Below are 144179 nucleotides of genomic sequence, written 5' to 3'. Positions count from 1 at the left end.
GTCTATTTTGGAAAATAGATTCCGAAAAAATATGAATTTTGAAAAACGTTTTCCAAAAACTATTTGAGGCAAAATTGGAATTTCAAGGGGTTTGGAAGAAACATGGGGGTGGAAAGAGAAAAATTCATAAACGAGTTATAATATGTAAGTCCGAGTCTGGTCCGCGTATGTCCGCTGGTTAAACAGTTAACCCGCGGACTATTACAAAAAAAAAATTAAAAAAATCATTTTCAAAAAATAAACTAAATTAGTAAAATATTGATATAATAAAAGCTAAAAAAGTTATATTATTAATTATTTATGTTATAACATTAATTGTAACTAACAAATAAAAATAAATAAAGTTTGTGATATCATTGAGTTTATCTATCTTCTTTATGTAAGTAATGCAACTAAAATCAAATTCAACTTGTTCTTTTCGTCATTTTTTTTCCACACACACTTCAAATCCGTTAAATAAACACAAATCATATTGAATAAGAACTTTAATAGTCTTATTGAAAATATTAAAAAGAACTTTAATAGTCCAAAACAAAATTAAAAGTACAACCAAAAATCTAATACCAACCGATTCAAAAACAAAATAGTAATGTTATATAATTTAACCGAAAACAACAGAGGGCATATCTCATCAATCATCATAAAATGTAGAGTTCCACCTAGTAGCAACATCTAAACGCAATCCAACTTTAGTATCAACGCCACCGCTTTTATCCACACAAGCTCTAAAAGTAATCTTTCTTGCAACTTTCTCTTCTCATCATCATACATTTTAATCATATCCAATGCGGCAACACGCCTAGAAAACATCTTACATTCAGGATTTAAATATTTTATCAACTCTCTAACTCTCCTATATTCAACAAAAAATAATGGAAGGTCATGCTCAATGATAATCATGGAAATCAAGTCATGTACAACTTTCATGTCAATTTTTCTTGATCTCAATTTTCCAGCGTGGTCAAGCATAAGTTTGCTAGCATTATCATCTTTGTTTTTCTTCAATTTCCGACACCTGATCATATGATGTTTCAAAGTTGACGTTCCAGCTTCTCTACCACCACCTACATAATATCCTTCTTGCAACCCTTGCACTTAGCTCTCTCTTTTCCATCCTTTCCCACACCAATTTTAGTAAAAATTTTCCAAACATCTGATGTATACTACTCCGGTTTCTCTTGTTTATTGGATTAGACTCCCGGTTTCTCTTGTTTATTACATAAATCATTCACCATTTTAGACCAAATTTAATGGCTTAAACTATCAAGTAACTGTAAAGTATATATATTAGACCAAAATTTAAAATGAAAAAATAACTTTGGACAATATCAAAAGTATACATATATGACTGTTGTCTCAGCTACTTCCTCTCTATTAATCCGTGTTTACAATGAGAACATGGCAATTGGCTAAGTTCTTCTTTGACATTTCAATGAGTTTTGTGGGGGTGGAAGGAAGCTGGAGGCCCCTAATCTTAAATGGTCTTTTTGGCCTCTCCCAAAGCTTTTCCGAATGACTATGAAATTGGGGTTTCAATATATATTGCTCCTTAAACCTTTTAGTATAGGCCATATATATTACTATATTAGAGTATTTTTTTTTTTCACGCTTTCTGAGTTTCTCAAGCGCTTTCTGAATTTTAAATTTTATCTCCCTAGCAAGTTAGGTAGCAAGTGTGTAAAATGCATAAATTAAAAAAGAAAAAAAAACAATTTGCTACCAATAAGTAGCGAACTCAATTCACTACCTAAATAACGAACCTAAGAACACATATCATGTCCTATAAAGAATTCTGTACAAAATCCAAAATTACCGAAGTATACAATCCACGGTGTTGACACACCATTCATAAAATAAAAATGGTGTAATAAACTTTTTTACCAATAACCATTTCCACAAGACAAGTTGGATTTCACCGCTAGTGATTTTGCATTGAAAATTCTATATAAGACCCAAACATCTGCATGTCAAACCAATAAAATTGTTGGGTACTAGTGTAGACTCAAAGTTTCCAACATCATAATTTCAAACAAGATATTATTATTATTATTAATATCACATGATAAAATATTCTCACCTATACAACAAAAAATAAAATATTCTCAAGAAGGGTTAATAGTACCTTCCCTTGTGAATATATATAGTAAAGTTTGATTGTAAGTATAGCTGGTCTTTATAAAATTGGTAGTTTTTGAATTTTATTTCTTTTTAAATTTTATCTTGTTTTAGTTCTTACAAAATTACAAAGGCGTTGTATTTTATCCATCGTTGGAGTAAAATCACATCTATACCAATAGATAAAATTTTATTAAATGAATTCTTCACTAGGAAGGTATAGTTCTATGCCTTAATATTTTTTGTGAAAGCTTATTAGTTCTTACTATTTTCCTTTTAGAGATAATTGTGGTAATTGACATAGAGTATTATGACTAAACTTGAAATTCCACTGTGAATGAAACTAATCTATTTTGTGCTAATTGTAAATTTATTTATTTTTATTATGAAAAGTGCGGATTATAAAACTTACTAAAAGGGATCAACAGAAAAAATCACAAAATATGGATAATGTATCCAATTAATGAATTAACTTTTAAATAAATCAACCATAAATAAATAGAAAAATTAAGAAACATGAATATCTAAATCCATCCATTTAATCCAATACAAAGTACCATATAAGCCAAGTAAAAATATTACACTATATATCTTACATAGGATATATTATAAATGTCTTTTTTTTCCATTTTGAATAGCAAATATATTAAATGAAAAAAAACGTCAAAAGATCAAAGTACAACGAGTACTAGAGATATTCAGAACAAATAAAAAAGAAACAATATTAGGAAGATAAAGCAAAGCAACAAATAAAAAAGAATGAGCAGGGCTAGAAATGAGATCTCTTAGCACCCCCTCTACAAGCAAGCGGTTCCAAAGGACAAACCTTCACCAAAATCAAACAAAAGAGAGACAACAAAACATGCCAACAACACAAAATTCTACTAGCACCAACAAAGGACGTGTATATAAATGTTTGGCCAGAGTTGTGTAGCACTAATTTGTGACTCAAGCGGGGATATTTGGTTGGATGAATTGAATGGATGGTAGATTGATGGATCAGATTATCACTCTTAATAAGGGTGATCGTATCCGAACCAATCCAAAAGTAAAACCGTAAACCGAACTAATCCATATCAAAACCACATTTAGTTTTAACCGCACAAATCATTTTTCTTTTAAACCACACGGTTTGGTTTGCGGTTTTCATTTCAGAAAACCGAGCAAAACCAAACCAAACCGCAATACTTAACTTAACTCTATCAACTATTAGCAATCAACCCAAATTGAGTCAATAAAATAGTAGGTCGTCAAAACATATCATTTCACGCGATTCAAAACTATACTGTTGGTATTAAAAATAAGTTATTATGTATATGCAATTTCTTTATATGGATATTGTATCATATAAACAATAAAATAAATTAAAATTTGCTATGTTTATTTTGTAACAAGTTGAAAATATTGTCATATTTTTTATATCGTGATAAATTGCACAAACCGATCAAACCAAACCTAACCACAATGGTTTGGTTTAGATGACTTTTTAAAAACCAACCGAACCAAACCGAACCACATGCATTATTATTTCGCAATTAGGATAATTTTTATGCTCAAAACTGAACCACACCGCATCGCTAACACCCCTCACTTGAACTAAGATGTTAATTTGTACCTAAAGTAAAAGTCGATCCGATGGAGCCCAATACCACAATGCTACAACACATAATGTCGATGCAGCTATCAATTAAGATGTCCTTATGGAATTTTAAAACCCCTCATTTAAAAACATTTTTAGTAAAATTTACAAGTATCACACTAGATATATACTTGTCTTCAACTAAACAAATTAACAGTATAGTCAATAAATAATCAATTGTCTGACAAACATGAATTGATTCAAGCAGTATATATGAGTTTTTAACCTTTTAATAGGTGGTTAAGGGTTTGATTTATGACTCCTACTTATGGAAAGAATTTAGTTAAGAGGAGAGAATTCTCATTGCATGCCCTAATATTCACATAGATATATAGTCAATATTGATAACGATAAAAATTTGGTACCTATATCAACAAAATAACACGTGTTAAAGAACTAAATATAAAAATAGGGTTTTTCTAACCGTTGCATAGGATAAGTAACAATTAATGCAACACTTTATGAAAAAAACAAATTCTCTTAACTTTTACTAAAAGAAATCATTTTGTTCTTATGGTTTGGTCTTACTTCAGTTTGGTCCTCTGAATCTGATACCTTCTTGGTGTTATTGGATGATGAAATATTTGAGGGATCTTTGTAATCCCTGCTTCAACGAGGTCTATTTGCGACGTAGCTGTGATATGGTACTTAAGCTGTGATTTTTTTTTTGTTACTGTACTTAAACTCCGACGGTTGTGATATGGTCCTTTAACACCATTAACAAGAACTGTGGTAGTTAATAGAGGAGAGAAGAAGAAGAAAACCAATTTTCAAGAAAAAACGCATTAATAAGTTGTGGAGAAATTCATAAAATACTGCATTAATTGTTCCTTATCCCGTGCAATGTTGCACAAGTTAGAAAAACCAATAAAAATAATGTTGAAGGACTTATATTAATGATCCAAAAATAAAAATTCTTAAATTCATCTTTAAAGTTATATTGAAATTCTTAAATTCAAGTTAGCAAGATGGTTTTTTTAAGGTAGTTTTTTTTTTGACACATAAGGTATTGTAGTTTTGATTAGTTAGAAGATGGTTGTATTTCTAAATATTTTTTTTTTGTCGTTCAGGGTTCGAACTCCGATCACTGCATATAAAATACGATAACCCTATCAATTGAGTTAAGGTCATAAGGATGGTCGTATTTCTAAATTTTATCAACTATATTCAACCGTAAAAATGAAAATCTATTAACTCAAAAGTCAATCTTTCTATATTTTTTTTTGGTTGGGTATAATATATTATTTCTCAAGATTCCTATATTTTTAAATTCTTATAACCTAACGGATATAAACTAACGGAAGAACTAAACTAATTCAATATTTTTTTTCTTAATGACGAAAATGAGCATTTGATAATGATGTGATACGTATAAAGCAAGACTTTTTTTTTTTTTTTAACATATAATTTGATCAGCCGTCCCAATAATAGTAAATTATTAGAAATAAAAAAAGAGTTAGAAATTAATTAATCTAACAATGGATATGTAACGACAAATCTAACATTATAAATAAATATAAATGTACTTACTAGATTCGGGTGACTCACTCCCACTATATGAGACAACATGAGTGCCTTTCAAAATAATTAAAAGAAAAGCCACTAATTGTACAGTTACAACCACGTGATTAAAAATGTATGTAGCTATCCAAAATATATATAGTAATTCTTCCGGACATAAATATAAGAAAAAAAATATTTTAAATTTTGGACACAAATATAAATAAAAATTAATTATTTTTAAATTAATTAATACTATTATTTTTAATATACCCTTATTTAATCATTTCACTTTTCAAAATTTTATGTGATTTCCAAGGCATAAATCATTTTTCAAAGAATAATATAGTAATAAATTTAACTCATGTTTTGCATTAAATCAAAAAAATTAATTATATTTAACTAAATTTCTTAAACACCGCATAAATAGTTATTTTTTATTATATTTGTATTTGTATGCGAAAGGAATAGTTTATTGTGTTAACCTTAATTTATAGCAGACAAAATTGACTTTGGAGCATGATCTTGTTAGAAAATTCAAATAGTTACATTTTTGTTTTTGAAGAAAATAGTTACATTTTCCGATGACATAAACATAAGTCACATTTGTCGGTTTTACATTTAAGAATAACCCACGTTGTTGAATAGTGCGTTCAACATTGGTCAAAAGAGTTAGTTAATTAGAAGAGTTTGGAATAGTCCCCTAACCTTAATCTTAGGAATGAGGTATGGAATGGATAGTTATTAAATACTGTTTCTGTTCGTCTTGTGCAGAAACCAAGATAATAATATATTTGTTGTCAAAAAAAAATTATTAAATATTAACTTGTCATGGTCGGTTTTAATGTTAGGAATAAGATATGGATGCATATTAAATACTAGTAATTTGCTATAGTCAACAAAGGTTATTAGTGATTTTCTCTAGATATGAGATATGGAATATGGATGGTATGTTTTTTCTGGTTGTTAGAATTCGGACCGTTGAGTGGTGAACTCTGTCCAGAGGAGTGATACTAAGCTTAGATCATAGTAATATTGTTTCAGATCATTGAATTTGGACTATTGGACGATGAACTCGTTGAAAGAGGTGACATCTGCATATACTCCGTCCGACGATCAAGTCAATAGGTACAGAATATGAGAGGTATTAGAATTTTAATGTAATATATTTGGCCTAAACCATGAGTTATAGACTTTCATATATAGGGAATTAGAGTTTCAGAGACCTAAAACTTTCTCTCAGACACCTGTACGTATAGGCGGATTACTCATAGGGTGAAATTAGGTTGTCCCGAGTCCAAATGGACATTATTCAGTGTGCTTTTATGGTCCAAAATATTGTCTAATAAACTTCTTGGTTCGGGTAACCCGGTCCAATGCGAGTGGACCCGGTCCGAAACAATTAGAATTTTAGAAATGTCCTCTACAAATTAACTCTTACAAATTGTTCTTTTTATAACTTACGATCACTTTTGTGAGAAATTCTAATATCGGCCAACTCTACAAGTGATCTACTGAGGACAAATATTTAAAAAATTAATATCTAAAATTTCAACGACGACATATATTGTTATTTTGAAAAAAACTGTTATTTTATGCTTCAAGAAAATTACAATGCAGCTGTGCTTTGGCATAACTTAACAACAATCGAAACATATGCACATCATCTTGGAGATTTTAAAGATTCGACTTGAGATTTTCCACATGGTCCCCTCATTCGAATGAAGAGTCTGTACTCGTCGAAGGTCATAGGAGGGTAAAGTGCAGGCCTTTCCGGTTTTATCAATTCTTTTGCTGGCTCAATTGGTATGTCACTTTTAGGGTTGTAGAAGAAAGCTAAAGAAACCCTCTCTTTATGCGAGTTTACTAGTACTCTATGCTCTACACTCCTGTACATTGCATTGCTTAGAACCTTAATATCAAACACAAAACAAACAAATTACTATTTCCATATAATAATAATAACATGTTAATGAAATAATACTAAACAAGTCATGGTAGAAATATATGCTAAGTCTTATTCATATGATTGGTCACTACAAAAAGAGAGGACAACCTTAGAGTCGTAAATTAACATATATATGAAAGTAAAAGCATGAATGATAGAGCTAAAGTATGGAATCATATAGTATTTAGAATGTGGACATGTCATAAATAAATTAACGACCCTATCCTTAAACCTATGGCCATGATCATGTCCAAATGTTTATATCCACTTTGTTTACTTCTTTATGAAAAAACGTCTCCTTCAAGCAAATTCTATATGCATATTTCTATGTCACCAAACTCAATGTCTCTCGATTCTTCGTTAAAACTTGTCACAAGAATTTAGATACAAAGTTAAGATATTTTTTCAGCACCGTTAACAAGAATTAATCTGTTGAAGAATCTGTAAAATAAATAAGATGGATTCTCTCATCTCAACCAAACTTTTTTCATATGCAGGTTTAAAAATTAAACTTTTAACCACGCCTTTAAGGAGCACAAATCTCTTACCACTTAAATAACTTTATTGTTGATATATATATATATATATATATATATATATATATATATAAGTATTACCACTTAAGTATAATATATTTTTCATCTATTTCTTTCTACTTACCATCTATATATCTCATCCCTTTCTCTTCACATGACTAAAAAAAACTGAATGAGAAATCATACTTAACAAAACTCTTTTTAAAAGAAATAAATAAATTAGTAGTAATACAAACAAAGAGAATGAGATGTTTCTTTCAAAAATGTCACAACAGTCCAAAAACTCTGACAAAGAACAAGTCAAATAATAAATAGAAAAACGCACCAACTTCACGTGTCACCTCCATGTGATAGATTCATGCATCATGATTCATGAATGATAAAGTTCTAGCCAAACATCATCTATAAGGATAAACTAATTAAGGATTAAGAAATTAAAAATTACTACTCCCCCAGTCTCATTATAATTTTTACAAATTTTTAATGTCTTAAATTATTTGTCGCTTTAAAATATTAATTAATAATTTATAACACAACTAATCGTTATTTTAAGAATACAAAATTCAAATAAAACATCTAATACGAGTAAGGCCGACCCAACATAATTAGAGGTGTAAGCAAATTATATTGTGAGGCTTTGTGAAATGAAAAAAATTACATAAAATTGTGTGAAAAATAAATAGAAAACCTAAATGTTATTAAGGCTCAGGAGTAAACTTTAGTCGAAAAGAATTTGAGACCTTCAACTTTATCAATTCAACTAAAAAATACTAAAAGATTTAATTGTCATCATATCATATAAGAGTAGCGTTAGCTAAACATAATTAGAGATCTAAGCAAATTATGTTGCGAGGCCTTGTAAAATGAAAACAATTACGTAAAATTGTATGAAAAATAAATAGAAAACTTAAATATTGCCTGAATACGAGAAGAATTAAGGGAGCATAGTTTACCTGAATTTGATCACCAATATTGACAATAAATGCATTCTTAACAGGTTTGACTGTAATCCAATTATCTCCTTTACGAACTTGAAGACCATGTACTTCATCATCTGGTAGCAAAAGTGTCATGCCACCTGGATCTGAGTGTGATGATAAACCAAGAGTTAAATCTGGTTGAGGACATTTTGGGTAATAATTCACTCTTATGCAAGCACCAATTTCTTCACCTCCAAATGCATTTTGAAGATAATCTTCTTTTAATCCAAGGTTTATAGATAGAACCTTCATTAATCTCCCACATAATTTCACTAACTCTTTTCCATATTCATCAAATACTTCCCTACACCAATTATTATGTTACACATAAGCACAATAAGTTAAACTTTGACATATATATATATATATAGGATGAAACCAAGAAATAATAAAGTAGAAGATTAATGTCAAAATGAACAAATTCAAACTTGATTAAAAAATATATTTTTTATTCTCGAAAAATGAGGTGCAATAGGATTAATCGAGAAATATTTGTTCTTCCACTGTTTATAAGATCATGACTAAATTCACATATGTTTGGTAAAAAGTTTTTTCCAAGAAAAAAAGAAGTTCAATTGAACATAAAAACGTGACTGAATTAGTTCTCGTTATTTGTGAAGGAATTGAAACTATTAAATAAGAAAAAAGATTCAAAAACATCAAAAATTTGAACCACGAGTTGTATGTAATGAAAATCACAAAAGCGGAATCCATTTTTAATTTGATTGTCTTTCAAACACTTAGCAACAAAATTAAAAACATATTTCATATTTCCACAATTTTGTTCATACTTAATTCAAATTACACAACATATATCAATCTTTCTGGCTCTGCAACTCGTTTTAGAAATTAATCATTGTATTAATACAATGACCGACCTCTGATGTAACGAGTTGTAGGGTAGAGGTCAAATGATCATACATGATGATCAGTTCATGCATGATGAATTGTTGATGATGATGACGACGACGATGAATATACATGCTAAATTACCTGCAAGAAGGAGGCTGAGCAGGCCATTTGTTGTAATCCTTCAAAGACAAAGGAAGATAATGAAGATAATAGTAATCACTCCAATCAAGAATAGCACCTTTCTTAACACCAAGTCTACTACCATACCCTTCATAAGTTTTTGGTGAATTTGAATATTGTTGTTTCACTTCCATAGGCAAATGAAAAAATTCACGCCAAGTTTCCTTAGCTAAATCCATCAAATCATGACTAACACCATGATTAACAATTTGAAAGAATCCCCATTCATTACATGCCTCAGAAATTTGCTTAAAAGTTGAAGCTTTTTCATTTGGGTCAATACTATATAAACCTTTAAGGTCAATTATTGGGATGTTGAAATTGGTTGTTTCAAAAGAAGTGTTTTTTGATGGACGGTCACTAAGGGGTTTGATATACCTTTGAGGGATTGAATCTATGCAAGTTTGGGATAAAGATTGAACTCTGATTATTGGCTCAGGCCAATCTTGTGGGCTGCTATTGTTGATCATTTTTTGCATCAAGTTGATTAATTACTTTCTAAGATATACTCCACTCTTCATCTTATATAATTCATCTTATATAAATAATATGTCACTATTTTATAGCAAAAAAATAAAGAAATATATATATTTCATATATGAAACAAGTGACATCAGATGTTGGTCCAGTTAATAAAATGTTGACTTATATCGTACTAATTCGTAGGTTTAACTTTTGCTGACGTGAGAATCTTATTCTTAGGCAATCTTTAAGTAGATTTTTTTAAAAAAAAAAATGTACTACAAATATTTATAAAATTTTGATGATAAATATAATAGACAAAATATATTATTATTTATTTGAAGATCAGACAAAATAATTAATGCCAAATAAAAAATATAAAAGACAAAATATATTATTATTTATGTTAAAAGAATGCATATATGAATGAACCAAAATCACATCGAAATAAAAGAAAGGCTTTTATAAGAATTTTGAGACTTGTTTTGACCCTAACGAACTCTTAAGACTAAGGTCGGCTATGTGGTCAGGAGTGTCATGACCTAAGGCCCACAATTTTAGGGTTTCAATATTTTTTGTATTCATATAATATTAAAAAAAAAATCAACTAAAATTTAATTTCTGATGGAAACAATTTGTTGTAAGACTTTATTTACTTCGTGGTCGAACTCTGGATTACTGAGACATCATTTCCCTGAGAACTAGAGGGTTAACACACAAAAAAAAATTTTAAAAAATACTATCTTACTTCAGGTTTTTCAGGTTCTCATAAACTAGTCATTAGGGATGGCAACGGGCGCCCATGGGTGCGGGTTTGACACTTACCAAACTCATACCCGAAATCATCACCCAAACCCAAACCCAAAGGTTGTTCGGGTGGCAAAACTACACCCACGCCCACACCCATTGGGTTCGGGTTTTTTCCACCCAAACCCAAACCCGCAGCACATTTGAAAATAATTTGCAAATTTAAGAAATTAAATTTCAACATAGACTTTGAATTAAATTACAACTAAAATTAAGGTCTTCCAAGGAAATTCAAACATAGACTTTCAAGAAATTACAACATAGACTTTCAAGAAATTAAATTACAACTAAAATTTAAGGTCTTTCAAGGAAATTGAGAGAGACTATGGGGGTAATTAGGTAATTATAAAATATTTCGGGTGGGTGTATGGGTTTCGGGTGTGGGTTTGACTGATACCAAACCCACACCCATATTATCGGGTGTCACCCAAACTCAAACCCAAACCCAGTCAAATCGGGTTTCGCCCGTTGACTTGGGTTTAGGTTCGGGTGGGTCTCTCGGGTTTGGGTTTTTTTATCATCCCTAGTCATTTGTTTCATCAAAGGGAAAAAAAGGTAACACTTCCATTTGCTATCCAATTAATTGTAATTAATCAAAGAAAAAAATTCAATCCTCAAGTAATTGATATTACTACTTCAATATATCTAAGTTCCAATTACTACTCCAATTCAATATTCATTGTTTCGATAGAAAATTTAAATTTCTAATTTCGCAACTGAATACTACTCCCAGGAATTTAATTCTACTCACTAAATCTGAATTCTAATCCATAGAAAATTTTAATCAATTGAAAATTCTCATCAATAAAAAATTATGTCCCGCAACGCCTCCATCATTTTCACTAAGGCGTATCGTCCTCATAGGGCTTCACCCATAGCTAGGGATGGGAATAGACCAGGCCAGCCTATAGGAACTTACGGTCTAGCCTTCTTAGGCTTAGCCAGACTATTTTTTAAAATATAGCAGGTTAATTAAGGCATTTTATAAGCCTATTTAGCTAAAAAAGTCAGGTTGCAGGCCATACAAAAAAATCTGTTAGGCCTAATAGATCGGCTTATTTAAATAAATATGAATAATATTTGTATTAAAATTATTATTACATATTAAAATTTGTATCTTGATTAAATTATAAATCTATTAACTTTTTTCAATAGTTTAACTTAATTAATCTACATTAATATTTCACATATATAAATGTATGTTATAAAATATGATGTAATATATAATCAATAGGGAGATTAATCATATCCCATAGATCTACTAGTTTATTATTAATCTCCCTGTTGATATTTAACCTAAATATCAATACAGAGATTAATCTCATATAGGTCTACTAGTTCATTAGGATATTTAAACATAAATGTAATTATTTATTTAAATATATTCATATGAAATAGACTTTTAAACAGATTAATAGAATATATCAGAATTTTAAAATATCAGACTCAAGCCTAAAAAATAAGTATATGATAAGGTTATAGATTAAGCTCATGCCTTCAAATTTTTGACATGCTAGACTTAGGTTTGACAAAGTCTAGCTCGACCTAGTCTATTTTCATCCTTACCTACATCGTATAAATGACCCCTTTCAGAGGCTCACCATACTCTTATGATACACTATTCATACCTGATAAATTACCATGTCATTAGACATGCATTCCTCATTTCACTCACACAATTGGACCATAAGACTCTTATGCACGCCATCTACTATATATACATGCACTCATATACACATATTTTACTCATTTCATACACTCTCATCTTAAGTAGTTACTGACTTGAGCGTTTGAGTATTATCATTCTTGCATGTACCCTTCTTCATCACTACACTTGAGATCATAATCATCACCAGAAAAATCATCTAATCATGTCCGTTCAGAGCCAATTCTAATCCAATTTCAATCCCCGTTTTTAATACTATTCCATTTTAAAATGTTGACTAAAAAAACATTTATCTAATTGTCAAAAACGAAAACGAAAAATTATGTTAAATAAAATACGTTTTTTCTCATGTTTACTCGTAGAACCCATAAAATGTAAGGAACAGAGTTGTTTAACACCCCAAATCATATTAATTTTTATTCATAGAGAAAATATATGAAACAAGATTGATTTTTAATGTTAAGAGTTTGTTGTGGGTATTAAGGAGTTGGGTTTGTAGGTGTGGGAGATGGGATGAGAGTGTGGGACTTAAATGGATATTCATGGTGGGGACCGAATAAATTAAAACGTGGAATTCATGCATCGTTTGAATTACGTTAATTAGAAAATGAATATATGTCTTGAACAATAAAAAAAAAGAAGAATATATGAGACAATTTAGTACATTTTGTTTTTTTCACAAAGGTTGTGTGGAGTTTAGGGATGTCTTCTTTGATGTTGACTTAATAGAAATTTTTTTAAAAAAATAAATGCTGGGCATAGGCCCTCTATTTCATAAATATATATATATATATATATATATATATATATATTGAAGAGATCGGTTGACTCTAGGAGTAAATCTACATTGACTTACTCCGCTTAATAATTCGATATCGGCATTATATTTCTTCAATCCAACCGATGAATTTAAAGATCTCATTGAGTAGATCAACTCCAGAAATTTTTATAAAAATTCAAAATCGTTTGATACTTTTTCTGATAACTTCAATTGAACGCACGACAAACTTTTAAAAAAATCGTTGAATTTCAATAGCCAAAATACATAACTACATTTTTTGAATTTTTATAAAAATTTGTGGAGTTGATCTACTCAATAAGATCTTTGAATTCAACGGTTGGATCGAAGAAATATAGTATCGATATCGAGTTATTAAGCGGAGTATAAGTCAATGAAGACTTATTCCTGGAGTCAACAAATCTCTCCTCATATATATATATATATAGGGTCAGGATCAAATGACACAAACTTGTTTGACACCAAATGTTACACCTCTCAATAACGTTTTAACCGATATAAAATTTATAAAATCCACCGTTGGATTGAAAGTTTATATCATATAGATCATTTATGTAAAACTTTAGACAAATTCAAAATCTTTTGATATGTTATTGACATACATCAAAATTAACGGTTTACGTCTTTTTTTATATGTCGTTAATCTTTATGTGTCGCAATAGCATATCAAATGATTTTGAATTTGTCTAAAGTTTTACATAAATGATCTATATGATATAAACTTTCAATCCAACGGTGGATTTTATAAATTTTATATCGGTTAAAACGTTATTGAGAGGTGTAACATTTGGTGTCAAACAAGTTTGTGTCATTTGATCCTGACCTATATATATATATATATATATCAAATTACACTGGTGTAACATTTGAGTAATGTTACACCGCTCAATAACATTTCAACGAATACAAATTTTACAAAATCCACCGTTGGATCGAAAGTTTACATCATATAGATCATTCATGTTCAATTTTATAAAAATCTAAAATCGTTTGATATGTTAAATTTTAGATTATTTTGATTCCTTTATTTTGATGAGACTTATGAAAAAAGCATACCAACAAAAAAGCTTATATTTTTCTATTTGACTCCATTGTATAATATTTATTTTGATTTAATTTTATTATATATGAGCAAAGAGAGGTAAATGATTCGTGCTATTAGATATTCTTCTAATGTCTACTAGTCAGTCAATATGATGTCTTATAATACTTTTAGGGTGCGTTTGATTCGTAAAACAGTAAAGACTGGACAATACAAGACAAAACAAGATAATACAGGACAGGACAAAACTGTATCGGAGAGAAATAGGACGATAATATTTTTATATTCGAAAATAAAATGTGTATTTTGGTATTTTTTATAGTTGTATTGTGGACAAAAAGTTGTACGGTGGTTCAGTGAGGGACAAAAATTCTTGTTTTTGTCCTGTCCCTTATTACCTAATTTGTCCAGTCTCATAACCAGTTTCAAATCAAACAGCCCTTATTATCTAATTTGTCCAGTCTCATAACCAGTTTCAAATCAAACAGGGTACAACAAAAATTGTCCAGTCCAGTCATCTGTTTTTTAGCAAAATCAAACACACCCTTAATTTATCTATAAAAAATAATTAGTATCCTCACACAAAAAATAAATAGTAATTAGTTCACTTTGTTTCAATTTTATATTATATGTTATATATAATTTGTTTCGAATTCTAATTTCGATATTCATGAGGTATGTTTCAAAGTTAAATTTGAAAGCAGAAAAAATTGTGTTGTAAAAGGAAAACTTGTACAAAAAGAAAACTCACTAATAAAAAATCAAGATCTTAAATTTTTATGGAAAACTTCTACTTTTAAACTCATTAACATATACAATTAATGTATCATAGGTTAGCAAGACAATTTTAAATAAAATGTGTACATATTGTAAATTGTACGATATGATGAAATCAACTATAAGGGGGAAAAACCCATTTTTTTTATCCCAAATTATAAGAGAAAAAATCATTTTCAAGAATGTTTTTTCCTTATTTTCATAAAATTAAATGCAAATTGCATTTAATTTCTTCTCTCTCTCATTTTCTCAATAAACAACAACCAATAAAAATTGTTTTTACATCTTCCTATGCAACTTATTCCAAGAAAAACCCACAAAAACATACTTCAAATTCTCATATTTTACTTTTTCTTAATAAGTATGATTTTTTTTATTTTCCCTTATAATTTGGGACTGAGGGAGTACATCACTAATGTGATTAAAAATTAACCACTATTAGGTGGTGTGTGTTTTATTATTTTTATTGATGTTCCGTTTATATAGGCATCTCTATTTTATAGTTTTTACCATTAAAACAATATATATCACTAATGTGAATGGAAGAATATCTCAACCATATGAAATCCAAAACTAATGCCGACAGAGTTAATTGGATTGTTACAACTTTTATTTTAATTTACTTCATTTTTCATTCTTATCTACAATAATCACAACCATCCAAATTTTGTAGCATTGTTTTATTCATTGCATGAAAATGTTCCGGGCTGCTGCATGCGATTTGAATTGTCCCACAAAACCTTGCTTTCATTTTCATATGTGTTTTTTTTTTTTGTTCTAGATGTTTCAAAAAGAAGATGCCACTACTACTAGAGTGGTCCAACACTAGAGATGAGTATGGGGTCAAGACACGTGGGAAGCTGTTTAATTCTAATTAAGTGTGTTAGAATAATACTAGAACGTAAACATGTTTAACTTGTACTATTACATATGGATCGGAGAGTATACTATTTATAGAATCAAAATGATTGATTCATCTAATAAACTTGACAATTTAAATAAATTAGTTTAGATGATTTAGATTATTACTTGTCACTTCTTTTTTGTCAACTAGTTAGTGGTTACTGGTTATACAAATTGGGTATGTAAATTTATTATAAAATAAAAATGGGTATCTTAACGTCTAGAACTTTTTTTTTTAATGCTAAACAAATCTCCTTAAAATTATTAGCCTTGTCAATTTGAGTTGACATGATTTATTTAACGTGTGTTTGGTTGTTGATTTTCAGAGAATTTTGAATAGAAGGATTTTAAAAGGCTAAGTCTTTTTCATGATATTATATTTCATTTATCATATTGTTCTTTCAAATTTTTATAAGTATATTATTAAAAAAATAGTATTAAGTACAGCATTCCAAAGTCTTCATCTCAAAAAATTAGCAAAACTTAGGCTAGGTCATATCAGAAAAACAAATATATACTCAGATCAAGCTAAAAAAAACTCATGCTGGACTTACAAATATAATGTGGATACAAATCTGCAAAGCTAGCCCAGCTATGTATACTAAGACGTTTTCTCTCTCAACCCCCCTCAATTCTTTTCTACTCCCTGAATTTCCGTTTTTGCCCCTGGGGTACTGCGGTTTATACGAACCGAAATAAGCTGACATTCTGATAAATTTCGGTAATCACTTACCGAAATCTGGGACATTTCGGTTCGCATGTACCGAAACAATTATTTCGGTAAATTTCTACCGAAAATGGCCTAATTCCAGCGACCAACGTACCGAAATCTAGGACATTTCGGTTCGCAGATACCGAACAAGCTGACATTCGTTTTTTGTGTACCGAAAACGCTAATGTTCGGTTTGCAGTTACCGAAATGGTCTAATATTTGACTTCGGTGAATGCGAACCGAAGTTTTTTGACAAAAATGTTTCAAACCGCAAGGGGCAAACTTGGATTTTTGGGGGGTAGAAAAGAATTGAGGGGGGTTGGGAGAGAAACCATCGTATACTAAGAGCTCAATGGACATGGACATGTTTGTTTCAAATTTTTCACCAAAAAAAATTGTTTTTTTTAATACTTGTGTTTGTTTCAAATTTTTTCAAAAATCATTTTAATAAAAAAAATCATTTTTTCATCAAAATGAGAATCTATTTTCAATAGCTTTTATCAAAATCCATTTTTTTATCATTCATCATCCCACACCATCTTAAAAAACTATATTTTAATGATTGTAAACAAACGGCAAATAGCTTTACATTTTTTTCAAAATTTCTACAAAAAAATGATTTTTTTGAAAATGATTTTTTTTAAAAAAAATCATTTTTTTAAAAAAAAATCATTTTTTTAAATCTCAAACAAACAGTCCCATAAGCTCATACTTAATTTCTTTTAAGTTTTGTTTTCTCACACCCCCTGAGTCTCACACGCACCCCCCGACCTTTCAATCCTACCCCATCACAATGTATGATGCAAGTGTGTTAATAGCAAAATTTGGGGGAAAAACAGTTTGCATCACCCCCCGACCTTTCAATCCTACCCCATCACAATGTATGATGCAAGTGTGTTAATAGCAAAATTTGGGGGAAAAACAGTTTGCATCACCCCCCGACCTTTCAATCCTACCCCATCACAATGTATGATGCAAGTGTGTTAATAGCAAAATTTGGGGGAAAAACAGTTTGCATCCTAGAATGTGAACTCAGTTCGAATTCTAGAATGCAAACCTTATAAAATCTAATATTTTTGTATCTTTCTCCCCTTCCTTTGGCCCCTGTTTTATAAGGTTCGCATTCTAGGATGCAAATTGTTTTTTCTCACGCGCCCCTTGAGTTCACAACTTAAGTAGCAATGGGATATTTTTGAAATTTATGGGGGTGAATGAGAACTTCCAAGAGGCGCGAGAAGTAAATCTCTTTCTGTTTTTAACAACATATACGGGCCCTTTTGTTTAATTTTTTTAAAAAATTATATTATATGTTTTCATTATGAATTATGATTACGTGTAATTTTTTTTTTACAAATAACTCTTATGTTGAACATAAAATAGTTATTTGACTAGATTTTGAACAAAATCATTTTTAATTGAAAAAAAGAAGGAAAAAAAATTGTAGTTTATGGTGCGATGAGATCTGCCTCTGCGCCATCTTCTTACCCCTTTCGGGTTGCAAAGTTCTCTCCACTGGTGATCTCCTTCGACACTCCAAAAATTTGCTCTTGTTGTCCGTTTACAGTTGCTTGTCGGTCGTCTGAGTTTTGTTGGGTTGTGTTGATTTTGGTGGACATGGAGTCGTTTTAAACAGTTGTTGCAATCTCTTCGGTCCTTGGTGGTTCCATCGTGTTGTTTTGTCTGTTAGTTGCAGGCATAGCTTTAAAAATCGAAACCAGTGTGGTGGGAGGGTCGGTTAGCATGCATGATCGGTTTTGCTTGAAAACCCCAAAAATCGATGTGAATCAGATGAGCCGGTGGTTGGATCAGAGAACCTGCTCTGAATCGGACCGATCCGAAGTTTGAATTAATTTGTAAAAAAAATTGCTAAATTGTATCAGCAGATAATCAAACAAGGGACTTTTCTATACAATCAATACAATAAGTGAGGTCGAGTCATGATATTTGAAATTAATGCATCTAAATTATATATATCTCGAAAATACCTTTTTGGCCTTGTAAAAAAAGTTCGGAACGTATTTTCTAATTTTTTTGCCGTTAAAAATAATATTTAAACTAGTAAAAGTTAGAAAAATACATTACGAACTTTTTTGCAAGGGCAAAAAAGTAATTTTAAGGGAATAAAAGAGTGTTGAGAGGGAAAGAGAATTTTTCGAAATTTAAGGACTGTGGTTTTGATATTTGTGCTAAATTCCCGAACAGCCCGGTGGGTCTAAGTTGGGCTTTGATAGGTTGATCAAAAGAAAGTCATTGATAATTTCTCTTTAGGCCTCAAGTGATTTTTTTTACCTCCCGAAAATCCAATCTTACCCTTAGTTCAAATTCAGGAAAAATTCGGTAAACATATTTTTCAAGGCAAAAAAAATTCGATAAACAAAAACCGAAATGTTTATTGAAGAGATAAAAAGGAAATCCAAGAAATAAAATGAAACACAGGGTCTGAAGAAAAATTATCAAAGTCTTTTTATTATTATTGATTGACTTAATCAAAATATTATTCCATTAAGAATATAGTATGCATATTAATAAAATAAAAAAAAAAAGAATTATAGTATGCATAGATTTTATATGAAACCAAAAGTATAGTCTATATATGTATGACGACGTCAAAAGTGGTTCACTTCACCTCACTTTGTTTATTTTTTTCAACTCAAGTGGTAGCCTCGTGTGATATACTTGAAAAGTAGTACTATTGATTTCAAGTGTTGAAAATCAAAGGTACAAATAAATAATGGAAGGCTGAGTCAGAAACATATCCTGTGTTGTGTTGTGCTGTCTGTCACCCAACTACGACCCACTCATAGTTAAGCACTTACTCATTTTATTATTATAGGAAATAGAAAAGTAGCAAAAGCCAAACACAGCACTAAAAACGCGTTCAAACTCATTATGATCGGAACTTCCATACCCTCTTCTCATGTGGTCCCTCATCCATTGGCTCCATTGCTTCTGTACTCTTTCACGGTTGGGAAGAGCAGCAGCATTGGCCCGATAGTAATTAGAGCATCCATAAGGGAGAAATCTAATTTTGAGTACTTAAGTGGGTCTAGCGTGTACACATCACTCATTTATAAATTTTTAATAATAGTATTTAATAAGCATTCAATCACTCCAACCCAGCACCTCTTAAAAAATTATAAACCGGTCTCACAAATAACTACACATCTCATCAATAACTCTACATCTTTATAAATGGGTCCCACAAATTCTATTAGGTACTATGAGAGAGAGGGTGCTTATTTGAGAAGTGATACCTATTTGATACTAAAATGTTTTGTACTCCAATGGTAGTACCTAATAAGTACCATGAGTACCTAATAGGTACTACACCATTGGAGATGGTCTTACACTCATCCTAATTCAAGCAATAAAAATGTTGAAATAATCATTTGTTAGGAGAAGTGAATCTCTTAAATGAGTCTCAGTTATTTTGAGGGATTAATATTTGCAGTTGCTACAAATGATACTTTTGATTTACCAAAAAAAATGTTAAAATAATTAAGTCTGGCGTTTTTGAATTTTAGTTCCTCCAATTTATATATGTGAATTTTTAATGACTCGTCTTTTGTACCGAATTTGTAAATAATAAAATTTAAATAATAGAATTCGGTACAAATGAGATTATGCAAACATAAATTAGAGAGTTTTGAGAGAAGAAGATAATTGTTCATTCATTCATGGATTGCTTTTCAAAGTGAGGCACAATGCCTTTAAATACAATCTTAAAGGATAAAAATGTAAAATGACATAAAATAAACTATTATTTAAAATAAACTATTAAACTATACTTAATTCGTGTCACACTTATCCAGTCTTCTTTATCTGAAACAAATTCTGATCGATCGGCTATAGTAATTTATCATGTAGTTCGACGTTGTATTTAATCACATCGTTGATTTGAGATTCGACGGTCTAAATTTGACATATGATTTAACTAATTTATACAATCTCAACCGTTTTATTGAGATCAGAAGACTAATTAAGATCAGTAACTAAGTTAATGCAGTTACTGCCCCAAATTTGATTCCCCCTAAAACAACGTTTCATATTCTCTCCCTTCTTCTCTTCGCCGCATCCACCACCGCCCAGCCACTTCGTTTGTCGCAAAGACTAGTTTCTTCCTCCTTCTTCTCCACCACAACATTCTTCCTCCCTTTACACTGTGCCTTGTCGTCTCACTGTCATCCTCTAAATCGTGTAAACAGTGTTGCTTCTTTGGTTGTTTACCATAATTATTAGGGAAATGTTAAATAGTGCCCCGAGAAAATAGTTAAGGAAACAAAAATAGTAATATAATCTTGACAGTAATGCATTCGATGCCTTGAAATTTTAAAAAATAATTTTTTTTTCTACTTAAAACTATTGTTTTTATTTCCATTTGTGTTTCCTTAATCATTAACTTGGGGACATTCTTTGACATGACTATGAAGTTCCCTCTTTTCAATTTTAAGATTCAACATATACGTTTGTAAAAAAAAAAGTTCAACATATACACACTAGTTAGTTAGAGTTGAATCCCAAACTAAATAATTAAGGGACCTAAATCTCTATAACTTTTCTTTTGAATCAAAATCTCTTTAACTTTTTTTTTTACTAAAAAATCTCTATAATTTTTTTTAATCAAACAAAATTAATGCATTTTATTAACTAGTAAATTTCAATACATAAGGAAATAATATCAAATCTACAGAAACTAGCACAAGAAATGGCCGCCCGAGCAAGAGTATGAGCAATCATATTCGCTTGTTCCATTGCTGTAGATATTTATGAGAAATATTTATACCAAGAGTATGATCATATATCGGCAACATAGGCCAAGTCTAACAGAACAAGTGCTTCATGTGGTGCATCATGCACAAGTCTCGAATAACATTATAACTGTACTGGACCATGGACCAGGGTGTGATTTGTTAAGGCCCAATACAAAAAAGCCCAATCAATTATAGTCCATGAGGTTCACACCAAAATATCTTATGTTTCTCACCATGATGATGACACGTAAAGATTACCACCACCTCCATGATCTACCATAGCTTGGAGAAGAAGGAGAAGAAACCACCCACTACCCATGAATTCCTCCACAAGCAAGGCGGTTATCAAGCAACAAGAGGGAGATGTTTTGCCTATAAATAGGATCTTCTTCAAGAGAATAAGGGAGTCTCTGGTTCTGAGAAACCACCATACTTTCATTCTTGTAAAGAGACAATTCTTTCATTCTTGTAAAGTTAACCAATTTTTTCTCTGATCATACTTGTATCCATTATCAATCATGAATAATACAAACCCCCTTTGTTTTTTACCAGAACATTTTGGCGCCCACCGTGGGGCTGCGGTAAAAACATTTGATCCCAGCCTACCACAGCAAACTAGACAAAAATCAAACATCTCCACATGGCTGGAGAACATGGAAATACACGACAGAGAAGAAAAAACCAAAGAAAACGGTGTTAGCGACGCAGAGAGAAACAGTCTTGACCATTGCGACCCTATGGAGCGGTTATGAAGTAGTCAACTGACGCAGAGAGAAACAGTCAGTTGACAAGAGGTGATGCGAACCAATTCCGCCCAGGTGCTTTCAATCCTTTATTTTTGTTTGCAATGTCTTAAAACTATACTGATGACATTCCGTCATTTGAGTATTTTTAATTATTATTCTATAGTATTTTAGTTAGTTTTTAAGAATAGTATGGTCAAAGAGAAGAATTTATGAAGAAATTAACACATGAAAGAATTTGAAGACAAAAGACCAAAGGCGAAAAATACTTAGAAAAAATCTTAAAATTTTGAGGCTAAAAGAAGCTTGAACCTCTGTTTTTCTCGCGTCCCCAGCTTGCTACAGTAGCGGTGCGATTTTCTGCATAAGGCGTGATCTGCTACTTGCTTGCCCACGAGATTTATGCTGCACATGCATATCATGTGCTGACACGTCATAAAAAAAAAGAAACAAATGGCTTTGAAAGAAAAGCTAGGCACGCAGACTTGGGAGAAATACAACACATGATTTGTCCTCTTTCAACTACTCCTATATAAATAGCATAGCAGCTTTTCCAATTGGGAGAAGGATTTGACGCACGCCGAGAAGAACAAAAGCAGACGCAGCACTGTACACTTTGGTGATTCAAGTGGCTCTCTACACATTCAATCATAATTTTATGTGTAATTCTTTATTCTCTATTATCTCTAATTAATATCATGAGTAGCTAATTTTTCAATTGTTAGGGATGAGTAAACCTAGATGACAATTTTTATTATATGATTTGATTTTTGACTATTGAAGAATTCTATTGATTATTTTTCTTATATCTGTGTTTAATGCTTTTATCGATTGATCACCGTTAAATTGATTTACGATTCATATTGTGATACGGGAGTTGAATTTATGAATGCTTTGATATAAGAAATTCTTGCCTTTGTAATTTAGGAATAGATACAAACCCTTGAAACCAATTTAGAATTCTTGTTCATTCATGCTTAATTCTAATCTTAAATTCACTAAGGAATTAGGAATTATTTTAGAATTAACGACTCTGTCACTAAGGAATTAGGGCACGAATACTTTAGGGAATTCGGTAATAATTTGATAAATAGCTTCAATAGTCATAATCAAGTCACTACATTAAAATAGTAGTCTAGTGAAACTCATCCCTGACATTTTTATTATTATCAAATACAAAGTAATTTTCGTTGTTATTATTATTATTGCTATTGCAACCAATCAAACTGAAACCTTTTGTTCAATCGAGTAAAAATCACAATTCAACAGTATAACGCGATCCTTGAGTTCGACACTCGGTCTTACCGTTTTAAATATATTACTTGCACGATTTCGTACACTTGCGAAAATCGCCATCAAGTTTTTGGCGCCGCTGCCGGGGATTGCCAAATCACTGTTGAATTTTTGTTTTTGCTTAATTGAAATTTTTTGCTCTGCAACAAAATTCTAGTTTTTCTTTTATTTTTATATTTTTTTTTTTTTATTTGTTGAGTTTACTAATGTTGTGTGCTAGTGGTGTTTTTCTTTTGTTTGAGATACTTATCCACCATATAGCATGAAAGACTTTGATGATTCTGTCCTACGACAAATATTGGAAGAGCTTGATACTTGTCTTCTAACTGCTCAATGTCGTATACTTGAGGGACAAATCACGAGAGATGAACTTGAACAAGAGCTTCTTCAGGTGCGATTTGTTAAGGATGATTTTTATGATGAAGAATATAGGGATGATATTGTTGATTATAATGTCCCACCACAAGAAGAGGAGGAGTGTTACATGAAAAAGATCAATTGGGAACAAATGTTACCTCCTCAAGTGTTACTGAAAGATTCATATGACAAGAACTCTCACATCAAAGATGTTTTGATTGAATTCATGAATATTAATCAAGGGTCAATTGACAAATTTGAAAGCCAATGTGAAAGGTTATCTGAACAAATTGTGGAATTTGAAAAGATGAATGAGAAGTTGGAGATTGGAGATGACCTCATTGATGTGAAAAAGAAAGATGAGGAGGAAGAATTAATAAAAATTGAGGATGATCTAGTTTGGAAGGAAACTCAAAAGTCTCAATTTTTGAGAAGTGAATATGTCGAACAAGAAATTTCTCAACATAAAAACATTCCTCAAATTTTTTTTAGCAACAAGGTTGAGAAAAAAGATGAGATTGATGAAGTTCTGGATGTCATTTATGCCTTGTTCATCAATTTTCACTTGAAAAAGTTATGGAGGAAACATCATTTATATCTCAAGTTCATGGAGTTCTTACCCAACAAAATGAAGAAGAAGGATGATGTGTTCTTTGTGTCATATATGCCACCTTAATAGTGGTTGAGGCGTCAAGCTAATGACGTTAAAGAAGCGCTTGATGGGAGGCAACCCATCCATTATGCTTTACCGTTCATTTTTCATTCAAAAAAAAAAAGAAAGAAAAGAGAAAATAGAAAAAAAAAAAGAAAAAAAAAAAAAAGACTATCAATGATGTCACCTGCTGACAATCCCTCGTGTTTCATCTTTCTGTTGTTTTGTTTATTATCAAGTTTAATGTTTTTATGTCTTTTCAGAATTGTCAGTGTGTTAATACCTGAATTTGCATGATGAAAATCTCTTAGACTTGCACATAAAAGAATACGGACGTGTGACTGCTCATGAAAGTGCAATGGTTAAAGAGACAAAGAGATGAATAGGAAAGATGGAGTTTTGCACGGTGTACTAGTTCAACCTTCAGATACCTCAGCTGGTGAGCACTTTGAGCCAAATAAATTCCACGGTATACTATTTCTTTCACATCTTATGAGTGTATCCATGTTTTGTATATTTTCTAGAACTTGAGACTATTCTCTACTGTTGATTGGTTTTACATTTACACACATAGAGGCACATTTGTTTGGTACCCTGAGCCTTTTCAAGCTACCCTGTTATTATATATCTGTTGCTAAACCACTTTGAGCCAAAAAAAAAAATCCCCTTTCTTTCGGTGACTAACTCAATTATAAGCCTTTTAGACCTGAAAATTTTTATATGTTTACCCTCCTTGGAGTTAGGTAGAAGCTTTAAATTTCCTTGTCATGGTATCATTTTAAGTTTGGGGTTGCTTATGGAATTAGCAACATCTTAAGTTTGGGGTAGAGGTACTAGAGAACTAAAAAAAAAAAAAATAGTAATAATAGAGACTCACAAAAAAAATAATTGAGTTTCTTAAAAAAAAAAAGAAAAAAAAAAGAATAAAGAGCCATTAAGCATGAAAAATAGTGGCATCTTAAACAAAAAAAAAATGAAAAATAAGTTCTCTAAGTACCTAATCAACAATGAATTGAGCCCCGGTTACGGTAATTTTTCAATAAGGAATAGTAGTTGATACCTAACTCCAATTTAGCCTACTTTTCCCAAATTTATCCCACCATTTACCCAAGCCAAGTTACAACCTTTAAGACCTCAAAAATGTGTGTCATGTATTTACTTTGATTGACGGTTTAGAATTTTTTCAAGCTTATGGTAAAATAGCATTTGCATGTTGATGGAGTGAATACCCTGTCAAAATTGAGTGAATTAGTGAGTGAGAGATAAGGTTGAACTTTGAACATCGTGTGGAATGGTCATTGAACCGAAGCTGATTGAAGTCTTGAAAACCAAAGCATTGATTGAGCAGGATCACTGAAGTTAAGACCGGTGGTTCTATTGCCGGATGAAGAGAAAAAGTTTTTGAGATTTTTATCATTCAAATTAATTTGTTAATTCACCGACAATTTTGTTTTGACAGACATGTTACTTGAGGACAAGCAACAGTTCAAGTTTGGGGTTGTGATGACATTCCGTCATTTGAGTATTTTTAATTATTATTCTATAGTATTTTAGTTAGTTTTTAAGAATAGTATGGTCAAAGAGAAGAATTTATGAAGAAATTAACACATGAAAGAATTTGAAGACAAAAGACCAAAGGCGAAAAATACTTAGAAAAAATCTTAAAATTTTGAGGCTAAAAGAAGCTTGAACCTCTGTTTTTCTCGCGTCCCCAGCTTGCTACAGTAGCGGTGCGATTTTCTGCATAAGGCGTGATCTGCTACTTGCTTGCCCACGAGATTTATGCTGCACATGCATATCATGTGCTGACACGTCATAAAAAAAAAGAAACAAATGGCTTTGAAAGAAAAGCTAGGCACGCAGACTTGGGAGAAATACAACACATGATTTGTCCTCTTTCAACTACTCCTATATAAATAGCATAGCAGCTTTTCCAATTGGGAGAAGGATTTGACGCACGCCGAGAAGAACAAAAGCAGACGCAGCACTGTACACTTTGGTGATTCAAGTGGCTCTCTACACATTCAATCATAATTTTATGTGTAATTCTTTATTCTCTATTATCTCTAATTAATATCATGAGTAGCTAATTTTTCAATTGTTAGGGATGAGTAAACCTAGATGACAATTTTTATTATATGATTTGATTTTTGACTATTGAAGAATTCTATTGATTATTTTTCTTATATCTGTGTTTAATGCTTTTATCGATTGATCACCGTTAAATTGATTTACGATTCATATTGTGATACGGGAGTTGAATTTATGAATGCTTTGATATAAGAAATTCTTGCCTTTGTAATTTAGGAATAGATACAAACCCTTGAAACCAATTTAGAATTCTTGTTCATTCATGCTTAATTCTAATCTTAAATTCACTAAGGAATTAGGAATTATTTTAGAATTAACGACTCTGTCACTAAGGAATTAGGGCACGAATACTTTAGGGAATTCGGTAATAATTTGATAAATAGCTTCAATAGTCATAATCAAGTCACTACATTAAAATAGTAGTCTAGTGAAACTCATCCCTGACATTTTTATTATTATCAAATACAAAGTAATTTTCGTTGTTATTATTATTATTGCTATTGCAACCAATCAAACTGAAACCTTTTGTTCAATCGAGTAAAAATCACAATTCAACAGTATAACGCGATCCTTGAGTTCGACACTCGGTCTTACCGTTTTAAATATATTACTTGCACGATTTCGTACACTTGCGAAAATCGCCATCATATACTATTCTGACAAATGTTTGGATTTATTTGGCTTCAATTTACTATCACCGATTAAAAGTTCTGTCTTCATCCTTGAGTAATTTGAAGTAATAAAAAGAGTTGATTCCACGTGAAATTAATAAGCAGAAAGAAATTAATATCACCGATTTATTTGGTTTGAATGCTCCATAAGATCCTTTAATTCATATTTGATTTACTAGCCCAATTGTTTCTTTGCGGAATAATTTGGCTTAATGTTCTACCTTGCATCACGGCGAGGCGTTTAGTGCCAATTTGTTAATAGCTTTACTTTGCTTATGGTATTAAATTAATCGTTGTAGTGTATGATTGCGGTTATATGTATTCAATTTCCCATCAATATTATCAATCTTGTTGCATGAGTAACATAGTATTACTGAATTCTGATGCTTATTGCCATGATGTTCTTATTTTTGCCAAGTTGTTCTCATTGTGGTTACTAAATATTAATCATTCTCATGAAAGTAACAATATGATTAAAAAGTTTAGTTATTAATGTCATAATTGTTAAAAAATTGCTTTATATATTATATAGAATCTTATATTAGTTCTATGGAGGCCAATGAAAAGACAGTGTTAGAGATACCTGCTGTGCTGATGTTATAGCTTTCATCTTAATAAAGGCTAGTTCTATGCCTGTTATAGTGATACTGATTTGGATGTTTTAAAACAAAAATAAATAGAGGAGAGTTAATATATTTGGCTTGCTGTAATGTTTGTTTCTAGTTCAACTTAGTTCATTCATACATTGCCTCTGTTTCAATTTGATTCTCCATGACTAATTTTGCTTAATCAATGGCACGGACCTACATTCGCTGTCATGCCCAATTGTCGTCGGTGTTCCACCTTCGCCCATCATTATTTCAAACATGGATGCCATCACTGTCAAAATCATGAGTCCAAGCATATTCATCACCTGCTGTCCAACGTCGCCGGGGATCGTGGCTGCTGCAGCCTTGTCCGGCACCGCCGTCAAACTTTGTTGCGGTAGTGGTCGAGTCAGACATTGAAGCACTGACAGAGAAGGTCACAATGCAAGAAGATGTGAAAGCCAATCCCGCCGTCAATTTGAGTGTACTCAGTAACGATAGAGCTTTGATTAAAGCCCCGGCACATACAGTTTGGAAGGTCTTGTGTCTATTAGTCAGCAAGCAATATTCCGAATTGGTTTACGAGGGAAGTGAAGCGGAGGAAGAGGTTAAGGAAGCTAAAATTACGAAATGCTTGCTTGACAACTTAGAATAGTGAAGCAGAAGTAGGATGCTCATCAAAATGCTTATTAGGTCCTCTTGCTAAGAGAGGTGATCATAAAACTCAAGCAACTAAACATTGGTACCACTCGGCGAGATAAAAACTGCCGATTAACATTCCAATTGAAGCATGTTCCGCGATGACCACCGCAATGGAACTCAGTCTCGCCGCGCCAAAACATAATTGTTTTTCTTGCTAGGCGACTCCCGATCCAGGTGTTAACGTTCTTTTCCTCTAACTTACCATTTAATCATATAGTTCTCGCTCTCTCTATTGTGATAATATATTATTTGTGCATATATACGTTATCGGTTTTATTAACATGGTTAATTTATAGTTCATGAATCACATTCTATCGCCATCTATAATAATAATAATAATAATAATAATAATAATAATAATAATAATAATCTCATCAATGAGTAAAAGAAAAGAACATCGGTACTTATGTATTTCAAGGTTAATAATCACTAGAATGAGACTTGTTTTTCTTTTGGTGTGCCACTTTACAAGATCTAAATTCAAGAATCGTTGTTCTGTTTGGTTCAAATCTGTTTGTGCTTATTTGATATGTGATATCTTTAATCCTGCTATAAATTATTCTAGCACACGATAAAATATTTTGTGTGATTGTATGAACTAACTTTCTTAAGACCTCATGTAAACATTTCAAACATGAAAGAACTTTTGCATGAAAGAACTTCAACTCTGATAAGTAAGTCAACACTTTAAATTAAAATGACCAAGACAAATATAACCAACAGAGAAAGTATAAACATTTTCATATGCTTCTACATTTTTTCGGTTAAGAACTAAATCAGTATTCTTCTTACAAAGTATTTTGCTTTTTACTTATAACTAACATGAATATGCTTTCTCTACGTATCACATTTTTATCTGTTTCGTTTATCGATTAATTAAAATTAATCATACATGCAAAACTAATGGAGTATATGAGACTTATTATTAACCGACCTGTTTTTAGTGCAGATACTTGAAGCACTTGCTATAATGTCACCTTCTTTGAAATTTATTCTTTTGAAATCTTGATTAGGAAATTTAGTTTATTCATCTATGATTTCTATTTTGATTCATTGATGTTAATCATAGTGCAGGACAACGAACAGATGTGGAAAATTAACATGAAAATTCAATAATTATCACTCGGCGAGATAGAAGCCGCCAACTAATATTTCAGGTTGAAGCATATTCCGCGATGACTACCGCAATGGAACTCAGTCTCGCCACGCCAAAACATCATTGTTTTTCTTGCTAGGCGAGGAGCGCCGCGACAAACCGCCCATGGCGGTATCATTTTCGTTTGTTTTATTTTTCATATATTATTATCGTTGAACCTCTAATGTATCAAAGCTTATTTGCAGTAATCATGATTAAGCTGCGGGCTCTGAACAAAAAATTATTCAAGATCAACTCATATGAAAGCTCTGAAGAAAATATAAGGTTGAAAGGCCTTGGCGTTACCTGTAAACCTTACGAGTAGGGGGCGTCAGAAAAAGAAAAAACAAGGTTGAAAGGCCTTGGCGTTACCTGTAAACCTTACGAGTAGGGTGCGTCAGAAACAGAAAATAAAACAAGGTTGAGAGGCCTTGGCGTTACCTGTAAACCTTACGAGTAGGGGGCGTCAGAAACAGAAAACAAAACAAGGTTGAAAGGCCTTGGCGTTACCTGTAAACCTTACGAGTAGGGGGCGTCAGAAACAGAAAACAAAACAAGGTTGAGAGGCCTTGGCGTTACCTGTAAACCTTACGAGTAGGGTGCGTCAGAAACAGAAAATAAAACAAGGTTGAGAGGCCTTGGCGTTACCTGTAAACCTTACGAGTAGGGGACGTCAGAAACAGAAAATAAAACAAGGTTGAGAGGTCTTGGCGTTACCTGTAAACCTTACGAGTAGGGTGCGTCAGAAACAGAAAATAAAACAAGGTTGAAAGGCCTTGGCGTTACCTGTAAACCTTACGAGTAGGGGGCGTCAGAAACAGAAAACAAAACAAGGTTGAAAGGCTTTGGCGTTACCTGTAAACCTTACGAGTAGGGGGCGTCAGAAACAGAAAACAAAACAAGGTTGAAAGGCCTTGGCGTTACCTGTAAACCTTACGAGTAGGGGGCGTCAGAAACAGAAAACAAAACAAGGTTGAAAGGCCTTGGCGTTACCTGTAAACCTTACGAGTAGGGGGCGTCAGAAACAGAAAACAAAACAAGGTTGAGAGGCCTTGGCGTTACCTGTAAACCTTACGAGTAGGGGGCGCCAGAAAAAGAAAATATACAGCGAAGAAAGGCAGGATTATCAACACCACCAACAGGAAAAGCTTACACACAGTCAAAACAAGGCGATTCATTATAACGTCAAATCATAAAATGCTAAAGGCAAGGAGGACACAACCAAATCGTTCGTCACGCTAGCAGAAACAGTCGTCATGCAGCGAAACAAGGCGACATATCGCTATATTAGTTACAATCGCCAAAAGGCAACAGGTATAAAGTTATTCATAAAGGATATATAATTATATTTAAAGAGCTAAAGACATTGCAGGTGCAAACTTAAAAATTTTCAAAGGCGAGATTATTTACAACACCAGACACAAAGTATAGTGGAAGGGCGACTCCAAGCAGCGCCAATTCTTTTTAAATCGCCAAGAAGTTACAAAATAAGGTGTGCAAGCCTGGCAATACGAAAATCAACTACAACAAAGAAGTGGCGAGACAGATTACGCCAGAATACTTACAATCCTCAAATATAGAGTGTCAAAGAAAATAAGAAACTCATGTTGAGTAGAAGAAGCAGAAGTACAGACCAACAAAGTCACTAGCCTCAAAGTTTCAATTTAATTTCAAGAAGACAAGGAGGGACGAATCGCGAAAGATGAAGAGGCGAGATTGGTGACAACGATAGCTTGAAAATACAAATACAATGAAAAAAGAGGAAGGGCGACTTGCCAACTTGCTCAAAGTCGCCAAGAAACAATGACAACAATATTCAAAGCCACAAATGGCGTACATCAAGATATTCAAAAGTCATAGAAGGGCGAACAAATTATCTAAGAAATATCAACAACAAAAGGAAGGACAAGGCGACAAGCAAACAAAGAATATGAGTCAGCAACAAATAGGCTACATAGAACAACATCGAGGCATAATAATTGCCAAGTGATTTCAATCAAAAGCACTTCGCCTTCCTGAAGCCTCGTGCTTGGGGGGCTGTGTACTGGACCATGGACCAGGGTGTGATTTGTTAAGGCCCAATACAAAAAAGTCCAATCAATTATAGTCCATGAGGTTCACACCAAAATATCTTATGTTTCTCACCATGATGATGACACGTAAAGATTACCACCACCTCCATGATCTACCATAGCTTGGAGAAGAAGGAAAAAAAGCTTGGAGAAGAAGGAGAAGAAACCACCCACTACCCATGAATTCCTCCACAAGCAAGGCGGTTATCAAGCAACAAGAGGGAGATGTTTTGCCTATAAATAGGATCTTCTTCAAGAGAATAAGGGAGTCTCTGGTTCTGAGAAACCACCATACTTTCATTCTTGTAAAGAGACAATTCTTTCATTCTTGTAAAGTTAACCTTTTTTTTCTCTGATCATACTTGTATCCATTATCAATCATGAATAATACAAACCCCCTTTGTTTTTTACCAGAACAATAACGAATACGAATTTTACAAAATCGACCGTTGAATTAAAAGATTATATCATATAGATCATCCATATAAATTTTTAGAAAAATTGAAAATCATTTGATATGTTATTGAGTTTTTTATTAAATAGCGTTAATTTTGATGGGTCCAAATAACATATCAAATGATTTTCAATTTTTCTAAAAGTTTCTATGGATGATCAATGTGATATAATCTTTCAATCCAACGGTCGATTTTGTAAAATTCGTATTCATTATAATGCTATTCGAAACTTGTGCATGGTGCACCATATGAAGTCCTTGTTCATGTTAGAAAAAGTCCGGCAACATAAATTCAGGATCTTTCTTTGTCTTGCTATAATTCTATTCTGTTCTATTCTATTGCATGGTACACCCGGCTAGGCTTTACATATTATGCATGTATAAATGTTGAAGTGAATCATCATTTTAATCTTTAAATTTTATTGGTTGGGTAATTTAGTTCTCTAAATTTACGGAAAAAACATTTATTAATAATTTTGTTCTACTATCAATTCCGAATATAGATCACAAAATAGAGATCAATAAAAATTATAATTTGACTTATATATCCATCCGAAACAATATATATAAGGAAGATACATGAATTTAATCTGTATTAGTCTATAGGTAGTATCAAAGTGTGTAGTTTGGGATAGAGTATTGGATCTTGACCTAGATGTGAAAATGGCATAAAAGATATTTTGTCGCATTAGGTTAACTATTATTGTCAAAGACTTTTATTAAAAAAAATAAAAAATAATATCTAGTTAAATGATCGATTAATCTAGGGATCAATTTCAATCCTCGTTAATGAACAACTAAATTGAAATAGTAGTTCTATTTAAAATGACCTAACACAAATTATTTTTTAGCGTTGAAGAAGCTCCAAACTCAAAATTTATAAAAGAAAATACGCTAAAATCTTAAGCCTATTACACCACTATACCATTACCAACATCATAAGGTTGATTGAGATGGATTCTTTTGTGATTGTCAAACACGATTTCCATGTGGCTAATCCATAACACTAATAGATCTCCATCCCTTAATAAAGGAAACTTAGTATATTTTACATTTGTCGGATTAGGACACAAATGGTGTTCATGTCTGTTTTGAGAAGGCAGTAGAATTATTCAGTCTTTATTTTGTCTCGTCTTATTGCCAACTCATTTTTGAAACTTGGGGCATATGCAAATTGGTTATTCTATATTTTTGAAATTTGCATTAAGGCAATAGACCATACTGCAAGAACGTTCCTAATCCTCTTCTCCCTCCTTGGTTATTCTATTGAGGAATGTTGCACTAATTACAAGGAGATGTTAGTTTTCTCATTTAGTTATAAACTACTCTGTCGGCCTAAAATAAATGACCTAGTTGACTGTATTCATGTTTGATAATGTACAACTTTAAACATTAATATTTTAAATTAGTTATTATTAAAAATTGTATATTTTGAAAATAATCATCGAGACAAATCAAACAATATCTCATATGCTTATATTTACATGTATATATTAGTAGAAAAATATAATCAAAATAGGTCATATGGATAGTATACAAAGTCAATATCATGTCATTTATTTTGGGACAAAGGAAATATTTAGTTTTCTCATTTAGTTATAAACTAGTAAAATACTCGTACATTCGCACAGATCTGTCGATTTTTGTTTAATAGTTAATGTCGTATTATATCAAGATAGAATTAGAATAAATTTATGTACCAAAAAAAAAAGAAATAGAATAAATTTTTTAGAAACTTAGCATAATAGTTAGTGTTCGATATTATATTAAGTTAATCTGCATTTTCATGTAAAACTTAGCAAATTAATCAACTTTTTTTTAATAAAGTTTGTTATCCCATATATGTTTTTAGAATATATATAAAAAACTAATAAAGTTAAGGACCAGCCTCAAATATTTGTCCCATACATTATTATTTTTATAATAAACTATAGGAGTAAGGCTTAATTAGTAAAATGGTCCCTTAAAGACATTTTTGGTTTTAGATTGGTCCCTTAAAGAAAAAAAGGTCCAAATAGGTCCCTTAAAGGAAAAAAAAAGTCCGAATAGGTCCCTTAAAGACATCTCCGTTAATCAGTTTGGTCCCTAAAAAGATGTCTAAATAGGACCAAACTGATTAACGGAGATGTCTTTAAGGGACCTATTCGGACTTTTTTTTTTCTTTAAGGGACTTATTTGGACCTTTTTTTTAAGGGACCAATCTAAAACCAAAAATATCTTTAAGGGACCATTTTACTAATTAAGCTTAAGAGTAATTGTTAGTGACAAATACATATATCCGATGTTTTTATGTATTATTGGCTGTTTGTCCCATGTTATTTTATGTTATTTTATGTACCAGCGATAAATATTTATTTTGTGTTTCTTTATGTATTTGTCCCTCCCATGTTAGTTTTACATTTATTATTAATAACAAATATGTATCTCATTTTTTATGTATCAGTATTAAAAAAATTTGTATCGCATTTTTTTATATTTATCAAAAACAAATATTTGACTCATATATGATTGTTTTTATATTTATCAATAATAGATATATGTACAATAAAAATATTTTCAAGCCTAACCATGGACTCGCCCACTATACTCTACCTTATACTCTATATATAAGGGGATAACAACACTAGGAAGGCGATTCAGGAAAAGATAAACCTAACCTCAGAACATTTTTTTACTAGGGTATCCACCAAAGTAACTTAGGCATGAACATTATTTAAGCTGTATTTTTTTATTTTTATGTATTAGTGATAAATATTTATCCAATATTTTTCATATAAGAGTAAAAGTGAGTGAAAAAAAAAATGAAGAAAATAGTAAAAATAGAGGTGTAGAAAGAGAGAACATGAGAGATGGAGTGGAAAAAAAATTAAGTAAAACAATATAAATAAGGGATGTGAAAGATAAAAAAATGAGAGTGAAAGAGCATAAGTGAAGGAGAAAGAAAGAGGTGCCATGTGTTTAGGAATGGCAAAACAAAAACAAAAAAACTCATACCCAAGATATTTGCAAATAAAATATCTTATGATATAGGACGGGTAGCATTAAAGATATATGCGAATAAAATAAATGAATATTTCAACGATCAGTTACATTATATAATAGCTAGTGATGCGAACTTAATGGTGCATGTATCCATACCCATTAATAAAATAAAAAATTATTTAATTATTTCTAAGTTAAATATAAAAGTTAGTCTTTGTTTTGGATAGAAATGAAATCGGTCAATATTACATATTATGTATATTATGTATGAATATTATGTTTTGGTAAAAAGAATGAAATACTAATTATGAGGTGAACTTTTGTTGATAAAGACCATTTGTTTCCCAAAGGAAAAAGGTAAAGACCATTTTTTAAAAATTAACATTTATTATTGCTTAAAAAAATTAACTTTTATTATGATAAATAAACAAACATAAAATTGATTCTACTTTCATTTTTTATAAATCTTTAAATTATTAAATGTCAAACTTTTTTAACAATCAGACTTTAAATAAACAAAATTAGGAAAAAGAAAATCAAAAATCTTAATTCATTTTTTAATAAATAAAGTACTTTTTTGACGGGAATAAATAAAGTACTTTTTTTTTTACATAAAATAAAGAACTTTAAATAAACACAATTAAGAAGAAATCAGAAATCTTAATTATTTCTTTCCATCCATGAGATTTATTCATTTGAAAAAAATAAAGTATCTTAATTATCAAAGAGCAAAATTAAGAATATTTTTTCGCAAAGGAATTATTTTATATTTTTTTGACTAAGGAAAGAATATTTATTCTATTAAATATAGTATTTCTTACATATACACAATATAATATAAATTTTGTCATAAAGGATACCTTTCTACAGTCAAAAAAGGAGAGTGAGACTTTATTTATTTTTTTGGAATAAGGAGAATGATAATTTGCTTAAGAATCAAAAGTTCAAAACAATTAGAAAAAATTTGTCAAAAAAAAAGAAAAATTAGAAAAAAGAAAAGGGAAAGAAAAAAAAAAAGACAAGACAAAGAAGAGCAAACAATTACACTATGGCACATGACTGAAAACCATCCGTTGAGCCTTGAGGCTCCTTCTCCTTAAGGGGTAGTATTGCAAAATCATGGTGGGGGTTCATACAATTTTTTTTTTAAAGACAAACTATAGTTTTAGTTAAGGTTATCAAAACCGGACCGGACCGGTCGGACCGTGAACCGGTCATAAAAACGGTTCGGTTTTGAGCAAAAAATGGATAGGAAACCGACTGGCAAAAAACCGCTTGAACCGGGGTCGAACCGGTGAACCGGCCGGGCGGTTCAAGCGGTTTTGCAGATTTTTTATTTTTTTTAAAAAAAATAGGGCAAAACGACGTCGTTTTAACTTTTTTTTTTTAAAAAAAAATGAAACAAATCAACGACGTCGTAGGAATAGGAAAGATTTTTGTTTTTCATCTATTTTTCATTTGGTTTGAATTATAAATTTTATTTTATTTTGACTTGTGATATTTTATCTTTTTAATGTGTGAAATTATGAAATATTCAGCAATTATTCATATATTTTTATTTATATATTAATTAAAATATATATTTAATTAAAAACGGTTCGACCTCGATTGAACCCGGTCTGACCAATTGAACCTTGAACCGGTGAGCTCGCCGGTTCGATGACCGGTCCGGTTCTAACAACCTTGATTTTAGTCTCTAATTCGGTGTTGTATTAATCTCTGAATGTATCAAATTAACTAAATATATTTTTTAAGACAAACTATACTATGCTCTATAGTTTTAGTCTCTAATTCGGTGTTGTATTAATCTCTGAATGTATCAAATTAACTAAATTTATTTTTTAAGACAAACTATACTATGCTCTTAGAAATTTTATGAACCAAATTAACTAACGAAAGATACATTTAAGGATAAAATTGTCTATATAAAAATATATTAAATGATTAAAATAACTATTAAAAGAGATATTTATAGACGTAATTACAATTTCGATAAATTAGAGACAAATGTGACATTGAAATACACTTCTAAGGACCATTTTTTTTTGCTTTCACCACCAGTTTAATCTATTACGAGGTCAGTTCTAACATCAAGTGATTTCAGCCCTCTTTCGATCGCAATCGCGGAGGATCGAACTATGATTCTCCCTACCAAGTTCAGCACCAATCATCACTGAACCAACTAACTAACGATTGGTTCCAAAGACCAATTTTTTTATGCATTTGAATTTCAATCTGAATTTGAGTTTCATTTGATATACATTTAGGAAGAAAGTGACATTAAGCAAACGCTAATACAAGTGGGTTCCACTCTTACCATTGGCATTGAATAATTGACTTTGACCAAAGAGAAAGGGGAAGGAAGAAAAGTCACACTTTCCTATCTTCTTCCTTTGCTTTTGCTCCCTTCACCTTACAAATAAAAACTCCTTCTCATCTCTTCCCTTTACTCATTCATCATCATTTCAATCGAGGTCTTCTCGATTTTCTTCAACACTCTTACTTCCAACAACAACAACAAAAAAACCAATAAAAGCTTGTTCAAGTGCTGCGTTACTACTTCATCTAAACTATTCTAAAGGTATGTTTTTTTTGTTATTATGGTTTCGGTGACTTATAAAGTTTTTTTTTTATTTTTTTTTATTTTATCTGTGTGTATATGTTTTTGTTTGATCTTAGGTTGTTTTTGGTGGGTTTGAGGAAAAAAAATTTGTGGGTCTGTTTTTAGGTAGATCAAAGATTCAAACTTTTTATTTTTGGTTTAGGTTGTTACACCTTTTTCATTTTAGTGTAGTTATGTTTTTTTTAGGATACGAGGTTGTTGTCTTGGTTAATTGAAAATTCTTTTATGGATCTATTATTTAGTGATTTGATTGAAACAAGAGTTGTTTTAGATATTTGATAGAGATGGGAAATTTTGATTAAAAGTTGAAATTTTGATTATTTTTGCTTGTTGTAAGTGAATAGTGATGTTTTTGAATTGAGAGTTTATATTGATTGTGTGCTGGCTTATTGTGCAGGATTTGGATTATGTGCAGTGGTTCAAAAAGTAAACTTTCTTCATCAGATTACAACATGGAGGATAAGCTTCAGAAGGGTATCCACAACTCCTCAATCTTGCTTGAATTGTCTGCATCTGATGATTTTGATGCTTTCAAAAGAGAAGTAGATGAGAAGGGTTTGGATGTGAATGAAGAAGGCTTTTGGTATGGTAGAAGAATCGGATCGAAGAAGATGGAATCCGAAAAGAGGACTCCACTCACTATTGCTTCCTTGTTTGGAAGCACTAAGGTGCTCAAGTATATTGTTTTGACAGGAAAGGTTGATGTCAACCGAGTTTGTGGCTCCGATATGGTCACTGCTCTTCATTGTGCTGTTGCTGGTGGTTCTGAATTTTCGCTTGAAGTTGTCAAGCTCTTGCTTGATGCTGGAGCAGATGTTGATTGTCTTGATGCTAATGGAAACAAACCGGTCGATCTGATTGCGCCTGCTTTTAATACTTCGTCCAAATCGCGTAGGAAGGTGTTGGAGATGTTTTTGAGAGGCGAGGTTAGTGCTGAACTCGTCCAAGGGGAGATGGATGCTTCTTTCTCATTGAAGAAAGATGGCGGTGATAAGAAAGAATATCCTATTGATATATCGTTGCCAGACATAAACAACGGTGTATATGGATCAGATGACTTTAGGATGTACAGTTTCAAGGTGAAGCCGTGCTCAAGGGCTTATTCTCATGATTGGACCGAGTGTCCGTTCGTTCATCCAGGTGAGAACGCAAGGAGAAGAGACCCAAAGAAATATCCTTACAGCTGTGTTCCTTGCCCAGAGTTTCGCAAAGGATCCTGCCAGAAAGGGGATTCTTGCGAGTATGCGCACGGTGTTTTTGAGTCATGGCTACATCCTGCACAATACCGAACAAGGCTTTGCAAAGACGAGACTGGCTGCAATAGGAAAGTTTGCTTCTTTGCTCACAAACCCGAAGAGTTGCGCCCTGTGTATGCTTCCACCGGATCAGCTATGCCTTCACCAAAGTCATATTCAGCTAATGCAATTGACATGACATCGATGAGTCCGTTGTCTCTTAGCTCCACATCTTTGCCTATGTCAACCGTTTCAACACCGCCCATGTCTCCCTTGGCAGGTTCATCATCTCCCAAGAGTGGAAACTTGTGGCAGAACAAAATAAACCTCACTCCACCATCATTGCAGCTACAAGGTAGCCGGTTGAAGAGTGCTTTGAGTGCCAGGGATATGGATCTTGAGATGGAACTGCTCGGTCTTGACAGTCCTCGTCGTCAACAACAACAGCTTCAACAACAACAATTGATTGAAGAGATTGCTAGAATCTCTTCCCCTTCTTTCCGGAACAACGAATTCAACAGAATTGCTGATTTGAATCCAACTAACCTTGATGACCTATTAGCATCTGCTGATCCTAATTTACTCTCTCAACTACATGGACTTTCCATGCAGCCTTCAACACCCACACAACAGATGCAATCTCCAAGTGCGATGCAGATGCGCCAAAACATGAACATGAACATGAGCCAAAACATGAACATGAACCACCATCGCGCAAGTTATCCATCCAATAATATGCCTTCCTCCCCAGTGAGGAAACCCTCAGCATATGGATTTGATTCATCGGCTGCCGTGGCAGCTGCAGTGATGAATTCCAGGTCTTCTGCCTTCGCAAAGCAGCGCAGCCAAAGTTTCATTGACCGCGGTGCTGCTAACCACCATCTCGGACTGTCTTCGCCTTCCAACACTTCCAGCAGGATGTCCTCTGGCCTTTCAGATTGGGGTTCCCCCACCGGAAAACTCGATTGGGGTGTAAATGGAGATGATCTGAACAAGCTAAGAAAATCTGCTTCTTTTGGGTTCAGAAATAACCCGGCAGCACCAACTCCATCCCAACATGCTGAGCCTGATGTCTCTTGGGTTAATTCATTGGTTAAGGATGTTCCCTCCGAGAATTCCGACATATATGGCGGTGAGAATATGCGGCAGCTACAGCAATATGATCTGAGTAGAGAGATGCTTCCACCATGGGTGGAACAGATGTACATAGAGCAGGAGCAGATGGTAGCATGAGTGTGAAATGCAGCCATAGCCAAGCTTCTTGGTTTTTCTGACAAAGTTTTTGTTTATTTTTTATTTATTAATTAATTTGAACTGTTATTATTACTATCCAACAACATTTACAATATAGTTAGAGTCAAAGAACAAAGTTCAGGTTAATCATCTTCCATTGATTTGAAGAGTTCCAACTTCTAGATCAGGAAAGACTTGGAGAAGCATTCATGCTGAATTTTTTATTGTATTATATAATTTATTGCCCTATTTTCTTTAGTGGGTCAATGTATTTTATTTAGCAAGAGAACAAAGTATTTGTCATCGATTAATCAGCACATTTTATGTTCCTGATCATTGCTTATCCATCATTGAAAAAATAATAATAATGCTTATCCATTATTGTGAAACTATTCTTTGAGCATCTAAATAATATTATTGTTTAATTGCAATCCTTGTTGTTATGAATGGTTATTTGTGTTGTTTATAGAAACACAACCATAATTGGAAGAAAAGAAAACAGTGTGAATGGATTTGCGCCGGCAATGACGATCATCATATATAAATCTAACTTATTCTATTTGATGAAAAAAAGAATCTATCTTGTTCTTAAGTTTAATCTTATATAGGAACATTTTAGATTCTTTTTTAAGAACATTTTAGATTTATATTGTTGTATTTATACATAGAAGTTAAACATATACAATGTCACATAGGAGTCTGAATTTTGATATGAAGAATTGCGCTCCCCCTCTATTGTAAATACACTTTAGATGTTGGATGTGAATCCTCTCTTCCACTCACTATCTATTTCTTTTCTGTAACTCGTCTATATGTGTCTAAAGTTCTGAAAGAAGATCATGAGAGCGAGAAAATCAGTTCCTAGATGTATGTTTATGTTAAGAATTCTCCTATCGATTGCGAGATGACCTGAATATATATTTATAAAATATTGATAATCATCATCTTATAAGTCAATTTTATAGAATTGAGTTAGACACAACTCTTAATTCTAAAACCATTTTACATTGTTTGGTTGAGATTCGATGTCTATTTTTTCTTAACATATAATATGCATCGTATCTGAACCAAACAATGTCTTATTCAAGAGCAGTGACTTTTCTTTGATTCTCTCTGTCCCACACCCCACTCCTGCTCACCCAACCTCACCTTACCTCATTGTCAAGCACTCCAACTTTCATCTTTTTTTCTCCTTTCCCCCCTTCTCCTTTCTACCATCAGCCATCTCTACAACCCTACTGTTTTATAACACGTGGAGAATATCGGCTGAAATGACGGAGACAAGTCATGGATGCAAATTGAAGTGGAGCACACTATTGAAGAGGAGGTTCAAAAGTGGTCCAGAACTTGGAAGTCATGTAGTAATAACTTTTTGTGTCATCTTTTTAGCCTAGTTGAAAATAATTTAAAGAATGTGTATTGTTTGTATAAATTAGTTTAAGAGATTTACTTTTATCATCCTATTCATTTTTTCATGGGTCTACGAATTTATCAAAATATTCTCGTCTGTTATTTTGGTAGCAGACACCATCCCAAAAATACTTTACTTTTGTAACGTCCGCTACTTTAGTAGCGAGCGACATTTTACACCAATAAAAAATAAGATTAGTTTAGTAAAATTGTCATGCATATCTCTCCGAATATAAGTTTAGTAAAATTTATGTTTAGTAAAATTAACATAAATTTACCCCCCAAAAAGAAGAAAGATTTATGTGAAAATTCGTGTAGAGCTACCTGTGGTAAATTTAGCATATCTCTTTGAATATAAGTCGTATGCTAATGATTTTAAATCTATTGTAAAGAAGACAAAATTTACTACAAAATTGGCATCGGAATTGTTAAATTTCATTAAGTATAGATAGAGAAAATCTACCTACATGTTCGAGAAAAGTTTATGCAAAATGTTGTAGAGACACCCGTGGTAAATTTATCATAGCTCCCTGAATATAAGTCGTATGCTAATGATTTTTAATCTAGTATAAAGAAGACAAAATTTACTATAGGATTGACACCGGAATTGTTAAATTTCATTAAATATAGTATGAGAAAATCTACCTACGAGTTTGAGAAAAATTTCTGCTCTGTTTCTGTACCAGTACCCATTATTTGGTCAAACTAAACCAATTGGATAATTAACCCTCAAAACAAAAATTATATTTGTATTCTTGACACCATAAGCTTTCCAAGGAGTGGTCGTTTACTCAAATTGGACATCGTTTAGTATTTCAAATAAATTGTGGAAGTTGAGGGTCTTATGCAGAATTTATGCAGGAAATCTGGAAAAAAATTTGGAACACAATATTTCGGTTTATATTAACCGAAATTTTTTAGCATGACAAAAAAATTCAGTTCGTATAAACCACAGTACCCCAAGGGCAAAAACAGAAATTCAGGGGTAGAAAAAAAATGCGAGGTAGAAAAGAAATGCGGGGGGTCGGGATAGAAAACTTCATTTAAACAGTGTCCACTGTCCAACCTGTTGGGTGTGCAAGTTTTATTATGCTTGCCCATCAAATTCGGATTTTGTTAACATTGCATTGGATAATCAAGATTTATCATTGATATGAATGCGTATGCAGATGCATTAGCAAATCTAAGTTGTGTTAGGGGATCTAATTTGATTATTCATGAGCATGCTCCAGTTCAATTGAGTCTATTTTATTTAGCTAATTGTTCAGAGATTTCTTTTTCTTGAATTGTCGCTTTGTAATTTTTTCTTTTGGAAAGCCCTCACTATTTCATAAAAAAATGCATTCTTAGCATTACTAGTCGAGCTAAGCCTTATAGACCATAGACATGTAATTTAATAATAAACATTAATTTAGATTTTAAACGTAATATTACATGCCAAAATAAAAAGAAATGACAAAGTATAAAATTGTACGAAATCTACTAAATGAGATTCATTTCAACAATTGAATCAATTATATTATTTAATATTTTGCAAAAATTTATTGACTGTATTATAATAATTATAATACTAAGCTTGACATCAAGTATCAATGAAATTCAAAACCCATCATCAGCACTTGCCCAATTCCAGTAGAAAGAGTATATGCATAGCAATTACATTTCATGTAAACTTGTATAAAATAAACATGAATCTCATCAACCTATATAATGCTAGAGACAAACTTATTTATGGACTGAAAAGTGTTGTTTGTGCTGTTTCTACAGCAGGACTCTTTAAACTATTAAAAAAAAAAAACTTAACTACACATTTGGTTGGTTCCTTACGTTTTCATTAGGTTTCAATTTAGTCATTTTCATTAATTTTGTCACCAACAACGTTTGAACTATACACACGTCAGTGTGTCCACCTGTCTGTCCACATATGCAAACAGGTTGCCACATGTGACAAAATTGACGGAAAGAACTAACTAATGCAAACGGTAAAAACGTAAGAGACCAAATTGATACGTTTTAAATTGAAGGGACCAAATGTGTAGTTAAGAAGAAAAAAAATCGGTGGACTCTTTAATACCCAAAATCATAACATATTTTGTAATGTGATAAATTCATTCATATCTCAATAATGTAATCTCATGTAAAACTACCAAAAAAGAATATGGCTACAATCTGATGAATAAATGATTGTTATAGTCTAATCCTTATAAATATTATCTTTACATTGTAAATTATTAGTGATTTAAACAGATCCCAACTTAACTTTACACTGCCTAAAAAAACAACTAACCTTTGCATGCTCAACTTATTAGGCTGATATATATACAAAATAATGTGCTGTACAAAATATGACAATAATAATAAAACTACACTTTAACAAGATAAATAATTACATCAACATGCGTAAAGAAGCAAAGGAATCATAGCTACCTTTAAAAACAAGTAAGGCCAAAGTGTTGACAGAATTTCAACTTCTGAAGGAGTGCAGCAGAACATGCAGAGGAATACAAAAACTCATGCAACTTTATAGTTGCCACCATTTACGATTTTCCATTTGTTTAGCAAGTTCAGCTGCCATGGAAGCAAAGTCTTGTGCCCCATTCTGCAACTCTTCAGTATGGTCGTTGAGCAACTAGTAAACATGACGAGAAAAATGGTTAGATTGATAGAAACCTAATAAAACAAAATTTGTAGAATTCCAGCCAAGTTTCAATTATTATATATATTTTTTTATAAATTAAAAACAATAAACTACTTTGATTTCACAAAGTGGTTAGCTTTTCAAATTTCTGATTGAGACCTGATTATTAAGAATAATTTATTTTTTCCGTTACTAAAAAATATAATTAAGAACATAAGAGAACATTTATCGTTTTTTTTCTTCTTTTGACAATAATAAGAGAACATTTATCGTTAAAGGGAGCTAAAGTGGTATTTTTTATTAGGGACGTGTCATGACTCATGCAGCTTTATTAGTCAATAATTTATGGACTTCAGTTGGACCTCAGTTATACTCAAGATGAATGCAAATCTGCATATCCACTTACCTCATACATGAAAAATCTATTTCTAGAAACTTCAAGATGGATATTTTGTCTTTCAGTGGTTCAGGTTTTCATATATTCATTGAAAAGTAGAAGATGAGAATAGATATTGTGTAAGGATAAGATTCGGGTAACGAAGAATGGAATAGATTAATAGTCTAACCTGGAGTTTTTCTTGCCTCTCCATAAGCTTATCCTTTGCAAGTGCAGCTGCCGTAGCAGCATCCTGGACCTGAAGCAAGTGACTAGGTCAACACATGTGAGCAATAATGCGTAAATTACATAATTTTCAATTCTAAGATTTACCCCAGTCTTTCTGTATTTAGCCTTAATTTCTTCGGTTGTTCTAGCTCTTGGTTTTGAGTCGGTGGCTGACTCCTCAAATAACTTTTGTCTGTCTGCTGTTTCTTTTTCTTTTGCTTTTTCTGCAAGGCAAACATTCATTGTTCAAAAGATAAATTAATTTTAGGAGAAAAATATAATAAAATAAAGACATACCTTTCTTGTCAATATGGATTTTCTGAGAAGATAAAAAGACCTCAGGTTCTTCAATGTGAATTTCATCTGCGAGAGAAAGTAAACACTTTCGAAATATAAAGAATAGCTCATTACCAAAAAAAACTTATATCAAAATAGCTGGCAGTAGATGTTAAGGACAAACCTATGTCAAGTTCAAAATCATCCAGCTTATCTTCAGTATCTGAAGAAGGCTTCAAGAATGGAGGACTGGAGAAACATCGTTCTAAATTTTCCAAATAATTATTATGAACTTCTTGATTTGTATTGTGACCGGATTTCCTCGCTTTGAAGTTCCTAGCTATATTATGGAAGATAGCCGATGCTCCCTATGGCAACATAAATTGTATCACTGATCCTAAAAAAATTAATGGGAGAAATTGAAGCACAAACAAGCCTGAACAAACTGGACCTGTTTTTCACTTTGGTTTGGAGATAGGCTCTTAGTAAGATCTACTGCAGCTGCAAGAACTTCATCATGAAGACAAGGAAAACACTCTGGAATCCTACAATATTTTGGAAGTTCCTGTTAGAAATCAAAACTCTAATTGTTAACGAGATTACATATAATTTTATCACAGATTTTGGTGGAGAAGCTATCATATTCAGCAACCACCTGTGGGTTGTGTGGGCCTCTCTTTTACGGGAGCTCTTAAATTTGATTTGAATGCTTTTTTCTCATAAGAAGTTCTGTTATGTCGAAATAATTTATCCAATACTTATGAATATCAAAGATAGTGATCTAAATTATGGGGGTTAAGATTTTATGGAAGGAACCAGAAAGTTACCAGAGCACATTTTCACACGGCAACAGTGACAAGAAAGCAGCTTCATTCCCATTGACCTATAAAACAAGGTAGCCACAAGTATGAAAATAAAATAAAAAGCTATCGGAACTTCCCTTATCTGTAAGAACAAGAAGAGTTATTCATGGCTTATGCAATGTATTTTCTAGCAGTTTTAAGTTGAAATGCTAAGGGGAGTCTTGGCGCAACAGTTGGAATTGCACATGCAATATAAGGCTGTCTTTAACAGCCTAATAATGGACCTGACCTTTTCTTAGATCCTGCCACGGCATGAGCTTTATAGAACCAAGTTGTCCCCTTTATCTATTGCAATGCTTTTTGAAGATCCAAAGCTTCATAGTGATTTTAATTTTCAGTCGTTTATTTTCTTTTTCTTTTGGAGAAGTATTGTTGTTAATTGTGGATTATCATGAAATAACTCTCTTAAAAGCATAAGCCGTTAATTGAAGACTCGTGAATGGTTTGGTAAATATAACATAGCCCCTTACATAAGAGTTAAGAACCCTTATAAATTCAGCAATTTTTATGTTGTTTCAAATAACTAATGTAGCAAGGATCAAACTTCTATCAAATTGGTCATAGAGGCTTTGATACTGTCCGACTATCCCAAAAGCTTAAGATATAATAGGTGAAGACTCGTTGACAGTTTTAGACCTACTGATGATAACTTGGTGCAATTAGAAATAGCACATTCAGTTTCAAACTTTGTCCTGGTAACTGCTACAAAAGCTAGTTATTTTAGATCATTTTTACAATTGAAATTGTTAAGAAGTCCCACATCGGTTGCGAGATGGCCTGACTAAGTGTTTATAAACTAGAGGATGAGTTAGGCACAAAAGTGACAAAACTCAATTCTAAGAGAAATAATATCAGATAAAGAAGGAAAGAGATTAAAATGGAACATTTTTCCATCACTGTTTCAATAGGAAATCTCAGTTTACTGAAAGTTCCTAAATAATTGACTGTCCAAAAAGGTTTACGTGAATAGATATTCGTCAAGTGATATGTACTGAACTCCCAAAACATGAGATTTATAAAGTGACATATCAAACAAGACAACAACAGACTAATCAAATAAATTTTGGCAGAGCATATACTAACAAAGTAACTTCATTATAACAAGAAAATATTCAAACCAGAATTATTTGTCCATTTGATGAAGAACATATTGTCTTCTCCATGTCGGTCTTCCAGTTCCATCTTAGGATTGACATTAAAGACTTTTCTCCCAACACTTCCAGAGTTGCTAAGGACCTGCTCAAAGGGACATTAAAGCCATCAAAAGCTTATCAAGAAGAGTGAGAAGGAGAAATATAGTGAATTAGACCATAATGTCAAAGCTAGTATGATACAGAAACAACAGCAACATAGCATACAGATTCAGAGTAAAAAGGGAATGATTTATCTAATTCTATATAAACAATCAGGAATAAAAATCATTAAATATTTGCTGACGCAGCAAGACCGGGACTTTAATATGTAAGGGTTTCAGCTTAGCACCCAAATTGAGGATAACTTTAGAATTTCCCGTTGACACTTCAATGAAACAATACAAGGAAATATGGAAAATTACAAGGAAGCTAGTATGGAAATACAATCCATTTCTTAGATCCTAATGCAGAAATAGTAAGATAAAATCCAAGTACAAGTACTGGATTTAGAAAAGCAGTTGATGACTTGACATTTTGTCTATTGGTATCATAACATAATATTGGGGTTTGGGGGCGGAAGAGAGTCCAAGTTGAGTCAAAAATATAATATGAACTAATAAACCCCCATATATAGTGCTAATTATTTGGATAGTAGAGTTTGATTATTATTTATTTTTTTTATAAGCAAATGTTAACTGTTAGTAGTCAGAGTTTGAGCACTAGATCTTATTCTCAAACTCTTTTGGGTGTCCCAACTCAACTACTTGAATTACTCCTTGGGGACCACTTTGCTTTACTTTTGATATGAGGGGTTCTTGAGTAAGGAGTTTAAGCTCAATTCACTCTCGTACTAAAGTAAAACGAGCAAGTTCAATACTATCTGCCCAAAATATGAATTTTCTATGGTAGTAGAACTTTGACTAGTATATTTTCAGATTGAATGTTAGCTTGCATTCCAGAATCATTTTTCTAAAGCGAGTGCAATTGCAGTTTTTCAGCAGATAGTACAAAAGTACCATCTGAAAAAACATGTGCCATAAGTAATTAAATTATGGTAATTGCTTTCTACCCCCCCTCCCCATGAATTACTCAGAATCCCCCCCATCCACCGGAATAGAGTGTAATTTTTACCATATGGATCTGACCTTTTCTTGAGCTATGCATGATTTGAATATAGTTATAAGGAATAAAAGCACTCAGTCTTATATGCATTTCACCTTAATTCAATGTCTCCAGTTTGGTACAGAACAACCAGAACACGTTCTCTGTCATCTTTTTTAAATATATTAGTCCAGCAGCATCGTTTTACAAGGTTTACCTTCCTTGTGTACTTATTGCTACCCTGTAGTAAGACAATTTCATTAATCGGTAGGAAGGAATAAAGTAATATTTGAAGGATAATGGACATGAAGAATGCTACCTCAATCATAGAACTCAAAGATTGTAAGCTCAATTCACTCTCAGAGCAAAGTAAAATGAGTGAGTTCAATACTATCTGCGCAAAATCTGAATTGTCTATGGTATTAGTAGTCTCAACTTTGTCTTGTGTATTTTCAGATTGAATGTTAGCTTGCATTCCAGAATCATTCTTCTGAGGCGAGTGGGATTGCAGTTTTTCAGCAGATAGTTCAAAAGTGGCATCTGGAAAAACACAGTACCATAAGTAATTAAATTATTGACTGATTGTAATATCTAGTTTCCTTAACCCAAATACTTGCCTATAATGTGCATTGAAATTGCATTTGACTTTACATCTGGGCTCATTGTCCTATTACAAACCATATTTCCTGTTTCAGAATCTATTGCAACCAAGTGTGCATCCCTTGTCATAATGAAGACTAGCCCCTTTCCAGAGTTGTCAGAAATATCAGATACAGGTTCCTGTGGAATGTTTAAGCAAGAAGTGTCTGAAAATTTTGCATTCAGAGAAACCACTGCAGAAGACGTGTCAGATTCAGAACTTGTAAGAAACAGAACTGATGATGTAATGGTATCAAGCATGGCCACCTGCAAAGTAGATCAGAAAATATAAGTTGGAAAGTTTAATTCAAATTTCCATTCAACAACTCAAAAATAACAAATAAACATTTTTTTTTTTTCAAAAAGGAAAGGTGTTAATGTAAGATATCACCTGCCCATGCTCATATCCAACTGCAAGCTTCACTCCATGATTTGCAAACTGTAGCCCACATACAGAAGAATTTTGAAGAGAAAACACTGCTTTGCAATGAGGTCCATCGCCTTGATTCACATTATGAACTGTCTCATAACATAAGAACAGATTAAAATCAGATACTAGAAATATCAAATCATTTTCAGTATAAAGAGATTCATGAAAAGTAACTTAAGCCGCCACCATCAATAAAACTATTTTACTTCCCCCATGATGATTGCGGAGTGGATCACTTTTTTTATTGATGAAGTATGCAAGATCCGCATCATGATTAGATGATTACTTCCCAGCTATCTAGATTCCCATAACTCAAGGGAAGCATTTGCCACAGAAAATATTTCCCAGTTATCTAGATCCGCATCATGATTAGATGATTATTTCCCAGTTAGGGAGTTGGTAGTAATACTTCTTAAATGCTTTTATATGCTTTTCCTTACCAATAAAATTATAATTAATTGGGTAAATAAATCTATGACATGATAGGAAAGGACGACAAGATAGGTAAGGATTCTGACACATTTCAATATTACATGCCAACCAAATGCACCATAAATCTACCAAATCTGACATTTTTATGTTATCTACAAGTTCATATATTTGTATGTGAAAAAATTATGGCGCCCAATGGTTTGGAAGGCGCTCTTTATTTATCACAACTCACAGATTAATATGCAAACTAATCAAGTTTCAAAAGTTTAGGTTGTGGTCAAACATTCGGATAAATGTCAGACAAAAAGATAACACCCCCACCCCACAATCATTAATTGGAAAAAATCCAAATTTTGAGACGCCCCTTTAACAATTTTTCTGAATTTTCGAGTCAAATTTTCTTGAGCAGATAAATATAAAACGTACTTGACACTTGAAACAAATAAAGAGGGAAAATGAAGAAAACTCAACCTTCAGTTCCATTTTCTGTCACAAAATGCAAAGTTGTGTCATCTGAACTCCTTATTAGCCCATAAAGACGAACCTACATACTCTCATTGGTTAAAAAATTAAGACCTTTTTGAATGACAAGATGGTGAAATGTACTACATCACAATACTAATAATAACTTACAATGCCACTTTCATCGCCAACTGCCAGATGTAGAGTATCTGGGCAAAAATCCAATGCTGACACTGGTGAGTTTGCACTGCCCATTTTAGCACCATTCACCTGCCAATTGTAGAATTGATTCTCTGTCATGAATACCAGCTTAAGTCTTCAGTATATGAGTTTTGATTAATATCTTAGAGCAACATTCTGAGGAGAGGGGGAGACCACTAGTTAAAATTTGCATGGTATGCTAACGGCTACCTCAGGTTTTATGTTGTAAACAAGTGACAAAGCAGGATATGAAGCATCCCATATCCGAACAGATCCATCTTGGTAACCTGCTATGAATATTTGAATAATAAGACGGTCTTCTTTGAAAAGTTGACCAGGAACACCACCAATCAAAGGCCACTTTATCTTCCCACTTCTCTGATTTTGTACTGATAGCTGCTTTGCAGCTACAAGAATCTGCATAGGCATCATTTCCCATCAGTGGCAATTGACAACAATTGAATTTTTTAGTAATCTTTTTAAAAAGGATAAAAACTTAGGTACAGTGCTATAGGCACTGTTCCTACTGTTATCAACTAAAATGATTGTATAACTGTCACCAAAAAAATTCAAAGGCTGCAAAAAAAAACAGCCTCTTGAAAAGGGAAAAAATAATACTCTGGGAGGAAAAGTAAGATAAAGACTTCAAACTTAAGAGAAAGATAAAGACTTCAAACTTAAAATTAGAAGTAATAAATATTAATTATGTGTGAATAAGGAGTTGACTTGTCCTGTTCATTATATTTATTAGTTTGTTCCTTGAATAAGGAAAACAGATCAGAAATTGATTTGTTCTCATTAAAAGTAATTATTTAGTGTAATTAGTTGTATAACACTGTAACCTCTATATATACAAGAAATAACAATGAGAAAGGCATCAAGCCAATAATTTGACATTATGTGCTACCTCAGACAAGGCGGTAAATGACTTTGCATCATGGTCTACAACATCAAGCATTGTTGTTGTCAACTGCGGTTCAAGAGTGGGAATGACAATGGAATATTGCATTGTGGGAGAAGAAGTCTTTCTTTGTTTCTTAGACATCAAAGAAGATAAACAATTCTTTTCATAAAGATCCAGTTGTCCAGGACTTGTCAATACAAATAGCATATTACAATCTCCCTCTGCATGGCAATCACTAGACAACAAAACCATATCAGCAAAAGAACCACGAAGTGAAATATCAATGCGGCCAGTGCACTTGAGATTCTCTATCCCACGCGACCATTCAACGCTCAAAACCTGTAAACATGAAAAAAGCCACATTATAGTGATCCATTATTTATCTACCTGAGTTGAAGTTGTGAAAACTTACCAGGCCATTAACACAGCAATTTTTATATCATAAATAGCAAAAGTAAAAAACTAATTGTAGCAATAATCAGTTCCAACAAAAAAATTATTCTTCGATGAAAATAATAATCAAGTAATAATAATGCACAGAGGATGTACACGTTTGCTCAACTAGCTCATACGATCAGTTGTCTTCTTTTCTCACAAGTCAAAATACAACTTCATTTGGACGACATAATGCACATCGAGTTTATATAGCAAAATCAAAGCACCAAAAGAATGAAGATGAAGTATAGACCAAATAATAATTTTATATTACTCATCTAGGACTATGTTTCTTCTATCGTCTTCAACCTCCAGGAAAAAACTTTTCTGATACAAAGAGGCCACCTTACACAAAATTTTCACATTGGCATTCATATGCCACTGAAAAGAAAACTTTTTCCACCGGTTGATTTCCTCTTTCATCTAAACTTCCTCTTAAACATTCAGAAGAGTGCCTGTTGTGGCAATATTTTATGACAGTTTGAATCTGTGGCTCTCATTATTATGACTGAAACTAAGGAAAATTGTTCTCATTTTTGTGTAATCTCCTGTAATGTTAATATTATCATAGATGTCACGATGTATCTAATTATTATCATAACTATTAAAACAACATTATCAAATAGCTATTTTGTGTATGAGCTTACTGTCAGAACTTCTTCGGACCCAATTTTCTCACCACCATAGACAAAAAGTTCACCGCCACTGCTGATCCAAGATTTATTGGCGCACCAGTGTAGAAGAATAATAGGGAGCCTTCTATCTGATGGTGATAATTGAAGCTTGACTAGATTATTTGACATTTTTTTATCTTGATCTATTGGAGAGTCAGCAGTTGGCAAATTCCAAAACATTATATCACCATCTACATAACCAACAACGACAACTGATCCATCACTAGATGCCCAAGAAACACAGCTTATTTCCTTATCTTCTTCTTCATGCTCTAATTTATCATCGGAATGTTCATTCTTAGGATCATCCAAATAACTAGTGACTTTCTTTCTCTTCAATTCGATGTCCTTGTGGTCTCTGATGAGAACTATTCGATCTTCGTAAGCATCCCAGAGTAACAGCACACCATTCTCATATGCGACCAACAGTCTGAAAAAAGTAGAAGAAATGTGACAAAAAGGACAGAATTGTAGGATTAGCAACTAAAATATAGAGGAATTAAATTTGCTCAAACACTTATGGATATCAAAGTCAGACATTAACTATAGTCTTCGGTACAACAACTAAAAATGCAATTTGTCTAAAGTTTCTTTTCAAGTCTGAAGAAAGAGATGTAGAACTGTATAATAGTGTGGGTTTTATGAGAAGTATGTCAAATTTCAGTATTAGGGTTTTCACTTGCTTTTTACGAGCAGGCTGAGATAGTTAAATTTAGTAGGAAACACACTTTTTACCAAAATTTAGGGGGGACTATGTGTTGTGTTGGAATCTTAAGTTTATGCATGAAAACTGAAAAGTAATAATGGGATATACACATGTTAACTTAAAGGATCCATGACCCTTGGGCAAACCCATCTATAACCTATTCAAATTGTGAACATTGCTAGAATATTGCATATACTCCATTAAAATTCCACTCTATAAAAAACTTGCGTCTCATGTTTATAAACTTATAATGCAGTATCCCGCTCATAATTTCACAAAAGACCCATATACATGACCATCCAACTAGCTTAGCTATGGAGATCCAAAATTAACCAAAATCCATGTCTAAGTTTCTTCATATATTATTAATAAGAAATCAATAAGAAAATCTTGAAGTTTGTTCTTATCTTGCCTCTTTCCATTAGAACAAGGTTGATGAAGAACTTTTACAACAGAAACATTATCAAGTGACTTTCCAACTGCTTCTGCAAAGGTGTGCAACATTTTTAATCAAGTTAGATGTTAAAATTGGAGAAACTATATGATTTCTCAAACGAAAAGAACTAGAAATTGACAATATGCATATGGCAGATTTATGTTGTAGGAACTTACTTTACATTTATGACATGCCACTTTTCTAACAATAATCTTCTCTAATATGGAAATTTCATTGAAGATGATCACAAGTTTTCATAAATTAACTAGTAAAAATCTATTGCAATTTACAGAGCATTAATATGGTGCAATCTATCCAAAAAAAAAATTGGTGCAATAAATGAAAATAAGTACGCAATAAACATCACCCGTGTAGGAAAACACTAATAACCCAGAACTCCGAATTACTTATTGTTAGAATAATTCTAAATTAGTAATAGATGTGTGTTAATGCTTATAATCTATATTTTGTACATATATAATTAGTGCTCTAATTTGGGAGTTAACTTTTTTATATAAATATATGCATATGCCTGATTTAACTGGCCAGTCATACATGCCCAAAGCCCAAATATTTCTTCTGAGAAAGGAGACTCCTCCAGAGAGGACCTCTGGTTTAAATCGGAAGCAATTTGTAAAGGAAAAGGCAAATGCCCTGGGTGTTGCTAAGCCTAGGGTTTGTGACTTTGGATTCTCTGTCTAAATTCTGAAAGAACCTATAGTTAGATTGTAAGTCAGTTCAAACTGATTTCTTTGTACTTTCTTTTGTTTGCTAGATTTGGCTTATCCAAATCCGGCTTGTGGACCGGTTAGCTTTGGGCCTGGTCCAGTTATTTATCGAAGAAATTATACATTCGACTAGTAAACAAAAATTATTCTCGTAGGATAAAGACATCACTGTATAACATCCTTCACAACTCACCTAAACGGTTTCAATCCAGTGAACCAAGAGGCTACATTAGGTAAAAGTGAAAAATTATCATGCATACAGGAAATACTCTTAATATGCCCCTTAGTGAACTAATCTAACACCATAGAATGTTGTGGAAAGTAAATTCTATACCAGCCTTATTCTAACTTAGACTTTTTGGTGAAGAAATTTTAAACCTGTTATCAAAGCTGTTTTGACCAAATCATAAAAAATTTGATTTCAATGAGAAAGTGGTGGTTTTGTACTTCAGTTACAGCTCAAGATTAAATGAATTTCACATTTAGTAATGTACTAAAGATAAAAATAAATAGTTATATTGTTACCTAACAGCTTAAACGCCCAAACAAGTGGTTATTGAACTTACATACAACATAACATATATGGATATTAGAAAAATGTCAACAAAGAGTTTTGGATCCCCTAATATGCATTTTTACATAAATTCAGAAGTGATTATAATCCTGAACTTATGACCTCTATGGATGACACAATCACTCTTGTCAAGAAAGTTGAGAGATTAAACCAAACAAGCTAGCTACACTTCTCTAATCCACAAACATGAGGTTATCTCAAAATTTGTGATTAGAACGTTACTATCTATCTGCATCCAAAGAAATCTGCCTTACATTTACATCTTAATGAGATATTTGGATGAGAAAGTATCTCTCCCCACACCAAACTCAAACAAAGGAAAAAGTCAATGCTTATTAAACCAGTCATTTTAGCCGGTGCAAAAAAAAAAAATCCTGGTTCCAACTCAAATATGGCATAAATGAGCTATAAGAATAAACTCCGACTTACCTGATATAACATCTGTGGGAATATAATAAGGTAATATATTAACTTTTCTGTCTTCGGAATCAAACTTTAACACATACACCAACCCATGCTCAGTTCCAACTAACCTGGATCACATCAACAGAGCAAAATGTTTCAGAGTCATTTATAAAGATTTCACTTGAAAGAGTGATCTGCAATGCAGATTCTAAATCATTTGAACAAGTATTTTACATGTAACTGGTGCCGTATATAATAGAGAAAGAAGTTATGATGGATTCCCATTGCAAAGCAGAAGCAATTTGCCTGTTTCTCAAATCCCAAACCTGCCATTATCATAAATATATTTAATTGCTTAGTAAATGAAGCGGAGGAAAGGGAAAGAGAAAATAAAGTTAAAATGTAAAAAGTTAAAAAATATTAAAACAGAATCCAAGGTAAGATTCTAAGAAAACTGATGAATACCAAATGGAAAAAAATAATCATCATAAATGCATATGGAGAGTGCCTGGTCATAAAAAGTTAAAAGAACTTTAATAACTTCATAAAGTACCTGTATTTTATTATCACTTGAAACGCTAGCAAGGAAACCTTGATTTTCCAAGAACTGTGAGAAAGATGTAAAAAGGTAAGATAAGATGCATACATGAAGTTCTTCAAAAACATTTCATTTGACATCTAGAGTACAATAAATGTGTGCTGTTAGATCAATAAACATGTATGAAGATTATTCATGATATATAATACCATTGAATCATAATGCCTCATCAAATATTATTCATGTGTTTTGACTTTTGATGTATTTAGTTTTATAAGAGTTATTTAACAGTTGATACACAACACTGATGTATGTCTAATGTGATATTATGATTACTATTAAACTACGCTGTTACTCAATAACCAAACATGAGAAATTGTAAATCATAATTAATAGTATCCCTAGTTCGCTACAATAACATGGACTCCAAAGATGCACACACTCAAAGAATAAACAAAAAACATTATCATGGAATGGCTTATAAAAATATTATTATGATAATCCCTTCAATATTGAAAGACCAATAGACATTACACTTTAGCAAGTTTCAACATGAATTCAGAATCGCAAACCTCTAAATTCTTGAAGGATGTTTGCTTAGGAGAGATCATAATCCCTTCAATATTGTCACCACCAAATACTTTTATCCTACCATCACTACAAGAGTGAAGAAAATGCAAAAATCAATTCCTAAAGCCACTAACAATCTCGGTAAGAATTTACTATACTCTCATACCTAAGCTACTCATCAATCATCACAATAAATGAACAATAAAAATTTTAAAAAAAATGCATTAAAGGTGTCCTCGTGAGCTTAGCTCAGTTGGTAAGGAGTAAGGACATTGCATTGTATATGCAGAGGCCGGGGTTCGAACCCCATACACCCCACTTATCCACCTTAAAGGTGGAATTTCTAGCCACTAGGCTAATTCACCACAAAAAAAAACGCATCAAATGAAGCTAATAAAATTCAATTTATACTTCACAAAAAAATGTATCAATATATTTATTGAACTTAAAAATAGAAAGTTTTATGAATCATTAATATTTCACTTAGACAGTCAAGTGAAATCTAATTCACGAAATCGTTTGATTTTTGGACAGCATTGATAAAGGCCGTAATGCTAGAGGAATCATGACCACGGTATCAATGGAAAATTCCAATAAAGAACCAAATTAAAACCAATAACAAGCAATTCATAACTCACAGTGTTGCTACTGCCAATAAACGTTGAACGCGATCAAACGCAAGAATAGACGCAGAGGATGGAACTCCATAGTGAAGAAGAACTTTTGGATCGAATTTCTCACTTTGCATCACATTCTGTTGCAGAACACCATACAAAATGTTCATAAACAATATCAGTTTCAGAATTCACATTTTCATACGAAAAACTCACACCATTACACTTTCAAATCAAATAAAAAAAAATTTCGTAACATTTCTTCAATTAACGGCATTCATAACCATAAAAAATTCGAAGAAATTAGAATCTGTAACTGTATCAAGCATAGCGTTTAGCTGTGGAAGAAATTGAGCATGTACCTGTGGAGATTGTTGCGGTGATGATTTCTGGAAGAATCTAGAAAACATTGTTGATGAAAATGATGATGATGATTCAATTTGTGAGAGCTTTTAGCTTTTTTTGCAGTTTGCTTCTTCTGTTGGAGAAATTTGTTTTCCGATTTTCTGTTTCGTTGAACTTCAGGTACCGTGTGAATCATCAGTATGACGTGTCATGTACGGATGCTACTTCCGATTTGATTATTGGAACGAACGGTGATGCAAGGCCTAAAGATTGGGCTTCTTTACTTCACAAGGGACTTTTAGTATCGTGGGTTACTATTTGCACCCGCTCTTTTTTCCTCATACATCAATTTTTCTTTCATTTAAGTTTTGGTCCATTAGAGTTTTGTTGGGTAGGTATCCAGCATTCAATCATTAAATTAAATGATACTACTATATTATTTTTATATATTTAAGTTTTGAAAATTTAATTTAATTTGTTTTAGAGTGAGTGAGTTAAGAGACTCAAATAAGCGATAATCAATTTGATTTTATGCCTTGAAGGTCGACCATGGAAGAAATATATCTATTGTGACATGTGATGGAGTGATATCAATTGGATAAAAAGACTTGCACTTAATGTTTATTTGATTTGGACAAGGCGCGAATTGGATTTCATGTTGTCAAAAATCCCACAATAATAAGAGTTGAGATTGTTTTGTACTGATTTTGTTAAGATTCAATATGAGCCGGCTGATTTGAAATAGATGTCTTAGATCTACTACTGCGTGTAACATTGTGACTTTGTTACAGCAGTAAATCCTTATGATAGAGTGTCTAGGGATATTTTGTAGAAATCCCTCTAGAAGAAAGGGGTTAAGATTGTCAATATTTGAACTATCAAGGATATGCACGAGGGGTCTCAACTAGTATCAAATTATTTTCGATTTCTTTAAAAATAAATTATGAATAATCTATACAATATAAACTTTCAAACTAACAATAAATTTTATTAAATTTATATTCGTTATAATAATATTAACAACTTGTACATCATGAAAAACTCGGTAAAATCTGTTACACGTGACTTTGTTATATTATCATTAACAACTCATAAGAATCCAAACAGACCAAACAAAAAATGTTTTTCTTCTCTCTAAGTGGCATGTGAGATATGGTTGGTGTGAAAGCACTTGCGGAACTAGGGTGGGGCTGGGGTGGGCCGCGGCCACCCCCGGAAAAATAGGAAATTACTAATATATCCTTGATTTTATTATAAAATAAACAATTATACTAGATATATATTTAGTTACGCGTACAAATGCAAAGTGTAAGTGCTAGCCCAGTGGCTTGTAGCATGCTATAACATACTCAGGTCATGAGTTCGAATCCTACAAAGCATGTTCTTTAACATTTTGTTCTTTTTTCTTCTCTTTTCTTCAGTTTGTTCGATTTTCTTTTCCTTTTTCTTTTAAAAAAACAATTTTAATATCCATATGCATATATCAATATAAAAGAAGAATATTTTATATTTAGATATATCAATATAAAAGAAGCACAATTTCTATCTTTTTTCAAAAAATGTATTATTTAGAGTTACACAATTAAATTTTTTAATGACCAAATTTGTGCTTATTATGACTTAATTTTTTGTATGAAATATAAATTTGTTCTTAGAGTTTAATGAGGACTAATGGGATGATTTGGCAGAATAAACGGGTACTATTAATGTAAAATTATTTTACATTATCGGTGCAAATTTTATTTTTTCTTTAATTTATAATTAAAATTTTTTTCTCGGCCCACCCCAACTTTTTTTCCTAGTTCCGCCACTGTGTGAAAGCTAGTAGCTACTCCCTCGCTGCAGGTTGAAAAGCAATCATGTACGATGTGTTTCCATTCTTTCACAAATTTGATGACACTACTTGATGTTCTGATCCAACACTGTGAAGGTATGTTTATTGTTGCCTCTTATTGAAGACGTAAAGAGTTGGATGGAGCAATAGTTTAGGGAGATTCGGCCATGAAGTACGAGGAAGGTGGACCGTAGTATTTAGAGCTGTAAAAATGGGTCGGGTTATCGGACCGGCCCATTAGCCCTATATTTTTACACGGGTCAGCCTTTATAAAAAGGGGGTCGGGCCTTATCGTACCGGACCTTATCGGGTCAGGTTTTTTCATGGACCGTCATGAGCCGGCCCCTTAAAGAATTAAAAAAATATTTTAAAAAATTCTATAATCTTTTTTTTTGTTATATGTTAGTCCTATTTTTATGCATAAATTCATATATAATCTTTTTTATTATTTTTGTCGTTTTTTTGTTTAAACAAATTGTCGTTTTATTGTTATTATTTATGTTTTGATCCAATCTATAATATGTTTTGTTCATATTTTTTTTAAACAAAATATGTTTTATTCATATTTTTAAGTATATCATCTTTTTATTGTATTTTTTTTTTGTAAAATTACAATTAAGGATATAATACTTGGAATATGGTTATTTTAAGCGTATCATCTTTTTATTGTATTTATTTTATATTCTTTCTATATTTTTTTTACTTAAATTACAATGAAGGATATAAAACTTGGAATTTGGTTAAACCTACTAAAGATAAATTAGTAACTTTGGCAGTAATTAATTTTATTATATTAGAAGTAGATATAAAATACTGAGATACGAGGTGGAAATCTATACCTATATTTTATACCTATATATAAAGATGATACAAAAAAAATTGGTGCGAACTTTTCATAATACCAACAATACCCATAATTGTTTTTAGCAGCAAAAAACTTTTATTAACAAACTCACCATAACATAAGACGTCTTTTTTTAGCTGTAAAAATCTTTTATTAACAAAATCACCAAAGCATAAGGCAAAATAGAAAACGCGGATCACACAAACCGATACTGGCCGCTAGAATAATAATAATAATACAAAAAACTTTTTGGATTAGGATGAGATTATTTGTTAGAGATTTGTTGTTTGTTTGATGAGGATAAAGATGAAGATATTGTTGTTTGGGAGATTAGGTGAGAAAATATAGGGATACGAATTACCTTCTTAAAAATTTAGTTGAGAAATATAACATAAATTTAGTAGAATCTGTTTTTTTTTTTTTTTTCAAAACAAAAATACTATGAAAATTAGTGGCCGGCCCATCGGGCCATATATGTTTTTGCTTATCGGGCCGGTCTAGGCGGGCTGAGCCATGAAGTTAATGGGCCGGGTCGGATCCTTTATATGGTCGGGTCGGCTGGACCGGACAGACCCCTTTGACAGCTCTAGTGGGAATAAACTTTACAACTCCGAAACAAACACACCCTAAGCCCTATTGTTAGAGTGAGATAACCCTCCGTCATTTCTATTTTTGTCATTAAAAAACACTCCACGAAATAATACTACAATACCTCGGTTCGATTTTTCGCAACTACAATCAAAAGAAGACTGAAATCACTTTATGCAATAACTGACCCCCGAACTAAATTAGGCGATTCAGTGAGCCGGATATTTGTGGTGAAAAACAAAAAATTAAATAAAAAAAAACATAAAAATTTAAATACAAATAAATAATGCACCAAACCCAATTGAGTGAGAAGAAAACCCTCCATCATTTCTATTTTTGGCATTAAAGTTTTTCCCACTAGTATCAATGGCATCATTATACAGCGTTTGTGACACATCACCCAAACAATTTGATATTGTTTGTCTTGTCATTGGTTGTTGTTATCAAAGGTTGGAAACTTGGAGAATCACGTGATAATATACTGGGTACCTCACTGCACTGCCTCTTTCTCTAAGAAAATATATACACAATTTCATGCTAAATGATTTGCAGCATAATAATAGGTAGAGTATTAGCCTATCGTACTGCTATGCAAAATATAAGTAGTTGGTTTCATTTTGGTTTCTTTGACTTTGATTTCATTTTGGTTAATCTTTTTTTTATTTTTTTATTTTTTTTATCATTCTAAGAGTTTCTAAAATTTTCTTTAGCTATCAATATGCACGTGAGTTAGTATGTGTTAATCCTACATTTTATGCTCCTATATATTGTACCGTGCAAAAAAAGTTGAATTTGACGAAGTTATTATACTTGGTGGGATCTCCCTCCCCTTCCATTAGATTAGTTCTTGTACTTAATAGATATGATGAACTAATACATCAAAGTCATATAATAAAAATATCGAATAAATGGAAGAAAAACAATGAAATGGGTCGGAGTCCATTAGCCCACATGACCTATACAGGCAGACTTGTTAATTTGAAACCCAATAATAATTGGGCTGAGCCAGACTGACCCATTTGGCAGCTCTAGGTGTCTTTAGTCAAGTTGTTTCTCATGTTGCTATTATTTTTTCATTTTATGCTTATGCAAAAATTAGTAGGAACTTGAGTTGATTTCATCGACAATTCGACAAAAAATTGTTAAAATAAATGAACTTGAATGATATTATGAATCAAATAGATAGTAAGTTTTTTAGATATATGTTGATCATTGTGTATATACATGCCCTGAGTTTGGCCTAGTGTGTGTAGCTTGTGTACTAGGCGTGCGTGTGAGTTACTTAAGGCCCAAGTTATCATGTTAGTGTGTTAGTTTGGTTGTTGTAACTGATTTGTAAGCTTGTGCTTGACTATATAAGGTTTTGCCAATCACTAATGAGAATCATAGGTTTCATTTGCCTTAACAATTGGTATCAGTTATCGGTTGAAACCGATCCAGCTCTTTGTTTTTAACCAAAGTTAGTTACACAAAGATTCATCGTTTCCTTCTTGCTTGAAACTTCCATGGCGAAATCAAGCAATTACATGCAACCATCAATTCCCAAATTTGATGGACACTACGATCATTGGTCATGCTTATGGAAAACCCAAATTTGATGGACAATACGATCATTGGTCCATGCTTATGGAAAACTTGTTGAGATCCAAGGAGTATTGGAGTCTCATAAAAGATGGAGTAATTGTGGCTCCTGCAGGAAAATCTTTCAATTGCAGAGTAGCTTGCTTGTTCAAGAACAAAGAATGAACAATCAGAAAGATGAACAAGAATAGATTCTCAAAGTCTCCAATGGTGGAAGAGGGTATGGTGGTAGAGGAGAGAATTCATATGGAAGAGGTCGTGGTAGAGGCATGGGACGTGGTGGAAGAGGTGCAAAATTCAATAAAGGTTATTTTGAATGCTATAAATGTCACAAGCTAGGTCACTTTCAAGCTGATTGTCCTAGCTGGGAAGAAGACGATGCAAATTATGCTCAGTTTGATGAAGAAGAAGAAATTTTGCTTATGGCTCAAGAAACAAAAGCCAAAGATCCTCAAGAGTCTGATACAAAAAATGAATTATGGTTTTTGGATTCAGGTTGCAGCAATTAGAGCTGTCAAAATAGGCTAGCACAAATGGGCCGGCCTGCGAAGCCCGATTTTTTTTCCCAGGCTTGGGCCTTGAAAATCCTAGTCCGAATTGTTTTCGGGCTTTTTAGCCCTGCCCGATAAAGCCCGTTTAAAATATGGGCTAGCCGAAATGGGCCCCGGGCGTCCCGCAAGCCGAATAAATTATAATATTTTTTAAAATAATAAATACTACTCCGTATAAATAAATTGTTTTGGATGATTTGAACTTAGTTTGTATTATAAGAGTTTCTTTTGCCGCTCTACGAATGTCTCAAATGTCATCCGCTAGAGCTGTCAAATGGGCCGGCCCGGTCCGGCCTGGAGGGGCCCGGTCAAATAAAGGGGCCGGCCCAGCCCGACCCGTTAACTTCATGACCCAGCCCGCTTAGTCCGGCCCGATAAGCAAAAGCCTACATGGCTCGATGGGCCGGCCCACTAATTTTCATAATATTTTTTTTTGAAAAAAAAACATATTCAACTAAATTTATGTTATATTTCTCAACTAAATCTTCAAGAAGGTAATTCTTATCCCTATATTTTCTCACATAATCTCCCAAACAACAATATCTTCATCTTTATCCTCATCAAACAAATAAACACATCTCTAACAAATAATCTCATTCTAATCCAATAAGTTTTTTGTCATATTATTATTATTACTACAAAAAACAAATTCCAAGTTTTATATCTTTCATTCATCCATTGTAATTTAAGTAAAAAAAAACAAAAATATAAAAGAATATAAAATAAATACAATAAAAAGATGATAGACTTAAAATAACCATATTCCAAGTTTTATATCCTTCGGTGTAATTGTACAAAAAAAATTAAAAAAAATATAAAAAGATGATATGCTTTAAAAATAGGAATAAAACATATTATAGATATGAACAAAACACAAATAATAACAATAAAATAACAAAAATAATTAAAAAAATTATATATGAATTTATGCATAAAAATAGGACCAAAATATAACAATAAAAAGATTATACAATTTTTTTAAATAATTTTTTAATTCTTTAAGGGGCCGGCCCAAAAGCCTGTGGGCCGGCCCATGACGGCCAATGAAAAAGCCTGACCCGATAAGGTCCGGTCCGATAAGGCCTGGCCCCCTTTTTATGAAGTCCGGCCCGTGTAAAAGGATAGGGCTAATGGGCCAGCCCGATAGCCCGGCCCTTTTTGATAGCTCTATCATCCGCTACTTAAGTAGCGGACGGTATTTTTTCCTCAAATTTCTCATTTTTACTACTTAAGTAGCAGATGAGTAAAAATAGGGTGCACGAGAAACTCGTAAGTAGCGGATGAGTAAAAATAAAGCGCGTGAGAAACTCGTAGGTAGCAGATGAGTTAAAATAGGGCGCGTGACAAACTGTTAAGTAGTGGATGAGTAAACAATAGGGGGCGCAAGAAACTCTTAGGCAGGGGATGAGTAAAAATAAGGCGCACGAGAAACTCATAAGTAGCGGGTGAGTAAAAATAGGGCGCGCGAGAAACTCGTAGGTAGTGGATGAATAAAAATAGGGCGTGCGAGAAATTCGTAAGTAGCGGATGAGTAAAAATAGGACGCGTGAGAAAATCTTTGGTAGCGGATGAGTAAAAATAGGGCACACGAGAAACTCATAAGTAGCGGGTGAGTACAAATAGGGCGTGCGAGAAATCCGTAGGTAGCAGATGAATAAAAATAGGGCGCGCGAGAAACTTGTAGGTAGAAGATGAATAAAAATAATGCGCGCAAGAGTTTTTGATCCTATATAGTATATGTATAATATAAGAGTATTGATTAACATAGCGTAGTAGTTAATTTGAATGTCCAATTTTGGTATGCACGACAAAGCGTAGTAGTTTTTTAGTTATTTATAATGTTGAGTTTGAATACTAAAAGTAAAAAAAAATTCGGGCTGGTCCCAAAGCCCGACAACCCGTACCAGGTTGGGCTCAAGCACTAATTTTTATAGCCTGTTTTTATCCGGGTTTTTTAGCCCGGCCCGATAAAGTCCGACCAAGCCGACCCGAAACAGGTCGTCCGTTTTGACAGCTCTAGCAGCAATCACATGGTTGAAAATAAGAATTGGCTATTTGAATATGATGACATCTTCAAAGATTCAGTAAAATTGGGTAATGACTCAAAGATGGCCGTTGATTTTAAGAATCAATATAGATAATTTATATTACTTTAGTCTATCATTATTTTTTCCTTGAAAAAATATAGTAAAAAATTTATGTTGTTTTATTAAAAAATATAATTATCAAAAAAATAAATATTGAAGTTCTTTTTCATCTTAATATATTGGCACGCTCGAATTCACAAACACATAAACTAAAAAAAGGGACCCAAAATTTCAATCATAGTTTTCATTTTTTTTCACGTCATGGCTTCTTCCACTCACCAGCAGCAGCAACAACAACATCAACCATTACCAAATCTTCACGGTGGCGCCACCTCAGCACCACCACCAACTCCATCAACTACCACCAACAACCACCTCTCAACTTCCAACGCCGCCGACGCACTCTCACGCCTCCTCCACCGTCTCCCTCCCAATCTCTCTCTCCCAACTCGCCGCTCCTCTCCATCCGCCATATCTCCTCCCTCTCTCTCTTTTTCTTCATTAATCCCAAACGAACTCATCTCCTCCATTTCCCAACACGGTTTTATTCAACTCACTGATCACTCAATTTCCTCCGAACTCGCCAACTCGGCCGAGTCAGAATCGCTTAAACTATTCAACCTATCTCACGATCAAAAGCAATCGTTCTTCCCTCAAAACTGGCCTTTCGGTTATGACGATGGAGAAGGAGACGGACTCTCGGAATCGTTCCGGTTTGACTCGTTGTTTACGACTGAGTCGAACGAGTTAATAAAACTCGATTCTATTCGCGAGTTCACACGTGAGCTTGAGAAACTGGGTTTGAATATTATTGATATGTTAATGATGGGTTTGGGGATTGAGAACCCGGTTGAAAATGATCCGAACCGGTTGAGTTCGATTATGTGGGTTTCGGAGTGTTTACCCGGAAATAAACCCGGTTCAACGGGTGGGTTTTATCCGTTTATAGTTGGGTTGAAGTATCAGATAAGATGCGAGAAACAGTTGTTGTTGTCGGATTCAGGTGGGTGGGTTTCTGTGTTGTCACACGTGGATTCCATCTTGGTTACTGTTGGTGATATTGCTCAGGTTAGATTATTAATACTAGTACTACATTTTTCTTCTTTTAGGTTTTTTTTTTTTTTTTTTTTATCGCATGAGATTAGTACTTTTTCCATCAACTTATGATTCCAATCAAGTCGCATAAAATAAATGTGTTTATAAAGATATCATCAAAATAAAAAATATTGATTTGATGGATGAATGTGTAAAATTTAATTGTTGGTCTATAAGTTGGTCAGGTGTTAATCGGTGGTAGGAGAATCACGGTTCGATCCCCGTAACTGCGATGATGAGCGGTCTTGAATTACTTGATGTCAGAACTGATACCCGAACCGGTTTAAGCGGTTCAATGGATCCAATACTAGTGGTGAAAACCAAAAAATAAAAATTAATTAAAAGTAATGTAGTTATCTGGTTTAGTTGGCAACTACATGGTATATTTGAAAGCTTAGAAATAGTGTGGTCTTTAATGGGGATATATCTAATGCCGCTTCCTTATAATAATATTTTACTTATAATAATGTGGCGATTATATGGTATAATGTTCATAAGAGATTGAATATCTCTTTTACTTCTTTATAATAATATTTTACTTATAAAAAAATTAAAATTAAGAGTAATAATTGTAAAGGATATTAAAAGAGAAAATTTACTACAAATGTAAGTGCAATACTCCTTTCAGTCATAATAATTATTATAAAAAAAAGGATTTAATTGATATGCACCGACGGTGTAAAATAATTTTACACTGTCAACCAATACCAACCATATTTTCCGCCACATCATCCCACTTCACCCCACTTTCTTTACATGACATGGCAAAATGATGATTATTTATTGGACGATCGTGTAAAACTATTTTACACCGTCGGTGCATATCAATTAAACTCTAAAAAAAAATATTAAGAATTATAGTTTTTGGTTATTAACCCTCTAATTTGCTGCACTATATTAAGCAGAACACTATAGCATTTTCTATGAAATATATATCACTCATTTTAAAACAACTGCAGCACTATATTTGAGAACATTTTGGCTATTTGTTGATTTTTTGGGAGTACTATTTATAATTTTTTTGTATTGTCTAACTTTTATAATCAGAAACTTATTTTCTTTAAGTTAGTGGCTTGGTTTGTGGGCAAAAGCTTATGGGTAATGTCAGATTTGTCAGCTTTGAATTATTTATGATTTGTACCATTTTGCCACTTAGGTGCATGTATAATTCAATTTCTTTTAGGACATATTGTATAATTCAATTTTGAAAATGATCACCAAAAAAATAATTCAATTCAATTTTGAATGGCCATAGTTTTAGTTTTTTATTTTGGTACAACGAAAGGCCATAGTTTGAACAAAGGTTCAAATTATATGGTTTAATTAAGCATTCAAATTATATGGTTAACAAGTCAAAAAAAGTTTTTTATTTTATTTTTTATAACAAAAAATAAGCATGCTTTTTGAATGAGATATTATTAATCATCTGAATGGGGTTTATTTTTAGTCGTTGGGTCACATGATAAATGAGAGATGTTATTTTGGTGGTCTCATTTTATTTATTTTCTAGAATGATAGTTAAGTTTTCTTTTTTTGGTCAAAGGAGTTAAGTTTTAATTAAGTTATTTTTTAAATAATCCATATATTATTGACAGTTTATTATGTGTATATAAAAACCATCATATATATCTTATAAAACAAAAAATCATTAATCATCCAAATGAAGGAGACCAGAAAGTGTATGAGATTATTTTGTGTGTGTTAACCCTAGATTCTTAGAAGAAGGGAGTCATGGACTCATGTCATGGTAATTTAGAGTTTAGTTGAGGTGTAAGTAAAATCGATAAAAAAAAGTTGTCCCTACATGTGAAGAAAAGAATTTGAATTCTTTCGAATGATTCGTCTTTTGGTAGAATTATATATGTTTTGAAAATGGAATAATTAAGTGTGATTAAAATGTTATGATACTATCATTTATCAAACTATTTTTTCGATTTTTCTAAAAATAATCATATATATATATATGAGGAGGGATCTGTTGACTCTAGGAGTAAATCTTCATTTACTTACTCCGCTTAATAACTCAATATCGGCATTATATTTTTTAATCCAACCATTGAATTCAAAGATCTCATTGAGTAGATCAACTCCACAAATTTTTATAAAAATTCAAAACCGTTTGATACTTTTTCTGATAACTTCAATTGAACGTACGACAAACTTTTAAAAAAACCGTTGAATTTCAATAGTCTGAATACATAACTACATTTTTTGATTTTTTATAAAAATTTGTGGAGTTGATCTACTCAATAAGATCCTTGAATTCAACGGTTGGATTGAAAAAATATAATGTCGATATCGAGTTATTAAGCGGAGTAAGTCAATTGCGACTTACTCCTAGAGTCAACGGATCTCTCCTCAATATATATACCAAAATATAGAATTAACCCTCTAAAGTTCTTCCCTCTGTGACTCCCGAACATACCTAGGAGCAAAAATATTAAGAATTTTTTTTTCTTCAATTTATCCCTTAATAATTTGGGGCTATTTATCTATCAATCAATGAGAACAAGCTGCGTAGGAGTAATTATTTTACACGTTAAGTATATTTTTAAACATTAACAGCACATCAAATTAATCTTAAGACTGATGCATATTGATATGGTATTTGTTTACCACAATATATGAATGTGTAGGTTTGGAGCAATGGGAAGCTAAAGAAAGTTAGAGGCAGACCAATGGCAACATTAGGAGATGAAAATGATTCACATTGCATAACAATGTCATTATTGATTACTCTTCCTACAGAAAGCAATGTAGCTCCACTTCTTCCAATTGGTAACAAGGACAAACTTGAAGATGGTGATGAAGAAGAAATCAATATTGGAGGTGAAGGGCAAAATAGGGTTTTCAACTCTATTGATTTTGAGGACTATGCTTGGAGAGTTTATCATGAACGTCTCTTATTTAAGGATCCATTGGATAGGTACCGTGTTACTCAATAGTTGGAGTTATTTTATTCTTTCTAGCTATATATGTGAGGTTTTGTGAGATTTATTAATGTTTTTCCTATGAGCTTTTAATTTTGAATGATCTTTTCTTGACAAAAGTTATGAGTTGTATATGCTCCATTTATTGATTTGATTGATTTTCAAGCTCTTTTGAGAACAGTGTCACTGATTTTTGTTAAATACTTTGTTTATGGGCTTTAGAGTGAAAATGAGGAAGAAAAAGATAAGAAAAGGGTTAAATTCAATCATTTTAAAATTTTCCTTCGAATTATGGTCTCATAAATTTTTAGTTTTTAATTTTAATCTCTTATTCTTTACAAAAATTCATATAGAATATTCTAAATAATATGTTTTGATGGTATATCATTATTGAGATCTTAATATATCATTAGCTTCACTAATATTAGACCAAGAAACAAACAAACTAGAGAAGATTTCTTCTTCACGCAATCTGCCGCCCTTCCAATTCTATCTCCCTCGCAATGTAGGATGTAGAATTGTAAATAGCAAAAACTGAGGAAAAAAATAGTTCGCATCTTAGGATGCGAACCTTATAAAATAGGGGCGAATGAATGGTAAAAGATACAAAAAATATTAGATTTTATAAGGTTCGCATTCTAGGATGCGAACTGTTTCTTTTTTCCCAGATTTTGCATCCCCCGAGTTCGCTCCTTAAGTAGCGGCGAGGGGGTATTTTTGAAATTTTCGGAGGCGAACGAGGACTTCCAGTGAACGTGAAAAGAAAAAATCACTAGAGAATATATATGTTCAAGCCCAATCCAACTAGGCCCAGTTCTGTACAATCTAGGAGAAAAAAAATTAGAAAATCTTCCCCTTACATTCTTAGAACCTCCCTAATTTTCTAAATTTATCCTCCTTCATATCACAGTATCACACCATTCGAATAGATTTTTTTTCAAATTGGCTAATCCTTCGGATTATAAGAAGGCTAACAATTTATACGACCATAAAAATTTCAAGATTTTATAACTCTCCGATTGGCCAATATGTAGGATAAAATGTAACTTTTTTCCATGTTTTTCACACCTTTCAATGTGTCAATTCAATTGTGTAAAATAAAATTAGCCGATAAGGAGGTATAGTATAAAATGTTTAAAGATATGATTCTTGTTATAGGAATCATTCACAGTTTTACGATTCAAAAATTGTGCTTCCAAGTACATGAAAAATCTTTCAAAACAAGTATACGTAGAAGAGAAAGAAAAAAAAAAAAAGTTAATCCACTAGAACAATTAACAAACATCCAAGATTTTTTTGTGTGGGATTGTACCAAAGTGACAATCACAAACACATTTTATATAAGGATTAAGTAATAATGTAACAAAGTGACGATCACAAACACATCTTTTTGTGTGGGATTGTAACAAAGTGACAATGACAATCCCTATTGTCTCAAGTTTTGGGTGGAGATGTGGCCGGCGTCCCTTTCTTGTGGTCTTGGAGTATTAACCCTGTTGTTTCTCCTAGCGCTCTTCCGAAATTTTCAACAAGTGGTATCAGAGCCGTGATTCGGCTTAGTGGGAGGAGCGGGAGTGAATCCTGGTATTGGATCAACTATAGGATATGAAAATTCACACTTGGGTGAAGATTGTCGAATTTCAAGTATGAGTGGTTAAGTCTCACATCGACTATAAATTTAAAGAATATTAAAATGTAAGCGTTTAACGTCCCGTTATATCTATCGAGCTACCCCAAACTCTCATTTTTCTCCTCCTCGAACTCTACAACTCCATGAGACATCTCTTGCATCCCTTGCTACAAATCCATCTTCATATCTTCTGTATCCACTCTACCTTGTGAATATCTTAGTTAAAGACATGTATTTCAACCATGTACTATTTATTTTAGACTTGTTCACGTAATGTAATATTTTATTTATTTATCAAAATTAAACGTAAATGTTCACATTAAATGAGTCAAATTTATTATCATGAGTTTATAATTTTTGTTTTTTGTTATGACTTACTGTATGTATGAGTCTATTAGAGAAGTTGTCCTCAACAATTGTCTCATTATAGAGTGGTTGCACCGAAACTTGTTACTATATAAAAATGTCATGTCATATTCTTTTTTCTTCATTTTACTATTATGAAGAAAATGCCATTTCATCTTTCTCAACACTTTAGCAAACTGCAACCGATGATTCATGTGTGTGTGCACCTGCTTCATGCTTTTTGGGCTTCACAATTTTCTATTGGGTCTCTTTCTCCTTCTCAATATTTCATTGTTTATTTTCCTTTAAATGTTAGATTAAGATTAGGTGACCTATTCCATATATAATTTATTTATCTGAAGGGTTGTTAATACTTTTAGAATCAATCAGGGTGTGTTTGGCTTTAACATAGTGAGTGATGTTGCCATTTAGCTAATATGATGTATATATGTGAAAGTAAATTACCTAGATCTTCTATAGCTTTGATGCTTTCAGAAGTTTGCCTTTTAGAAGTAAATAGTGACTACTGCTTAGTTCCCGTGAACTTAGCTCAGTTAATAGGAACATTGTGTTATAATTTATAATTTCTTAGAAGTAAATTTGTCAAAATTACATTATTTTGGTTAATTTATCGGCTTTTTTAATATTTTGGTTAATTTATCTTCTTTTTTGTTGATATTTTACCAGCTAATTTAATAACAAAATAATTAAACTTCAAGATTTCTAGGAGTTTTCACCACATTTATTGTGCCAATTAAAAACTACAAGAAATATCAGATCCGGAGATTCACAAGTGTCAATGGAAGCGTGCGTGCGTGCCTCATAGTAATAAAAGAAGCAATGTTTAAGCATTCAGGACTGTTATTTGAAACACATATTTGGCCGACATATCTTTTTTGACACCGTACAAATACAAGGAGAGAGTATGCATGCAAATCAAGAAAGGGCTACTCTGTTTATTTATTTTTCCCATCACTAGTATTGACCTACAGCATCGACTAATCTGATTTTGAAGTCAGTTCTGACATCAAATGATTTCAACTCCCTCTTAATCGTAGTTGCGAGGATCGAATTGTGGTCCTCCCTACCAAGTTCAGCGTCAATTACCACTGGGCCAACTAACGATTGGTATGACTACTCTATTTTTGTATTATAAGAAAAAAAATAGATTTATTAAATAATTGATTTATTTTTTCTATTTGTTGAATAATTAATTAATTTGGTCTATTTGTTAAATTTTTACACGGTAAATATACCAATTAAATCAATAATATACCAACTAGCTTATATTATATATAGTTGCCCCCGGCGCTGGGCCAAATGTTGGTCTAATGGGCTGGAACGAACCAGCCCAATAGACTCAACTGCCAAGATAGTCCCTGTATTGTAGGGGAGGCGGTTATTCGCCCCTATCTTGGTTGGAGTTGTTCCGCTATTAGTGGATAACGGATAAGCTCCTTGGCTGAGTCGTGGTTGGATGGATGAGCACGTGTTTATCGTGTCGCGTAGCCGTTACGTCGTGGAGGACACATCATGGGCTGACGTGTCAGGGATGCTCCCTCTTATTGGGCTGTGCCCCAAATTCCGGGCAGGGGGACAATTGGGTCACACAACACACATATAATAATAAATTATTATAAAAATCAATGTCACACAACTCACATAGAAGAAACTTAGAAGACAGGATTCACACCCTCATAAAGTTCCCTACATATAACTAATCTCAAACATTAGTTTTTAGGTTTTTATAATTAGTTGACCCAAAAGACTTATATTGAAATTAATCTAAACATTGCTGTTGGAATAAAACTTTACTCTGACCATCAAGAATTGCTTCCTTGCAATCCGAAACTTAAAACTGTAAGATAGCAACATTGTGTCCACCAAAGAGTCTAAAATTAAACCACCAAACTCTTTCACATGACTGAGACTACTACCAACTTTGAAAGCTTTGAAATCACTCCTTTGTAACCCTCTCCCTCACGTATATTCATTCTAAGTTGTTGCATTGCCAATGGATCAAGGGGAATCATGTCTAATAATATAATCAATTTTTACATTAAATATGTATTTAGTTCCGGTAATTTATCTCAAATTTTATTTTTAGTCTGTGTATCTACGTTTTAGTCACTATGAAATGTAAAACCGCGTGTTTTTTAGTCTCTAAAAGCAGAGACTAAAAATATATTGTTTTGGTAATAATTATTCGTATACTATAGAGTGAATACATGGGCTAAAATAATTTAGATGTAGATTTTATTTTCGGTTTTTTATAGGTATTTTTCACTAGAGATAATCATATTTAAAATATGTATAGTAAATGTGAGTTGTCTTTCATAATTAATATTAAAATATTGATTCGTTATGTTGCGTAAGTCAAATCCCTTCTATTAAATTTAATCATCGTTGGTAAAATTTGTAGAGTAAGAACATACATAGTTCTATTTTTTTTATTTTTTTATAAAATAAAAACAGAGCAAAATGGCCATGTAAAACTCACCTTACTCAAGGAATTAGGCACCAAAATTTATGGTAATGCGCCTAATTTTTTCATTTATTTATGAAAATATATAATAATTTACAAAAAAAGAATAGAGCAATAAATGAATTTGAATAATTTTATATGAAAAGTCATCGTCATGATAAAATTATTTTAAATAGAACATTATTGATAGTCGTAGAAACATTTCATGTATTTTAAATACGGATTTGAATTCATTCGTTTTTCACTTCTCCATATTTTAAAACACGATTTGTGTCGATATATTATGATGTATTTTAAATACAGGTTTGAATCCACTCATTTTTCACTTCTCCACACTTTAAAACACGATTTGTGTTAATAGACTATTTGACCAAAGAAATTACTTATAAACTAGCATCCTTCAAATGTTATGATCTAATAAATTAGTTACTATAATGGTGGGATCACATACATAACCCCTTATATATATATTTTTTAAAACCAAAGTTATCTTTCGCGCGCAATTACAAATATTAATCTGTAACTGAGATTCATTTAGGAGATTGACATCTCTCAATAAATATTTTTTTCATACGCACCAGCTGAAAATCAAGGCTAAGACTAAACGGTTAAGGAACTCAAATACCTACGCACATGTCATATTTTAACAGTGACATGACTTAGATCAGCCACAAAATAAGTTGAGAATTGAGAAAGACAACCATCCACCAAATAACCTTCTTCTATATTCTTGACAAGATCATTTCACCAAACCCCAATTAAACAAACCTAATACTTGAATTCAACTCTTTTTCTTTCCCAAATGTCTCTCTTTTCTTCCTCTATATTTCTACCTCTTTTCTCTTCTCTTTTGCTCACTGATTTTTTATTTTTATTATTATTCTGATTATTATTATTTCTCTTTCTTTTTTTTTCTCTTTTTCTACCATGCAGCCATTTCGTCGCAAGACACCTCTTTTCAACTTAGAAACAGGAGTAGCAATGAAGGGTCGAAAAAACAACAATTTCTCCATTTTTGTAGTTGTTTTTTCCATTTTCCTCTTTGGGATTTTCATGTATAATGAAGACGTTAAATCCATAGCTGAATTCCCATTTTCTAGACCAAAAGTTCAACAAACCCATCAAGAAAAACCAAAAAAGATTGAGTCTTTACAAAAGGAAATTACAGAGAAAGTTGTTGTAGAAGAAGAAACAGAAAATGTTGTTGTTGATGATGATACTAAGAAAAATGCTGTGGAAGAAACTGTTACTGTTGTGACTACTAAGAATTCAAGAACTCAACTTGATAAAAGTGATGATGGTGATGATGATTCTGATGAACCACAAGAAGAACATGTTGAATTGAAAAAGATTGTTATGACAGAGAAAGAAGAGAAGATTGAATTGTTAGAAGAAGAGGAAGAAGATGATGAAGAAGTTGAATTGCCACCTAAAGATTGTGACTTGTTTAATGGTAAATGGGTTTTAGATAACTTGACACATCCTTTGTATAAAGAAGATGAATGTGAATTTCTTACTTCACAAGTTACTTGTATGAAGAATGGAAGAAAAGATTCTTTGTATCAGAATTGGAAATGGCAACCTAGAGATTGTTCTCTGCCAAAGTAAGCAATTTTTGGCTTTTTCTTAATCTTTGAATTTTCCAATTTTGTTATTGAAATTTGAATATTATTATTATTATTATTCTTAATGATTGGATTTTTGTGTGATTATTAAGGTTTAAGCCAAGATTGTTGTTTAAGAAGATTAGAGGGAAGAGGGTAATGTTTGTTGGAGATTCTTTGAATAGAAATCAGTGGGAATCAATGGTTTGTATGGTTCAATCTGTTGTTACTTCGGATAAGAAGACTTGGTATAAGACTGGTTCTCTTGCAATATTGAAAATTGAGGTTTGTCCTTTTCCTTTTTCATTTGGGTGTTAGCCACATCAATTATATTTTAGCTTCAATTCTACAAAATATTAGTAAGAATTGCTAAATGCAAATGTTATTTAAAACCTTGATTCTAGACATCTTGATCATCATATGCATAATAATTTGTCATAGAATCTCAACTGAGATGTCATTTAGTGTTTGACAGTAACTCGAATAGGATTACCTTTCATAGAAGAAATTTGTGAGAAACAAAAAAAAATTAAAAAATAAAAAAGGCTTAATTGTTAACCACAAGCATAACATCATACTTTGAATGGTAAAATACTATGTCCCTCTTCCCCTAATATGTGAAAGGTATCATTTCTAGCTTGATTTCACTTACCTCGCGACAGAACTCTAAATTATCAAGATCCTTCTCCTGAAAATCGGAAGGGTCACACAAAAATGGTACTACTATTCATCTTTATGGGCTAGAATAAGAACAAAGATGTAATAATGATGATCAATTTTGTGCATTTATAGTGGGCCACTGAATTTGATGACAAAGTGGCAAGTGGGAATGTTTAAATACCAAGTCACCTCTTTATTTTGCCTTAGTTAACAAGATCTGGCTTCGATAGATGGAGACATGTAGTTAATAAAGGACACCTTGTTTTTTACCCAAAATAAAATGACATGTTGTGTCAGTGTTAACATGGACTTATTCAATGTTGCTTAAGATGCACTCTTGTTATTTGTGTAGGAACCAGAGAACATAATTACTACTGTGGAATTCTACTGGTCACCATTTCTTGTAGAATCAAATTCAGATGATCCAAAAATGCACAGCATATTAGACCGTATAATCATGCCTGAATCAATTGAAAAACATGGAGTGAATTGGAAGGATGCAGATTATCTTATCTTTAACACCTACATATGGTGGATGAACACTTTCAACATGAAAGTCTTGTAAGTAGTATTTTTTTTTACCTTATTTAATGTTTCTTGATTTTGAAGCAAGTTTATGAAACTTATATGGATTTTTGTGTGATGTAATAGACGAGGATCATTTGATGAAGGGGCCACAGAATATGATGAAGTTCCTAGGCCAGTAGCATATGAGAGAGTAATGAAGACATGGTCAAAATGGGTTGATAACAACATTAATCCAAATAGAACCAAAGTTTTCTTCACTGGCACGTCCCCTCTTCATATCAAGTAATGACAATATCTCTTTTTCTGCTTTTTAATCTTTGAAAAGTAATTTTCTGATCAATAAACAAACATTGATTGTCATATGAACTGTTATGCAGACACAGTATATAAATAAAGGGAATTGAAATTCAATTTGTTAACATATTTTTTAAATATTCATTTTTCTTATAACACCATACATAGTGTTGGCATATTTTCTTTTTAAAGTTCCATGTCATGTGATTGAAAAACAACAATATCTATGGTACTAACTAAATTTTCTTCTAGGAAAAACCTATTAAATTTACTCACATGTTTTATTTGTATGTTTATGGTTGAATAATCTTGCCTTTTGGATAAAGATCTATCTTTTCATAATTTTACTCCACCAAATGTACATGCAATAAAATGAGCTGTCCAACCTAAAAGACCAAGATACTTAATGAGTAAACAGGAAGGAATCAAATTCCTAGTTAGTTGGTGACCCACTTCCCCTTCAATAATTAACATTTTATTGTTTGTACTTGACTTTTAAGCTTAAGCATAATTGGTGTTTGAATTTAACATTTACAATTAACCATTTTGATTATATAGGAGTGAGGATTGGAACAACCCAGATGGTATAAAATGTGCTAAAGAAACAACTCCGGTTCTCAACATGTCGACTCCGTTGAATGTGGGCACAGATCGTCGGCTTTTCGTCATTGCAAACAATGTGACAAACTCAATGAAGGTGCCAGTGTACTTCATTAACATCACAACCTTATCAGAGTATAGAAAAGATGCACATACCTCGGTTTACACCATACGTCAAGGAAAGATGCTAACACCTGAACAACAAGCTGATCCAACTAATTATGCAGATTGTATTCATTGGTGTTTACCAGGATTACCAGACATTTGGAATGAGTTCCTTTATGCACAAATCATCTCTCAATCTTGACGAATAACGTACAGATACTTCATACACAAATACCTTTTCTTTTTTTTACCTAATTGTTATTATTTCTCCTTTTACTTAAGAAGAAAGCTTGTCCTTTTTTCTTCCCTTCACTTCAACGCCTCAACTTTTGTTGTCTCTGTCAGTTTTTGTAATTTTTGAGTCACTTTTTATTAGGTTTTTTAGGAGTTGGACAAATATTTTTGTTGTTACCCTTTTACTTCCTCGTGTTTACTTGTTAAGCCAATTTAGCACAGCAAGAACATAAATTGTACAATGAATCCTTGTTCCTTTAATGAAGAAAAAAAAAATAAAGCACCACGGCTTTGTTTAGTTGATTTTTGTAGTTCCATTGTTCCAAGTTTAAAATAATTGCATGTAATGTAATGATAATGATATTTTGCAAGTACAAATGAAAAGTAATCTATATCTTACATTGCAGAAGATACCTCTAATTTTGCTTCCATTATAGATGGCCGAGCCGAGGGTCTAGCAAATATTAAGATCAAATCAGAACCTGCATATGATCAATTCAATATAACTGAATATTATTACTATATAATACAAAGGGAACACTCAAAAATCTGTAAGAGATTGACAAATATCTGTTAGTTAATATTACTTGCTGTTGATAACTGTTGAATAAGTTTGATTACGAAATTTTGAATTTGAAAATGCAATGTACCCAAAACTTGTAGATAAGAAACTTGTCTAAAAGTTGGTCTGCTTAGTTCTTTTCTGTAACCCCTGGATATTTTTTGACTCAATAATGGATATTCTATTTGTGTTCAGTTCCTACATAATTCAGGAGACTTATTTGACCTTTAAATGTCTTTGAACAGATAAATAAATATCATACAAAAAGTAAACTTGGCATTCAAATAAAAAAAAATAGAAAAAGTAAACTACAAACATTTCAAATCCTAATCATATGATTAAAAATTAATAAACATTTTATACATAAATATGAAACCATATAATAAATACTATAAATACTCAAACCCACACACATGCAAACTCATGGGCTCCTATTCAATGATCATCTCTAGTACCATAGTCAAAATAAGATATAGTCAACATAAGATTACATATATATAATTACACATTTACACCTTGTCTCCAGGGGATGAACTCATCAGTAAAATTGTTGTTCTAGCCAGTGATGAAAAGATAAACTGGACACTAATATTTGTAAAATTAACAAGTTATAACTTAACTACAATCATGTCAAACACCTATCTATCTCACTAATAACATTGATATGAGTTCTTGGTAAAAACAGGCGCAGCAAGGGAATTGAAGAGGATGACATGCGCTTAGGTTTGACTCTATCAATAGCTGTCCTGATTACAGATGAAGCAGGTACATTATACCACTGAAGAAACCAAGAAAGAAGAATGGAGCGTTTATCCTGTGATTCCCCATCAGGCCATTTTCCCAATTTCAAATATATATGAAAATCATCCTTCAATTCCTGAGAACTGTTTAGAAGTTCTTCCACCTGCTTTCTAAGAGAACCAACAAACGTTGATTGTACGATTCCTCCTTTTGAAGTAGATAGTTTTGCCGTCATCAATGCCTCAATATAAGTAAGCGCAAGCTGCAAGAATATACAACTAGCGTTAAGCCAGAACCATTGCAATACACTCTGACTGAATTGCTGAACATGTTCACTAGACTTCAGACATTTCAAACAGTCCTAATTATATATTTTTAACTTTAATGCTCAAAAGAGTGAATGTGTAAGATTGATTTGAAGAATATATCACACAAGATCTACAAAATGTTGGGTAGCTCAACTAGTTTGAGCTAAGGGTCAAAGGAGTTATGGTGTAAAAGGACCGGGGTTCAACTCCTGGCGAAAGAGAAAAATGCTAATATTAACAACTAATTACTGATTTTTGCCGTTTCAAAACAAAAACAAAAAACATCTACGAAGTGTGCATGTTCACCCTCTTACCATAACTGATGTTTAATTGATATCTATATTACAGTACCCCATGGGAGTGTTTGCCACAAAAGAAACTATGATCAAATATGACTGATGGCTTGGCTCTCTAGTTACAGCCTAAACCATCACTTAAGTCTAACCATAGAAGCTTATTCAACAAATCATAAAAGCTCAGTATGACCAAATCAGAGGTGAACACTAAAGGTAAATAAACAGAAGAACTGGAAAGGAAAAAAGAACAGTTTAGAGACAGATTATTACTCAGAAGGAAAGAGCAATTATAAAGATGAAATGTGAAGATCACCTTAAAACCAGATATAGAGAGTGAGTCACCAGAAACAACGGCACCAGTAGTAATTTGATTGACCATGGATTCAACTGTTGTGTACAAAGATAAATATACCTGCATAATAAACCCGTCAATAGATGTACTTTGAGAATTCGCCAAATTTAACATGTAACAGCTTATTGTCTAATAGCCACAACAAGCACAAACCAATATATGTAGAAGTTAAAATTCATTGACACCTAGCAACATTGACATACACCTTTAATAACTTTGTGTAGAAGAAAATTTAACAAATCCAACCATTGAGTCATGCATGGATGTATGCGTGTGTGTACGTGTGTACTACACAAGTGATAACATCCATGCATGACATCCATACATGACTCAATGGGTGGATTTGTAGAGTGAGAGACCCAGAAATGGAGTGATAACATCAAGTGAGAAAAACATAGTCATGCATAACCACTCACCTCTCACATGAAAAGTTTACATTGTATGTATGTTGATGTTATAAGTTTTAGACAGAATAAGAAATATGATTATAGTGATACAAGATTCATAATCCAAAATAAATAAATAAACCAATCAAAAACCAAATCATACTAATATTTAATATGGAAATTAATCCTAGGAGATAAATTGAGATACTAGAAAATAATATCAAAGATATATATTCATAGATATTTCATACAGTAGGATCTATGTAAAGTTGATAATTATGAGTGTTGCGGCGAATTTGATTGGGAAGTTCAATGGCAAAAAGGAGATTCATTAGCTCGTTATTTAGTTCGAATTGGTGAAATGATGGAATCCATAAAAATTATTCAACAGGCTTCTTGTCTCATATATATAAGCAACAATTTACTTTTTAGACCAGATACATCAGTCAGTTATTCAATGAATCAGAAAAAATAATTTTTACTTATATTTGAGACCGGAGGGAGTATATTCTAACAGTGTAGAAATGTATATCATGTTCATAAAAATTCCACGAGGCAAAATATATTTTATACTGTATTCATAATTCAGTACATAAGATTACCATCGAAAATATGACTAAAATAGTAGAAAACAATAAACTACTTGATTTTTTTAAGTTGTGTGTAAGAAATTTAATTGAAATTTGGCATGCATGATCAACATGAGAATATTCATATCCGGCGGTTGTAATGATCAACAATGCTTTTGTGCAAAATCTTACATCCGTGTCAACAAATCCTAAATCATAAGACATATACATTCATACTACGGTTTTCCATGTGAATCACAGAAAAAATTTAATGCCTGTGATTCCAGTTGTAACATTTGAAGTTTTAAATTTGGGTCATTATTATTGTTGAGATAGATGTAATAAATATTATTATTGATTGAGATAGTATCTCCCTTATTTATTTTTATGTAAATATTCTTTATTTCCTTGTGTAAGTCTCTTATGTAAATAGGCAAAATTGAATCCCTATTATCATGGGATTTGCTATGTACATATTGTCATTATAAATACAAAATGCTGAGAGCTAATCCCTAAAGCAATTCAGCCAAAAACATTATTTTCAACTATTATTATATATATTGATATATTGATACATTGAATATATTGAATTTAGAGAATAGAAATTAGTCTTCTAATTCTAATTACATTACCTGTAAAAGAGCTGGTCTATCCTTGCTCACACACTCAAATAATACTTGCAAGCAAAATTCCTTGAAATCAACATCAGATCTGCAAGCACGTTTCATTAGTTTATTTAGATACTTCACCTTCTGTACAATAAAGGAGAGTAGCATATGCAATAAGCCTGTAATTAGTATGGCGTCTTTGTTTATCATCTATGATCTTTCACATCAGTCAAGGGAATAACAGAACATTTTAGTAACTTAAAAGAAACAAGTTTTGAAGGAAAGTGGTCAATCAGGCATGTCTAGCTAATTGTATGATGCACAAGATAGATGAACTTCTAACCAGCAAAGTTACGCTCTCTATCCTTTCAGCATGTTCAGAAGGTTTCAAGTTTAAAGAATATATGACTGTAGGGATAAAACCAAATTCTAGTCTTTTTTTACTGCTTTAGCTGATTTTAAGATTGTTAAGAAAGAGTAGTTATTATAATATGTAACTAGAGTTTAGTCTTGAATTAGATACTATGGATGTGTAGTCGGGGTGATTCCACCCTTACATTTCTCATTTATTTTCTTTAGTCCAGACTCCTGAGGGCTCCAATTATCCCTATGATGAGTGTGCTTCGATTTGTTTGCTTGACAATAATTTCATTATTATTTATTTAAGGGAGTCTCTGACCAGTTATTATGTATTACAAAAATTAAGAAACATTTTCACAAACCAGAAAAATGCTTAATAACTAAAAAAAAATGACAATCATACACCTTAATTTTTTTCTTAAGGACTAAATTGGGTCTTGCAATTTTTCTTAGGGACTAGAATGGGTCTTCACTCTAGAGTTAAATACTGCAGATATAATCAAGCAGCACATGGATGCCAAAACATGGGATACAAAAATTATCTAGAAATATGAACTTACCTATTATACCACGCGGGATCACAGCAAAATTGTGCAAAAGCAATCAAACTAGGATCAGATGAGAAGGTACCGACCAACTGATCAACAGTGATAGAACCAGATCCGCTATGTACCTCCGTGATTGTATCAGATGCTTTTAAACTTGTAAGGCCAAACACCTAGATCAAGCAAAAGAATAAAGTTGGAGTATAATAGTGTAAACTCATATACCAATATCAAATACTATGCAATTCCAACCTTGTGCATTGCCCGTGATAGCAGTGACTGGCACCCAATGGGATCATCAACATATGAACAAGCTCCGACTTTTCTTTTGATAAAAAGAATACCAGAATTAAATGGATTATTCTTGTCGCCAAAATTCCACCAAGGCTTATCTGTTATTAAGTGAATAAATTAGAGTTCTCATTTGAAAAGTATATAATACTTCCAAAATCTTAAATCGCTAAATGATCACATAAACAGAATAATAGTTTGTGCTTACCTTCAGGGGTAAAGTCTATTACCTGAGGCCAGTAGCGAGGCCCACAAACACGTATAGTTTTCAACTGTAACCATCAATGCCAAACAAATTAGATCTACAAGCGATTTTCTTTAACCCAGCAATCAAAGCAATGTCATACAGAAGAAGCGTAACCATCAATGCCAAGACAAATTGAAGTGCCATTCAGACTTACAATGGCTCGTTCTGGCATAAGGCAAGGAGTGACCTCACAAAAGCTTGACTCGGCATAATGCTCAGTTTCTTTGACTGTGACCTCGATGGGAGCATAAACAGGAAGACCTGTATCAACATCAACGGTCTGAATCCATCGCGCCTCTGTTGCAAGGACATAAAGATGGCGAAATGCCTGCAAAAGAACATATTTCATAGAACATGATTTTAAAGAGTAAACCAAAGAACATCCAAGATTTGTAACAAGGGACAGTAATTCAGCAATTGTATATACCTGAAGGTGGCATCTGTTATCATTTGGACCCATGGGCAAACGTGGATATAGAGTAATGAGCAAAGCAGCAATGGAACTGCTGTTTGTTGAAAATGTTCTCATTCCACCACCGAGAAATAAGAAACCAGTAGCTAAGCTCACCTAAAGCAGCATATTTGTCCAACAAAAAAGTTAGCATGGAGACTGGAGAAAACTAACTAACAGGCATGTTTTTATCTACGGATATGCATAACTTGGTCTGAACATAAATCATGTCAGATGTACAAAAGTAAGCTACTCATTCTACACAAGTATATCTCTATAAATTTGAAGAAAGGTTGTTTTACTAAATGAAGGAAGTATATGAACTTCAAACTGATTCTCTGATATAGCCATAATAGGGATAGTGCATATCTTCAAAAAATCCCTTCGTCATTTTCTATTTCTATGCATGCATGAGACGTCACATTTGCACAGATGATACGAAAGCAGATTTTTTGTACAAGAATTCAAGTTCCAAAGCCCACTTCCTACATATAGCTAGATGTTATATTTTAAATTATAATGGCAAAATTGATATAAAAAAAATTGTAGAACTTACTGCCATCTGAATACCATAACTTGACTGCCCATCTGCACAATTTCTGCTCCTTAGGAATCTTAACAGCCGAAAGGTCTGTAAATGTCCAGAGCCTGCCATTACCTATCAATGTGATGCATACGTTTAATCATTGAATTTTATCCAGGTTCTTAATCCTTAATTAGTTGACAATAAAAGGAAAGGGGAAGCAGATACCACAGATAGGGAAAGAACAATAAGGTGAAGGCATGTTTCCAATGTGCCTCTGTCAATGTAACGAGACAGTCCCTTAGGAAAAAACTTTCCACTTGTAGGGGAAACAGGCTTGATCTGCGAGACTTAAAAAAATTAGAACAAACCAATTAATATCCATTCAAGAGTTAGGTAGCATAATTCTATAGACCAACCTCATTAAGAAAGTACATAGCAAATTCATAAAGTAATTCCTGTGCATTTCCATTTCTTGTGCCAGCAAATACCAGTCCTGACATGGTAAAAAGTAACAAGATTAATGATAAAGATATAATATTATCACAACCAGTGAGTTGGCACTATCAAGGAAATTAATAATAAATCTGTGTTGATAAAATATCAACAGGGACAATAGTCGCAATGAGGATTTAAACAAATGCTTTCAGTTGGATGATTACCTTTGAAATAGAAAGAATTTAGGTATTTATCATAAAAGTAAAGAAAAGACCAATGAGCATTTACCAAGAGATAAACAAGCTCCAGCCACAATATTAACATAGGCCTGCATGAAGGCCTCGGCATCCATATCATCAATATCATTGCCATCACCACCAAGGCCTTCCACGCCACATCTGACAATTTCAGGAATTTGGGACCAAACCCAATCTTTTGAGGGATGAACACTACAAAAGAACGCATAGGTATAGATCAAAATAATAGCGGAGATCCACAAAAAATTTAGCATTAACATAAAGAGACCAGAACAAACCTGCTCCACATTATTAAATTTCGAGCAATGACACGAAGCATGATGAAGTCGGGACGTACATATTGCAAATCAAAGCGTGTATTGGGAATTGAGAGCCTAGACGCAACAGCCTCAGACTCTGTCTGTAACAAGAATACACTTATCAGTTATCACTTATCCGGACTCCATAGAAAGCAAAGGATGCCATATCCATGACTGAACTCGGAGTTGCATATTTATATATCAATTATAAGGGTTATCGAAGCTAAAAATATGTAGGTAGTGATAATACTGAACCAGTTCAAAACAATCTCTAAAGATAGAAACTAAAATTGCAGTAGATAAAAGACTTCTTGTTGAAATATTTATCACTTATTGTAGAGTGAGTTCATAGTAAGTACTTTCAAAAACATTAAAGCGAGGGCAATTGTCGCTCCAGGCGCTGTGACATCTATATTTATTGTTGTCCCATCCATCATCTACAAAAAAATAAAAATGTACGAATTAGTCATGCAAGAGCAATCCCACCCACAATATTTCTCATGCAACTTTAATTACTTTAATTTATTCTGGGGAAAAAAAGGAGAAATTAATTCACTGAACCTGGGAAGAACCACGATTTTCATCCATTGAGAATGTCGAAAAATGTGATCTCTCCTGATGCAGAAGTACTTAAATGTTATATAAAAGACATTATAAAGTAGTCTAAATTGCCATGCAACAGAGGATCAAAATGGAAATTTCTCACAGGAATTTGAATCTAGACATATATACTATTATAAAAATGAAAGGATAAGGTTCTCAACATGGGAGGGGAAAAACGATGGTCCATAACATACATTATGAACTTTGCCACCAATGTAGAGAAACAGTCTATTCACAAATGAGTCTTTGAAGCCAAGTGCATCTTCTCCCCGCCCTTCACGAAAAATATCTCTATTAAATAAAGAACCAAAAAATTGCAATCCAAAAACTGCTATTTATTTGTACATCCATACCCAGTGCAACAAGACCCAGTGCAAATCCTGCAGAAACAGCATGACCCTCTCGCTCAAGAACATTATCACCTCCGCTTCGGCGTCCAATTTCACCCTAGAAAAGTTACGTATAGAAGTAACAAAAGACAAATGATTTTCTGAAGCTTTTACCCACTGGGTGGGGTCGGCTATGTAATAAACAATGCCATAATGTATTACTATACCAGAAGATATTCAAAAGAAATTAAATAAGAAACATAAGTGACAATTTAAAGCAGATACTGAAACTCCACAAGCTCTGCCTCGGCCAGAGAAGACAAAGTACAATTACTCAGATCTCAGAATGAAAATGAACCATACATACAAAAACTGAATCAGGAAAGAAACTTATACACTTCAGTTGTGGCAGGTATATAAAAATGACCATGGAATCTGTACATACTATATATAAGACACAGTGCAAGCAAACCACAACTTTGATAACCAATTTGTAAACATAAGTTCACTAATGATAACGAAATACAAACATATCAAAGCTATACATTAATTGTGTTTAGTACAAGGGGAAAGAGGCAGCGAGAATAAAAATCATAACGGTTGGCAAAACGATCGAATCAAATCACAGACTACGGCATTAATGAACTGGATGGCATTAATGAATTTGTTCGAAAGCATATTTAACAAGTGCTTATTATGACTTGAATAATTTAGAATCAATGGCTTGTATTTCACAATGAGGTTGTGCAAATTTATATACAAGAGAGAATCTCTCAAGAAAGGAAAAACAGAAAATTAAGAAAACTATATCAGCGATAAAACAATAGAGAATAATCAATGATTATCATATAATTAAGAAAACTATATCCATTCATCATGTTACATAAAAATCAATCTGGTGAAAATATCAGCTAACAAATTATTTGAGCTCACTGAAGAGGTTTTATTGCTACCAAAAAGGATTTTCTCTTTCATAAAGTGGCAATCAACTTCTATGTGTTTAGTCCTCTCATGAAAAATGAATTTGAAGAAAGAGACATTGCTGACTGATTATCACACATAAGTTCCACAGCACCTAGTTCACAAAATTTCAACTTTTGTACCAAGTGTTTCAACCATAAAAGTTCACAGGTGGTGTGGGCATAGCACGATACGCTGCCTCCATACTTGACCCTACAACAACAGTTTGCGTTTACCTTTTCCATGAAATTATGTTTCCTCCAATTAAAACACAATAACCTGAAGAAGACCTTCCATCGTTCACATAGGGAACTACTCAAACGGCTAAAATTGAGAAACCTCCAGGATACAAAACTTATATTTTGACAGTCAACTTGCACTTCAAATTGCAACAAATCTAGTCTTCTATGAACACACTAAACACATTGAGATAGATTGTCACTTTGTGAGGGAGAAAGTGATTTCAAGAGAAATAACAACTGATTTTGTCAGTTTTGATGATCAGGTGGGCCATATTTGTAACAACTTGATTCATATGATATATATGCTCCAGTTAAAGGGGGGTCTTCGAAAACATATTAACATGTGCCTATTATGTAAATAAAAGCTAGCTAGGAATTAAGGATTTGAATGATCTTTGTAATTATTACTGATTCTATTTTGTGACTATAAATAAGAACCAAGTGTGGTCATACAACACAACATTCACATATTGCATTTTTACATAATAGAATATCTCAGACAGAAGTTCAAGTATTGAATGAATAGCAGAAAAAGAAAAGAAATATGCTTACCAATAAGACTTGCATTGTTTGTGGATGAGCTGAACCTTCATAAAGAATCCCCACTGACATTAAAGCTGCTGACTGGAAGAAATTATAATAAAAATTAAACTCGAAAATAATCATAGGGTGGTGAAAGTAATACTACTGCACACAAATGGCAATGATAGAAATGTTTACCGGACATGTTAAAGGAAAAGACAGTCAATTTGGAATTTCATATATTCGTTTGAACCTTTTTCTTAACTGAAGATTCACTACATATTACAGATTATATAGGAAACTTATCCTAAATTTAGCTGGGGCTTAACATGTAGGTAAGCAAAACGACAAAAGCAACTAATACAAGTTGCTATTATTAATAGCAGCACTCCCAACTAAAATACCCACACAACAAATCAAATGCCATTAATAGAATCGGTAGAAGGAGAAAACTGAAAATGTAATCCGAGCTTCTGATTTACTTACAGTGATGTAAAATACATGGCTGAATACACTGATTAGGAAACTAATATAGTATATTCTAGAATATCCTGAAGTTAGTTAACCAGAACAAGTTATGCTGAGGTACCGCAGTGCTAGCTGTAACAACTAACACTAGCTTTTTAATTCTTACACGGATGAAAATTGTAAGACAAGTTACACATCAATTGATAGACATAATCCATACTCCTAAAGCTATTAATATAAGAATCAACTTCTTCAACATATAAAGTATGGTATTCTGAAGCCACAACTTTGGGAACTTAAAACTCTTTCTGAAGTTAGATTTGAAAACACCAGTTTCTCTCCTACACCCAACCATAAAAGTGAGGCACCACCCGACCCCTGCCAAAAATATCAACTGGGGGTGTGGTGAAAGAAGCCATTCTGAGTGAGCATATATACAATATGAAAGTTACCTGGAGCAAGGTTGGAACCTCTAACTCTGGATAGGAAGATGGATGTCGTACAGGAACATGAACATAAAACATCTGCCACAAGGTACTACAATCAGTTCTCCTAAAATAAAGTTTGATAAATTAAACATACTATAAGAAACATAAGAAGAGGAGGAGGTGAGTATTAATGGGTATGACCAAACAAAAATGTGCAATAAAAAAGCCAGATTTCATTCACTAGCAGAAACAAATAAAGCGCAGTCTTCTATAAATTTGCAGATTAATGTACATATGCACACGTGTAAAACAAAACTTTGTCTGTGCATATTCTTTTTTCCCCCTTCTATAAGATAATAATAAACTCATTCTCAAAGAGTAGATGATTACAAAAACACAGGACAGTGATATTTCGTAATAAAAGAGTTGTAGGGAGGAGATGGGGGCATATAACTCAACCAGAAACAGTTTCCTAGAATTTATAGAAAACAAGCCAAGCACAATTTACACCCCTCATTCCTGAAAGCCAATCCCACAAACAGGAATCATATCACTAAATTGAGCTTATTTTTTTGGTAAGTTAAATTGAACTTATTTGAGCAAAACTTACTAATTAGATGTTCAATAAATTAGCTTTGAACATGGATATACAATTGAGAAAGCTTCCTGTTTTATTTTACCATACTTTGACAAGAATTAGTTTTTTCTAATCGACTCCACTTTGAGATACCTCTGCTTCAGTTCCATTAGTTTGAATTTTGTGTTTTGCAATAAAATGATAAGTGATTTTCATTCACATTAAAAAACAATGAAATCGTGAATATTATAGAGCAAAACTATGAAAATAATTTTCTATTTCACTCAAGCTATAATCTCCTATCTTAGTGCCAAGAAGTGCAACAATTTCATCATAAAAAATTAAGCCTTGTACCTTTGACATTGCCGGTTGCATAGTGCCTCTATAAGAAGATGCTAGGCCAAGCATTAATCCTACAGAAGTACTTTCATGCTCCTAAAAATATGCAGCGACAATAACATGATGTTATACAATAGAAAAACTGAAAGACAACAATAAAAAGTAAAAGATGGAAGATTTTTCCCAAAGTTCATTGACTAAATGAATGATTCAGCATCAACTGTCTCAATGGTTAAAATGAGGCCCTTAAAATCAAACAGTGTTGATTCTGCTACTCAGTAATTCAAGTTGCCTTAGGTTTCAGTTCATTCTGACTCTTGTCATTCTCACAAAAAGATATCAGTTGCAAAAAGAACTCTAAAATTCTAAAATGAATAAGTGGTCTATTTTCCTTCAGCTGATATAATTGTCAAGTTTCCCTTTACCTCCTAAATTTTGTTTAACTGGTTTAACTAATTCTAGAGAGAAGACACAAATGTCCTCCTAATTTTAACTTGAAAGGTCTGAATAATTTCAACTTTATTGATGGACGAGTTACAAACTAACGACCTTAATCATAGACGATTAAACCTGAATCCTAATACCAACCTAAAAGTGCTGAATAGTTTGAAATTTATTGATTGATGAATTATAAATTATTCTCTAAAATATTAAACTTGAACCTAATAAATGATAATGAAGAAAAAAGAATAAGATGCATCTTAATAATTACACACACTATAACAATGATATATGTACAGAAAAAGAAATAATCAAATCTTAAAATAGTGTTTTTTTTTTACCAAATCTTAAAATAGTGCTATTTGTAACATTGCCATAACTTTTGACCCATAACTAGAAGGAATTCAGCTGGAAAGGTGACAATTAAGAAGGCCAAATAAATTTTCAAGTTCCAATAAAGAACAGAATTGAATTAAAGCAGCAGCGACTAATTCGTGCCATGAAAGATATCATTTCAATAGAAATTTAAAACCAATTATTTCACCTATGCTCACAAAAATCATCATCATTAGAATACGTATTAAGAGTGCTAAAAAATTATATGACAAAGACCATTGAGCACCAGATAAACCTGAGAAATGTACTGGTAAATGTCTGAAATAGTTAATACACGCAGAAATCCATGCAGTCCTAGAGCAAGGATTAGCCCAGCATGAACAGAATTTGGTTCCTCAGGTTTATTATATATTATCCATGTTCTTGACATTTTTCCCTGCAAAGAGGTTATATGCATTTTTTAGAAATAAGCTATTCAGTATTCAACACAAGAAAAAAGCATCCGAGATGTACTGTACACAAGCTATGGAAACAAATACTCAAGTCTCAAACCCAGAGCTTTGTATCACAAACAATGTCTTCAGACTGGAATATTGCTTGAAAACAGTAAGAAACCTCTTAAGTTTTTGTTGCATCTCTGACCAATTCTAACCTACAACAGTCTTCAAGAGTTATTAATGCCACTTTAACTTTAGGGTCTGTTTGGTTCGAGGTAAATAGAGGGGAGGGGAGGGGAGGGGAGGGGATATTTTTAATTATTTGTGTTTGGTTCAATTTTTAAGAGGGAAGGGGAGGGGAGCGGATGTGAGCAAAATCCCTCCAAATCCAACTTTTTACTTCCCCCCAATTTGGGGGGATTTGGAGGGGAGGGGAGGGAAGCTCGTTAAAATTTTATTAAATTGTCATAATTATCCTCAATTATTTTTATTAATTCCAACATTATCCTTATTATTCTTGATTTATTTTACACTAGTTTTCTTCTCGGTGTCACTGCTACTCATCTCGGCGTCTCTGCTACTCAGTTTGCTTTCAAGTTTTCTTCTTTATGTTTCATAATTTTTAATTCCCTGCATCACTTGTTTTTATATATATTGTATACATTCATATTTTTATTTGTTTATTTCCATTGGTTCATCACATTCTTGTTTTATTTTTTTTGTATATGACTCCTTTTTTTTCCTGTATAAAAAATGTTCTTTGAGTTAGATGGATCATTAAGAAGAAAATACTACCGGTAGATGGTTTGATTTGCACCAATGAATTGTAGTTTAACTCTTTTTTTTTTTTACATGGTAGTTCAACTCTTTTTTTTTTTACATGGTAGTTCAACTCATGTGTGCTATTGTTTATTGTTATGTTCAGATGTCACATAAAATTTCAAGAATAAAAAGGTAAATTAATTTTAAAATCACTCCCTTCCCTTCGCGAACCAAACATATATTTAACTAAAATTCTTCCTTCCCCTCCCCTCTCCCTCTTTTGAACCAAACACATATTTAATTGAAATATTTCCCTCCCCTCCCCTCCCCCTCCCCTCCCCCTCCCCTTCATTAAAATCCCTCCCCTCCCCTCCCCTCCGTTGAACCAAACAGACCCTAGTCATGTTACATGTAAGTTTAATTAGCTACACAGATTCTTTTTATAAGTAATGACACGTAGTTAACTCAAACCAAAAGTGGTTCACTCAGTTGAATAATGCTTAATTGAAATTACCAGTTGACTAAAATGAAAAGGGGGTATTTGGGAGTGATTAACATGAAGCATAATTTATAGTCAGCAACAGTATCTGGTGATTGTATGCCAATCATGTTACTGTTCTTTTTTTAATATTAGTTTTTGCATTCATTTGACCACATAAGGTTTTGTTTACTTTTAAAATTATACTAGCACTGTGTGTGTGCGCACGCGCGCGTGTGTGTCTGAGGGTGGGAGGGTGGATATGTGAATATCCATGTAAACATCAATGGAACATATTCAGATTTAACTGTATCAAAACCATTTAAAGTGATAATTGCTTTAATGAAGTGGCCGACTAAAATAATATCCTGGCAAAAAAATACTAAACTGTTAAAAATACATAGCCTCAAGAATTGATATTAAACCTGAAAGGGGGCTAATCTAAGCCCAGCAGCAACAGCATTATGAAACTCAGGCCAAGACCTGAGTTCTTGTATGTTCCTGATGTTGGGATCGAGGTTAACCTGAGTAAACAAATGATTCAAGTCAAAACAATACAAAAACTACTAAATAATTTCAAAAGCCAAAACAAGTATTACAGGTATAGTAAATCACAAGATCTCAACTTACGGTTGCATTCTGTTGGGCCGGCAACCGACCTGCCAGTACAAGCTTCGGCACACTAAAAGCCTAAATGTTTTCAAAAATATTCTATCAAAAACAGTATATTTCGATAAAAACAAATGTAAAAATTCTCATAATGAAAACAAAATAGGACCAAAAAAGTTAAGAATAAGAGCACCTCAGTTAAGAGTGTATGTATGGTTGCGAGGGTAAATGCCCCACGTCCGAGAGGAAGTGAAGTGGTTCTTTGGGCAAGGTGCCACAATTGAGTCTTCATAAATAGTAAAAAGAAAGTGTCAAAGGCTCAGAGTCATTCAAAATAACAATATACCCAGTCAGCAAGAGTAAAAAACATATCATAGATTCACAGAAACAGAAACTAATGCACAGGACAGAAGTAAGAACTGGTTACAGGTAAAAATAACCATAATTTACTTTTCATATATATACCTATGAAACCATGATCGTTTAACCAAAATAAGTCTATCTTCATTCTTCACCAATAAAAACCTTCAATGTTAATACCATTTGAAGTACATTATTTCATTTACCTTAATAACATCAAACAAAACCTAATGATTTGTCAGCCCTTGAAGAACCATAACTTAACATCAATTTGATGATAATAACAAAATTAAATCTGGGCTCAGAAGAAATTCAACTTTACGACAAAAATAATTAAGAAAGTGAGGGAATAAAAAAATTGAATAATCCAATTACATGTTGGGATATTTGGGATAGTACAGAACTGCAGATTGAATTTCTATGCCATGTGTCACGGTCTGATATTTGGGATAATTACACTGGGAATAGAAGAATTTTGACTAACAGAAGAGTGCTGGCTTGCTAAAAATATTATCATCAAGTAAACAGGTTGATTGGATAATTACATTTCAAACAAAGCAGTAGACAACATCAAATATCATAGAAAGGCATACCTGCTGGAGGTCCTGATCAGAGGCACTGTGGTTCACAGATGTTTGAATTGCCACAGGTCTAGAAGAGCACAAAAGGCGTCTAACCTAGTAAAGATAGCAAGAGCAATGACTTAGTAACTTTTGCAAATGAATAAATAGATTTTTTTTTTTAAAAATTGTTTAATTCTGAAAAACATTTTTGACAATTTCTTTAAATCAAGAACTTCAATAAAATTGTGGCAAATAAAAAGATAAAACCCTCTGGGCTCATTAGTAGAAAATAGGAATGACAATAAAGCATCAACCAAAAAAAAAAAAGAAATGACAATAAAGCAGCAGTGCCTCTTTGCCTAAATGATTGCTAAAAACTGGTGCAAACTCTGCACCCATTTCTACAATTTATAGACAAACCATGCTAGGATGTGAAAATATGTCAAGTAAAAATAATCAAATCATTTTCCGAAATTCTTATGTGATCAAAACTGACCTCATTCAACCTCAGATCACGACCATAACGCAACTGTGTGCTAGAGTTAAAAATATGCTCCATACCATCTAACATAGACCCGTCAACTGAATCTGTGTCCTCAAGCTTAGTTCCTTCCAATCCAATTGTATCAGAAATAGTAGAAGATATTGTCACTGGATGCAGATTGAGCATATAAGGTGTGGACATAGAGATTACATTCACATTGGTTGGTGTTTCAATTTCCTTATACTTGTATTCACGTGCCAAAGTTGACATCGCCAAATCTTGCCGACCAAGAAGGACATAAGCAGCAGCTGGCCAGTCATTGGGAGAAGAATCTCGACATTTATCTAATGCCTAAAAGCATAACAGCTATAAGGTTTAAAAGTATGGAAAGTACTAATAATATCTTGTCAAGGATAATATTTAAAGAGCAGAAGTCCTAAGGTAGCAATGCAATTACACACAGAAAATAGAAGGGAGACATGGAAAAGAATCAAAGAAACACCGGGCAATGCCTGATTAGTGAGAGTAATCATGATCAACATTAGAATCATGTAAGCAGAAGTAAAACAATAGGCAATTTAAAACAGAACAAAAAAACAAGCTACTACAATAAATACTCTACATAAAGATTTGGGAAATCATTTAAATTAATTGCCAAAAAGTTCACAAGGACTTCACACCACTTCAGTCAATCTTACATGGCGAAGTGGAAGAGATAAACCGGAAGGCAGGGAGTCGAGTTGTTGAAGTCCAAACCTTTCACCAACCATTGCTAAAACAGTAAGCTCCTCCTTTGAAGAATATGATCCCGTGGCAATGTTACAGTAAACACCAGAAGAAAGCTTCTTTCCTAGCAAATTAGCACCAGAGAGTATACTGTAAAAGCAAACTATTTTTCGCGCCAAACTAACCACACGGCACCCATCTTTGCGGACTAAACACGGAAGATCACTAATATTAGCATAACTACACCCATGTTGCAAGCAGTTCTCAAGCCATCTGAATAAACTTGGAGGAATTTTAGGGGAAATGGTTGTTCCAGACTTCAGAAACTTTTTACAGGAGAGGGGGAAATCACGGATATAATGGTCCAAATAGTTGTCCTCGCCCAGAAAGTTGGCAATGTTGCATAAGATAATTGCTAGATGCTCTAAGTCCCTAATCAAGGCAAAATATATTTTAACAGAAAAATAAAATGGAAAATGAATTACAAAGGAAAATACAGCCTAACGATCACGATGAAATGCATAAAGCAGAATAAAATTAGTGAATAACCAAAAGAAAGGAAACAAAATAGTGGTCCATAATCACGCACAAAGCACAATTTTTTTGGCCGGGAAGCATAGTAAAGCAAGTCTAATCCCATTACTTCCCAGCTAAACCAAAAGATTTTGAAAAACATAATGAAGTAAAATATGACAGATGAAAGTCTTAGCAATAAATTTTGCAATATAAAACAGGTCTAAGACAGACAATGAACTGATGAATTATCTTTAATTTTAGCAGTTTCAACTTTTATTAGCAATGGCGCTGTTATTACACTGAAGGGAGCAGCTATGATGTGAGGGGGCCTATGGTCCCCCCAAATATTTTTAATATTCTTAATAAATTTATATTTAAATTAAAACTGTGAAATTCTTGATCTTTGTCCCCCATTAATGGTGTTAAATCCCTTTAGCTGACCCAGGACATAGAGCTTAAATAACAAGAAATCCGTGGAGTTAAGGAGAATACAGCTTACAAACAAAAGACCGAAGTCAATCATGTGTCAAATAAACCTGAAAACTAAATAGGTGCCCTTTAGCACTTTTCACATATATTAAGTTCATTTTGTAGTGAAATTAATGTGTATAACTAGTCTATGACTATTAATAAGTTACCCTTTGTGTATCGATGCATTTAATGTTAACTTTTCATATTCCAATACAAATTTGTGGTATTAATAAGGGATATATTTGGAAAATATTAACAAATATATAAATATATAAATATATCTAGAAATTTGCAAAGGGGCTTATATTTAGGAACAAACAAATGTTCCAAAGGGGGTCTTATAATTATGGAAAGAGGGAGTATAAAAGGGATATTGTTTTAGACCATGTAAATTCATATGAAAATATTACTGACAGAAAAATTTTGGTACATCATCGAGAAATGAAATAAAAGCAATTGACATAAAAACACTGAACTAATAACCAAAAAGTAATATAGATAATGGCTAGGTTCACCAAAGCCAATCAACCATCTGCTTCCTAAACAAAAAGGACAATATCACTAGACTAAATGTCTAACTAGATGGATATAAAAAATGAGATGAAGAAGCTTTAGCAAGGTTGCTATAGACAAATGAAAAGCAACCAAAAAATATAAAAATAAATAAATGAGAGAAGGTAAAGACATACCTTTTGCGGAGATTATCCAGTTTCAAGCTCTCATAGAGTGCATGAAGAGATTCCAGACATTCTATTAACAGTTCGGTATAAAATGGCTCTTCAGAACTTTTTGTACCATCTATAGATAACGTAGAGGAACTAGATTCCACCTGATCAAGTGGCACAGCAGAAGATTTTCCAAACAAGGAGTTTACTTTGCAGAAATTATTGTGAAATTGGCTACTGAGAAGGAAGTTCCAAGCGCAATGTGGCACCAAACCAGAATGCTTTTGAGATATAATGTTAGATTTTCTGCACATTTTCATAATTACACGACAAAAAGAATCCCATTCTGAATCGACACCGGATTCAGCTTCTGAGAGATCAGTGGAATAATCATCTTTCCAGATAAGACCGAGAAAATGTCTGTAGAAACTAGAACCAAGCCCCTCGGCAAGTGCTGTGATGCAATCATTAGCTAATGATGATGAAGGACTTTGTCGTAATGCACATCTAAACATCTGGTACAAAAAAAAAAATGCAGAAATATCAAGAGTTACAGTTTTAAAGAAACGAGGACCATTTTGGGTTTGCCAATAACCTTCTATGTGTCAATTTCAAAGTGAAAATGAAAAAGAAATAATCCCTGAATACCTGCTTATTATTTACAATCACATTGACACGCCCTTCAACAGCATCAGCAAGGCCAGTAATCTTTAAGGCATTGGAAAGAGAAGATGTTTCTGGAAGCTCCAAATCATGCAAAATCTTGACTTTATTTAAGCAAGAAGGTAGCACATATCGACATAGACATTGCTTCCCAGACTGCGATATTAGCAAGACATATTACAAAATGATATGTCCAGTCAAGCTTTAGTATGATGCCAGATGATTGAAATGAATTACGTGTAATCATACACAAAAAAGAAAGGGAGAATGAAATTTTCAGAAAATATGTCTAGGCAATAAAGATTGGTTAATAGAGGGTTTACGGGAGCATATAAGAAAAATTTCAGAAGACTAGAACAAATGTAGCATTTAGTACTTATCGAGGAGAAAGCCTCTCTACAAAATTAATTATATACAGATTAATAAACCTGGAAGTAAAATATCACCAAGGAAAGGGGCAACCAAAAACTTAATCAGCAAGAAAGGCTTAAATCCTTAGTATAGAGCTTTATCAATTCTCCTAAACAAAATTCTAGTTGGTTTTAATCCATGAAACATAGGAAATTTGTTTTTGGTCCTTGTTTTGGTTTCATTCCGTATAATATTTGTCCACGTTGGAAGTAGTCTTATTCTAGAGAATAAATCAATTTGGTCCATATATTGCAAAGAATAATTCAAAAGACAGATCTTATTATAGAAACTAAAACCAGAACAATGAGGACCAAATACAACCTTTACTGTGTTTCAGAGATTTGAACCACAAAAATTACAATGACTAAAGTACAAAAATGGTGTATATTACAAGGATAAAGGATTAAAAAGTTATTTGAGCCATTAAGAAATTAAAAAAAGGGCAACCTAATGCAATAGAGCTCTTGCCATAGCAAGATCAAGGGAAGGGTTGGATCCGTTGTGGACAGTCTTACCTTGCATTTGCAAGAGACTGATTCCACAACTCTAACCCATGAGCTCCGGTCACAGAGCAGCAACTCCAACTGTTACGCCAGAGTCCCCTTCATCCATTAAGAAATACTTTTTGAAAAGAAAAAAAATTATCAATTTTAGTTATTTAGAAGATGAGCAGACAATTGAAAGAAAATGTTGTAAAAAAACACAAATGAATTAAATTAAGATAATAAGAGAGCTGGAGAATCGGGAAACCCCCTAAGTCCCAACAGCAACAACAAAAAATTATACAAGTAATCATTTCATAAGAGCTACTGAATCCACTCTATTTGTGCAACAGAGAAAAGTTTGAAAAAATTCTTGAGCATTAACCCACAAGGAAGATCAGAAAAGAATCCTATCCCAGATACAATTTACTGGCAAAGAAATGTAGGCACGTGATAATACATACATGAGAAAAATGACAGGACACTATATGCCCAACTATGTTAAAAGCTTACATAGAGAAGCAGAGCATTTTCTGGAGTCAAAACCATTATGTCTGAATATGGAAGTAGTCCAACTTTGACCCTGGAAGCCACATTTGAAGAAAATTATGTCCAGAATTACAAAAGCAATATAGAAAAAATGGAAAAATCGTATACTTACCTTGGACGAGTCACCGTCACAGGTGAAGCTGCAACTGCAGCTATGATCCAGCTCATATCGGGTTTAACATCAAACACAATCTCATTATTTATTTCAACAGTTTGAAGCCTAACAGACAACAACTTTCTTTGTTCTTGGTGAAAAAAGCACACAATAGGAGCTGCATCATCATCAGTGGCCATAAAGACCTAGTAACCATATGAAGGGAAAAATAAATAAATTATGCAGAAATAGTAAACAACTAAAGAATGTAATAAGGAATTAAGAATGGAATCCATCTATTAATTAAAGGTCTTAGGCTTTCACTGTTCTGAACTAAAAATCCAAAATTCCAGTTGAATAAAAACAATCAGGCATTTTAGACAATGTTTTTATACAAAGCATCTTGTCTGTTTGGATTTGTTTATTTTGTTCCCAAAATAGCTTGTAATCAAAATATTTTTGAAAAAAAAAATTACAGGTGGTAAAAAAAAGTAAAACCCCCTTAACAATTAGGTAAATCCACACATGCCCTAGAAAAGCTAACTCAAGTAAGCGTGCAAATTACAGAACAATGTAGGAGCTTACAAAAAACATGCAAAATAAAAATATGGTTTTAAAAATGTGAAATACAAAGTAACATGAACTCAAGAGAGAAAAGGGGGATAAATGGCGAAGTGAGAAAAAATAAAAGGGGGAGGACTGTCATAATTTGTGGATATAATAAAAGGTAGGGAAGCAGAATAAGGTCACATCTAACCATCTACTATAACAGGAATAAAAAATATTTAAAACAAATATATTACATGTACCGCATAGACATAAATGTAATAAAATTATACACTAACACAATTTTAATTATTAAGTCATATCTGCTACGCTAGAAATACAACACAGGTGTTGGCCATATAGCAGTAAGCATCCACATTTGAGATTATCAATTACTTAAAAGAACAAAGGAATCGAGCATGTCATTAAATGATGAATTGCATTTCCCTTTTAAAACAAAAACAAAAGTATTCCTAATTAAATACACGTGCCAAACAATAGCCAAGAGTGAGATAGTTGTAGGAAGCTTATTCAACCTTACAAGCAGCTGTTTGAGCACCTTTTCCTTGCCATATTCTACGAAAGGACAAGTGTTTTTGCAATAGACCCATAGGATCTACATTTAATAAACCAGAGGCTGCCTCATCAAAGTTAGAATTGATGATTTCTGCAACCCACAAAGAATGCTGCATCTTTCCTGAACTCAAACCACCATTACAAAAATTACCAAGACAGTAAATCATTTAAAAGACCAGGAACTAAGTGTAAGAATTTTAATGACAGAAACCTTTATTATAAGATGCCATAAGCGGGACCTGATCACTTGTCCAAATTGTCTTTTCATCATATTCCTTCATAATGTTCAATTTCCCTCTTTCTTCAATAAAAGTTGGCTACAGTTACATAAAAAAAACAAAAGTATGAAGTTAAAAACCAAAACGGGGTAATACCAGAATAAGAATCTATCACATATATGTCACAACTTCACAAGACATATCCAAGAAGAACTAAATCTCAGTGACAATCCATAGACTGCTGTAACATACTTGCTGTTCATCCAGCGGATCCATCAAGATCAGATGAGAGGATACTAAACTTCCGTCCCCCTTTTGGATATGATTAGATGCACTAAGCAACATATCACGGACACTAAGCAAAGGGCTTGTAGATGAATATGGAACACGTGATGGCGTGCATGCTTCAACTTCCTGCTGGAGCAATAAACCAAATGGAAGAGGCCATATAGATGTGATTGTACGAGGAAGTTGAACTGAAACTATTTCACCTATTAAACCAAAGAAAATTTGAGTTGATAAAACATTAAAATATGAAGAAATTCAAATTGATACGTAAAGACTTAAAAATAACATGAAATTAAATATGGTAACTGAGCATGAGACTTCCCACATTACTGTTGACCCATATTGAACCATCCAATACGAAACATAACCCCGGATGACCTCCATAGATTAGCTCCCTGGCGCAGCCTACTATGACTAGTGGGAGCAATGGCTCCCCCAGATACTTTGCGATATATTACGTTTTGCACAAAATAATATAAATGTTTTAAGTGGTGCAGTGCTGAGTGTTAGTTTTGCAAATTATACGTTGCATTAACACAGCAAAAAATTTGCTAAAAATGCTAAAAAAAACAACGAAATGAGTCTTCCATGACTCAAACACAGTAATCATTGTTTACAAAAACATATTTTGCCACTCCACCACATTGTCAAAATCAAAATAGTGACATAAAATAGAAAAAAACGAATGCACAGTTGGGCTCCATTATGCAAAACACATAGACACGTTTAGATGCCTTTTTGTTTTCCTCTTTCTCAACAAGAATAAATTAAATCCATTCCCATATCATAAGATACTTTTTTTTTTCCATCAGATGATAGTTGAACTTCATTTAGTATACTCACCAGATGTATTATAGATCGCCAGACGATCAATTTGTAATATACATAGAAGGGCTTCAGTAGTATGCCCCAGATGACACCAGCACACCTACCAATTCCCAAAAAATAGTTAAAGCAAAATGGTTCAGTAAATGAAACGAAAAGCGGCACCAATTTCTACAAGAGAAAAAAAAAATTAAGATTAGACTTTTAGTCCTCTGCTGCTGCACTTACTAGTTGCACGAACAATGTAGCAACCATTGGGTGACTCGATACTTTTAACCTCCTCAAAAACCCATAACAAGTCATGTAAGACTTTTTTAATGGAGAGAATTTTATAACGAAAAAACAAACAAAATAAAACAACATAAATAATCTCCTTAAATACAGAACCAAAAGGAAATAGAACTAGGCCAACAACATCTCAACACCCAGATGCATACCAATCAAGTCGGTCTGTTTAAGTAAAAAATAAAAGATAGACTACAGACCCAAAAAAAGTCTTTTAGGCCTATTCAAGTCGGTATGTTTAAAATATGAATAATATTTTTGCATTGCTAATATTATAGTAGATTTTGAACTTTGTATTAACATATAAATTTGCCAACATTATCACGAATTAGAGCATACTACCTACATTAATTTGCTTTCATATATAAAGTCATATTCTCTAAAATCTCCTATTAAATATCAAAATGGAGCATAATCTTGTTGGTCTATGAGCTCATTAGTTTATTTAAAGATATGTCAGATTATTTTTTAAAAGACGCTAATGTGAAATAGACATTTAAATAGAGGCTAACAGGTCATACCGGACTTTTAAAAAGGTCGGTCTCAGATGTAAAAACAAGTCTATGAAAGATAACAGGCCAGGCATAGGCCTTAAATTTTTTGAATGCTTGAACTTTGAAGGTTTGTAAGTTCAATTTATTTCTTTTTTATACACTTCATGCAGAATCAAAGCATGAAGCATCTCCTTACACCTAAAGTAACCATCCTCTTATCTATCATAAACAAATTCATTTTTTAACTAAAAATGGCACATAAAACTCTAATCCTAGTATTGCAGACTATAACTTGAACTTCCAGCTATTACTTATTACCTAAGTGAAAAATATTCAAACATTCATGTTCTAAAACACAGTTTCCTAAACTGCTTCTATGCTCACTATATCTTATCCATTATTATGTATAGGAATTCAAGTTGTACATGTGAATAGTTTGACACTTTTATCTCGTTCGCAGATCCTCTATGCGAGTGAACAGTTAAGAAGATTTAAGTAAATACCAATACCAATACTAATATACTAATACTAATAATTAATAAAAGCAAGTACGATGAAACAGGAAATCAGCACTAAACCTAAACCTAACCTAAATTTACTACATCCTTCAAACCAAATGTGTGGCGGTAAGTTTTAACAGATCAGAAATAATCAGAGAATTTCCTACCAACTTTGTCTTCCAGCTTAAAGTCAAATTTGCAAATAAAATTTCTCAAACTTCTATAATGCTAAACAAAATTCAGCTTCGCAAAGAAAATTCAGCAATTTTCTAAGCATGAAAAATCAAATTACATACCTTAAGAATAGATGATTGCAAAGTAAATCTCTTAAATACTCTTGCACCAATCGACCATATAATCCTGTGACAAATGAGTACACAAAAACAACGAGTTCATAAAATGCATAGTAGATAAACGAGTTCACAACGGCATTTGAAAATTAAACTTCAGATTTAACTTTTTGTAACGATTTCTACTTTTACGAAACTAACTAAAGTAGATAAATGTTAAGGTTGTGAAAATAGATTTACTCTACTTCGAGGGTAGAGAAGCCTCCTAAGAAGAAGATAAGAAGAAAGACTAATTTTTCATATTTTTCATAAGGATTGAATAAACCAATACAAGTTTATATAGGGATTTCCATAACAAAATGCTAACAAACTTATTCTAGAATGTTGATGAGTCATCACTTCCTTTCACTTTTGGGCTTAACATGATTTGGGCCTCTAGGATCATAACATTACCCACCCCTTCAAAATCAACCTTGTCCTCAAGGTTGTGAAAATTGCTCACAACACAAATTTTACCCGGATCCCATTGCTTGAACTTGAACGACCAAATCATTGTAGTGTTGTACACATCCCCAAATGCTGACCGGGATCCCATTGTTTGAAATGGGAACAAGAAATTAGAAACTGATCACAATTGGTCCAAATGGATGTCTTCCACACCTCAGTTAAGAATTTGATGTTTATGAAAATATCATTGAGATCACCATCTTTTCTAACTTGGTCCACATGAGCAAACACAACATAAAAAGAAGACCAAAGAACTTGTCCAATCTTCAAAGAATGAGTGGCATGTATCCTCGTAAACAGAAGAACGCATAATAGCAATAAGGTTCGCCTGGATAATTAATATCAGGACCAATAATAAAGGAAACACCACAAAGATTATTCCAAGCATAAACATTTTCAAATTGATCTTGTGCAAGCTGAGTTTTAGCTTTAATTTGCCACCATGTGCCCTTACCAGCTATGCAGTAGTCATGACACCGAGTGAAGAAAATTTGAGAATTCAACCTATCAACTTAAAGTGGATCCATAATTTGAACATGGTAAAATTCAAGAGCATCACTATATGATGACAGAAGCATCTTCTTATGCCTAATTCTTTCCACCATTTCAAATTCAGCAACCTTAATGCCATAAATGATTTCCTCATTGTAAAACATATTTGTGAACAAACATGGAATCACTACAACATTGATCATATCATTACCAACCCCTCTAAAAGTGATCTTGTCCTCAAGATCAAAGGCTATATTGACATCCAGTTTTGATGATATTCCAATGTTGGGCCAAGTTGCCTTCTCACACTCAACTTGATAAACAGTAGCATCATATTTTATATGTAGATATTGACTTTTAATTTTGATCAAGGATAGAACAACTGTGATAATGAACAAAGGACTAAAATTTATAACTGTGTGAATATTGTTACCGATAGAGAGCATGTAGAGGTTGGGTAAAAAGACTAGAACATTAGTTCCATTGGAAGCTAGAAATGCTACATGTTTCACATTGGTGCCAGGGATACAAGTAGGGATGATTGGAGAGTGCTTAAGCACTAATGAGACAACACTAATAGTGGGGTCTGGATGAAGTTGGCCAAGTAAGCCAAAATTCGAAGTTCCAAATGAATTAGAAGTAGCTCCGTTCAATATACCAACTATTTCAAATCCCACTAAAAGAGAATTAGGAAAAATGCAATATTTTGAGACATCACTAAAAGCATAAGTTTTGCATAAATCCAATGACAATGATGTGTAGACTTCCCAACCATAAGTGCTGGTAAAAAATCCTTGAATGAAGGTCAACCAAGTGACAACACTTTGTTCAGGCATTTTAGCAAACACCTTTTGTGCAGAGTATACAGCAACATTTGCATAGAAATTTATCAAATAAATCAAACATTGTGAGTCACAGCTCACTTTTCCATTCATTTCTATAGCAGGCCAAAATTCCAAACACAATTTATAGAGGTATATGCATATTCTTGAAGCAATACTAAATGTATAGAAATTAAAATGACGATCAAAACTGAAGCAAATAAGGAACCTGACTAGGAACTTTGACATAACGAATAGAGGTAAAACCAGAAAACAGGGTCCAAATTGCCTCTAGGATCATAACAATAAACGAGATTTTTCAATTTTCAGTAAAAAAATGAAGAAATGAATTACCGATTTCCACGAATGAAAAGCTCGTGATCACCGCGATTATTCAATGCAGAAGCAACTTCATTGCAATTATCTTCAGCATCTCTATCTCGAGCAATTTCTGGATCGAAAAGGAAGTATTCATAGTTTTCGGTTACAGTTTCAGTGGATTTACCGTCGAGAGCTTCTGCAATGAGTCCAAAGGGTTTGAACTCGCCGAGGAGTGTTAAACGACGCACGCCTATGGACATTGCTGAAGCTTCTGGAAAATTTGATTTCGTTTCAGTTTTGTGGTGATGAGAGAAATGAAAATGGAGTGTGTTTTGGAAACCGAGGCTTCGAATCCCGCTCTTTGTTTTTTTTTTTGTTTGAGTTTGAGTTTGCCACCAAACTGATGGGTTGGTTTAAACCCTAGTTATTTCATTTCATGTGCTCTTCGTTCTATAGAATAAATTTTTTTTTTCACAACTAGTTGAATCTGATTCGGCGTCAGTTCTGACATCAAATAATTTCAGTCTCTTTCCGATTGTAGTTGCGGGAATCGAATTGTGGTCCTCCCTACTAAATTTAGTGTCAATAACCACCAAACCAACTAACGATTGGTGGAGCCAATGAAGTTAAGAAGAATGATAGAGAGACATATGATGCTTTAAAGTATTATTTTTGTCAAGTTATATACGAATTAGATATGTATAAGCTTTTTATTTTTATATATACACATAGTCTATGATTTTTTTTTTAATATTTTGTCTAATGTGCAAAAATAAATAAATCTTGTACTATGACTAGGGTTGAGAATGGGTCAGGCGGCCTACAGGTGCCTTCGGCCTGGTCTGTGTAAGCCTGGTCTGACCTGTTTATTAAAAATGTCAGGCTTAAGCTTTGAAAAAAGCTTGTTTACATAAATAGGTCAGGCTCATGCTTCTAAAAAAGCCTACAAAGCTTGATAGGCCGCCCTGTTTATATTTAATTATTATTATTTATATAATATTTTTATTTTATTTTATTTTGCCAAAGAAAAAATATATTATTATTTAATCATATTTGTTATTTTATTAACTTTTAATTATTGTGTTAATCATTTTATTAGCTTTCTCTTAATGTTGAAGAAATTATAAAATTTAAATGTGAAATAGGTTTTTAAGGTCTGTTTAGCCTATTTAAAAAGACTATATAGAGACATTTATGTAAAACAGACTTTTAAATAGGCTACAAGGTCAGGCCAGACTTTAAAAAGGCTCAGGTCAGGCCAAAATAAATAACATTTGATAGGTTGTAGGCCAGACTCAGGCCTGAAGAAAGATCGTAGGCCAGGCTCAGGCCTATCAAGGTCTGACCTGGCCTGTTCCCAACCCTAACTATGACATGTTCATTTTTATCCATTATATTAATTATCAATATGTCTCATCATGTTTTATTTGATCTAACGTTGAGATTTATTGATCTAATGGTAAAAAATAAATGTGTGCACTGTGACTTGTCTCATTTTTTTATAATTATATAGTTAACTAGCACTTATTTACGATGTAACTATCAATTTTGGTATAACATTTTTCTATAATATTTTTCTAGATGAATTTATCCTTAGGATTTTTTTTAATTAAAATATTTTCTATTTTATTTTTTTAAACTATATGTTAATTTAAGCGGTTTCCAATAAAACCTTGTCCTGAGGATTGGGTTCCAGGGTTGCGCGAGAAGATAATGATTCCACCATTGAAAAGGAAAGAGTGAATTTCGCGAAGGGTTTAGAATTTTGAGAGTGTACAATGAATTTAATTTATGTTAATATATAATTATGTTTCAACTCAAAAACTACAAATCTCGACTTCGAATTAATATCAATTTTATCGGTTAGCAATCAAACATCTTAACATCAATTTTTCCACCGATGAAGCTTTAAACATGTAACAAAATAAAAAATTTATTATCGTAAATTCACAATTGATTTGTTAATTAAGAATTTATTTTATATTGCATCACTCTATCTCTGTTTATTTATCTCTCAAGTGTCAAATGGGTGTTTGTGTTTGGGTGTCTAAGAAATGTATGTATGTCTAATTTCCTTTCTATTTATTTTTTTCTTGAACATATTCAATGTGCATAGGCATCTTCAAGACACTAGCGACTCCATCTATCTTTCTTTAGGGAGGTTGATCAATTTGCTTTTTGAAACTGGTGTTATGAAGAAGCAAGGCATACTTACTTTTGGGACGATCCTTAGGTGTCTTCTTCAGGTATCCAGAAGAAAGGAATGGGGTCATTATTGAGGAGATCTCGAGTGTATAACGCTATAAAACAAAATAGTATAATAAATCAGAAGCAATTTCAACAGTTTCTACACAAAAATTACTTCTAATTTATTATATTATTTTGTTTTACAGAGTTCTACACTCGAGATCTCCTCAATAATGACCCCATTCCTTTCTTCTGGATACCTGAAGAAAACACCTAAGGATCGTCTCAAAAGTAAGTATGTCTTGCTTCTTCATAACACCAGTTTCTATTACTTGTATTTACAGTACTTCTCTCTTACTCATTTGGTTTTTGTGTGTTTCTTATAGAGACACCACTTGGAAAGAAAGGGATTAATCGTCAAAAAACACCAAAGAAGTTAACAATTGAAACACCACTTGAGAAGAATGCACCTGAAGATGACCATAGTAAGTGTATTGTGAAACAATTGAGTTTGGGACACTCTTCTCTTATCGTGTATTCTTATGCCCTTTTTGTTTGCTTCTTATAGAGACTGTCTTGAAAGGCAAGTCAAAGAATATCAAGACAACTTCTAAGCGAAGGGCTACACGTAAAAAAACACTAAACAAGTTAACAAGCAACACACCACTTGAGCCTGCATCGTCATCTACCGTAAAGAAGAATGTACAGCCCGAAGATAACATACTATGGGATGATGGTAAGTTTATCTTAATTTATTTCAATAAATTTATTATCTTTTAATATCTTTTGAATTTTTAATGGTATTTTCTAATCTACCCTTTCATAATTTGAGGGTATTTAGCCATCAACCAATAAGAAACAAGCAATATGCAAATTCAAATGAAAATCTAAGACCATCCACAATGGAACTACTCATTTTTGAGTACTTAAGTGGGTCTCACATGTACACATCATTCATTTATAATTTTTTTAATAATAGTACTCAATAAGTACTCAATCCCTCAAACCCAAAACCTCTTCAAAAATTCTAAATTGGTATCACTAGTAGCACATCTATCCAATAACAATATCATTTTAAATGGGTCCCACAAAAATTATTTAAGTACTATGTCCTATTATAGAACTTGTACTTATTAGGTACAATTTTATTTTTGCTCCAATGGGAGTACCTATTAGGTACTAGTACTTAAAAATATAAGTATCACTATTGAAGATGGTCTGAGAGTTTGTTGCAAGTTAGTTTTGGGTACCACATGCAAATTCACTTATGTGACTTGTTCAAATTATGAAAGGGTAATTAGGTATGCCTCGCCAATATTTTTTAACAATACAAATATTATCTATAAATATTTAATGATATAAATTTATTTTAATAGTATTAGAAATAGTTAAAGATGTGTATTTTTGTTTTTGTAGTAGTAATATACTCCGTAAGTTTGTACAATTGTATTTTATTTTTACGAGTGTATGCAAAAAAAAAAGATAGGAAAGAAAAAAATAAACAAAAAGAAAATATGAAAATAAATTAAAGATCAAATAAATGATTATACATGTATTATATAATTTTTTTTAAAGAGAATGGCTTCTATATGTTGGTGTTATATACTCCATCCGTCCCGAAATATAGGCAAAAAAAAACCTCTTTTTGATGTCCCAAAATATAAGCAAAAAACATCCTTTTTAATGATAAAGTTACAATATTACCCTTAGTAATACTACTACTCCAATTCATTACTTGTAGAGTTTCCCAATAAACTCTTGAGTTCCTTAAAAAAAAAAAAATTGTTGTATCCAATTCAATCTGGTGTGCATACTGCATAGTAGCAACTGTCCAACTTCTAATCTCATTAAATCCACCAATTGTATTCTCTATAAAAGGTTGTTGTTGTTTCTCCCCTTTTACTATCTTTTTAATCCTTTTCCTTCTCTACACATTGAAATGGCAGCTCCAAAACTTTTGTTTGATGGACCATCTTTTGATTTAGGAATTGAACAAGAGATTTCTCAACCTTTGTTTGATGGACCTTCATTTAACTTAGGAATTGAAGATATGGAAAATAACCAACAAGTGAAAAAGACAGAGTCAACTGAGATTGAATTTGCATCAAAGGAAATGAATGAGAACCATGGTCTTAACTTGGAAATTGTTGAACCATATGATGGAGGTTTTTTGGATTTGAATAGAAGTGTGTTTGATTTGAATAAGTTCCCAAATGATGGATTGGAGTTTGGATTTGCACATGAAGAGTTGAACAAAGAGTTTCATAATATGCTCAAGATTTTTCTAGATTCAGTTTATTAGAAATGGGGATGAGAATATTTTTAGTTGGATGCAAATTTTGTTGGGTTGATGTCGTTTTGGATTACTCATGCATTGTGTTTTGTTGTTTATGTTTTGGATTATCAAAGTGGTTTGTACTCTTGCGTGTACTGCTGCGTGTACTCCTGCATGTTGTTTTGGTTTTATTAGTAGTGTGCACTATGCAGGTTTTATTTTTATGTACTGATGCTTGGGTTATGAAAGTGAGTTAATTTCATTCTAATACTCGTGCGTGTTGTTTTGGTTTTATTAGTAGTATGCAGCTTTTATTTTTATTAGTGGACATTGGATCAATTCTAGTTATACTCTAATTCCAATATGATAATTCAAATCAAATGATAGTTTGTTTATAATTTTTTTTAGCAGCAAAAAATTTTGATTAACAAAGTCATCAAAATATAAGGCATATTGAAGGATCAATACATAATACAAAACGATAAGCATAATATAAGAAATAGATTGCTAAAAATCAATTAAACAAAGAGAGCCTAAGCAGCAAAAATCCAAAATTCCAATAAGACAACCGACATCGCCGAGAGCAAAAATCCAAAATTCCAATAAGACAACCGACATCGCCGAGCAAAGTTCCACAACACCTACATAAGAAAAAAAAAATCCATGAGAAATTACCATATATTTATCCATCACTTTGCATAAGGCATAAAATTACAATAGAAATATTGAATTCATCATACCTTAACCAACATTGTGAAGGTATTCAAAAGTTTCGTGGATTAATTTCCGATCACATTGTAGTTGAATGGGTAGCTTTTCATCGCGATTAAGAATCGCATCTTTGTTCATGTGAGGAACTTTATAATTACCGGATCCTTTAACCTTCATTATTTCAATCATGGTTGCTTGGAGCGTGAGAAATTTTTTGTTCGAATCTTGAGTAGGAAAATCATCAAAAGCTTTGTGCACAATCTGAATAAGCTCATCAACCGTTTTAGTCACTTCCGTTTGTTGCAATGATTGAATAGCATTAAAAAACCCTAAATCTAAAACATTTAAATCTGGAGAATTTGGCGGTTGTCATAGTAAACGAATGTCAAAATCACCTTCAGACGCAGCTGTGCAAAATTCTTTGTCATTTATAGGTACATGACATGGTGCATTATCTTGTTGTATATAAATCGTTTCCCTTGCATATTCACGCGGCCATTTTTCTTTGATAGCTGATAAAACATTGTCTATTAGAAACATTCGACTCACTTCTTTAGTTATAGAAGTAATCGGTTTGGTAACAAGTGTGCCTGCGGGTCTATTGACACTTGACCGTATTGCAGGTACTTGTTGAATTAAAGGAAACATGCCAATTTTTCCTGAAAATGTCTCATTACCATAATCATCAAATCTAGGTCTCGCAATTGCCACTAAAAACATGACCTTATCAATGTAATTTTTGTTTTTGCATGTACGATATGGGTCATCTTCATCTGCCAAAAGATAATATTTTTTGGTTTTTTGTGTCACCTCAAACCATTTTTCGTCTATATGCACAACATTATACATTGACTTAAACATTGGATTATGAGGAATGCTACTTTCCTCAAGCATGGACAAGCAAAATCTTAGACGAGCTTTCATGTTATCTTCTTTCAAATGCGGCTTTAATGAATTTGAATGCCGACGCAAAACCCCTTGTTTTTTATAATCCAATAATCTGTTCTTGTTAACATTTAAGGCACGTCCTAAAGCTCTGTAACTACTACGCTTATTTAATGCAACCTCACGCACTCTTTCCATATCTATCTCAACTCTTTTGCGACCACAATTTTTTGATTTTTTATGGGAAGCATCACCTGTTTCACATGTTTGCTTCCAAATTCGATAAATGACATAGATAGAGACCGAGTAAGATAAAGCCAATCTTTCAACAATTCCACGTTTGAGCTTACCATCATGACTTTCATTTATCAATATTTGAGAAATGACATTTCTTTGAATATTGTTCAAGAATGAACGTTTTCTCTGAGATGATTTGGCCTCATGTGAAATAATATTTTCCACTGCATAATTTGAAAATAAAGGAAATTAAAAATAAGCTTGAAAATAAAGGAAACATGCTGATTAAAAAAAAGATGGTTTTTACGGTAAAAAAAAAAGATGGTTATGATTAAAAAAAATAAAAATAAGATAGTTCTGCCTCATTCATCGAATTGAAAGTGTTTAAATACAGAAAATAAGTAACTGAAAAATTAGAAAAATAGGGAGCACTAATCTCAAGTTTTACAACTCCTAGTATCATGGAATACTCCTAAAAACAAGTAAAAGCAACAAACTTCTCCTAAAACAAGTACAAAACGTAGCACAAGTAAATAAATTAACGCAATATAGACAGAACAAGCAAAACATAATTTAAAAAAAAGAACAGGAGTAGCACCTTCCGTGTGAGAGTCAACTCCATTGTCATTTAGAGCATGTTGTGCTTCAGTATCATCATCTGATACTATCTCATGGTACTCGTCGTCACCTCCTTCATCTGATACTATCTCGTGGTACTCGTCGTCACCTCCTTCATCATTTAGTGTATCTTGACCTTCCTCATTAACTTCAGAAATAAAAAAGTTCATATCAATTGAAACTGTTGTAGAATCATTACTTTCAGAAGCAATTGTTTGGGTTGTGTTGCATTCTATCACTGGTATTATACTGTCAACAGCTTCTGAATCGTTGTAAGGGAGGTTTAAATCTATCTCTAAAGGCATGTTTCATTGTACTCATAAGTCCTGCTCTTGAAGAATTTTATAGGATACAGTAAATTTGAATCAAAATTTTGGCGGGTGTTGAAAATTTAGGATATCTAAAGGCATGTTTCATTGTACTCCATACATGTTATTATTACTGTGTGTCTACACGTTTTCAGTAGCTTCTATGGCATTTTGGCTTCTATCATCATAAAGTAAAAGTAAGCTTCTTTTTCTATTACCTTGGCATTTACTTGGATAGTTGGTTTTATTTTCATTATGATAAGGGTAGTTTAGACAACTCAATTGTTTATTTTGGTAAAATTTAGAGTTTCTTAATAAACGTGATTTTTTTTTGCCTATATTTCGGGACGGAGGGAGTATGTACGTAATAATTAGATGTGGTTTTTCTTTGTAATTGATATTCATGACTCCAAAAGTCATATTCAATATATGAGAATGAGGGAACTATGTATGATTTATTAATATTAAGATTTTAATTTTTTAATTTGAACTTGTTGGCGGTGTCATGCATATAATTGATTGGTGGTTTTTTGGTGATCAATATGTATGACATCAAAAGTAGAGCTGTCAAAGGGGCCGGGCCGGCCTGGCCCGGCCTGCAGGGCCCGGTCAAATAAAAGGGTCGGCCCAGTCCGGCCCGTTAACTTCATGGCCTGGCCCGATTAGCTCGGCCCGATAAGCAAAAGTCTACATGACCCGATGGGCCGACCCACTAATTTTCATAGTTTTTTTTTTGAAAAAAAAAAACATATTCTATTAATTTTATGTTATATTTCTCAACTAAATCTTCAAGAAGGTAATTCGAATCCCTATATTTTCTCACATAATCTCCCAAACAACAATATCTTCCTCTTTATCCTCATCAAACAAACAAACAAATCTCTAACAAATAATCTCATTCTAATCCAATAAGTTTTATGTCATATTATTATTATTACTACCAAAAAAATATTCCAAGTTTTATATATTTTATTCATCCATTGTAATTTAAGTAAAAACAAAAATATAGAAAGAATATAAAAAGATGATTTGCTTAAAAATAGGAATAAAACAGATTATAGATAGGAACAAAACACAAATAATAACAATAAAACAACAAAAAAAAAATATATATATATGAATTTATGCATAAAAATAGGACCAAAATATAACAATAAAAAGATTATAATTTTTTTTAATTCTTTAATGGGCCGGATCAAAAGCCTGTGGGTCGGCCCATGAAAAAGTCTGACCCGATAAGGCCCGGCCCCTTTTTATGAAGCTCGGCCCGTGTAAAAGGATAGGGCTAATGGGCCGACCCGATAGCCCGGCCCTTTTTGACAGCTCTAATCAAAAGTCATATTTAACACATGAAAATGAGAAAAAACAAATTGTGAATATTATTTGTGTTTTCATCATTTATTTAATTAAAATTCTAAATTTTAGATTAAGTTCAAAATTAAATTATAAATCAAGAGTATTCAAGTTCGATAAAAAAGTAAAAAATAATTTTAAAAATTTTAAAAATTTGGTTTCAAAGATAAGATATAACAAAAAACCAAAAAGAAAAAGATATAATATATTTAGTTTGTTGAGATATTTATGCTACATATGTGAATTTGCATATGGTACCTACAACTAACTTTGAATTCAGAGTGGTATCAACTTTATCCACATCCTTATATTTTGCAAAATTTCACATGAAATTTCAACCAAACCTTAATTTGCTACAAAATATCTTTATAGTTTCAATTTTCCAAAAGCAATCGAAGAAAAATTTATAGTCAAACAAAAAATTGTCAAACGAATTATATGCAAAATATATCACATACTGGATCCAATCGTTTTGCCGTCAATTTTTGTTTTGTTTTTTTTTTTAAAGAAGGAATTGCAGCAACAATATTCATTCACTTCAAAAGCTCACTGGAGGGTGTAAAACAAAATATGGATCCAACAAAAATCGGCATATTCTTTTAAAAAAAACATTTTTTTATAAGAAAAAAAAGTAGTTTATCTACACTTGATAGTCAATAGCAGAGTACAATTGACTAGAGAAAGTTAGTATTACATAAAGTCGTTTATCTACACTTAATCATGGATTAAAACTTGTCAAAACACTGATTTATCAAACCGATAAAATCACCCAAATAAGAAAATTAGGTTTCATATGAAAAAAGGGATCACAGGAAACCCAAATATGATTTCAAGCAAAAATAGCAAACAATTCCAATAAATCAAACATTGAAGAACCGCTGTGATACCACTTGTTAGAATTAATTTAAAATTAATAATAAACATGCTCTCATTAATAAAGATTAAACATATAATCTTATAACTAGAGTGCGGAAGCTAAACAAACATATGAGCATATATACATGATCTACGACATGTTGATTTACCAATGATTATATGAATACTTGAATAGATAGATGAACCGTTAGATAAAAGTAAAACAAATCGTAAAGAGAGAGACATACAACGAGTATCCGTTGACTTGTGTTTTTCCTCAACCTGGACTCCTTATGCCCTAAGCGCTCTTCATATGGGGAGAAGAGTCGATATGCACTGTGTCCGATATATTGAGGACCATAATCTATATATAGTGTGATGGCCAAATAGGGTTTCCATTATTCTGAAATGGGTCATTCAGCCCATATCAAATTAATTAATCAATTAATTTCTAAATAGAAATTTAATTAGCCTTTTAATTTTATTTGTTCATTTGATCAATTAAGGCTCATAATTAATAAATAGCTAATATAATTATATAAGGATATTTGTCCACATAATATTATTGGAATATCATAAAATATTCCAACATAGGGAGCATGCATTTGACAACCACAAGAACTTGATGATTGATTGTTAAATAAAAAATGACGAAACATAAAAAAAAATGTCGATATTGAGAGTCGAAGAAGGTGCTTGACGAAAAAGAAGAAATATGTTTATTTAATCATTTTCTGATGGTACACCAGATAATATTTCCTGCATATCAAACGGACCCTAAACAAACACACTGATTCTAATTTTTAAGAAAAAAAACATTTTTTTTGTAAATAAGAAAAAAGAAAAATAAAATTGCATTTATATTCCCAAAAAATAATATAATAATGGAGAAAATTGAAAGTGTTGAAAATAGAGACATCCTAAACTAACTATTCCAAAACGTAATAAAAAAAAGGCTTAATTAATAAAAGGGTCCCTTAAAGACATTTTTCGTTTCAGATTGGTCCCTTAAAGAAAAAAAGGTCCAAATAGGTCCCTTAAAGAAAAAAAAGTCCGAATAGATCCCTTAAAGATATCTCCGTTAATCAGTTTGATCCCTAAAAAGAGGTCTAAATAGGACCAAACTGATTAACAGATATGTCTTTAAGGGACCTATTCGGACCTTTTTTTCTTTAAGAGACCTATTTAGACATTTTTTTTCTTTAAGGGACCAATATGAAACCAAAAATATCTTTAAGGGACCATTTTATTAATTAAGCCTAAAAAAAAGTAAAAAAATTAACAAAAAAAAAAAGCCATCAGAGAACGAGATCTAATGGTTCTCTTCTCGCAAGAGCAATTTCATCTCTCCCCGTTTCTTTCTTTTTCTCCCATTTTCATTTCACTCGTGTCAGACCCCATTCAACTTTCAACGACTCTCTCTCTAACCTCTTCACTTTGAAGAGGGTCCAAGTCTTCTCATAAGCTATTCATAGATCTCACACTGATTTGGATCCTCCTCAACCACTTTCTCTCTCCTCCTCTTCTTCACTCTTTCACTCTCCATCATCAATCTCATCTTTCAGATCAACTTCTTCGATTTCTGTTTCTCGATCTAACTAATCATGGCGGCCGCGAACGCTCCGATCGCCATGAAAGAAGTCCTAACCGTAAGTTCTTTTCCTCCTCTTTCAATTTCCGTTCATTAAGCTCAATTTATACTTCCACGAAGAACACCAACACTTAATTTAGTTTAATGAATAATTTACTTATCGATTATAGTTTGCTCAATTTTGCTGAATACTCTTCAGTTTATTGCTTAATGTGAAAATCGAGTAGATCTGAGTGTTTTATTTATTTTTTCATATTTTTTGATTGATTATGAACTAATTAGTGAGAAGGTTAATTGTTTTTTATGTGATTTGTTTGATCTGATTTATGATTACAGTTACCGAGTGTTGGAATCAATTCACAATTCATCACTTTCACGCATGTGACTATGGAATCGGACAAGTATATATGTGTTCGAGAAACATCTCCACAGAATAGTGTTGTTATTGTTGATATGAGCATGCCAAATCAACCATTGAGGAGGCCGATTACTGCTGATTCGGCTCTTATGAATCCGAATTCCAGAATTCTTGCTTTGAAAGGTAGGATTTGTGTTTTGTGTAGAGTTACTAGCACTTTGATATTGATATGAAGTTTGTTTGTCGTTATAAATATCAAAATTTATTTGAAGCTTTATAGTAGTATGCTTGAATTCTCGGTTTTTTGTTCCTTTAGCTGCATGATTTTGTTGATGCCATGAAATGAAACAAATTGCTTAGTTTTGACTAGTTTGACTTGACACCAAGCACATGAATCCGCCTAACTGTTTGTAGTATGTATACTTCAGCCTGACATGCAAGGTTTTAGATAGTGGCCGTGGTTGAGGTCTCGGCCGCGTTAAGGATTTTGTGATTTCGGATATTTTTTGTTTTTTTTTTTTATAAGCGTGATTTCGGCTATTACGTATGCTGTGCTTCTAATTATGGTTGTCGCGGTGCGAATTAATCAAAACATTGCATAAATCTTACTAAAATTAGTTATATTATCATATAATATCTTAATTTTTCATTGTTTCTTTATAATTTCATAACTATAATTCTCTTCATAATTTTTTAATGAATTTGTTTCTTTTAAGAAACAAATTAACCACTAATAAATTCAGATCGCGGCCGTAATGGAGTTTTGTCGGGCGAAACAGTGTTTTGCCGCAGTTGTTTATGTAATTTTTGTTTGCTGTGTCAAAACGGCAAAAAATGGTAACAGACACTTCCGATACCGTTTGTCGTGGCCATTTTCGCGGTAATGGAACTTTTTTTTAAAACCTTGCTGGTATGCATTAATGCATACTTGAGTAAGACTATGGCCATTGATCTCTTTTTTCTGGTCCATATTTCTGATACCTTAACTACCCTGACTGTGTCAGTCAACTATTATAGGTACCCTGATTGGCAGGGACACAGAGCTGTGACGTTTGATTAAAATCAACTGCCTTCCTTATTTTTAGATTCTATATAACGAAGAAGTTAGAGACCATGTCTTGAAGTGCTATAATAAAAAGAACAAAGGTGTGTTATTTTTTTAGGGGATGCGATAAAGGAGTCGGTTAAATGAGGAGTTTATTTAGGTAGATTATATAAAGAAGTAATGGTTTGGTTTGAGGGTTGACCCATGACTATATTATAGTCAACTTTCTTGGAGATGCATGAAATTTATTGCCCTTATTAATAATGCAATGTATTTGATACATATATTTTCTCCATTTTTTTTTTACTTTTGCTAATGTATTAATCATCCCCAATTTCACATTAGGCATTTTAGATGTTGCAATCAGACATATTTTTCACGTTGTATATGTTTGACATAGTCAGTATTTAGATACCTACAGTGTTCACAAATCACAAGTCTCCCCATTCCTAAATATCAAGCAATCTCCGGGTTTCCAGTTTTTGGGCCATGTGCTTTTTTTGGTGCTGTATTTAAAATTAAAATATTTTTTGCTTTTGGATTATCTTCACTTACAAGCTATATCATTCTCTTGAAGCTCAACTGCAAGGGACTACACAGGATCACCTACAAATATTTAACATTGAATTGAAAACAAAGATGAAATCACATCAGATGCCTGAGCAGGTAATGATAATGTTTTAGGATACATAAGCAGCAACATAATAGGTCCCTAAAAATGACATTGCTAATCTATGTGGAGTGCCCTTATTTTTCATTTACAGGTAGCCTTCTGGAAGTGGATTAGCCCCAAAATGTTGGGCCTCGTGACACAAACCTCCGTTTACCACTGGTCAATCGAAGGTAAGATATTGATGATTATAATCTGCTGATGCTCATCTTTTTTGTTGCTATTATGCTTTACACATTTTTAACGTGCTTGTAATTCATTTGTAAATTTTTAACTGATATATGGTCCCTGATCTCTTAACTTTTAGGTGATTCTGAACCTGTTAAGATATTTGAGAGAACAGCGAATTTGGCAAACAACCAGATAATCAATTATCGATGTGACCCTACGGAAAAGTGGTTGGTCTTGATTGGTATTGCTCCTGGTTCCCCCGAGGTATATATCTCTGCTTCCTCTCATAGTCGTGGCTATCATTGCGAAACACATTTCAAATTTTCAGCTATAACCAGCTTTTTCATTCAGACCATAATTGCTTATTTCGACCTCTGTCTCTGAATCATATATTGTGTATAATTGTATAACAAATATACAGTTGTGATCTTTCAAGTTTCAATTGTGATTTTTGCTAGCCTAATCTATTTGGTTTGTTTCTTCATCTTCTTTTGCTTTATAGAGGCCACAATTGGTTAAAGGGAACATGCAGCTTTTCTCTGTGGATCAGCAGCGTAGTCAGGCACTTGAAGCTCATGCTGCATCATTTGCCCAATTCAAAGTACGTTTTGTTATGGTTCTGTGTTCATATACTTATTTATAAATTTTACCTGAATAATAATTGAATAATACTAATGCGTTGGGCAAATTTTAATTGTATTTTTTGAACAGGTTCCTGGGAATGAAAATCCTTCTGTTTTGATTTCTTTTGCCTCAAAGACACTTAATGCTGGTCAAATTGTATCCAAGTTACATGTCATTGAACTGGGCGCGCAGCCAGGTCTGCATATATTTTCCTCATTCACATATATCTCTCATGCTTTATTTTATGGGACATATGGCTTCAACAAAAATCTTTATTGTAATGCCAACCTAGTTGTTCTATCTTGAGATTCCAAATTTAATATTTTCTGGGAAATCTAACATTTAGATTAGTTATTTGCATAAATATGTATTTATCATGCTGGATCTATAACTAGAGGTGGAGTGATCATATTAGTGACAATAATGGCCCGTTTCTTTTATGTCTCTACAGACTATAACAATATCACTTTTGTCTTGCTGTAATTTAACTCAGAATATTAGTATTTCATAAACTTCATACGTGGGTGGATGAATTGTAGTGATATCCATGTAGGAGGGCTGAGGAAGCTACTTATTATTCCTAATGACTTCAGTCAATAAATGTATTATTTTTGTGGTTCAACCATGCTACAATGATTATTATTCCAATTGTTACTAACTTGCCATGTATTTGATCGATGAAATGCATAATATTTTTTTGTTAGTCCATGCTTTATGGATTACTTCTCCGCTTGTTACCATGTATTTGACTGATTAAAATTTGAATGTGACAGATGTGTTTTTTTCTTTCTTTTTCCATTATATTTTTTGGTACATCTTTCTTTTTCCATTTATAATGGTTCCATGTTGACTTTTCAATTGTAGTGGTAAACATGTAGTCCTGAAAGTAGGAGGTAGATGAAGCAGTAAATATTTACTTCATGTATTATATATGAGTTGCATTTGTAACTAATTTCACAAATCTAAGCTGTATATATCAAAATCAGACATCTGAAGATGGACTCATGTTGTTGAGACCCCACATTAACTAGTAATATGACCAAAGTAGTCCTTTTTAAAGCTTGGGCAATCTCCGTTTCTTCAGTGAGCTTTTGGGGTTGAGTTAGACCGGTCTTAAATTCTAACTTGTATCAAAGTATATCCCAAATTTGTTATTGCGCCATGATCCATGTTATTCCACCCACATTTTCCCATGCTACAGATGTCCTGTCTTAAGTGTGAGGGGGTTTGTTGAGATCCCACATTAACTAGAGGTAGATGCATGGCCTAAGTAGTCCTTATAAAGCTCCTCACCTCTAGGCTTAAAGCCCAAATTGTAAGAGGTGTATTGTGGAATTGAACTGTGTGTTCATTATATCGTCTGTGATTAAATTGATCATACTCCTGGAGTTTACCTTTTGAAATTTGTTGGCAGGGAAACCATCATTTTCAAAGAAACAAGCAGATCTTTTCTTCCCCCCAGATTTTGCTGATGACTTTCCAGTTGCAATGCAGGTACAGAAGTTGCTAGTGTTGTTCATTATATAAAATGCTGTAGATATCTGATTTGTACTTTATTTTTTTCTTTCAGATATCCCACAAATATAATTTGATTTACGTGATTACCAAACTTGGCCTACTTTTTGTATACGATTTGGAGACAGCTACTGCTGTATATAGGAACAGAATTAGTCCAGATCCTATATTTTTGACATCAGAAGCCACATCAGCAGGAGGATTTTATGCCATTAATAGGAGAGGCCAAGTTTTGTTGGCCACTGTTAATGAACAAACAATTGTGAATTTTGTCAGCGGTCAAGTATGTTTCTGACCTTTTTTATCACTTTTATGATGTGAAGCAGGGAATGAATTGACATTTAACACATTTCATATTGGTTATTATTGCAGTTAAACAATTTGGAGCTAGCTGTTAGTCTTGCCAAAAGAGGAAATCTTCCTGGTGCTGAGAAGCTGGTATGTCAATTTTGAGTAGAACTCAACTTTTGTAATAATAATGTTTCTTCACTGGGGGTGTTGTCAGGGAGATCCCAAGAACTTTGAAGCATTGTCTATTAATCTTATGTGGTGCATATAACTGCTAAACTCTAACTTGTATGAACTTTGGTTATATGCTTCCAATAAAAAGTACAATATTTTTGGCTGTCTGTTCAGTTTATTTCACGAGTGTTTGACATATGTTTCTTTGCCTCACCAACATTTGTTGTAATTTATTTTGCACCGTCAGCCAGTTCATCTTAGATATTTTATTGATGTATGCTGCAATTTTGTTGCTTTTGTCTTTTACTTGACCAACATAACCTACATGCTTTAATCTCTTCTTTTTTCCCATTCATATTTTATTTGAGATTTATAATTTGGTTGTGTTGTGTTGTGTTGTGTATTAGCTTCTTAAGAAATGGCGACTGTTGTATTTTTGTTCTTTTATTATTTAAAGCTTGCATGATGGCAATAATTGTTGTCATTACAGGTTGTGGAGCGTTTTCATGAATTGTTTTCCCAAACAAAGTATAAAGAAGCAGCTGAGCTTGCTGCTGAATCTCCTCAAGGAATCCTTCGTACTCCTGACACAGTTGCAAAATTTCAGGTTTCTTGATATTCAGGATTTTTTCATGCTCTCTCTTCTACTTAAGTTACAGAGAGATTAATCCTAGGTTTATCATTTGCCTTTAGGTGTTGTTCTTTTGTTTGGTCAATTAGATTATATTTGTTGAGTGTAGTGTAGCTATCTATCCCGTTTAACTTTCAGATACATGTGTAATGATGTTAAACTGTATAGCAGAATTCTGTCATCAGCTTCACTTGGGTAGTACAGATCAGTCAATGTGAACTAGAACTCTATAAGTTGTTAAATCACTGTCATTCCTCTCAAGTAGATTCATTAGTTTTTGAAAATATTCTCGCTTTTTCCATCAATTTCCTGCATTTTTGGTTCTGCTCAACTTGTAATAGTAGCGTTAAAAATGTGACTATTTTCTATTTGGCAGAGTGTTCCTGTGCAAGCTGGTCAAACTCCGCCACTGCTGCAGTATTTTGGAACGCTTTTAACGAGGGGAAAGCTGAATGGCTTTGAATCATTAGAGCTATCTCGGTTGGTCGTGAACCAGAACAAGAAAATTCTGTTGGAAAATTGGTTGGCAGAGGACAAGCTTGAATGCAGTGAGGAGCTAGGAGATCTTGTTAAGGTTTAGTTGGATTATACATTTTGAAGAATTCAAATTATTTTTATGTTTGTATGTTCTATTTTCTAATTTTCTGCCTAATGAGGCATTGCTGCTTATCTTAATTGCTTTTTTGAAATGGTGAGCTTCTATTAATTTTCATGGGTATGCTCCCTTGTAGACTGTGGACAATGATCTTGCTTTAAAAATATACATCAAAGCTAGAGCTACTCCAAAAGTTGTTGCTGCTTTTGCTGAGAGGAGGGAGTTTGACAAGATTCTGGTCTACTCTAAGCAGGTGCTTGTTTACTCATTAAAGAATATTGGCTTTGATGCAAAGCTCCTTCACTGCTATTATATGTGTTAACATTTTTCTCAGCCTGTAATAATTATCTTTGCGTGAATTACATTTCTGCTTTACTGGAAACATTTGGTCCTGAATATTTTTCATTTCTTATTTGTTGCTATAGGTTGGGTACACACCTGACTACCTCTTCCTCTTGCAAACAATTCTCCGAACAGATCCTCAGGTTTGAGTGAAAGCTCTACAGTTTATATTGTTTAATTGATTTAGTTTAACCTTTTCTGTAATTGCCCACTGTGTGCCACCTTTATAGATGCATCGGTAACTGTTCTTTTTGCACAGTATTTGTTCATTAAGTTTACAGTCTTGTACTTATTATTCATTTTTATTTTGCTTTTCAGGGTGCTGTTAATTTTGCATTAATGATGTCTCAAATGGAGGGAGGTAGCCCAATTGATTACAACACCATAACTGATCTGTTTCTTCAGGTTATTATCTACTGTGATTAGGCAATTATGACGAGTAGTAATTTAATATGTTAGCTTTATCATCGTTGATTTATTACACTATGCTTCTAAACGTTATTGACATTTTTGTCTTGGTTATTCTTTGGCCTGCTCAGAGAAACCTGATCCGTGAGGCAACAGCTTTTCTCCTGGATGTTTTAAAACCAAATTTACCAGAACACGGATTCCTTCAAACAAAGGTCGGGCCTTTGTTTCCCAGTTGTTATGTGGCACTTTACTCTGTTAATAATTCTTTCTTTGCAGTGATACAATTTTCTTGTGGATTGTTGTTCAGGTGCTAGAGATAAATCTGGTCACTTTCCCTAATGTTGCCGATGCTATTTTGGCCAATGGCATGTTCAGCCATTATGACCGTCCTCGTATTGCCCAGCTTTGTGAAAAGGCTGGACTTTACGTGCGAGCTTTGCAAGTAATGCCTTGCTAAATGTTTTATTCTTGTACTTTCCCTACTTAAAAATCTTAAGTTCCTTTATTGAATACATCTTTCTTGGTGCAGCATTACACAGAGTTACCAGATATAAAACGTGTGATTGTTAATACACATGCAATTGAGCCTCAGGTTTTTTTCTGACTTATTGCTCTTATCTATTTTTGGGTTTACAATATATCACGCAAGCCTAATACTTGCTCATTATTTGGTTATTGCAGTCACTTGTAGAATTTTTTGGTACTCTCTCACGAGAATGGGCATTAGAGTGCATGAAAGACTTATTACTGGCCAATCTTAGGGGCAATTTACAGATTATTGTGCAGGTAAAGAAGAGTCATTGTCTTTTTTGATTTGGAGCTTACTAATAATTGATAACTAAGCCTACTTATATCTGTTCAGGTAGCTAAAGAATATTCTGAACAATTGGGCGTTGATGGCTGCATTAAAATTTTTGAGCAGTTTAGGTCATATGAAGGGCTGTATTTTTTTCTTGGATCATATTTGAGCTCCAGGTTTGTACATTTTTTTTTCCGGTTGGTAATTGACCCTGTTTATACCTGATATATTTTCCAATGTTTTAATGCTGATGTATCATACATGCTTCTCTGAATAATATGGTATAGCGAGGACCCCGAAATTCATTTCAAGTACATTGAGGCAGCAGCAAAGACTGGTCAAATCAAGGAGGTCGAGCGTGTGACAAGAGAATCCAATTTCTATGATGCTGAAAAAACGAAGAACTTCCTAATGGAGGCTAAGCTTCCAGATGCACGACCTTTGATCAATGTTTGTGATCGATTTGGGTTTGTTCCAGATCTGACACACTACCTATACACAAACAACATGCTTCGCTACATTGAAGGTTATGTTCAGAAGGTATAATAGTAGCCTTGTATATGTCATGAGTGATATCTACCTTACTTTTTCTGCCCGTCAGCATTTGTATATTTCTGTGTAGGTGAACCCAGGGAATGCTCCTTTAGTTGTTGGACAGCTGCTAGATGATGAGTGCCCAGAAGATTTCATCAAAGGTTTGATTCTTTCTGTTCGTTCCTTGCTTCCAGTGGAGCCCCTTGTAGAGGAGTGTGAGAAGAGGTGTGTTTTGTTCTTTATTCTTATGTATTGTTGATTTGCATTCACATTTATGATTTTTTAACCCTTGATTATTATATATGCAGGAATCGGCTTCGTTTGCTCACACAGTTTTTGGAGCATCTCGTGAGTGAGGGAAGCCAGGATGTACATGTTCACAATGCACTGGGTAAAATCATTATTGATAGCAACAACAACCCAGAACATTTTCTCACAAGCAACCCGTACTATGATTCTCGAGTTGTGGGCAAGTATTGTGAGAAACGTGACCCGACCTTGGCAGTTGTAGCTTACAGACGAGGACAATGTGATGAAGAACTTATCAATGTCACTAGTAAAAATTCTTTGTTCAAACTGCAAGCAAGGTTTGTAGTGTGTATGTAGGTCTTTCTTCGACCAAATCAATTTTCTTGTATTCATTGCTCACATGCTTGTACTTGTGGTGCAGATATGTCGTTGAGAGAATGGATGGTGATCTGTGGGCTAAAGTTCTTGATCCTGAAAATGAATATAGAAGGCAACTTATTGATCAGGTTGTATCTACTGCTCTGCCTGAAAGCTCAAGCCCTGAACAGGTTTCTGCATCTGTTAAGGCTTTCATGACAGCCGATCTGCCTCATGAATTGATTGAACTTCTTGAGAAGATTGTGCTTCAGAATTCTGCATTCAGTGGGAACTTCAATTTGCAGAATCTTCTCATTTTGACAGCGATAAAGGCTGATTCATCCAGGGTTATGGATTATGTCAATAGACTGGATAATTTCGATGGGCCTGCAGTTGGAGAAATGGCTGTAGAAGCACAGTTGTATGAGGAAGCATTTGCAATTTTCAAGAAGTTCAACTTGAATGTTCAAGCAGTCAATGTGTTGCTTGATAATATTCGTAGCATCGATAGAGCTGTTGAGTTTGCGTTCAGAGTTGAAGAAGATGCTGTTTGGAGTGAGGTGGCAAAGGCTCAACTCAGGGAAGGGCTTGTAAGTGATGCAATTGAGTCATTTATACGAGCAGATGATACTACACAATTTTTGGATGTTATCCGTGCCGCTGAAGATGCCAATGTTTACCATGACTTGGTCAAATACTTGTTAATGGTAAGACAGAAGGCAAAAGAACCAAAGGTTGACGGCGAGCTCATTTATGCATATGCAAAGATTGATAGGCTTAGTGACATTGAGGAGTTCATTCTGATGCCAAATGTTGCTAATTTGCAAAATGTTGGGGACCGGTTGTATGACGAAGCATTATACGAGGCTGCAAAAATCATATTTTCCTTTATATCTAACTGGGCCAAGTTGGCTATTACATTGGTCAAGTTACAACAGTTCCAAGGTGCTGTTGATGCAGCAAGGAAAGCTAACAGTTCCAAAACATGGAAAGAAGTTTGTTTTGCTTGTGTTGATGCAGAGGAGTTTCGATTGGCCCAGATATGTGGGCTCAACATTATTATTCAGGTAATCTGTTAGTTTTAGCATTTCTAAGGAACTAAAGATGTTTTAAAAATAAATTTAAGAGGCCTTTTCTTGATTTATGCTCCCATCTGATTTCTATTTAGAGAGCTTGAATAAAACAGGCTTCATAAAGTAATGTAAATTCTTCTCCCTTAGAGTATTCTGCAAATATGTAAATTTGTAGTGACTGGTCATTGGAGGGCTTTTGCACTTGCTATCTGGTCTTTTTGTTGGTTTGCTATTACTAGTAGTGAGCTTATTTACTTTCCACTGCTTACTGTGTCAAACTGTTTGTTAATTATGTAGGTGGATGACTTGGAAGAGGTCAGTGAATATTACCAAAATAGAGGCTACTTCAACGAGTTAATATCTCTGATGGAGAGCGGTTTAGGGTTAGAACGAGCTCATATGGGCATCTTCACTGAGTTAGGAGTTCTTTATGCTAGATACCGCCCTGAGAAGCTTATGGAGCATATCAAACTATTCTCAACCCGCCTCAATATCCCAAAGCTCATAAGAGCATGTGATGAACAACAGCATTGGAAAGAATTGACCTTTTTGTATATCCAATATGATGAGTTTGATAATGCCGCAACTACTATCATGAACCATTCACCTGAAGCATGGGATCACATGCAATTCAAAGATGTTGCTGTCAAAGTTGCTAATGTTGAGTTGTCTTACAAGGCTGTTCACTTCTATTTGGAAGAACATCCTGATCTCATCAATGATATTCTGAATGTCCTTGCACTTCGCGTGGACCATGCTCGGGTTGTTGACATCCTGCGTAAGGTAGAATCACAGCAAATTTTGTTAGATATTAGTTTGCAATTTGCCTGCTGTAACACCTATTGATATTTTATCTGTAATGTGCTGTAGGCTGGTCACCTCCGGCTTGTGAAGCCATACATGGTTGCAGTTCAGAGCAACAACGTGTCTGCTGTAAATGAAGCCCTGAACGAAATATATGTTGAGGAGGAAGATTATGATAGATTGCGCGAGTCAATTGATTTGCATGATAATTTTGATCAAATAGGCCTTGCACAAAAGGTGACCTACACTTTTCGCTTGACAGTGGCTTTTTTCTGTTTCAATTACGGAAAACTGATAGATTAATTATGTACGATGTAGATTGAAAAGCATGAGCTTGTTGAGATGAGACGTGTTGCTGCTTATATTTACAAGAAGGCAGGACGGTGGAAGCAGTCCATTGCTTTGTCAAAGAAGGATAACCTTTACAAAGATGCCATGGAGACAGCTTCACAATCTGGCGAGCGTGAACTTGCCGAGGAGTTGCTTGTTTATTTCATTGATCAGGTACTAAAAAGTTCAGTTTGAAAATGCATGTACCCCAACATGTTTTGTTAAATTACCATGAGGATCTGAATCATCATTACTAACATGTTCAGTATGCAAATTGCATACTTGTGGTCGCTTCTTGTGGCTTGTTCAGTTCTAAATCATTTAGAGAAAAAATTTGAACCTAATGGTATTTGCTTTTTTCCTCAAACCTCGTAATTTTCTTTTGCAATTGCATGTTAGGGCCTTACAATCAACAATTTACTGAAGGATTGGCTTTTAGTGTTCTTGCATTTGGGTCTAAGCTGTTTCCTGCCCTCATGGAATGATGATAATCTGATTTATCATGTGCATATAATTTTCTAAGTTTTCTTTTTACAATGATTATGCAGGGAAAGAAGGAATGCTTTGCCTCATGTCTATTCGTTTGCTATGATTTAATACGAGCAGATGTTGTTCTTGAATTAGCTTGGATGCACAATATGATCGACTTTGCCTTCCCATACCTCTTACAGGTTGGCATTCTTTTGATGCTGCTGATTTGTATCACTATTTCAGTTTACATATATTATTTTTATGACAATGCTGTTGATATCAGGCTTAAGAAACTTACATTACTGAAAATTACCCCTCCCATCCCTGACCGTTTTGCCAAGAATTATGCTAGCTATCTTGTATCCCTTTGCTCTTTAAAAGTGATGTTTTTGTCTTTTGAAAGTCCTGCAGTTTATGGGTTGCAAACATAAAAACGTATGCTTTGAACTGCTTTTAGATGAATGTTGGGGTTTCAATTTCATAGTTGATAAAAGTGATAACTAAAATAAGGTTAACATGAGTTAATATACTTGGCTAATTAAGGTTCTGGATTGTATTATGTAATTGTGGTATTGTATTTGTATGGGATATCCAAAGAATTCTAGTTTGACAACTGTATTTCTTTATTCTTCCATGGGCTGAAACGGATCTATTTATTGGCGTTTTATCTAGTTCTCTCTTTCAAACATATTCTCTTTGTTGTAGTTTATCCGTGAGTACACCGGCAAAGTGGATGAACTAGTGAAAGACAGAATTGAAGCACAAAATGAAGTGAAGTCTAAAGAGAAAGAAGAAAAGGATGTAGTTGCACAACAGGTAATTTATCTTTGGCTATTTTCTGCTACCCTAAAATTAGTTTCTGTTGTGGCTTTGCAGAATATAGCTGACATCAATGTTCAGAGTAATTTGCCTTTGATAACTCCTTTCATCTTAGTCTTGACTGGACATTAGAGGAGTACTGATATGGATGTGTTTTCTGTTGCAGAACATGTATGCTCAATTGTTGCCTCTTGCTTTACCTGCACCACCGTTGCCTGGAATGGGAGGACCAGGTTATGGAGGAAGCTATGCGCCTCCCCCTCCGGTGGGTGGAATGGGGATGCCCCAAATGCCTCCTTTTGGGATGCCACCCATGGGTAGCAGCAGTTACTAACCAGTATGGTATGGTGGGAAGTATAGAATGAATCTGTTTTTTTTATGGAGAGCAAGCCTGCTGCTTATGAATTTTGTGTAGATTTTCTGTGCAAATTCGATGCAACATTTTTTTTTTTCTTCTTCTGGTAGAGGTTGATGAGACTATAATTAATTTTAAGTTCCTGTGAAGGTTGTCATAATAGTCTAGTAAGTCTTTTTTTTTCTTCTGAGTTGTAGCTAAGCTGATGTATTTTTGGACCTGCTGGTTTGAGCTAGCCGATAAATTTCTGTATTCTACCATTTTTCTTGTATTAAAAATTATTTAGTTCCAGTATAATACGAAGTGTACCGACTTTATTTTTTGAAGCAAAGTTTACAGACTTTAACAGACAGATTTGTATGTGCCTTTCATGGCGTGGATTATTTCAGTCATTAAGGTAGATATAGTAAGATCAAAAATCAAGATTCTGACAAGGTAATGAAAGATTATTTGCAAGAATGTAACAAGTTGATGAAGAGATAAAGAGGTTTTAGATATATAATTTACGGAATAACTAGTTAATTGCTAAAGAGGAACATAATTGTTATTCTAATATGAATTTGGGAAACTGCACTCTCTAACTCATAACTTTTTGAATGGTTAACACTCAACACAGTTTAATGAAAAATTGTATTTTTTTTTGGTACATAATTGATTACTATATTAAATTTAGAAACTCAATTAGGTACTATTTTTTTTTTAAATGCAGATAGATTTTAAACCATCTGTAGATTTTAATAGAATCTTAATTACGTTCAAATTTAAGGTGTTTTCAACTACTTGTACTAGATTTTAATGAGAATTTCACCATCAACTATACTTGTAGGAATCGAAGATACATCATCCGATCCAAACCACTCAAATGGATATCTCACCCTTAACAAAACGAAATTTCTATGCCTCACTAAATTACATATAGGAAATTAGGAATGCCTTACCTTATACACAAGCCACATGGACTACCTCGTACCTCCGTGACAATCGTGAAACTTTTATATGTCTTCTTTGTGAATCACTCTTTTTTTTTTTTTGGTAAAGTCTTTGTGAATCACTATCAATTAATCATTTAACATTGCTCAAATCCTTTTGTATCCTTCCTTGCATTCTTAATTGGCTTCCAAGAAATTCTTCAATTGCCCCATTTAGGAGTGATGTTTTCTTTAATTAATTTATTGTAGCTTGGAGGTTAGGTTAGTAACCAGACTCAGATTCTATGCGGTCGGAGAAAGGTTAAGTCGGAGAGAAGTTACTACACTATAAGAACTTTTTGATTAAGATCAGACAGTCCAAATTTTTAGCTTGAATTTTATACTTAAAATAATAAAATTTGTTCTTGAAATCTGAATCGTTCGATATTGATCAAACAATCTAAATGTTCTAACTGCATGCAGTATCACTACACAAAATCCAAATTAGGTTAGTAACCACTAATATAATTGTTGACAGCACATAGGAGTAATCAATAAATAAACCTCATTTTTCTGTTTTATGCACCAATTCTTAACATCATTATTCAACAACTATGACTCTTGATCCACTTCTCCCGATCCTAGCAAAATGAGTAAAGTTTTGGTTGTACGTAGTTTGTTACAATTCCAACTAATTTTTTGTTGTTGAAAAAGCCAAAAATACGATTCCAACTAATTAACTAACTACCTTTTATTTTGGTTAGGTTCTGTTGAGTTAGTTGCACCTGTTTTTACATCTAACTTGAATCAAATACTCAAATGGCCCATGGTTGTTGATAGTAAGTGCTGTACGTGAAGTTGCATAGGCTTCCACTGGAATATTAAAGAGCTTATTCCCGATCTATAAGTACATTTTGGTTAATAAAATTTATTAGAAAATACACAAGGAACAATTAAAGTATTTGTTATGGTCGTATAAGAGATAAATGAAAATTTTAGAAAATAATTATATAAAAAAAGAAAATTTTAGAAAATAAATAAATGAATAATTAATAGATTTTTATTACGGTATTATGGTAAATTCACAAATTTTGTTTTTAGTCGATAAAAAAATTTCTTCTAACTTTTGTCTCCAACTAATTTTTGTTGGTTTTTTTTTTCACAGGTAATCTAATGACTAGAAATTCTATTCTTAAAGTTAATAAATGATGTGTTCGAGATTCGAACCCCAACTTATATATATATAAAATGCAATATCTCCACTCAACTCCTATATATAATATGCGATATTCATACCAATTAAATTAAGCTCACCGAATTGTTATAAACTCTCACACATATGGCTGATGGAAATCCACATGGCTCTTCTTTTATGACATAATAATAGAGTTGTTACTTGTTAGATAGGTCACTGCGCCCTTGCCCTTTACAAGGTCAGAATACAAAATCAAATTAGATGGAGAAGGTCCGCTTATTACTATGCTACAAATTATAAAGTACCCACGCTAGACACTTAATTTATCGAAGTTTTAGACACTAGACTATTTCACAAAAAAAAATTAATAAAGTATGGTCCCGAAGGGTAAATTAGGGTTTAAATCATTTCCAATTATATGTAGTAGAGGAGTTTTGTGAGAGATGATCCAAATCCTTTTTGAAACGACAACGAGACAATTCACTCTCGTCTAATGTTTTTTTTGTGCAAAACAATCTAGACTAAGTACTGACCAATTGAGATGTTTTATTTGACCAGACCCAATGGCGGAGCTAGAAAATTATAGAGTCACCGAAATTTCACATGTGACATAGTATATATAGTTTAACAAAAAAATTCAATTTTACCGTAAACTAACCCTTAAAAATCACAGGTTTGCATAAGCTACTAATATCTTAGTTTTGTCCTAAACTAACCCCTAAACACAATTTTTTTTTTTTGGCCAGAACCCGAACAACTGCCTAGGCTAGGCTTGCTGGTTTATAGGTTAACCAAAATGATCATCCATCATTTTGCCCAGCAAACCTTTGTAAAGTTAACATTAATATTACAATTTTTTTCAGTTATATTTTCATAAAAAAATTATTATACTTTTATAGGCCAGTCTTATCTTTCTTTTGCCTAAAACAATGTAGAGAACAGATTATAGCGATTAATTTGAATATAACTATAATCAATTAAAATGTTTAAATTAAGGTACAATCCTACCAACATTTTTGCTTCAAAAAAAAAAAACTCTGTAAGATTTATGATAAGTTTTAATAAATCTAGTTTGAATTAGGATAAATAGTGGTGTGTTACTAGTTTGAATAAATCTAGTTATTTAAAATTTAAAAACTCCTATAATATCGAATAAGTAGCATGTATATATGCATGTCTAACCGCAATAACAACTTACAGTTACGAAACCCCTTTCTTTGCTCCTTCCTTATTCACTCATCCATTTCCTTCTAACTATAATTTCACCACACAATTAAGTAACCGACGTCCGTTACAACTTCCTCTCATAAGTTAGTTAGCCTCTCTGGCTACATCAAGATTATCATCATCATAAATCATAATCAAATATTTAGGGTGTGTTTGGCCTAACTTTTTTGAGCTTATGCAAATAGCTTATGCAATATAAATTCAGTTTTATGTTATTTTATAAGTTCACACTAGTAAAAATTGTAATTTTATAAGCTATTTTATCATAAACTACCTTGAAAAACTTATAATAATACGTAAAAATTGCATAAGCTGTTTGCATAAGCTCAAAAGAAGAGGGAAAAAAACTAGGCCAAACGGTACCTTAATTAATAAATATCAAATTATTTTTTCATAAACTTAACTCAACTGATAAAAATATCGCATTTTAGTCCTATCAACTTAGCTCAGTTGATAGAAATTTGAACTCCGGACACTCAACGAATCAGATTCAAACCCGACACTTTAGTTGAAATTTTAGCCATCAGACTACATGACCCAAAAAAAAAACGAAAATTATTTTCATACCCATCTAGAAAATATGATCACTCCTTCCTAACTGCCACCAACAAACTTCAAAATCATTATAATTAATTAATTATTAATTACAAAATTAAGAAACCAATTTGGTCAAAATGATCATCCATCTTAGTTAGAGTTTATAGGAAAAAAACGTTATTTGAGTCAGTTAAGATAAAGATGTATGTGGAAGTTATAACTTCCACACCATTATTGATTAATCTAATCACCCACTCCTTCCAAATCCATTTTTTCATAAAACCCTAAACCAAAAATAATTAAAAAAATATATATATTATATAAATTAAAACTAACCCACCCATAAACTTCTACCTACCTAAGTCCAAACGAAAAAACACCCAACTTCTATCTTTTCATTTCATCTCCAAAGTTATTATATTAAAAACAGAAAATAATAATAATAACTAAAGTTTCAAGATTTACAACAAGAATAGAAGAAGTTGAAGAACAGAAACAAACACGTTGGAAGTAGTTACACACACAAAAAAAACAGTTTCATCTTAATTAAGGTTTCATTACTTCATTCCAATTCACACTTTTCATTTACAGTTTTTCTGTTTATTCATTCATTCGTTTTTTATTTCTTTATAAAATAAAAAACTAACTCATCATTTTATTCACACATTTTCACAACAATAACAACATTTTCTTTCTTTCTTTTCTCTTTGGCATTTTCACAAACAGGTTCAAGACGCGATGATTAGCGCAAACTCAAATTCCAATTCCAATTCCAATGGCGGCGGTGGTGGTGTCGATGAAAACGGCGATAAAGTGAAAGGTTCATGGAGTCCACAAGAAGATGAAACATTGGTGAAATTGGTAAATGAATATGGTGCAAGAAACTGGTCTGTCATAAGCAACGGAATCCCTGGCCGTTCTGGAAAATCATGCCGTCTACGGTGGTGTAATCAGCTGAGTCCCGACGTTCAACACCGTCCATTTACTCCGGCGGAAGATAACATCATAATTCAAGCGCACGCAGTTCATGGAAACAAATGGGCGACGATTTCGCGTCTTTTACCAGGTAGAACTGATAACGCGATTAAAAATCACTGGAATTCGACTCTCCGCCGTCGTCGTACGGAGGCGGCGACGGTGACTCCGATAATGCCGGTGGTTTCATCCACCGTGAATATCGGAAAACGTGGGTCGAATATGTATGACGGTTATAATAATGGTTTGTTGGATCTCGGTTACGGTTATAAACGGCAATGTGTTGAGAATAATAATAATAATAATAATAATAATAATAACGGTTCACGTGACGGTGAAGAAACGGTTACGGAAGAAGAAGATGCGGGTAATGGTGTTACGGTTATGACGTCGTTAAGTTTGTTTCCACCTGGTGAGAAATTGATCAAAGAAGAGAAAGAGAAAAAGGAAAAGGAACGAGATTTTGATTTTGATGATAATTTGAAGTTACTGGGAAATGATAATTTGAGGTCGATTATTCAGCGTATGATAGCAGAAGAAGTTAGGAATTATGTTGATAACCTTGATGGGTTTCAACTTGGAACTCCTGATTCAAGAAAGTGAAAAAATTTGATTTTTTTTTTTTTTTTTTTTTTAATTTTGTTTAATCATGACAATTTCTAGTTTTATATGTTTTTGAAGTTACTTTTGTTATTTAATCTAATTTAGAATCTCTTGTTAATAGTTATTTGGTATGATCATCTTTGATTCGTTGAAATCTAATGATATGTTTGGTTTGACGTTTTCAATTATACGAAGCATGGTTTCAATCCTTTGATGTGGTTTCTTTCTTTTTCATGGCATGTTTGGATTTTTGTTCCAAAATTGATTTGGCATGTTGGGGATACCATTAGTGCCGAACGAAATGCTTTCATTGCATTTGTGGATAAAAGAGTAATTGAACAAACTTTGAATAAAAAGTTGCATACATGCGATAGATAAGAAGCTACACTTTGTAGCTTATTGAACAAACGTTGAATAAAAAAGTGTGTGGAGGTTCACTATCAACTATATTTTTATTCCCAGTTGTTATATACGTGCATTAGGTAAGAAGCTACACTTTGCAGCTTTTATTATTCACGGTGAAAATTACCTCATTGTGCAAGAATTGCAAATTGGACGAGTTTTCAAACATATACTATGAATAAGTCACAATGTGACGTGACTCATACTAACATTCCACATTATATTTAAGCATTTGTTAATATCATATAATCATCATAATAATTAGAATATAGCCTTTGAACAACTGCAAATTAGCTTTTAAGCCTGAGCAATGGTTTTATTTGATTTCCTATTGGAGTATGACTGCGTGACAATCATGATTGCTTAAGTTTATAGATAATTCCTATTGCTTATACCAGCACGTTTAGCTTACTAATAAGAAACAAGTTGGTGTTATTAAGTTTAAATGTCTGGAACTGTAAAAAAAATAAAAAATTAAATGTCTGGAACTTTGTGAAAATGAGATTAAAGATAATTCAGAATGGTTGCAACATCAGAGTAAAATAAGAATATTACTCAATAGATGTGACATGGCAAAATTGATAAAACAAAAAGATAAGCATCCTAAATAAGTATAAAATTGGAGGAACTTGAATCACTTGCAGTACCATAAACTTTTAAAAATATAAAATTTTCATAAGGCAGCTTTGCAGGTGCTTCGAGGCTGGATCCTCTCGAGTAACAGAAGAGGTCCAGTGAAATCTTAGCCACGGGAGGGAATCCATTTCCAGGTGCTTCAAACGAGAGAGGCTCTAAATACCAGTCAAAGGTGTTAGTTATTAATCTCACTCGGATATAAAATGGCTAGAACATAAATTTACAAGAACAAAACCATTAAATTTGGTCTAGTAATAAAATGTTTTATGATGCTAAATATCCTAAGTTCAATTCCAAGCTCCATTGAAAACTAAAAAAATAATTATAAGAACAATTCTCACATTCCAAGTAATTTTATAAGAATAAAATTAAGATCAACCCAAAATTTGAAAGAGATTTGTTTGTATCGGTAAAAAAAAATCCCTTCTTTTTTAATAAATTCCTAGCTCGTTACATCTGGGAATATAACATCTAATTCTAAGGACTGCTGAAAACATAAACATTCACTAACCGTATCAAATTTAAATGTACGTCTGTTACTCAACATGACAAATCAACAAAATTGAGCTATAATTGTTTAATTTCGAAAATAAATTACTAACATATTGAAGCATACATAATAAAGTAAGTGACCAAAAAATTGTATTTAAATTATCCTTTTATTTTGTGTAAGAAAAAATACCTTTTATCTAGAACCAACATCTAGAATTGGTGAATGTACAACGACAAAAGTGAATATTCTATTGAGATTAAGAACATCAACGATTCATCCATCGTGTTAAAAACATTTTCCCCATAAAAACATAACTAGAGACATTTTCATACACAGTACATCCAAACTATAACCTAAATTGTTTGCATTTTTAAATTCGTATCAATCATCAATCATTATAAACATAGTTTTTCACGGTGCAGAGGCACTCAAACATGAGTCTGGGCAAGAAAACGCTAATCCAAACACATACACTACCAAGGTAATAGACATGTTTGGATGTAATGCTTCATTCCCATCAAATAACCCAGTAGTAGTAAAACACAGGGAAATTTCAGCTCAAATATCTTAAGAGGAAGAAGAAAATATAAAGTACAAACACAACATAATGAAAATAACAATGAATCAACCACACACCCTGTATTCACACAACTGCAGTTTACAAAAACAATTTGATTCATTCAGTAAAACACCAACTAAGCAGTTGCTTTCACTCAAATTTTGCTATGATGCAGATTTAAGCGCTATTTAACAAAAAAATTGACCTAAATGGAGAAATCCTGACATTTGAATCAAATTCTGTTAAGCTATAATCTCTAATTTTATTGGCATTGATTATTGATATATAAAACTGCCTAGGTTCTGTCTGGCTAAAATTAGCAGATAGCTGATGATAAACCAGGTTATGGCATATGAGCCAATAGCTTATGGCTATAAGTTAACTTATAACTTGTGTAGGATAACCTAGCTGATTGAATATGAGCTAATAGGTAATGATAAACCAGCTTATTGCATATGAGCTAATAGCTTATGGCTATAAGTTAACTTATAACTTATGGAGGATAACCTAGCTGTTTGAATGTGAGCTAATAGCTAATGATAAACCAGCTTATTTCATATGAGCTAATAGCTTACGGCTATAAGTTATAACTTATGGAGGATAATCTAGCTGATTGAATATGTTTCACAGAATTAACAACTAACTTATAGATGTGTAATAACAGAAAAAAGATATGTTGAATTGTTTTCAGGTAAGATAACAAGAGTACAATTGGTAGAAAACATAATAAGAAATAGGCTTTAAGCTATGAGCTAATTGAATTCGCTTATTGAAATAAGATATAAGATTAAAAATAAACTACACTTTCATGAGAAAAAGGTTACAAAACTGATTTTGTTTTTCTTTTTTAAAATGAACTCATAAGCTATAAACCCCAAGCAAAAAATTTGGCATTGGCAAACGGAGCCTAATATAATCCTACTATCTAAAAAGAACAGCTATAAATATAATTGAAAAGCCTCAAAATGAAACTAAAGAATGAAATGTAAAACTATAATGACATCACTACAGTTTCCAGGAGATAATTATAAACGGAAATAACGAAATTTAATAATTCATACAGAAATTAAGCAATTGTTTAAACCAAACTAATACGATTAAGATATAAAACCATTAATGTATCATAACATTAAGAAAATATTCAAGACAATTATGCGAAAGATCGCATTTAACAACAAAAACATACGAAGAAACAAACTACGATCGGTGAGAATAACTGTCTACTTAGATCTCTGTCTCATCTTTCGGCGCTTCCTCTTCAACCTCCTCATACGCTTCTTCTTCCACTGAAAAACCAAAAAACAATAAAGGCTCAAATTAGAACATAGAATTACGATAAAATCAGAGTAAGTGATTATAATTGATGTATGTATAAAACGAGTAGAGAGGATGAATAATTCACCTTGGCTCTCATCTTGAACGGTGCTGTCGTAACCCTAGTTGATGGCAGCTGAAAATGAGAGAGACAAGGTTGCAGCAATTTATAGCGAAGATAAGAAACCCTAAGCTCGTAATGGGCTTTATTTAATCTAAAAGGCCCAAATTCGGTGAACTTTCTCACACCCCTACAATTTTTTTTTTCTTTTTTCATTTTAACATTTTATTTTTTTGAATGACAAATTGTTAATACTTAGTTGTTAGTATATTTACATTGATATGTTAGCTTTTATCTTGCCAGGAATTGAACCTTAAACCTCATTTTAACCTTTTATTCACTTCATCCCCGTAAAATATTTGAGATAGCTAAAAAGTTTTCTAGAATTGAATAAATTTATGGAGCATATAAACTAAGTTTTCGGATATCCAAAATTAAAAATCAAAATACTTGCTAAAATTTAGATTTCTTACTAATATTCAAAATGGCCTAGAAAAAACCCAAGACATATTCCAAATACTTTGACTACTTGGAACTTGAAAAATACATGTTTATTATCCTCTACATTAAACAAACCACAACCTTACGAATAACCTGCTCTTTTTCCAGCAACCGGACCTGAGTCGAAACACATTTTCGACAAATATGCCAAAGTAGTCTTTTTAGCTTTTGGCGGAGCTTTAATAACCCACAACAAACCATGGTTACCATTAACATGCAAGTGAGAGATATAATGGAAGCCCTTGTACACAAATACTATACACATGTTTTACATAATATTTTCGTTGCTTTCGCCGCAATAGAGTCGTCTATCATTTGTGACCGAAGGGTAGAGGGGTGACAAGAATGCTAGTCATTAATGGTTAATTGTTGAGGTTGTGCCTGCTAAACATGTGGTAGTGGTCTAGTCAGCATATCCTGCCCATGTCTACATTTTTGTGTGACGTGGTCACATTGATGACTAAAACGAAAGCAATCTAAAATTACAGAGGCAAATTGAAAGAATTTTGTTTACGAACCAACCAACACTCAAATTCACTAACATTACATGGACAAAAAAAATACATTTTTGCTTAAAAAATAATGCTATTTTTACTCATTTAATCTAAATGAACAAATATGAAACTTATAAAATTTAATAACTCAAAAGGAAACTATAGTATCATCAAAACTTTATGAACAAACTACTCTGAAATGAAATAAGCGTGGATAAACTACCACTTCCATAAATCGTAAATATATTATGGCTGGGTTATGCTTTAGTAGTGTACTCGATGAATGAACTCTTTTGTTTTGCTTGATGAGAGATGAATGCTTTGTGTGATGTTAATAGTTAGTTGATCACTGCTAACACATTATTTATTTATTGTATTAATAAATACTATAAATAAGAATTCATTCAATTGGCTGTCAAATTCCATTGGCTATCCTCCATTCAATTGCCCCTGTGCATATATAATAATAGTGTGGTAAGTTTTTTATTATTTTTTGGTGGAGTTATCGCGAAGTTTAATTGGTTAATTAGATATAATTTCAAGATAAAATTCAATGTATATCATATTTTTATATTAATTTATATTAAAATAATAGCTTAAATGGAATTTGGCCTTCCTATTTTAAAAAATTTGAAGTTTTGGACCCTTTATTTTAAAACTAACTTTTGGATCCTATTTTTATTTTGGATTAAATATGTTTTTAATCTCTTTAAATATATCAAAATTTATATTTAGTCCCTCTAAATAATTCATTCAAACTTTGGTCTCTTTAAATTTTGTTTTTAATTTTAGTCCTTCCATTTTTTTACAAAATTCCATGTAGCAATTGTTGGAAATGATTTATTTTGATGACATGTCTTTTATTATTAAGACCTTAAAATATCAATAATTTACTTTTGTACCAAAAAAAAATCAATAATTTACTTATTCAACTATTTAATCTTTAATTTGAAATTATAGATAAATTAACAAGAATTAGTGATTAAATAGTTAACTTATTAAACTAATAGTATTTTAAGATTTTAAGAAAGATATATTTTTTTAAAAAAGTCATTTGAAATATGATACGTGAACTTTTATAAAAAAAAAGTAGGGATTAAAATTAAAAACAACAAATTTAAAAGGACCAAAGTTCGAAGAATAATTTTAGATGGACTAATGATAAAAGTTAACATATTTAGATGAATCAAATACATATTTAACGCTTTAATTTTTTTATGGACACAAGTGTCAAATTGTGTGGGGTGTGTAGAATAATGTATTGTTTGATAGGAAAAAAATTGAGAAAAAAAAAGAATAATTGGTGATAGAAAAGAAAGTATATTAAATTTGTTTTTGATTCGTTGAAGATAGAAACAAAATGTATTATAGTAAAAAAAAAGTAAGTAAATGTATTTATTTAACAAATGAGTAAATATTAATTTGGTTGAAGAAAAAAAAAAGTATGTAATGAGTAAATGATTTTTTTTTAGGATACAAACATATTTTTCCCATTCAATCAAAAAGAGAAATTTAACATCAGTATTATTGATGAAACATCATCTACAGTCAAAAGACTATCCGTACATAAAACTGAAAATACTATAAACGATGAGAGATTTTAAAGGGCATAGAATGCATGTGAGCTACATGTTGGATGTTGGAGGGCATCTCTAATGCACTTGCCACCATGCTTGAATGCTATGTAGTCCTAAAAGCTTCTTCTCTATCCAAGAGAGTATGTCTGAAGAAACAAAATTCCCTGTATGGATAGACTTCCCCTGCAAAGTAGTAAACGCAGATACTGACACAATAAAATGGAGCCACGGGACGTATGGTATCATCCTAACCATGAGAGTACGGGCAGCTGTCACCCAAAGTGTAACTCTCATGTAATGCCCAATCATGACACAAGTAAACCTTAGGATGTGATAATGGACCGTCAACAATATCACATTTACCTTCAACCATGAAGTTGTCACAAATTTCGTGACTAAACTAACACCTTTCCCCATTGGGGCAATCAATGTTTGAGAGCATTTACCAACAAGCAGCTTTCTTGTTACGTTGACGCTGAGTTGAAGGAGGATCTGAACTTGCAGGTAAAGGAGTTGTTGAAGGAGTTGTTGAAGGAGTCTGATTTATTTTAATGAGATGTCATTATTAAGACCTTAAAATATCAATAATTTAACGATCACATATGATTAAATGAAATGTCCATTTGCCATTGACTCTTAAATAATGATAATATTATAAATGTCACGTTAAGTGGATAATATTATAAATGTCCATTTATTTAAAAACTCTCAAATTTCATTTAATGGACTAGCTTATTTTTTAACGTTAAAATTTATATTGATAATGGATAAAAGTACATCCTAAATTATGAATAAAAGTACACGAGAAAAATACAACTCAAATTTATGAGACCAACCCCCTACCTACAAAACAATATAAAAGATTGACAAAAAATTCATAAAATAGACAAAGTGCATCCATTTTTTCGTCAAAAACCATTGCCAAGATCTATAATTTTGAAGTGTCCGCTACTTCTTCCACAAATGTAGATCTAACATATATATTAGTGTTTTAGGTTGTTCTCTCGTAAGAAACTTTAGTGATAACAATTGATACTTTCGTTGAATGTTGGGTCATATAAATTGCCATATATAGGTTGAATTAATATGTACTCTACAAATTACAGATAGATGAATGAAACCATCAAATAGAAAAAGGCTACTAGATAGGTGCCACTAGAGAGAAAACTATTGTAGTCTTAGGCCCTTATATGGGTGGTAATATTATACATTAAAATGTTCAACGTAGTATTTAAATTAGAGAGCCCCTATTATAAATATGTAGAAATGTCCGGTCTTATAATAAATTCCGGTCATAGACTAAAAATTCTGGTCTTATAATAAATATGTAGAAATGTCCGGAATTTAAATAATATAATAAATATGCAACCTTTTTTTAGGTGCACCGGTGCACCCCTGTATTATGCAACCCTAATATGCAACCCTTTAAGTTATCCATCTTTCTCTTCAAATTTTTGGGTTGGAATCTCACGATAGTCTTCATTATTTTTTTTGTCGAGTAGTCATAGACTAAAAATTCCGGTCTTATAATAAATATGTAGAAATGTCCGGAATTTAAATAATATAATATTTTTACCAACCAAACTATACTCACGAAAATAAATAGTACACTTTCTTTTCTTAATAAATTTGGATTTTTATAAAACTCACATGTTGAGGGGCGCACTCTACTTATATTAATTCCGAATAATGTAAAATAAGACCCACTTATAAAAAAAATAGGCAAAATTACACTACAGGTCTTTTATCTTATTTTTTTGTAACACTTTGGTCCTTTATTTTTTTTTTTGTAACGCTTTGGTCCTTGATCTTTTATTTGTAACACTTTAGTCCTTTATTTTTTTTATTTGTAATACTTTAGTCCCTTTTTTTGTAACAGTTTGATCCTTTATCTTTTTTTATTTGTAACATTTTTGTCCTTTATTTTTTATAAATAAATAAGATAAGGATCAAAGTGTTACAAAAAAAATAAATGATCAAATTGTTACAAAAAAAGATAAATGATCAAATTGTTACAAAAAAATAAGATAAAGGACATGTAATGTAATTTTGCCAAAAAAATATGAAGACCCACGTACTCTAACTAAATAAATTAAGTTTAGATAACTCATAATTGAATAATTTTCACATTGATTACAATATAAAATAAAACAATATATTAATCGGACTTATAGATGGATTATGGGCGTAATCCGTAATGGGTAACTCGTGATTAAACATGTATTATTATAAAGATTGAAACAAAAGTCTTCTGGACATAGAGTTATGGCAACAACATTAGAATGAAGAAATTAAAAATGAGAGCCGCGTCGAGTTTTGAGTTTTCTTATCCTAAATTATTGAAAAGTCTCCCATTATATATCTAGTAATTGCATCATGCACAAAACATGTCTCAACAGAGCAAGCCATTGCTGACTCATAAAAGCAACAGGGGTCTTTGAATTTACACACTTACAGCTTGTAAAAAAAAAAATTGATGAAAAAAAAATACTATGCGTTTGATCTGCTAAAAAATAGCGGTCTGGACTGGACAATTTTTGTTATACCCTGTTTGATTTGAAACAGATTATGGAACTGGATAAATTAGGCAGCAAGAGACAGGACAAAAACAAGATTTTTTGTCCCTCACTGAACCACATGACAGCTTTTTGTCCACAGTACAACTATAAAAAATACGAAAATATTCATTTTATTTTCGAATATAAAAATATTATCACCTTATATCTTTCCGGTATAATTTTGTCATGTCCTGTATTATCTTATTCTATCCAATTCTTGCTGTTTTAAGAATCATACGCACCCTTACTATATCAAACACATAGATAGTGTTATGGAGAATTATATGACCTAGCTAGCTTTGTGAAACCTCAGCCGCCCTATACTTTTTTCCATTATGCAACTCCAACGTGGGTATAAAGCTCAATTATACGTAGAAACTGTTTTTTCTTCTTCTTTTCGATCACCGTATCCAGTCTAATGGACGCCTAATTTTGGTTCGGGGTCAGTTCTGACATCAAGTGTTTTAGCGTAGACATAAGATGATTTTAGAAATAAAATGTAGAATCACTTTACAAATGTCAATAAATAACAATAACTTATGTTCGTGTGAGCTTAACTCAGATAGTATATATATATATATATATATATATATATATATATATATATATATATATGCAAAAATCAAGATTCAAACCATAAACATTTTACCTATTCACCTTTAAGGGCTTTTGTATGAGATTTAAAAATTCAAATATACTGATGCATTAAGTCATTACATTAATAAATTAACGATTATATTTGTGAATAAAAAAATTATTTGTCGATTATGTATTCTAGTTTTACATATGATAATTTCATTAAAAAAAACATAATTTTATTGTTGGTAAGCATTATTACACTAGCTTTTTATATTTTTTTAGTAAAATAATTTAATATTGACTATCATGAGAAATAAAAATTTATAAAACATCAAATTTTATATTTTTGACAGTTTAGGTAAGTAATATTTTATTTATTATAATTTTTTAACAATAAATTTTTTATTTTTAAAAAATATTTATTTACTTATTAATTTAATGTACTGATACATTCAAATTTTTAAATGTACCGTTCCCTTAAATTTATATGTGTATAGACAAAAATAAAATAATAAGAATAGAAAAAGTAAAAAAGAAAAAGTCCACTACTTTGGTGTTTGGACGCTTGTCACATGCAAAGGAATTTCTTGGGCACCCTTTTCCTTTGGCATCATGCAATGAATTATCAAATTATTTAAACTTTAGAAAATAAAACAGAACTGCAATAAGCAACAGCACATTTCAAATAGAAAAACAATAAACCATTTAAGATCGAATCATACTTTAGGAAGCGTCAAGCTATAAAAAGAATAAGTTTTTTACTCATCCCTTTTTAAAGAATAAATTTAATACATCATCATCAATCGATTAATAGTAATATGTTGTCTTTTATTCTTTGACACGTTGTCTCTATATACAATGCTCTGAATTTTATTTTATTTTTTTTTAATTTTTAACAATAATGCTTACAAGTAATTATTACTAGGTTAATAGGTTAAAAAGAAAGGAAGAGAGCATATATTCATTCTAAAGGTGGAAATCAATGTCATTTTTTAAGAAAATGCTTAAAGAGTAGTTTTCCAAGTTAAGAATTCATTTAAAAAGTAAAATCATTAAAATTAAATTATGAATCAGTTTTTTCTTTTAAAATTACTTTTTTGAAAAGCCCCAACTTATGGATTATCAATTCATATTTACATCAATAAAAATATTTATTTTGAATTTTATTCATATATACAATCAATATAACTATTTTTACACCATTAATCAAGCATAACCTTTAAATTAATAACCATTGATTTTCATTACTACTTTTAAAAATCATCCATAATTGATTGTGATTTGATGGTTATGATAATGTAAAACATTGTTTGGTCTAGTGCTAAAAAGATATATCTATAACCAAATCGTTCAGTTCAAGTGGTTAATAAGTTTCACCAAAAAAGATGGATGTCGGGAGAAT

At 32.5% G+C, this 144179-nt stretch overlaps 9 protein-coding genes and 1 long non-coding RNA gene across 13 annotated transcripts; 5 read left to right on the top strand and 5 right to left on the bottom strand.

Annotated features, from left to right (window-relative positions):
* Positions 1–6798: 6798 nt before the first annotated feature.
* Positions 6799–10290, bottom strand: LOC123924132 (jasmonate-induced oxygenase 2-like). The gene is made up of 3 exons (XM_045976909.1): positions 9712–10290; positions 8692–9022; positions 6799–7166 (listed from the first exon to the last, which is right to left on the bottom strand). The coding sequence occupies exons 1-3, from the start codon at positions 10227–10229 to the stop codon at positions 6918–6920; spliced, it is 1098 nt and encodes a 365-aa protein (XP_045832865.1). The 5' UTR covers positions 10230–10290; the 3' UTR covers positions 6799–6917.
* A 27427-nt stretch (positions 10291–37717) lies between these two features.
* Positions 37718–40888, top strand: LOC123924131 (zinc finger CCCH domain-containing protein 29). Its single transcript, XM_045976908.1, has 2 exons — positions 37718–37989; positions 38429–40888. The coding sequence occupies exon 2, from the start codon at positions 38439–38441 to the stop codon at positions 40497–40499; it is 2061 nt and encodes a 686-aa protein (XP_045832864.1). The 5' UTR covers positions 37718–37989; positions 38429–38438; the 3' UTR covers positions 40500–40888.
* A 3138-nt stretch (positions 40889–44026) lies between these two features.
* Positions 44027–57867, bottom strand: LOC123924130 (syntaxin-binding protein 5). Of its 3 annotated transcripts, XM_045976904.1 has the most exons (24): positions 57635–57867; positions 57297–57412; positions 56661–56745; positions 56104–56157; positions 55785–55876; positions 55575–55678; positions 53820–53892; positions 52675–53131; positions 51596–51931; positions 50899–51105; positions 50659–50757; positions 50497–50569; positions 49555–49682; positions 49142–49430; positions 48844–49064; positions 48641–48765; positions 47409–47526; positions 46255–46310; positions 45879–45972; positions 45612–45795; positions 45449–45514; positions 45257–45375; positions 45114–45182; positions 44027–44538 (listed from the first exon to the last, which is right to left on the bottom strand). In XM_045976904.1, exons 1-24 carry the CDS (start codon positions 57680–57682, stop codon positions 44431–44433), a joined length of 3321 nt encoding a protein of 1106 aa, XP_045832860.1. In that variant the 5' UTR covers positions 57683–57867; the 3' UTR covers positions 44027–44430. The 3 variants fall into 3 exon arrangements, with proteins under 3 accessions (XP_045832860.1, XP_045832861.1, XP_045832863.1); XM_045976905.1 differs by lacking the exons at positions 56661–56745; positions 57635–57867; XM_045976907.1 differs by lacking the exons at positions 44027–44538; positions 45114–45182; positions 45257–45375; ... (1 more) ...; positions 45612–45795; positions 45879–45972 and adding an exon at positions 45991–46156 and having other exon boundaries at positions 57635–57802.
* Positions 57868–65288: 7421 nt separating this feature from the next.
* On the top strand, positions 65289–69307 carry LOC123924129 (gibberellin 2-beta-dioxygenase 1). The gene is made up of 2 exons (XM_045976903.1): positions 65289–66170; positions 68834–69307. Exons 1-2 carry the CDS (start codon positions 65364–65366, stop codon positions 69140–69142), a joined length of 1116 nt encoding a protein of 371 aa, XP_045832859.1. The 5' UTR covers positions 65289–65363; the 3' UTR covers positions 69143–69307.
* Positions 69308–74080: 4773 nt separating this feature from the next.
* Positions 74081–77923, top strand: LOC123924128 (xylan O-acetyltransferase 1-like). The gene is made up of 5 exons (XM_045976902.1): positions 74081–75191; positions 75305–75476; positions 76204–76412; positions 76503–76661; positions 77232–77923. Exons 1-5 carry the CDS (start codon positions 74515–74517, stop codon positions 77578–77580), a joined length of 1566 nt encoding a protein of 521 aa, XP_045832858.1. The 5' UTR covers positions 74081–74514; the 3' UTR covers positions 77581–77923.
* Positions 77924–78588: 665 nt separating this feature from the next.
* On the bottom strand, positions 78589–104949 carry LOC123924126 (anaphase-promoting complex subunit 1). Of its 2 annotated transcripts, XM_045976900.1 has the most exons (37): positions 104557–104949; positions 102389–102452; positions 100832–100916; positions 99953–100191; positions 99694–99799; positions 99443–99603; positions 98379–98566; positions 98231–98300; positions 96810–96980; positions 96186–96676; positions 94482–94941; positions 93796–94134; positions 93330–93413; positions 92570–92662; positions 92398–92457; positions 92193–92291; positions 90386–90526; positions 89329–89409; positions 88422–88493; positions 87532–87603; positions 85802–85895; positions 85643–85722; positions 85407–85460; positions 85205–85282; positions 84825–84946; positions 84578–84738; positions 84271–84347; positions 84080–84193; positions 83885–83986; positions 83305–83445; positions 83032–83205; positions 82839–82902; positions 82592–82731; positions 82355–82512; positions 81459–81537; positions 79833–79931; positions 78589–79177 (listed from the first exon to the last, which is right to left on the bottom strand). In XM_045976900.1, the coding sequence occupies exons 1-37, from the start codon at positions 104781–104783 to the stop codon at positions 78800–78802; spliced, it is 5418 nt and encodes a 1805-aa protein (XP_045832856.1). In that variant the 5' UTR covers positions 104784–104949; the 3' UTR covers positions 78589–78799. The 2 variants fall into 2 exon arrangements, with proteins under 2 accessions (XP_045832856.1, XP_045832857.1); XM_045976901.1 differs by lacking the exons at positions 78589–79177; positions 79833–79931; positions 81459–81537 and having other exon boundaries at positions 82361–82512; positions 82861–82902; positions 104557–104936.
* Positions 104950–109518: 4569 nt separating this feature from the next.
* Positions 109519–111741, bottom strand: LOC123922358. Its single transcript, XM_045975081.1, has 4 exons — positions 111417–111741; positions 110092–111042; positions 109736–110046; positions 109519–109626 (listed from the first exon to the last, which is right to left on the bottom strand). The coding sequence occupies exons 1-4, from the start codon at positions 111739–111741 to the stop codon at positions 109519–109521; spliced, it is 1695 nt and encodes a 564-aa protein (XP_045831037.1).
* A 3466-nt stretch (positions 111742–115207) lies between these two features.
* LOC123924125 (clathrin heavy chain 1) lies at positions 115208–128484 on the top strand. Its single transcript, XM_045976899.1, has 30 exons — positions 115208–115601; positions 115880–116084; positions 117524–117612; positions 117711–117789; positions 117924–118051; positions 118290–118388; positions 118499–118607; positions 119826–119905; positions 119982–120209; positions 120299–120364; positions 120879–120995; positions 121396–121593; positions 121751–121867; positions 122040–122099; positions 122275–122361; positions 122496–122579; positions 122675–122809; positions 122897–122959; positions 123049–123153; positions 123230–123342; positions 123454–123706; positions 123789–123925; positions 124009–124287; positions 124371–125373; positions 125677–126162; positions 126250–126420; positions 126502–126687; positions 127062–127184; positions 127690–127800; positions 127970–128484. The coding sequence occupies exons 1-30, from the start codon at positions 115557–115559 to the stop codon at positions 128135–128137; spliced, it is 5124 nt and encodes a 1707-aa protein (XP_045832855.1). The 5' UTR covers positions 115208–115556; the 3' UTR covers positions 128138–128484.
* Positions 128485–132348: 3864 nt separating this feature from the next.
* On the top strand, positions 132349–133723 carry LOC123924124 (transcription factor MYB77-like). Its single transcript, XM_045976898.1, has 2 exons — positions 132349–132576; positions 132752–133723. Exon 2 carries the CDS (start codon positions 132764–132766, stop codon positions 133601–133603), a length of 840 nt encoding a protein of 279 aa, XP_045832854.1. The 5' UTR covers positions 132349–132576; positions 132752–132763; the 3' UTR covers positions 133604–133723.
* Positions 133724–136721: 2998 nt separating this feature from the next.
* On the bottom strand, positions 136722–138435 carry LOC123924123. The gene is made up of 2 exons (XR_006814623.1): positions 137096–138435; positions 136722–136979 (listed from the first exon to the last, which is right to left on the bottom strand). It is a non-coding gene; the product is annotated as an uncharacterized LOC123924123 (long non-coding RNA).
* Between the last annotated feature and the right edge of the window lie 5744 nt (positions 138436–144179).

The sequence above is a fragment of the Trifolium pratense genome, linkage group LG4, assembly GCF_020283565.1.
Source record: "Trifolium pratense cultivar HEN17-A07 linkage group LG4, ARS_RC_1.1, whole genome shotgun sequence".
Classification (NCBI taxonomy): Eukaryota; Viridiplantae; Streptophyta; class Magnoliopsida; order Fabales; family Fabaceae; genus Trifolium; species Trifolium pratense.
Note: the sequence above shows the minus strand (reverse complement) of the source record. Positions and strands in the feature narration are given on the sequence as shown.

Bases quoted from the DNA above. Each gene is read 5' to 3' on its own strand.
- LOC123924132 (XM_045976909.1), bottom strand. From the start codon at position 10,229: ATGCAAAAAATGATCAACAATAGCAGCCCACAAGATTGGCCTGAGCCA. The intron at 9,023-9,711 runs GTAATTTAGCAT...TAATTGGTGTAG, and splicing joins GCTCAGCCTCCTTCTTGCAG to GGAAGTATTTGATGAATATG. The intron at 7,167-8,691 runs GTAAACTATGCT...TTTGATATTAAG, and splicing joins ATATTGGTGATCAAATTCAG to GTTCTAAGCAATGCAATGTA.
- LOC123924131 (XM_045976908.1), top strand. From the start codon at position 38,439: ATGTGCAGTGGTTCAAAAAGTAAACTTTCTTCATCAGATTACAACATG.
- LOC123924130 (XM_045976904.1), bottom strand. From the start codon at position 57,682: ATGTTTTCTAGATTCTTCCAGAAATCATCACCGCAACAATCTCCACAG. The intron at 55,679-55,784 runs GTAAAATACTTG...GATGTGATCCAG, and splicing joins ATATACGGCACCAGTTACAT to GTTAGTTGGAACTGAGCATG. The intron at 49,431-49,554 runs GTGATATCTTAC...TCTACTTTGCAG, and splicing joins TTGGATATGAGCATGGGCAG to GTGGCCATGCTTGATACCAT.
- LOC123924129 (XM_045976903.1), top strand. From the start codon at position 65,364: ATGGCTTCTTCCACTCACCAGCAGCAGCAACAACAACATCAACCATTA. The intron at 66,171-68,833 runs GTTAGATTATTA...ATGAATGTGTAG, and splicing joins CTGTTGGTGATATTGCTCAG to GTTTGGAGCAATGGGAAGCT.
- LOC123924128 (XM_045976902.1), top strand. From the start codon at position 74,515: ATGCAGCCATTTCGTCGCAAGACACCTCTTTTCAACTTAGAAACAGGA. The intron at 75,192-75,304 runs GTAAGCAATTTT...GTGATTATTAAG, and splicing joins AGAGATTGTTCTCTGCCAAA to GTTTAAGCCAAGATTGTTGT. The intron at 76,413-76,502 runs GTAAGTAGTATT...GTGATGTAATAG, and splicing joins ACTTTCAACATGAAAGTCTT to ACGAGGATCATTTGATGAAG.
- LOC123924126 (XM_045976900.1), bottom strand. From the start codon at position 104,783: ATGTCCATAGGCGTGCGTCGTTTAACACTCCTCGGCGAGTTCAAACCC. The intron at 102,453-104,556 runs GTAATTCATTTC...CATTTGTCACAG, and splicing joins CTTTTCATTCGTGGAAATCG to GATTATATGGTCGATTGGTG. The intron at 94,942-96,185 runs GTATGTCTTTAC...TGCCTTGATTAG, and splicing joins CTGGATAATCTCCGCAAAAG to GGACTTAGAGCATCTAGCAA.
- LOC123922358 (XM_045975081.1), bottom strand. From the start codon at position 111,741: ATGCCTTTAGAGATAGATTTAAACCTCCCTTACAACGATTCAGAAGCT. The intron at 111,043-111,416 runs GTGCTACTCCTG...CAAATTATGCAG, and splicing joins AGTTGACTCTCACACGGAAG to TGGAAAATATTATTTCACAT. The intron at 110,047-110,091 runs GTGATTTTGACA...CAAATTCTCCAG, and splicing joins TTGCACAGCTGCGTCTGAAG to ATTTAAATGTTTTAGATTTA.
- LOC123924125 (XM_045976899.1), top strand. From the start codon at position 115,557: ATGGCGGCCGCGAACGCTCCGATCGCCATGAAAGAAGTCCTAACC. The intron at 118,389-118,498 runs GTACGTTTTGTT...TTTTTTGAACAG, and splicing joins CATCATTTGCCCAATTCAAA to GTTCCTGGGAATGAAAATCC. The intron at 126,688-127,061 runs GTACTAAAAAGT...ATGATTATGCAG, and splicing joins TTGTTTATTTCATTGATCAG to GGAAAGAAGGAATGCTTTGC.
- LOC123924124 (XM_045976898.1), top strand. From the start codon at position 132,764: ATGATTAGCGCAAACTCAAATTCCAATTCCAATTCCAATGGCGGCGGT.